Source organism: Ascidiella aspersa, chromosome 8 (genome assembly GCF_963924565.1).
Source record: "Ascidiella aspersa chromosome 8, kaAscAspe10.2, whole genome shotgun sequence".
NCBI classification, from domain to species: Eukaryota; Metazoa; Chordata; class Ascidiacea; order Phlebobranchia; family Ascidiidae; genus Ascidiella; species Ascidiella aspersa.
The window spans coordinates 6,386,017-6,529,199 of record NC_139454.1 but is presented as its reverse complement, the minus strand read 5'-3'; the positions used below and the strand labels follow the sequence as shown (position 1 = coordinate 6,529,199).

The 143,183-nt window shown below is 37.3% G+C and overlaps 11 protein-coding genes across 12 annotated transcripts; 4 read left to right on the top strand and 7 right to left on the bottom strand.

Annotated features, from left to right (window-relative positions):
* Positions 1-1,642: 1,642 nt before the first annotated feature.
* Positions 1,643-3,909, bottom strand: LOC146135551 (high mobility group protein B2-like). Its single transcript, XM_083395389.1, has 4 exons — positions 3,690-3,909; positions 3,354-3,508; positions 2,583-2,757; positions 1,643-2,404 (listed from the first exon to the last, which is right to left on the bottom strand). The coding sequence occupies exons 1-4, from the start codon at positions 3,837-3,839 to the stop codon at positions 2,279-2,281; spliced, it is 606 nt and encodes a 201-aa protein (XP_083251515.1). The 5' UTR covers positions 3,840-3,909; the 3' UTR covers positions 1,643-2,278.
* A 3,436-nt stretch (positions 3,910-7,345) lies between these two features.
* Positions 7,346-12,715, bottom strand: LOC146135550 (high mobility group protein B2-like). The gene is made up of 4 exons (XM_083395290.1): positions 12,519-12,715; positions 12,097-12,251; positions 8,878-9,052; positions 7,346-8,318 (listed from the first exon to the last, which is right to left on the bottom strand). Exons 1-4 carry the CDS (start codon positions 12,666-12,668, stop codon positions 8,196-8,198), a joined length of 603 nt encoding a protein of 200 aa, XP_083251416.1. The 5' UTR covers positions 12,669-12,715; the 3' UTR covers positions 7,346-8,195.
* A 4,423-nt stretch (positions 12,716-17,138) lies between these two features.
* Positions 17,139-19,580, top strand: LOC146135549 (uncharacterized). Its single transcript, XM_083395266.1, has 6 exons — positions 17,139-17,314; positions 17,548-17,653; positions 17,719-17,825; positions 17,996-18,168; positions 18,423-18,531; positions 18,873-19,580. The coding sequence occupies exons 1-6, from the start codon at positions 17,212-17,214 to the stop codon at positions 19,043-19,045; spliced, it is 771 nt and encodes a 256-aa protein (XP_083251392.1). The 5' UTR covers positions 17,139-17,211; the 3' UTR covers positions 19,046-19,580.
* Positions 19,446-20,741, bottom strand: LOC146135548 (ribonuclease P protein subunit p29-like). Its single transcript, XM_083395267.1, has one exon. The coding sequence runs from the start codon at positions 20,649-20,651 to the stop codon at positions 20,055-20,057; it is 597 nt and encodes a 198-aa protein (XP_083251393.1). The 5' UTR covers positions 20,652-20,741; the 3' UTR covers positions 19,446-20,054.
* Positions 20,742-23,290: 2,549 nt separating this feature from the next.
* Positions 23,291-25,280, top strand: LOC146135547 (uncharacterized). The gene is made up of 4 exons (XM_083395461.1): positions 23,291-23,410; positions 23,923-24,057; positions 24,705-24,816; positions 25,033-25,280. The coding sequence occupies exons 1-4, from the start codon at positions 23,315-23,317 to the stop codon at positions 25,188-25,190; spliced, it is 501 nt and encodes a 166-aa protein (XP_083251587.1). The 5' UTR covers positions 23,291-23,314; the 3' UTR covers positions 25,191-25,280.
* Positions 25,281-26,860: 1,580 nt separating this feature from the next.
* Positions 26,861-32,865, bottom strand: LOC146135546 (dnaJ homolog subfamily C member 5-like). Of its 2 annotated transcripts, XM_083395084.1 has the most exons (5): positions 32,613-32,865; positions 31,970-32,183; positions 31,147-31,285; positions 29,112-29,215; positions 26,877-27,015 (listed from the first exon to the last, which is right to left on the bottom strand). In XM_083395084.1, the coding sequence occupies exons 1-4, from the start codon at positions 32,756-32,758 to the stop codon at positions 29,112-29,114; spliced, it is 603 nt and encodes a 200-aa protein (XP_083251210.1). In that variant the 5' UTR covers positions 32,759-32,865; the 3' UTR covers positions 26,877-27,015. The 2 variants fall into 2 exon arrangements, with proteins under 2 accessions (XP_083251209.1, XP_083251210.1); XM_083395083.1 differs by lacking the exon at positions 29,112-29,215 and having other exon boundaries at positions 26,861-27,015.
* A 2,866-nt stretch (positions 32,866-35,731) lies between these two features.
* Positions 35,732-40,993, bottom strand: LOC146135545 (uncharacterized). Its single transcript, XM_083395794.1, has 6 exons — positions 40,848-40,993; positions 39,341-39,534; positions 38,800-38,893; positions 38,016-38,203; positions 37,359-37,544; positions 35,732-36,582 (listed from the first exon to the last, which is right to left on the bottom strand). Exons 1-6 carry the CDS (start codon positions 40,991-40,993, stop codon positions 36,344-36,346), a joined length of 1,047 nt encoding a protein of 348 aa, XP_083251920.1. The 3' UTR covers positions 35,732-36,343.
* A 4,535-nt stretch (positions 40,994-45,528) lies between these two features.
* On the top strand, positions 45,529-60,867 carry LOC146135544 (sodium-coupled monocarboxylate transporter 1-like). The gene is made up of 13 exons (XM_083394972.1): positions 45,529-46,068; positions 49,338-49,539; positions 50,244-50,361; positions 50,772-50,878; positions 51,292-51,407; positions 52,577-52,717; positions 53,329-53,458; positions 54,262-54,350; positions 55,119-55,231; positions 56,298-56,452; positions 57,079-57,207; positions 58,767-58,935; positions 59,872-60,867. Exons 1-13 carry the CDS (start codon positions 45,854-45,856, stop codon positions 60,033-60,035), a joined length of 1,848 nt encoding a protein of 615 aa, XP_083251098.1. The 5' UTR covers positions 45,529-45,853; the 3' UTR covers positions 60,036-60,867.
* Positions 60,868-78,913: 18,046 nt separating this feature from the next.
* Positions 78,914-96,140, bottom strand: LOC146135543 (DNA polymerase eta-like). The gene is made up of 18 exons (XM_083395792.1): positions 96,127-96,140; positions 92,659-92,778; positions 91,888-92,022; positions 91,037-91,168; positions 90,742-90,815; positions 90,445-90,602; positions 89,743-89,846; positions 89,151-89,270; positions 87,708-87,897; positions 86,057-86,223; positions 84,722-84,777; positions 83,420-83,527; positions 82,440-82,760; positions 81,636-81,733; positions 81,074-81,139; positions 80,200-80,437; positions 79,711-79,909; positions 78,914-79,248 (listed from the first exon to the last, which is right to left on the bottom strand). The coding sequence occupies exons 1-18, from the start codon at positions 96,138-96,140 to the stop codon at positions 79,089-79,091; spliced, it is 2,460 nt and encodes an 819-aa protein (XP_083251918.1). The 3' UTR covers positions 78,914-79,088.
* Positions 96,141-97,990: 1,850 nt separating this feature from the next.
* LOC146135542 (sodium/hydrogen exchanger 9B2-like) lies at positions 97,991-109,619 on the top strand. The gene is made up of 13 exons (XM_083395791.1): positions 97,991-98,075; positions 99,592-99,711; positions 99,800-99,970; positions 100,258-100,400; positions 100,854-100,981; positions 101,203-101,285; positions 101,601-101,693; positions 102,600-102,706; positions 103,736-103,885; positions 104,528-104,636; positions 105,564-105,700; positions 107,047-107,254; positions 108,462-109,619. Exons 1-13 carry the CDS (start codon positions 97,991-97,993, stop codon positions 108,557-108,559), a joined length of 1,632 nt encoding a protein of 543 aa, XP_083251917.1. The 3' UTR covers positions 108,560-109,619.
* Positions 109,620-113,872: 4,253 nt separating this feature from the next.
* LOC146135541 (uncharacterized) lies at positions 113,873-125,759 on the bottom strand. Its single transcript, XM_083395964.1, has 3 exons — positions 125,243-125,759; positions 119,529-119,664; positions 113,873-115,544 (listed from the first exon to the last, which is right to left on the bottom strand). Exons 1-3 carry the CDS (start codon positions 125,360-125,362, stop codon positions 114,745-114,747), a joined length of 1,056 nt encoding a protein of 351 aa, XP_083252090.1. The 5' UTR covers positions 125,363-125,759; the 3' UTR covers positions 113,873-114,744.
* Between the last annotated feature and the right edge of the window lie 17,424 nt (positions 125,760-143,183).

Sequence of the window (143,183 nt, the reverse complement as noted above, 5' to 3'; positions counted from 1 at the left end):
CCGGCATTAGACCCTGGAAGTGGAAATTTGGAACTAAATGTATCGACCAACGGGTTTGCAATGGCTTGGCGGATTGAGGAAAAAATGACGACAAGTCGAACTGCACAATCTTTTTATTGTATATCACGTATTTTAAAGTTGAAATGGACAAGTAGACCAAATTCTGCAATTTCCAGGTCACCTGAAGGTCACGGACTCGGAAAAAATACGTGATTTCTGTCCTGAAAGGTCCGTCCTGTCTGCGCCGTGTTTATGGCCAGTTGTAACTGCTGCCCGTCGGCCCGAATGTCTACCAAAGGATTTTGCTTAATCACTGAATTTCTCACAACGACGTTGTTCTCTGCAAGTTGAGTTTGTGACAGAAATTCTTTTTGCGGCAAAACATCGACGAACCGAACTGCCGTCAAAATCGACTGTTGAAGTGTACAAAAGTTACTATAAGGTGTATTACTGAAAATCGTCTGTGTGGGCGGCATTCAGAACTGTAGCGTCGATCGGAACTGCACAAAACAAGGGGTGGAAGTGTAAAATCGGAAAACAAGAACATGAACAAATGTTTACTTACTTGCAATGGGTTTGTAATATAGCCTACTTGAGAAGTGGTTAGCTGTAAATCTGCTCAAAATTTCCACTGTTAGCCCACTTGCTACTGCGAAGTAGAAAATGATTCATTTAAAGTTTTAAACTATTCAAAACAAGCCACTAAAAAAGGCGACGTTTGTTAACTTTTGTGTTGTTTAAATTAAGTGAAGAAGAAAAAAAAAATGTGCCCACATTCTGGAAAGAAGTGCGCACATTTTACAAATTCTAACTCTTTAACTATGTTCACATTTAGTCTACAATTAGTCACCTGTTGCGGGGTAGCCAACCATCAACTTGCGAGCTGAATGCGGCTCTTTAGTTGTATTTGAGTTTTTTCACATTTGCGTGTCGATTTTGTACGTTTAGTTTGTCAATTATATTGCCGATTCTAGCCCACATATTAACGATTTAACAAATCTATATTTTAGAAACTTCGATAGGCTGACGGCATTAATTTGATATATTTACCTGCTGGGGTAAATAACCATGTGAATGTATCCTACACATTCTTGCTGTTGTATTATGTGTTTGGGCGATAAATAAACGGGGCTATATTTATTTTCGTAGATGTGTAAGTAGTGATTGTTTGCGTTTAAAAAAGTAGATGCTGCTCTTGATCTCTTTTAAGTTGGCCACCCCTAACCTATACCTTAATCTAGATTCTAAAAATGACAACTGTGGAAATTATAGGCGGCCAAAAAAACATTATGAACACATTTACGATTTGCCCCTAATGCAGGGTTTCTTAAACTGGGGTCCATGAAGGCCTAATTGAAAAATGGTGTATATTTAAAAAGTAATTAATTTTTAAAAGAAAACAGTTTTGCACCGACTGTATTTAGACTTCATTTTACTTTCACATTTTTGGACGGAAATCAACAGATTTATGAAGTTTATTTGTATTGTGACGTCAATTTATGACGTTATCACTGACAATTTCTTGCCCACCGTGGTCCACGTGAAGCCAAAACAAAATTTAAGGGGTCCGCGGTCAGCAAAAGTTTATAAACCCCTGCCCTAATGCAAAACCAAATTTTACTAAAATTATGGAAAAAAATTAGGGGCAAATATTATCGGGTTAATGGACGTTGATTTTTATTAGATTTGGTTCTACAAGAATCAGCAAAAATGTTTAAGAAAACGGTTTATTTAACATAAGAAACAAAAAGCTTCGCACCTAAAAGCAATTGCAATAGGATTTATCCAACAACAAAGTTAATTCATTTAAGTATGGGAAATGGCATTTGGAAACAAGATGGCCATCAACAAAATTAAAGAAAGGTTAAGCCGCTAAAGAGCGAAATCTTTAACTAACCAAGGCAGTGGAACAGTTCAGTGTTAGATTGACAAGCACTTTCTGTCCCTTTGGCCAAACCAGAGCTTGAAATACAGGAGACACAAGTTATGAAAACGTCATTGGTAAAGAACACTCGAAAAACGAAATACCGAATCGAACGCGAATGCTAATATGGACGAGGCTTTTACTGTCTCATCACAAGCACAATGGCAACCATTAAAATGCAAACAAAAACAACGTGGAACGCATTTTGCAACGCAAGAACATGGATTTCAAAATGGTCACACTACAGGAGGCTGGTTTGGAGTTTTTTGTGCGGGTACACAAAGTCTTTAGTTCAGAATGCAGTCTGGTGCTTGTGTGTGGCACAATTGTAAGAGGAGCAAAAACGTTCACCATCTAATCACTGTCTGCATCACTTTCGCTGCCACTCTCTGAAGATGAAGAGGGACTCTCGACTTTTTGCTTTTTTTGGGCCGGCGCCCCTGCACCCTTCTCTTGGTTGGCTCGGTACTCAGCCATCGTCTTTAATTTAGACAACGCATGGTTAATTTCAAAGCCAACAAATTGCAACAAGGAAATGCAAGGCTTTTAGAACTTCAAAGGCTACTTTACAAAGTGTTTTTTTAAATATATAATAATAACCCCCCAAAAAATTATAAGTGTAAGTATGCAGTTAAATCGTGATCTATTTAGTATTCACCTTGACATATTTTGCTTTTTCAATTTCACCAAGAGCAGCATATTTTTGTTTCAGTTCTGGGGGAGCCTCGGACCATTTCTTGCCAAGATTTCGTGCAATTTCTCCGACAGTGAATCCGGGATTTTCAACTTTCAGTGGTCCACGGCGGTCAGCGCAGAATAAGAAAAATGCAGACCTAAAATATATATTAAAATTAAAACACACATATACGAAAATCTTTTAAAATAAACAAAAATAAAAAAAGAAGATATCAAGGTCATGTAAAACTTTAAGTAAACTAAAACACGAAGCAAACATTTATCAAACAAACTTACAATATATGTTTTATAAGACCAAGATATGTTTTATGGCTGCATTACAATAACCAGCTAAAAACCTTCAGGGTAAACGGTGTGCTATTGAGAATTTATTGGCTAACAACTTACTTAGTATAAATTGTGGGTAAGACTAAAGTAAGCATCTCTTTTAACAACATTTGCAATAATCAAATTTAAACACAAGAAAAAAATGTAAATATATAATAGTTCTAATATATATATATACATAATATATTTATCTTGGAGGTTATTTACTTCTTAAATCAACTGCAAACAGACTCTGCTTCACAATTAATTTAACGTTTATGTCAAGTAATAAGTATTATTATATTTATTTTCTTAAAAATTTCTATTCTGAAAACTCGTTTTCTAACTGTAAAAAAAGTGGTAGGCTTCTAGACCAGCGCCGAATTTATACTATGTTAAACAGTTTTGAAAAAAAGCAAGCACTAACTGGGGGCGTTTAGGTGCATTTGGGTCCTTCTTCTTTTTGGCCTTGCGTTTTGATTCTCCAGCAGGTGGTTCGTAGTGCTTCATTTCGCTATCATAACGTCGTTTGTCTAGTTCAGCCATATCGGTGAAGGTCTTTTTCTCCTTAACGCTCATGGCCTGAAAAAACAACAACACGATGTCCAACACTCTTGCTGCTGTGAAGCAAATTTAAAAGTCCCAATTAAAACCAACCGTAATGAGGTGTGTGATAAAAATGCGGTAAACATAAGTTTGTAACACGGTCAATAACAGAATAAAAACAAAGAATTAGGTTAGTCTGAAACAAAATACAACCAACCTTCCATCTTGTGGCACATTTTCGCGAGAATTCGGCGAACACGACAGTTTCGTTGGGGTGCGCCTTACGATGCTCACCCCGACAAGTTTGCACGAAATATGCGTATCCGGTCATTCGTCCTCGCGGCTTGTTTGGGTCCTTTTTAGGCATTTTTGATTATTTAAAAACAACTCTTTTAAGAAAATTGTAACTTCCACGGTCTGAAAACACGTTACGGTCAAAATACATAACAAATGTCCTACCATTTCCGCCAAAATCAAACTTTCGCAAGTTGAAAGCCTTGAAACCGTAAAATTGTTTACCGCCAATGACTAAATAAAAAACTGATAAATTCCTCAGTCAAGACATGTCTGACAACTATAAATAAATATACACCTAAATCACCTTACTTAAATAAGAAAATGTAGCAAATCAGCTCACTGAAGATCTTTAAAGTACTAAATGCGCCATACAAAGAAAACCTCTAGGCAAGCCTATGCCACCGTAAACGTATACATACGCTGTACTGTATGTGCGCAATGATACTAGTCTGTGGCAACGCTATACCAAGCCTACAAGCAATGGCCGCTGTACAGTTTCCCATTTAAAATGTACACGGAAAAGCGCCTCTGGATAAAATACTATAACTTGAAAACGTGGCCAGTTATAAAATATATGAACACATCAGCCTGATCTCCAAGCTTTACTTGTTAATTACATATTAAATTTATAAAAATCCGATGGCTATTTATTAGGATATACAGTTGTAAACAGAACCGTCTTTTTTGATTTTGGCTACCTTCGCCTATGCACTGCCACAATGGCGAAAGCTATGAAGCGGGACGCGGCTAGTCTCAATGCACTGTAAATAGTGCCTATACTACAGCACTAACATACCACCACTATACCTTATACAGGAAAAAAGACGTTAACAAAAATGGTCAAAATGTAGAGTAAGGCTAGTGTAACCTAATTGGCAACAACACATATCGAAAGAACAATATTTAAGCTGTTTAAAACCTTTGAAAAAAATGTAAACTATCCAATCGAAACAGCTAAAATAAGACTTCTCCGCGGCGTTTATCAAGTGAAAGAGACGTAACAAACTGGAGCAGCCCTTGGCGCGCTTATTATCTCGCCAACCAGCACAAGTTGGGCAACTGCGGGTTGGTTAAGACTGGCCAATAGAACCATTTTTCGATTTTTTAAGACACACTATTACATTTACACCGTATTTTAAAGAATTCTGTAAGTTTTTGCTTCGATGATTAACTAAAATAATATCGCTATTCGGCACATTTTTCAACGCCTCTACACAGATTTGCATGGCCTTCGTGAGATGTACCGTATATTTCTCGCAGCTACACAGGGTTCAAACATTTACGGGCTTGGTTTACCTGTGGCCAGTGTTGTCTGGATTTTAATTCATAGAAATTACAGTAGAAATGCCGGTTATGGTATATATATTTATTACTGAGTAACAATTTAATTACCTATTATACACAAGAGGTCATTTTATAGGCAACCCGCCATAACGAACTGCTAATATAATAGAATGCTTATACAACCTTTCAAATAAAGACTCCATTATCGTATTCCAGGCGCCAAAGGCAGTAAAACTTTCAGGCTTTTGCAGTGTTGTAGTGACTTAATTAAGTAAATGACCTGACTAAATGCACGTACGTTACTGTTTTTAAATAACTTGACTTGAATGCTCCCGAGTCATAATTTTAATAACTTAAAACTTTGGGATGACCTGACTTGGACGTTATTTGCTATGACAATGAATTGAACTGAGACCTGACGTGCTATTTTTTTATAAATGACTTAACTTGGACTTGATTCTTTTGCAAATGACTTAGCTGGGATTGAGTCATTTTTTTCATTTAAATCTGACAAATAGTTTGTCTGATTTATTTAACATGGACAACATGGTGTGTTCTGATTTCACCCAAAGTGGACAACATTGCTTTCCTATACATGTTTACATATATGTTTTCATCTAAATTCAATCGGGAAGACTATTTAATCGTTTAAGAACGGTCAAAAAGTTGTCGGTATAAGTAGTGTTTCCCGTACTTTGCAGTGTCCTGCACGCACTACAATATAGGTACATGAAAAAAACAGTGGAAAAATATTCCTGAGTTTGCTAATTTTGTTAAGGCAACAGTGGAGTATTAAACAAGTCTAAATTTTCGAAAATATTTATATTTACTAACATCATAATTTTCGTTGCATTCATTTTTAATTCCAGTAACTGTTCATTCTTGGATTTAAACTCCTGCTTCTATAAAAGTGGCAGCTTACAATAGCCTAAAATAAATGTGCCAAAATGTTCCAATTTTTATGGTAGGAGACTTAAATTTTAGCAGGGAGCCAAGAGGCATGGTTAATACTTAACTGTCATAACCTTATGAATGTTAAATTGTGTAATTTCCTAGCGTATAACGGAAAGCGTCAAAGTTAAAATATTTCAACTTTTCCGCAACCGAAAGCGTTTTTGAAAACGTTTTACGTTAACGCTAGACGCGTCTAGTGTAGGAAACCAGCCTTAAGTCGGCGTTTCTCACTTTATGAGTCGCGACCATGAATTGGGCCGCCGACTGCGATAGTCATATAGCAGGGGTTCCCAACCTGTGGTACGCGTACCACTATCCCTGTTGTTTCGTATCATTACGATCTTCAAAATACAGGCATGTCAATTGTCAATAAGAAGCACAGCTGCTTTGAAAAGCCGTACAACCCTGTTAGATAGTGGGCGTTAATTATGTCAAATGATTGTTCTTGATAGATATCAACTACTGTTTTATATCTTAATCTACAAAATGCTAGTTGTAAGATAAAAATATGCTTGGATTAAATTAGTTGCTCTGCAAGAAGTGGTACGCTGTATGGCAGTACAGAGCGTCCAAGTGGTACGCGACCGTAAAAAGGTTGGGAACCCCTGTTATATAGGGTTAGATTTATTATGCTTGGTTACGAAAATACTATCTCCGAAATTTGACAATACTGTGGAGGCAATACGACGACGTATCTCAAATATTTAATTCGCACTGATTTACGCCAATTTATCATGTTTCGTTCACTGACAAAAAGTCCGGTAAAGAGAATTGTGTGGCCAAAGGTTCGCCGTTGTACTTACGCTTCAGTCGCTGCGAAAAACAATGTTGAGAAACACTGTTCTGGCTAGTGTACAATTCGAATTAAAGCACAAAACCAATTTCTAGAAAAATTGTTAACTTTTGTATGCTTGTTTTAGTTGTAATCTAAATTTAGATTCACAAATATTTGTCCAAAATCCTTCTTCAGTCTCGTTTAGTAAAGTATTCAGTCACGGGATTTTTTAAGCGTGGAGCCAATCCTTTTTTATTTTGATGGATAAAAATGATCTAGTCGAAGTTTAGCTTAATTTCGAGCTTGTGCTAGTTTGTAACCGACTAGATTTAAATCTAATTAGTAATAGCTGAAAAAAAATAGTTTACCGAGTTGAATCAAGGCAAGATATAACTAACATTAACTGTAAATTTTGTCTGTTGGTCAACCACTCAATCAGGTGGCCTGTGGAGAGTTTGGGCTGACACTAGCAAAAAGGCCAATCACTTAAAAAAAATTTGGCTGTAAGTGCACCATTCGACATTCCGATGTTGCACAATTGCCTTTTCATTAAGTCACTTGGGAGCTTTTTAAGAAAACAATTTTATTAAATCGAAGAACGCAAAGCTGCGCACATAAAAGCAACCACAAAAAAATCTATAAAATACCGGATAATATACTGAAAGTGTTCAATGTCCACTATCATTAGTAGCGAGCGGCATTGGGCAGTGGCTGTTGGCACAAGACAGAGTTTTATCGTGAACAAAAAAGTTCGGCCGAAAAAATACGAGAGCTCATTACAAAGTAGCCGTAGGGCGCAGTCCACTTGCGTAAAAGTCGCATTTATGAACGAAAAAATAAAACGTAGGCAAACGGCGTTAAAACGATAACGCGTGTCTATTAAAAAAATGGCGTAAAAGATCACAACATCAACAGTATATTGGTCGAGCACATTGAAACAAGAAAACAGATGTTAAAACACGACAAGGCGTGGACCGTTCAAAATAGACTTTAAAACCCGTTTAAAATTAAAACCTGTTTAAAACAAAGTTCATTGCGAAACGTGGCACTACATTACAAAACAAAATTAATTTTTAAAAGTTCATGTTAACCACTTATGGTTCGTTTTTTTTACCCAACAGCGCTAACCGATTTTTTTAAAACGGGAATACTTTTAACAGCGTTTGTCAAACACGCACAAATGGATTTCGAGCGGCGTCAACGACAATAACAAAAAAATCACAACAAACAAACAGCGTGTTTAAGAAGCGAGTACAGTTAAGGAAGCGACTCGGCAATGTCTGTATAGTTTTGCGCGGGAACTAGTGCTACGAGCTGTCTCTGCTGATCAGCGAAAAAAAACGTATAGCGTATTATACTGTAGGCGTGCAACACACTGTGACTAATCGGTCACGGGTAAAATGAGCAATTGGTCTAATCGCTGTCCACCTCGCTTTCGCTTTCGGAAGACGAGGAAGCCGGCTCCTCAAGCTTTTGTTTTTTGCCGACAGGGCCGTCCCCTCCTTTACCTTGATTGGCTCGATATTCAGCCATCAGCTGCAAAATCAAGTGAAGTTACGAAAAATATTAGCGAAAATAAATCAGTGTTTCTTTTTTAATCGAAAACATACGTTGGTGAAAAATGCAAGCAGAAATGAGATTTTGTAAGACAAATGATATCTTTGATTTTGTAACTAAAGCTAAATAGAGTAAGCTTTATACATTTATGTATTGTTATTGGGGTGACAACTGATAAATAAAACGTTTTAAAGGGCACAAACTCGGGCAGGAGACTTTTCAGTAAACTATTTTTTATTAATTTTTTAACTTACAAACCATCCAAATTAGACATTAGGATAGTAACAAAACAAATTATATTAAAGAAAATAGCAAAAAACGTTGATGATAAACGAAAAACTGTAAAAAAATTGTCCAGTATGAGAGTTAAAGAAAGCTGCTGTCTGTTGAATTTAAAATTGAACCAGCAGTATGGCTTATTACAGAAAACGATTTCATTGTTAATCAAAATTAAGAAAACTGTAACAACATAGTATAAAATTGTACAAAACAATTAAGAAAAATATTAGTAAATCTTTAAGTTTAAATCCGATGTTACCTTGTTGTATTTGACTTTTTCTACTTCCCCTTGCTGAGCATACTTTTGTTTCACCTCTGGGGTTGCCTCGCCCCATTTTTTGCCAAGATATCTCGCGACATCTCCAACCGAATAACCGGGGTGTTCTATCTTCACCTTGGCACGACGGTCAGCACAAAACAAGAAAAATGCTGATCTGCAAATACAAAAGAGCAGTCAGTTAAAAAAAAAACAGGGCTTCAACTTGTATTCATCCATGGACCACCAGGACCTATTCAAAAAACTGTGCTTGTACATTAGTCACACATCAGAACATCATCTAAAATGCCAAAAATCCACCACTTGTTTGATTGACCAGTAAATAAATCATTTAGTGATAATATTGGTTGGTTTCTTAAAAGCTTTCATACAAAAACCCTGTGAACCTTTTTGATAGGTCATTATAGACCACCACAGTTGAGAAGTATATAGTCCAAAAATGTTGCAATGATTTATTACAAATAAAGAGTAGTAACATCCAATTTAATGCTATACAGTACAATTTGCTTACTTCACAGTAAGGCGTTAAAATAAATATTATGAATATCAGACTGACCCAAACAAATGTACCAAGTCCTTACGGCACACTCAAGTATTGTGTTTGTGATTTTGCTACAAAAATATTACCAAATTATATGGGCCGAAAATTTATTTTCGGGACATATCTTGTTTTTGCCGTTATTCTTTTTTGGTTTCCTATGGTTTCCTATGGTTTCCTATGGTTTCCTATGGTATGTTTCAGACCGAGTTTTGTCCGAAGCTTTATAGAAAAAGTAGACATCGTAGAACCTTCAAATTTTCAGACATGGCGTAGAGTGGTATGTAGGTGCTTTGTAAAAGTTTATGAGGCTGCACTCCCAGGGGCCTTTGCTTGGGGGGTAAAAACCTGAAATATTGCGTTTTAGCACTTTGTAGCTAACGACAGCCATCTAGCAGCAGAAAAACTTTCATACAGAATTCGTTCATATTCGCTTGCTTTGTCCAGCTCGCGTCGCGACGAGGCGGCTGCTGGCATCCCTGCTGCGCCCTATTGTCCCGCGCGTGCAACATTTGTGTTGGAAGTGGCTTGCCTAGTAAAACTATGCACATGCGACTTGCCTTTCATAAAGAGGCCTCTCTAAGTAAAAAAACCTATTGCTCTTACAACACAAAATATTTTACCACCGCAAATTTAAATGCGAATCCTACAGGCAGTGTACACATCTCTGTTAGCACATGTTGTAATTGTTGCACCATTCAAACATATCAACACCAGGTCTAAGCAAATATAATTATACAAGGGCCGCAACAACAAAAAGCTTAAGTTTAACGCATTCTTAACGACGACGTTACAAAGCTACGTCATAACATGGCGTCATAAATAAATAAATCTTGCGTTTATTGGATTTAAATTGGCAAAACTTTCAATATAAAACGTGGCTTATTAGGCACATAAACGTGTTTGCATATTGCTCAAAACTACAGATTTAAACTCTGTTTCAACAGTGATTGCTCAGACCAAGGCATGGTAAAAATTTACACAGTAAAAGTTGGAAAAAGTATAGCAAACCATAGACGTTAAATCATTTAGAGAGAATGAAAATATTGACTTTTTAAACATGCTAGCTGACCAAAATGTAATAACATGGCCGTAAGCATTATCTACGTAAATTTTTATTGATCAAATGTATGTTTCGATCATTTGCCAAAATCTACGCCATATTTGAACCCCCTTCGCTTCAAAGCCATAAGTTATTATATTATTATACACAACTTATAATTGTGTGTAGATATGTTGGATTGGAGTAGCATACAGAACAGGTGCAAATAGCAAATATTCTCCAAATACGATGTTTCCAATATTCTCCAAATCGTATTTCATCGTATTGTCGCGGTAATACACAAAGAGGTAAGGCCGTGAATAAAGGTTCACCCACCGTACAATTAACGGAGGGAAGCATTTCGAGTAGGGATGTTCAAGGCAGAATATCGGCGACTCATTTATAATGCTTGCTTTAAATGCGGCGTCAGCATTTTTTGGGGCGACCAATTACTTTGCGATAAGCTTCGCCTAATAATCAAGTGTCAATAGGGTGTATTTACCGCCGCAAATTTAAATGCGAAATCTTAAGGCAGTGTACGCCTCTCTGTTAGCACCTGTTGTGCATGTTGCTCCAACCAACATGCCAATATCAGGCCTAAACAACTAGCAAAACTTTCGATTTAATAGTTTGCGTATTAGGCACATAATAGTGTGTTTCATATTGTTTAAAACTACAGATTTAAAGTCTGTTTTAACAGTGATTGCTCGGACCAAGCCATGGTAAAAATTTACCGAGTAAAAGTTTGCAAAAGTATTGCAAACCATAGGCGTTAAACCATTTTAAGTCTTGAGGAGAATGATAATATTTGATTTTCAAACACGTAAGCTCTGGCCAAAATGTAATAAAATGGCCATGTACATTAACTACGCAAATTCTATTTATCAAATATATGTTTCGATCATTCCCCAAATACTACGCCATATTTGAACCCCTTTCGCATCAAAGTGGGGAAGTTTTCGGCCCATATCTGTTTTTGCTTGCAGAAACAATTTAAGGAAAATGAAAAACAAAATATGAAATATATAATATAAAATACACAATACAAAATACAAAATATTAAAAAATGAAAAGTGTAAAATAAAAAAAATATTAAATAAAAAAAAAAATAAAAAAATAAAAATAAAAAACACACAAAAAAAATAAAAAATAAAAATTAAAAAATGAATATGAAAAAAAAAATTGAAAAAAAAAAAATAACGAAATAAAATCAATTTCAAAAAAAAATTAAAACTAAATAAAAATAAACACTAAGCCCTGACAATATACCCCCTGACAAAATATACAACAACCGCACCCCCGTCTAGTTATATTTGCTTTGGTTGGTTTAAGTGTGACATTAATCTGGTGAAAGGCAATTAGGTTTGCCGCTGTATCCAAAAAGACATCCTATGTCACATAATTTAAAAATTAGCTACTGTACAAAAATATAAACAACATATTTTAAAGGCGTTACTGTATAAAAAACACATACATTTAGGCCAGGAATTGGTCTGGGTTGCCAAGTGAAAGCCAGGAATCCTGACAAGTTAATTCAAACACATTCCACAAAGTGAGTAACCAAGAAAACACAGATGAACAGCAAGTTTTCTGGGTAACTTTAAAGTTTAAGCATAATTACTGGGGTCGTTTCGGTGCGTTTGGGTCCTTCTTCTTTTTTGCCTTGCGCTTGGCTTCGCCGGGCGGCGGAGCGTAGTTTGCCATTTCGTTGTCGTAGCGATGCTTGTCCTTTTCTGACAAATCGGTGAAGGTTTTTTTCTCCGTATCGCTCATGGCCTGTGAAAAAAAATGTCAATTAGCGGTTAAACGGCTGACTCGCCAACTTTAACGGTCCTATAACTCGCGTTTTTTAGGTATTTCGTAAATGCATTTTGCGCAGATAACGGCCTAAAAACGGCGGTTTAGGTAAAACTTCGACATGCAAGTTAAAATCGCACTAAATGGTTACAAACGATAGTGTGTTTGAATTTGAACACATTTTAATTTATACCACTACTTAAAAAAATAACATTTAAATAGAATCTGAAAGAAAAGATCACCAACCTTCCATCTTGTGGCACATTTTCGCGAGAATTCGGCAAACACGACCTGTTCGTTGGGATGCGCCTTACGATGCTCACCCCGACAAGTTTGCACGAAATATGCGTATCCGGTCATTCGTCCTCGCGGCTTGTTTGGGTCCTTTTTAGGCATTCTGGCTGTGGTCCGGTACAAATATTTAAAATAAAATCACTACACTTAGGTCTGCAAAAAAGCACCGCATAACACATTACAGTCGATCAAAAAATAGATGACACATGCTTAAGCGTAACGTTTTTGTAAATGTTGAATTTTTGCGACTTAGCGATAACTGCGAACAACAACGGTTATAACTAACTACGAAAACGCCACACAAAGAAACCCTGCAGGCAAGCCTATTCTACCACAGCGTTTACGCTGTATGTGCGCAATGATACTAGTCTGTGGCAACGCTATACCCAACCTACAAGCAATGGCCGCTGTACAGTTTCCTATTTAAAATGTACACACTCAGACGCCTATGTTGTTGACACTATATCTCGAAAAGCTAACATCATATACAGTTTAAAAACATATCACCGTAATCACTAAGCTTCAGTGCTTACACAGATATGACATATATAAAAATTAACCAACGCGTTTTTGAATTATAGAGTGGTTAAGTTACCAGTATTTCACGCTTTTAACAGACGCCGTCTATGCACTGCCACAATGGCGAAAGCTATGAAGCGGGACGCGGCCAGTCTCAATGCACTGTAAATAGTGCCTATACTTCAGCATTAACCCACCACCACTATGCTTTACATGCTAAACCGCTTTCACAAACCATAGCAAATTGCACAGAAAACATAGTGCAATATTACAAACACCTACAAATATCGATAAAGCGAAGATTAGGCTGTGAAACAGTGTCTAAAAATAAACAACTTACTGACTTGAAACAGCTAAAATAAAGTCTTCTCCGCGGCGTTTATCAAGCGAAAGAGACGTAACAAACAGGAGCAGCCCTTGGCGCGCACAAAACTCATAGCGGCCGTCTACAGCTTGTGATTCGCTGCTTTGCTGCACGTGTTTAAGCAGCGGGAACAATCAAATGGCGAACTGCTTTTTGTTTAGAGTGCCCTAGTTTTGCGGCTGTAACGGGCGGTTAGGCGCCTAGCTATTATTATTGTTCCAGTTATGCATGCATTGAACGTATGCGACGTTCGAAAACAATGACTGTCCCTTAAGTGCTTGAAAGCTTGGCGGCATTTTTTTACTGTAAGTTATGTTTGAGCTGCAAGCCTTTATTAAAAAGCAAACAATGCACTCAAAGATTTATAGCGTCTCTCGCTCTGCTGCATTGTTTTTGTTTGTAAAAGCCTATTTTATATGTCGCTTAGTCGTTAGCATTTCTGCTCGTTTCATTTTCACCAGCTGGGTTGAATTTTTTCACTACATGTTTGTATATTCTTTGAAACATTTTGTACACTACATAATATTATCCGACAATTACCGCCAGAACAACTTTTTGGTTTTTTAAACCGGTTTGTAGATCAGTCTTAAAAACTTTGTTTTTGTTCCAATTATAGCTTTTAAAAGTTAATCTAATTGGTAACTAATTTTACGTGAGTTTGCAACTTAAATAACATTTGCATTTCGGTAAATGGCATTTTGTTAAATGGCCTGGTTCATATCAACGATTTTGCGCTTGATCATATTTTTTTTCAAAATTTAACGTGGAATTGTCTGTCTTGCCCACCGATTTTTGCCTAAAATATTCATTTATCAACAAACGTCGTACGCTATGTTAAACATGCGAATCACTGTTTTTGCGTGATGCTGACACATTACATAACCTCCGAAATCAGTTTTTCATTTAGATCTAAAAAAGTTCAAAACCAATGATAAGTCAATTACCTTTTTGCTTGTTCTCTCCAGAGGTTGTAGAATTGCGGCCATACCTATCGTATGCAATAATTAGTTTAAAAAATGGGAAGCATTGTTATATTTTAAAACTTATCAATTTGAACAAAATAAAGCGGACTGCAGGCATAAGAATGAAATATGAACAACATCAACGTTGGAATCAAACACAGTTCGGAATAAGACCAAAATAGGAATACCTATAAATAGTCGTTATAACGTCTTAATATTGAAAGACACTAAAACCTAAATGGTCAAAATTAGGCCTATACAACCTTTTACCTAGTCCAAACCCGAAACTCCAACCCTAAGTATACAACTCCCCTAATATTTTCAACCCCAACCCATTTTCTTACCACACCCATTACCACCAACAACCCCAACACGGTAAAAAAATCCGGTGCCATAACAGCGGCGCCTCAACGGCGCCATTCAAATTAGGACCCTCAACCGTCGAAAACAGCTGATGCCAGACCCATGGCCCCCGATCGTCTTATACCCTTATCTACAGTTTCAGCTGTTATTTAGGACTTATTTCGATGAATTTATGCCTATTTCGAAAAGTTTATGTCTTGATATTATGCTGCGTATTTCGCTTTATGTCGTTGATCTTTATACGGTTTTATAGATGATTCTGCTTTATGTACTGTTGCTTTTAGGTCTTAGTGTGTGTTCCCAATAGAAGAACATTTTAGTTCAGGATAAACATTTACCAATTATTCGTTGAAAATGAATAAAGAGTTATTCGCAACGTTCAAATTGATACCTACTTCTGTATGGGCTTTGATATTCTTACTACGTCTTACTACAACCTCCAACCATTATGCTCCAAAATTTACCAATTAAAATAGGCTACATTAAATCAGTGCAAATTTATGAGCAGAGGCAACTTGAAGATATAAATCAGAAGTTCTTAAACTGAGGTCTTGAACCCCTTGGGTGTACGTGGACTAGTTTTAGGGGTCCGTGAAGGCCTAATTAATGTAGTTAATTATTTAAAAAAAAGTAATGAGTTTTTAAAACTTAGAATTTAATTGAAGAAAAGGCTTACGTTCTTTTTTAATGGTTAGACTTCATTAAGTTTTATATTTTTCAGACCGAACTCACCAGACTTCTTAAATCTATTTGACGTCACTTTATGACATTAGTTCTAAATATTTGAACATATTTCTTTGCATTTGGTTAAAAAAGTAAATACAAAAATTAGCATATAAGGCAATGTTGCGTGTTGTGTCTAAAATATAGATGGATTAAATGAGCATCCTGAATTTTTACTTTTCTAAACAGGAAATACGCGAACGCACGGTCTAATTTAAATTAAGCCATCAAGCTGGGGCCATTTAATTACTAATACGTGTTGTAGCTTTCTTGTGTTTGCGGGGGCCGCATGTTATAGATTTGAAAATGATTGTTGCAATTTAGGACATGAATCCAATGTGCAATGCTGTGTGTTTATTTAAAATGGAACGAAAAAATGCATACCACTTGGTAATAAGCATGTCACAAACTTTTACGTAATTAAACTCGTGACATATATCGATGGGAAATCACTAACGAATATAAAACGTTAAGTCAGGGATGACCAACCTTTTAGCAGAATGGGACGCATTGCCACTTTAAAAATTTCGATGGGCCGCAAAACCCATTAAATTACATGGGAAGACGTCATATGGTGACGTCATAAACCAACTTAACTTATAAACACCCAATCTTCGAGAGTGAACTCGTGCGGAGACATGCAAGAAAATCTCGGTCTATTGCGAGAAGCGAGAAGAGTTGAGTTTACATGTAGCATGCTGTGGTATACGATACCTTTGGGCTGATATATTCACACATTTAAAAACAAAACAACGATCTTGTTTAACAACGATCGGTGCATAAGTATAGGCCTATTCCATGGATGTTGAATGCGACATTAGACTCGATTATCAGAAAAAATTTAAGATTAGGCCTACATCAAATACTGCGCGGTCTATACTTTGATGATAGTCGAAACAATTGTTTTAAATAAAGGATACTGAAAGTAATCGAGTAAAATATTATAAGAGATTAATAAAATTTGGCTAAAATTAATATCAAATTATTTTTGGATAGATTTGTTGTACGATATGTTTATGCAAGTCTCCTGATGCCTGAATATTATGTTAATGATACGGCTGTACTGCGGAAGTTAATCTTTGACGCAAACACATAATACTGTTACAAAACGGCTTATAACGTTAAGAAAAATATGTAAGTGAAATTGCTTACTGTTAAAAATCGCCATATTGAACGCGATATTTTGCGGACCCTCGATAGTTTATTGGTGAAAAAATGGTACCGGTATGACCATATTGGGACGACGCCTGCTCATTACTACGTCTCTCTCTAATAGAAAGATACTCATTTTCTCTGTCCTGGAGAAACTAAGTTTCTCCTATTTAGGAGTATCGCGTCGTGTCTGGCTTGTAAAGGAGTGCCTTCTACCGCTGTTTTTGATTTGTGCGACTTGCAAACATACCGACTGACCGACACATCTCGAAAAACTTAGGCCATTTAAGATAAAATTTAGATGACTTGATTATAAAGTCAAAGACACGATATAATCTGTAGACTTTTTTTGGAAATTCATTGCACACATTCCGCCATAAATCAACAAAAACCTTTGTTGCACTAATTTGTTTTACCTTTTTACTAGTGTTTGACAGCATTCACAGTTGCGGTAGTTCCCCGTAGTGTTTTCTGTTATATAACAATACAGTTGGTCAAGTTTTTTTTTTTTAAATAACTCTTGATTTACCAATTATTTTGTCTGTGATAACCATATTTTAGAATGCATAACCTATTATATCTCTTCGCAATTGATGTGTTTATTCAATTATGTGGGTTTATTATTTCATACGGTTTGCAGACGGAAAAGTTGTTTGATTTGACAGGTAACCAAATAAAATTGTCTTTTATTAGTATGCTGATCCTATTTTTTGTTTATGCTATGTAGAGGTTGGTGTAAGTTACTAGTTTAAATATATACATTTTGTTTCCAAAGTGTTTTTTTGTAATTGGCATATTCTAGAGTACCATATAACGTTGTATATTTGACAAAAGTTGGGTTGGTTTGTAGCTCTGAGGTGGTGCTTTTTCATAAAAATTGTGATGTATATTTTTTCAGGTTCTCTTACGTTTCTTCTCCTGTCACAATTAAGTTGGCGATTAAATCTAAAACCCAGTTGGAGACAAACTGCATTGACAACACTTGTTGCAGTGTGGGCCATCAGGTAAACCACATTAAAACTTCTGATATTTTTAGCCAAGTAGCTAATTTGTTTAAAAAATTATTTAGACTTGGTGGCTTTTTGTTTTACCGAGTCTTGAAGCATGATGGCGACCAGCGATTTGTCAAAGTTAAAACCAAACCAGTTGTGTTCTTTATGTACTGGATGGTTCAAGGTAGGCTTGAAAAGTTTTTACTAACAAATAAATGTAAATTTACTTGGTGCATTTTTGTGGAACCATGTTGTTCAGCAGTAAATTTGTAAAACTTATCCTTTTGCTAAATCTCATGTTTTTCAATAATAAAAATACCTTCAATAAATTATACAGATTTTTTTGTTTTTTAGCCTTATGGGTGTTTATCACACTTCTACCAGTATTGGTGGTAAATGATAGTAAACGTAGAAAGCCACTTGGAATGATTGACTACTTCGGGTTTGGAATATGGCTGATTGGGCTAATTATTGAAGTTACTGCTGACTGGCAAAAAAACGCATTTAGAAATGATCCACAAAATGCTGTAAGTTTATTTAAACAAACATAGATATTAAATGACTATTATTCTGTTAGAAATGTTTCTGACAACCTTAAATCAATTGTTTTAAATGTCTGCATAACTTATCAAACTAGCTTCCCATTTTTTGGTTATAGTAGATTAAAACTGTTGTGACCAAATTTTTTTGTACAGATGTTCATCCTTTATAAATGTTGTAAATTTACCTATAAATAACTTGAATATTTTAACATTAAAGGTTTAAACCTTATTGGTTTCAGGGAAAGTTTATTTCTGAAGGTTTGTGGTCAATCAGTCGCCACCCGAATTACTTTGGTGAAATTCTGGTGTGGTTTGGAATTTTTATAGTAGCTAGTTCAATTCTTACAGGTGAGCGTGCAAAATAAAGCATCAATATCAAACATGCAACTTTTCTCTACAAGCTAAATATTCTAACTGAAAGTCACAGAAAAATAGATATATTTATGTTATTTTGTATATCATACTAAAGTGTGTAAAAAAATTCAGTAAAATAAATTTATTTCAATGAAATGCCCCCAATAAATTCCAAATCCAGTAGCTTATAAAATGGCTGACATTATACAAAATACAGTATTTGTTTTAGGCAAGATTTGATAAACAACATATGTAGATTTAGCACTAACACTTAAATGATAATGGTATATTTGTAAATATTTTGCCAGTTGCAAAACTTATGGTTACTTACACAGGATGGAGGTGGATTTGTGTTATTTCCCCTTGCTTTGTTTATTACCTGCTCAACTACGTTAGTGGAATTCCGATATTAGAACGTGGAAGCCTGAAACGGTACGGCGAATTGCCAGAGTACAAAAACTACATTAACAACGTTCCTATTCTAACACCCTTCTTTGGCAAAACATGAATGTCAACTCGTGTGTTTAGAGGAATTGTTTAAAAATTATAATTACATTTATAGCCAATTGTATCTTGTCTCTAAAGGTGTGTAAATTGTTTGTAAACGAGAACAGAAATGTTTAATTGCACACATGTTTTTTTAACTTCAAGTCCTTTCAGGGCGTAATAATGTAATTTGGCATTTTATAATTTCAATTGAGCTTCGATAGAAAAATGATACAAGTGTGATGCCATCTGCTTTCAGCTATTAAAATTTATTTATATTACTCGGTAAATATACTACTGTTTTACTTGTTTAAAATCATGTCTTTTTTGTTCTTATCAACTTGTGTTATAGCAATCTTTTGTTTAATTAACCCTATCACCTGTATTACGAAAAAAAAAAAATATATATCACGGAGGAAACAAACTCTTTAAAAGTGAAGTTGATGTATTACTCTTTTAACCATCATGTGCTTGACCATTTGTATATATATTAATATAAAATGGACTTTATTTATACATGCAAAATCTTTATGATTTTGATTAACGAGGACTGCCTATACAATTTTATTAAAAAAATCATGGCACACATTCTGCAAACCAGTAATATCACAACTGGACAATCAACCTTAATACACATTAATAGAATAGGCAAATATGATTTGTGTCAAATTGTTAGTTGTCTGATGGATATTGTACATTCAAGTCTTTTACAAAAATAAGTTGGCAAACTTGACAATATTTCAGGCCACACAGTTTAAAATTCACTGAGTTGAACGCATTATCAAAATAATTTTAGGACTTTCGTGATTTTGGGGCCATTTTTGTTTCGCAGGGTTGAACAGGTGTTATCCTACACCAAAGAACAATAATAAGCTATCGCTACCTGTTATTTCAAAATCAACCATGTTTTGTTATGATGCCTTAAATCCGTAACTAAGAAATGCTTGTGGCAGTGTACAGGAACATACTAATCAAATTGTCGTACAAATACCGTATTACTCATTTAAATTGTAAATTGATTACAACAGAGTTCATATCAAATTTATTTTAGGAGTAAAATTTTTAAACTTTTTAGTCAGTCTGTGAGCTGGTCTCAAACAAAATTGATCGCCAAAAATATAAATATTATGTTCAAAAAATTGAATCATGAAAACTGAATTTGGCTTCGGGATTCTCAAAACTTTATTATTTTTTGTCACAATCTGAAACATGTTTTTTGACTCCGTTAATACTGTGCCTTGAATACTTTCATATGTTTTGCACTTCGCTTTGACCACTTTGATATCTGCACCATGAAAGTCTGCCTTTAGCATGAGTTCTTGCATTTTCCTAATATCCACACCACCTTTGTCATAGCATAAAAGTTCTTGCATATATTCTGCCCACAACTGTCGTAACGAATTGAAATCGTTGTATTTACAATTTTCAACCTTGGCAGGCCTTGTTGGCATGGCTTTAACCTTGGTCTTTTTTTGTTTCGACTTTTTCTTAAAATAGGTTCCACTCGATTCTGCTTTTAACAGGATTGGTTTGTGGTGCAGCAGGCGTATGGTCTTTTCCATTTTTTCTTCTTTCAGGTTTGGCATTGCCTCGGTGAGAAGTTTTTTCATGTAGTCACCACTCTCCATGTTGGGTATTTTTATTGATTACTCTATTTAAAATTAGAAAGTATATAGGAAATTAATCTTGACACTTGACCAGGTGAAACAGTCCCAGAATACTCATTATATACATACTCAATTTTTTAGAGGGAGGGTGTTGCATAGATTCTAAGAATATTTATTTAGTTATTTTTTTAAGTTGCACAACTTTCTAATTTCACAAAAGTGTCCCCAAATTGGAAAAATGCTATTTCGAGTAATAGTGATTGGTGCATTGCTCTAATGAAGATATAAACGGTTAAAATGTTATTAAATATAGTATGAAATTAAATTCGTTAAATATTAAAATGACAACAACTTTAAAAAGCCCACTACAGTTTTTGTTAATTTTGTAAACCATCTTGCATTTTTGACCTAACGTGTTAACTTCGGGGAAATTTTGACTTTTTTGCCAATGTAACCCAACAACTACCTTCAACAATCTAACACTAGACTACGTTGATATTTAGTACAAGCTTTTTACAACCGTAACAGACAATTTTAACTGTAATATTAAGAAAAAAGGCGCTGGTCTAAAATCCTACTACATTTTGGTCCGGGGGGTTTCTATTTCTAACATTATTTGAACTAGAGTGCGCTTTTGGGTTTGGGTGGGTGAACTATTAATATATTCATTCCTCCAAATTTACTTCTTCCTTGCAATTTACCTCGTTTCGTTACAGTAAAAAAGTGGTAGGATTGTAGACCAGCGCCAAAAAATTAAAACATTTACTTTTTAAAAAACCTAGAAACCTAGATTAACTTCAAACTACAAGTCTAAGGGTAAGAACTTAGCGCTGTCAAACTCGTTTATGTTAGATGCAAAAGCACTAGGCGTGCAACTAACATACGTTGCTATTTCTCCGAGTATTCGTTTGATTTAAAAAAAAATTAAATACGTTTACCATATGATTATCAATGGCAATAACCAACGAGTTTTTGCAATAACGATGATAAAAGGTTAAATACTACAGTAATTAAAGATATCTCTCATCGGCATGTCAGCAGATTAGCACTATATATGAAACATCAACATCACTGAATTATATAATAGTAGAGAATACGTTAAGCAATCTCAATTTTTTTACCAAAATATTTTTCGGCAGACTGCTAATCAGGGTGTTTAACAATGCGTCAAAACCTTTAGATTTTATACAAGTTCCAAATTACAATACAATAATTAATTATTTTTAACATTTATTGACCCACATTATTAGGTTTATTGCATTTAATATATTCTAACCGGGACTTTATTAACGTTTTTTAAATAAATTTAGACCAACCGGAGATGAACAGAAACTTTTAAATTTATCCGAGCCGAAACTGAACCACACCTAAACCGGAAAACCTCAACGGTTCGACTCTATTGCTCCGCAAATTATTATTATTCTGCTGAAAAACAGCTTAGGGCGAAATTTTGATCATTATTATTTTGACCAGTCTAATGTGTAATGGAATATGAAACATTTAATATATAAAACTAAGCGATAAAAATGTTTTTAATGGATTTCATTTTGTTTGCCACAGGAACGTGTTCAACGCGGTTTCCCCCATAAAACGGCTGATTATTATCGAAATATTAATCATTATCGTAATGCTTAAAGTTTTAAATCCGGAAGTCAAACCGAACCGGAAACGAATCTTAAAAAAAGGTTTTGGCTACTTTTGCCAAACCTTAACCGAACAGAATTAAGTATCTTAATAAAAGCAAGTCAAGATATAGGCCTACCATGTTTAAATTTGTCGCTCTTTGCAAACTATTTTTTAAAAATGTTGGGCGTATAAAATATGTAACAAAGCACAAGGGTTACTCGAGAGATAAATCGTATATCTCTGGTAGCTGTCAAAAGAGTGGTACGCTGCAACGAGTTTGAAGTGCTTAGGGTGCTCCGAGAACCCCTAGCCTTAGCGGAAACTTGCGATGCTTAATGAGAAGTAGGGATGCCGATCACATTGGATCGGAGCCAAAACCCGATGCTAATTGGTAGTATCGGTGTCGAGTAGGCCCTAAACTTTTGCAATTAAATGAGCTATTCTATCTTAAAACATAACCTATATTTATTTAAAAGGTAGGTTTATCACCGTAGGCAACTAAGTTTCTTTACGCTAAAAATAATTTTGTCCTAATAACCTGGAAAGGCGACCTTTAAATATCTATTTGCTTGTTTAAGCAAAGTAATGAAGTCCGAATTTTGTATTCGATCTGATTAAATACTTTTCAACCAAAGTATCGGGTTTTGGAATAAAATGTCAAAACTATTTAGAGATTCATTGTTGAGTGCAATATAGTATTTTTCAAAGAATATTTTTTAATTGTTTTATCTTTAAAAACCGGTATTCCTAAAGTTGTGGTAAACAGAATTGATAATATTGTGAAACAAATTTCGTGAAATAGCGCAGGAAAAATATTATCAGGGGATTTCCCAAAATATAAACCCTAATTTACAATATTTATAATGAACGTTAATTAACTAAATAAATAAGGCCAAATAAATCATATACATGTTTCCTTGCTTAATCATTTTTGTTTGAAAGCAATAGTTAGATCGCTGTAAAACTCTAAATTTCTGTTATGCATGGAAATATAGAGCAATTGGATGTTTATACGTTTTTTTAGACGTAAACCAATAAAAAAGTATATTTTAAACAAAATGCAGAGATCTGTTGCCATTGCAAGTTTTCATCTAGGAGCAACACTCCGGGCCGGCATTCTAAGCAGAACTACCACTGCTTGTGTTCAGCAATGCGTATGTCGTTTAAAAAAATTATGAAGACCGAATGCTTTTAGGAAGTTTACAGTTTACCTAAAATCGATGATAGTTTTATTGCTTAAACAAACAACATTCCTGGTCTAGAATCCTACCACATTTCCAGGGTATATATTACAAAAATTTTGGTTGGGGGTCAGGTATTGCAGTCTTGAAAGTTTGACAGGTCTCAGATATCGGGTGCAACTACGGTTAAAAATTATAACATATTGAAAAATGGGCTGTATATTCATTTTCTAGGAGTGCATGTTTAGTCTGTTGAAAAAAATCTCGTTAGCACTTGCTATACTTTCCATAGTGGGGTATTATTATTATATTTATTTATTTCTTGCCATTTTAAATACTTGTTTTAATACTGTAAAAAAGTGATGGATTGTTTTTAGCATAAATATTTTAGTCTTCTTTTGTTATGCAGTAAATTCTAAAGACAAAAGAAACCTAATTTATATGTTTAGAGGTTACACTAACTAGTTTCCCCACTTGCTGTTTAGAGAAAAAGTCATGATGAAGTAACGGAGGCAAAACAAGCAGCAGCTCGTATAAAGTACGGAAACATTGAACCAACCATCTTCAGCAAGATCATAGACAAATCAATCCCAGCTGATATAATATATGAAGATGATAAGGTCAATTTCACAATAAAGCGATTTTGCTGTCTGTGCATTAAATAAATTTACTATTCCACAAGTAATGTGTTGCCAATCCCAATCATGCTGAACATGGTAATCTGTTAAATAGATTAAGAACATTCACCCAGCAAAACTCATAGGTTATGTGTGTAATGCCCAGGCATATGTACTTTTTTGCCACAGTAATATAAGCTATTTTTTGCCACACACTAATATTAGGTATTATTAACTGCCCAAATGATGTTTGTCAAAATTAAAAACGAATTTCAAATTCAGTAAAAGTTGTTAGCAATAAAAAAATGTGAGTCCAATACCCTGGTGTGTTGTTTGAATTTTTCAAAGGTGTACATTGATTTTGTTTCGCATATAAACTCAATGTTGATAATGCTTGCCAATGTTGTTATCACCTGACATGTCCAATCAAAATTATGGTTACTAAACTAAAACATTGATTGTGTTTATTGTTTGTTCACAAACCAAATTAAAAATAATTCTTATCGGTTGATGCATTACTGAAGAACCAGCGTAGCACCTTAATGGGATGCAATTGTCCTTGCATATTTTGTTTCTGTAGTGACGTAAATAGTTAGGATAAGTAACTAAAAAATTAAAAGTTTTAAGATTTTTGTTTTTCCATATTGCAGTGTCTTGCCTTTCATGATGTTAGTCCACAAGCCCCAGTGCATGTACTGGTAATACCAAAAATTCAAATTCCACAACTGAGCAAAGCAAAAGAGGATGACGCTTCATTGCTGGGTGAAACTTTGTTTAAAATTTGCATGCATGCCATTCTTCACAGTATGTAGGAGCCATCAAAAATTTTATTTACGGATTCTAAAAGTTTTACTGTTTAAAATTATTAATTTTTTTCCAACATTTTTACTAGTTTTTAAGACCCAGACATAAATTTGTTAAAATTTTAACTGTTGGCACAGAGAGAAACATGAATGTTTTTTTTTAACTTGTTACTAGGTCATCTACTGCTCACAGCAAGAAAAGTTGCAGAAACGTTAAAATTGGTGAAAGGATACCGCATTGTCATCAACGATGGAGTGGAAGGTGCCCAGAGTGTATATCATCTCCACATTCACATTCTGGGTGGCAGGCAAATGAAATGGCCACCAGGATAAAGAGCAGCCAAGATTAAGCAGTATAAAAATTGTTTGCATAGTACAAGTGCTTCATTCTTTACTTATTTATAGTAGGTGTACATCGTTATGTCTGTCAATTTTTGAACATTTTTTTGTTTACTTAATTTCTTTGTGAAATAAAAGCTTTGTCAAAGAGAGTATGCACACACAAAAATAAAGCTGGTAATTCAGAAAGTTTTCAGCTCAGTAAAGAAGTGAAGTTGTAATTCATAAAACTCTTCTTCCTGTTATAAATTTATACTGTCCAAGCTGACCAACCATACACTTACATTAGTTAACATTTATTAATTCTATTGACAACATTTATGAAAACCTAATAGGGATAAAAATGAAAATTTCCCATTATACAGCATTCAACACAAAATATTTCACAAAAGTGATATTCTTGTCACTAGTACTGGAAATAAAAAATGACCAAACAGGTATCAAAAGTATTAAATTATAAGACTTAAGACTCAAATTCAGTTCATTGCAAGAAAGCTAGTTGTAATATGACACAAGAATTATTGTACATTGCATATCTTAGCAAAGTAGATAATTAATTGAACATCTTTATGTAAATAATTCTAGTGGAAAAGTCTAAATAAACGCACACAAGAAAAGAACTAGAAATACATATAAAACAAACAAGATATGTGTTGGAATTGCAAATAATTAACTTTTGATTTTCATTACATTTATATGGTTTTACAACGAGCTGTTAGGATATTGAACTTAACAGGGTTGACAGGGCAGTTTATGAATAATTATACCTACCATAAATACTTTTATTGAGTATACCAAACTTGATTTTGCAGGGCTAGCACACATAGACTATACCACTAGGCAATGTGTAACAGATTTGCAGTATAGATGATAATTATGACTGTACAAAGTAAATGACTTCTGTTATAATAAATGTTGCAAGGAAAATACAACTACAGTACACATAGACATAACTCTGCAATTGCAAACAATGAAAGAGATTTCCACCAGCGTGAAAGATAGAATTATCTAAATGTACATACAACATTGATTTAAGCTTGGTTTGACTCATTATGTTTCATCATTTTACCACCCAACTATTTATCAAGTATGGCCCCAAATAGGAACAGACATATGAGTGAGATAGCACTTGTGTCATTTTGACATCATGTTGATGTTCTACAATAAATGTTGTAGGATATGATGCCTTAATAAACGCTTTAGTCACCTTTATTATGTCACCCTTGTTGGGCATCGAGGTGAATAAATATGTATAAATGAAATTTGAAACTTAGAAACTTACAAGTAAGGTATGTTTCAAATATAAAAATTATATTAAAATCACATAAAAGAAATATTTCTACATTTTAAATAGATTTGAGTATTAACCCCTGATATGTAAGTCAATAACATACGTTTTAATAAAAAAATGGCAGACATTGTTCAACATAATAATCTATGTTTGATACACTATGTGTTTATGTACTTATCCTGACAGTTTATTGGATTCAAATACATTATAAATCGCAAATATGCTTTCAACCGAGAGTTTGTCTGAAACAAACCAATTAAAAAGTGGCTTCTTGTACCATTTAATCAACATTGGCAACTAAGCGTATGACACAATTCGATGCTAAACTGATATTATAATAAAAAGGTCGGCAAAATTTCAGTGATGATGCTTCTCTGGTTAGATCGCAGGCATTTCTTGCAGCAGCTTAGCTGTCACTGGTATAGACCGGATATTCGGCAGATGTTAGCGGAACATCCTCCTTGGAAGACTGGTTTAGTTGTTCGGCAGCGCCAGTTGGCTGGGATGTCACTGGAGAATCTTCTGGGTCTAAAAAAAAACAAAGTGCACTTTTAAGTGGGTAATAGGTTAAGGCATGCACCATTTGATACCTTGGAAGGTTTTAATATAATATTGCTAGAAACATGAATTTAATCTTAATTTAAGTTGAAATTACCACCAATCGCAATCTGGTTTCGTCCTATAGAGGAAAGAAAAGAGCAAAAATCAAAACTTGAAAAGTAAAAAAGTTGTTGACAGTTAAAGATTAGGGTAAGTATATGTCTATAGTTATAAACACTAAACGAACCTAGTTATTGATATACTAACCAGCAAAAACTAGTATTTAAATAAATTTTATAATCATTCGTTAGGTGTGGCGTTAATCGTTTTAGTGAACTCGCTAACTTTATATTTAGCACCACCAGTCACCTAATAACAAATATATGTGGTTGACTCAGTTTAGCAAAGATATGATTTTCCGTGTCAAAAAACAATAAGGTTAGTAAAGCAACACACTTCCTTTTAGGGAAAACTCTTTTGTTACTAATATTTTTTTAATTGTGGGAAATATTATTTTTTTCAATTCTCAAATTCTGTGGTAAACTGGTAAATCAAAAAACATGTTTGTAATTTGGTATCTTTATACAATTTTTTAGTGTAAAAGATTTATGTTGCTCATTGGAACAAATATGTACTTACCAGAGAAGTGATAAAATAAAATTACTATTATAGTCTAAAATATTAAAAAAAAAATATTTGCTTAATAGCAAAAAAAGTGAAACTCTTGTCAGGTTAGTGATATCTACTTATTCTTTCACTGTACAAGAGCACAACAGAGGAAAAATATAAAAACGATCAATAGTGTTATAAAAAGTATTAAAACAATTTCCAACTTTTTATGATGAACAGCATGACATGCACATCGCACACCGGGCACTCGGGCAGTGAAAGTTAATTTTGTCAGCATCACATTCACATTCAATCATGCAAAAATCACTTCCCAAGATATGTCATGCAAGGCATATCACAACAGCAAAGTTCAGTAATTTAGTCACATTTATACGGCAGACAATATGCCACACAGAAGGTATAGTTAATAGAGTTTTATTTGCACCCTTTACACAAAGTAGTTTTTTGCGGTCAAAAGTGAACATGGTTTGTTGAATTCAGAGGAATAATCTTGCAGTGTCAGTTGGCTGTTTTGTTAAACAAGTGCTGACATTTTAGCAGGATGCAGCATATAACTGAGCGGGACACAGGATTTCCACTTAATCATTGTATGCAATGCCAACAGATGTTTACCCAACAATACAAACATTTTTAAGGTCACAGTTTCACACAGTTTCAAGGAATATAACAGCTAGGACATTGTTTGCAGTTTTACTCTAACAAATGGCAGTGTAGACATAGTCAGAATAGAATTAGACATAATTATTGATTAAGTAAAAAACATTTATATATTAATTAATTGAGCATAAATTTCTATTTATGCTTTAATTCCTAATTAAACAAAGCAAAACATGTTTGTAAGTTCTGAATTGTCTAATTTAAAAATATTTTACTTGTCAGTTATTTTTGGATTGTATACTGTTTTAAAGCAACAAGCAAAAAAGTGTACGGGATTGAATTAAAAAAAATCTTTCATTCAGGATAATTAGGTTACAAACAACATGGTTTTAAGAAAAAGAACCAACATTTGTCAGTGCACATAAATTTGGAACGAAATTAGACACAAACCAATGATTTGGTAAAAAAATTTACACAACAATTTGTTGAGAACAATTTTTACACATAAACTCTTAATCAAACAATGCAAAAATCTATCCAGTTCTTTTGAATAAATGTTTAATATAGATAAGTTCTACTTGGAGCATTTAATCTTCTATTTTTATCCTTTTTGTTAGTACTGCAAAGCAAAGAAGTAGAGGGGTCCATATATGAACATTGTTCTTTTATTTCATGGTAATTAAGTTACAAACAACTATGAGTCAATTAGCAACTTCAATCAGGATAAAAAAGGCCCGCTCAATTTTAGTAGGGTTTTACCCAAACCGGCGTTGTGTAGGCTGGTTAATTAAGGTCAACTGTGAAAATCCCAAACTGTCATGCAAGCAAAAATTTACAAAACGTTAGACAATATTCACCTAATGGTCAGGGTTATGGCCAGGGGGTGGGCCCAAACTTATTGGCTGTGCGCTGATGGGTGTGCTTTCGTCTGCCTTTTCGCTTCCATAACTGTTGCCAGCACCTGTTATCAACACACAGACAACCATGCTACTTGCACAGCAAAATACAACAACACAGAAAACAGACAAAACAAATGAGTTTATGTAAGTTGTCTGTGCAAAACATAGATGGTAGCATGTAGCTAATGTAGCACATCAAGTGATAAATGTCGTGGCAAGGATTCTATACAAGGCATCCATGCAGTACATTCAGTTTTCCTTAAGGTTAAGAAGTATTTATGTTCATAATGTATTTATCTAGTGTAATAAAATGTGAAAAGCAATAGGGGTAGATGCATCAGCATTTACCACACATGAATTCCACAATTCAACTTTTAGAGCTAAAACAATGAATCAAGTTAAAGAAAACAATGAATCAAGTTAAAAATTTTTAGCTGCCGAGTGAATACATAAAGCTCCATCTATGAAGATTAAATAAAAAATATTACAAACTTAAATTTTATACAGACTTTGGAGTTTAAAATAATATTAAGTTAGTAAAATCAAGTTTTAAATATTACACATTTAATCAATTTAAACAGTAAAATCACTTTTAGTTCAAGTGGAGTAGCTAGTTTGAGAACAAAGCAAAGCATTAGTATGTTTTAGCACAATGGGGAAATAGGGGAACTAATTGAATTACAAAATCAATACAATGGCTTCAGCAATCTTAACCAGCTAATAAAGTGATACACTTAATGAGGCTGAATGCGGTTAAATGCTTTGAAAAAATGCTTAGGAAGTAAAATTAAAATAGTAACCTTTTGATTTAAACCTTTTTCCATATAAATATATACAGCCATTCAAAAAACAAATTTGGCATGCTGTTATATAAGTTAAAAAAACAAAACTAATCAATAATGCTTCACTCCGTACAAAATGTATAACATACAATTGAAAAATCCAAAATAGGCTCCTTTTATTATGATACTGTCTATTTAACCACAATGTGCTGTATGTGTATTGTTTGATTTAAGGGCGTTGACATTTCCATTGGTATTTTAAGGTTCACATAACCACCATGAAATTGCATGACCGTAAAAACATACAAAAATATTAACTGTCATGACTTAAGGCTAGAGAACTCCTTGAATATTAGAAAGAGAAAAATAAATTACATAGTTTATGTTGTGTCAAGTAATAACAAGACACAGTGATTCTTATTAAATATGCATGATGTCACCAATTTACACAGTAACCTACATATGGTGATTTATTATTTATTTATTCTGTTTAAGACATTTTATGTGGCACAAATGAGAAGCCTTTTGAAAGATATCCACTTTTGAGAACGTAAATAAAGAATTATATCCCAATTAACTACCTTGTAAAAACCAAAGTTATTTATGGCAAGCCAGAAAAATAGCTGGCTGACAGAAGTTTACACAAAAAATATAATATTTTTTTGGAGTTTACTCTATTAAAAAGATAAATATTTGCCCGAAAAGGAAAAAAAACTAAATACGTCAGGTGGCTGACATTATTAGACTGGGCAATGTGAAATCATTACTTCAATGTGAACTAGTAACTATTTTTTATTAGCTAATATCTTGTGATCAGTTCTAACTCTCATTGAGCAAATCTCTCACTTTTTGTATCAATGTCATATATCCAGTTGTTACATGTGCATAACAGCCATATACATATATCATTTGCCAATTGTCAATTGTGTATCGTAATCATATTATTCAGGTTTTTCTTCTTTTAAAATAGGGTTATAGAATGCGCCATTGTTTTTGCATCCTTCGTGACTGTTTAAAATGACTTTTTATCAACAGCTAAATTTTCACCCAGTGTAAAAAAACTTTTATGGTTTATTAACAGACAAGACTGTGGAAAGGAAAACAAAGTATCGTTTCTACATGAAATGCTGGTGACTTCAGTACTGAATTACTGAGAGGGGGGAGGAGGCACGAGTTTTTGTAGCCAAAACCTATGTAATGTTATTTCAAACCTTCGAGGTCCTCCGGCGATACAAAAGTGTCATCATCGTCCATTTCAGGCTTGCATTTTCCACAGCAGAAGTTGAAGCAACAGCAGCAGCAACAACAGCAACAGCAACCAGTGATCAAGCAGCAGAATCCCATCAAAAACTGAACAAAATACCAAAGTTGAATTATTGTTGAATTATGTATAGTCAGCATCACTGTTTAAACAAGGCGGCTAAGAAAATAAAAAATCTCACATCTTTAACTATTTAAATTATAGAAAAATAATGAGATGGTCATAAATATGAAAATCTTTTCAAATTATTACGATGTGTCGTAAAATGAAATATATAATGAGCTGGCCAAAATTAATGACCAATTCAGCAGTCATCAGAAACAAGTTCTGCAATAATTTTACATACGGTGGTATATTTCTTTAAGAAGCTGAAATACAGTTAAATGATAGTTCATAACAAGAAATGTTTGGGCGATGGAAATATAACCCAAAAGAAAATTAAAATAGCCTAATAAGTATTTTGTTAAATCGTTTTTTAATATTGATTTTGCTTAATGAATAATCTAAAAAAGTTTAAAGCAAAGGTTTTATCAAGCCTGCAATATCCAGTTGTTAAAGTTAGGCGTTCCTTTATAAAAAGAGTACAGCGACTGTTGACTTGAACTGGAAACTTTTCCCAAACAGGATTGTATAAGTGAATACAAATATTTTATCTATGTAGCAACCATTAAACTGTTTCTTCTGACTTGTTGCCAGAAGATAAACAAAATGTGCAAAACAATAATAAGCAAAAATGGTCCATTAGCAACTGACAAGCACGGTTCATGAAATACCTTGGCAAAAGGAGATTGCAAAGCAAAATATGTTTTCACATTTTCTTCTCCGATCATATCGGCCAGGTAAAGGCCCAACGACCCATGCTGATCGTAGATTTCTTTCTTCTTTTCATCTTTCAGTATTTTGTTAGCGTTGTTGATTTCCTTGAACTTTTCCGTTGCCTCTGGATTGTTGGGGTTCTTGTCGGGGTGATATTTCAAAGCTAATTTCCTGCAAAAGTGTCACTTCAGTGTTAATTTTAGTAACAAATTTTACTGCAAAATAAAATAGTGCACTGTGCAGAAAACACATTTGGCTTGCTAACTTTGAAGCAAAGTTTTGATGTTTTTAATTTTGTATTTTCATTACAAAAACTACACATTCCTATACATACTAAAAAATTGGTTTTGAAACATAAAAAAAAAAGAAACATGTTTTTTTTTTATAAATAATTGGGTAACAATATGTCCCAGTTTCAACACAATTAATCAGTATGGATTATACGGCAAATTCTCTATTTGAGCAATTTATTTTCACAGTCCACAGCCAAAATAGGTTTAGCTTAAAATGTTTTAATCCATATTTTTCTTTCTCAAATTTAAAACAAATTCTGGCTGAGCAAAAATGATAAAACACTCAAGGTAAAACATAAGTACCGACCTGTATTTTTTCTTAATTTCCTCGGCCGATGCCCCCTTTTCCAGCTCCAATACAACATAGAGTGACTCTCCTTTCGTAGACAATTTTCTTTGAGGTGGCGCACCATGGGCTTCTCCATGCCCAGTTGGGTTTGCTGTATCTCCCATTGTTAGAGTAAAGATATTTCAATCCGAAAGAGCAATTATCTACTACAGATCTTGCTATGTAATTTTGCACTTTCCTTAATGAAGAAAATCAATTCTACCTCACTTCTGCAAAGCAACTAACTAGGTTAAAGTTTAATAAAAGCATAGCATAATGTACGGTTTTAAATTAGAAAATAAGGCGCCTGTCTAGAATTTTTCCAATTTTTTTGGTTCAGTAACGAAACAAATATTCAAAATTAAAATTGAAAACTGGGATAACAAATTTAGTAAAACTTTACTCACTAGAACCCAAATAATGTGCGGTAACTTATTTATAAATATTACTTAAATGTGTGTTAAGATTCTAGACTATGGCCAAAAAATGATAGAGAAAGGTCGACTAATTGATCTAATATTTGAAGTAGTATGAATAACCCAGTGCAAACCTGTTTAGCAAAGAGGTCAACATTGAATTTGACATATTAATACCTTATGATGTGAGCACAAAGTTTAACCTTGAATACTTCTAACCAAGTTTCACATGAGCGCCAAAAATAATAACCCAGTAAAGCAGTCGCACTAGGACTGTAGCATTTATCTTCGCTAAAAGGACTATGCATAATAACAGGCAGTTATGAGAATCACTTTAAAAGTAAAAAATACATATTAAAGTAACTTCTCGGCGCTGGTCTAGGATCCTACCACAATAATGAAATCAATGCACAATATTTGGGTTAGGGTGCGAATTAGCGTTTGGGTGTGGGTGGGTCAAGTAATATTATATTCATTATTTAATAATAATACTTGACCTACCCTAACCCAAACGCTAACCCGCACCCTAACCCAAATAACGTTTGTTGTGGTAGGATTCTAGACCAGCGCCAACTTCTCTTGTACTTATTGTATGGCACGCCTCTTGCAACAAGAAACTCTTTCAACTCTGGTACTAGGTAAAATGTTTTTTAAATAAGTTATTCACAGTTTTAATCAGGTATTCCTACTTCAAATCTAGTCTTTGTTAAACAGATAAAGCTTATAAACGAAACCCTTTCAAATCAGATTTTGCATACTTATCATCCTGGTCACAGTTGCAGACTTTACACTGATAAACTATGGAAGCCCTTTTTGGTCAACAAAGAATCAAACACCAAATTTCGACAAAGTATTAACCGGTATTAACAATAAGTTAGGGGCCAATAACGATAATGCCAGATGACGGCTTGGTTTAAGCACGTTTATTTCAAGCATTATGCGCTGAATGGAAATCGAATCGTGTGGGGTCATTAGTTAATAAACAGACGCCAAAAAGCCTAATCGCTAAACGATTTTCAACAAAGCTAACAAATTATAAATATTTGCTGTAAGGCTTGGTCAATCCAAAGCGTAATACGAAAAAAAACGGGAACTCATTTTAGCGAAACACTATCTGGATACGAAAAAGGAACCAACGCCCGTCTCTGTATCAGTTTACAACATTTTATTGATTTTACGCTGTTGATAACCTGAAGCATTGAATGGTAAAATCGCAGTTTAATTGCTAAAAGAGCACTTTTGTAAATCATTTTTTCCCCAGAATATACCGTATTCAACCGGAAGTTTACTTAACTTTAAGAAATAAACCAAAATGTAAATATCTAGCTTATTGTGTATGCATGAGTAGTTTTGCCGAAACGCCGACCATGTGATAGATTTCTTTTCTATCGGGTAACGATATTCTTTGTCTTGTGCTTGAGTGATGGATTCGGCAGAATAATATTTTAATCACATAGGCAGGTTTGCAGTTTTCAAATCAACATTTTTATTTTTAACAATTTTCTGCACTTTGGTACACAGAAATTTGTTAAAAGATGTAAATTCACTGTTTTGTGCGTCACTTCCAGTGTAGCGTACTGTGCATCACAATTCTATTGTAGTTACTCAAAGCGTAACCTACATTTAAATAATCTTACACATTCTAAATTCCCATACAACAAATTTGGAAGTTTTGTGCTAAAAAGGTTATAATTGACACTAATTTGTTGCATTTTTAATCGGTCATGTACGTGTTTTAAGTTTATTACGCATACCTACGTTCAAAGAATGTCACATCGCAAACAACAATTTTTAATATAAAAAAAAAAACAGTGAGAGAACCTTAGTTGGTTAGCAGCTCTTTCAGACGCAAAAGCTAGGTGGAAAAAGATCGCAACAAACTTTATATTGCCATAAATTGCATAGTAACAATGCGTAAAAGAGTTTATTTTGTAAGTAAGCATTCAAATTAGGTTACAGTGGAAAATAAAATTTAACGAGCAAATACAATAAACTTCAGTTTACTTCGCAATTTTATTACAAAAAGGTTTAGAAGTTATAAAATATTGCCGAAATTAAAAAAAATTATACAATAACCCAACAGACAACAATTGAGGTAGGTATAGTATCGTAAATATTAAGTAACACCAATTGGTTGAGACAAAAACAACCTCTACGGTCAAAAAGGACTCTATTAAACACTGAAAGTTGGTGTAACCCACTTTGTTAATATATAGGCTACGCCTCGCCACTGAACCGTTCAATTTTATCACGACCAAATATGCCAAACTACGCCCACGTTCCGGATACGGCTACTGCGTTGTGTGGCCTATGTGTTTACATTAGACCTATGAAAGTAGACAAGTTTCCTACAAAATATACATCTCTTAAACTACGGTAAAAACGCCTTTAATTTAGGCCTACAAAGGCTGGCTCTTTGGTCTAAAGTAGTGGTGTTAATTTTTTTGGCAGTACCAAACCGTTTATAATAGAAAAATCCTTTCAGTGACCGGGAACCAGAATTTCGAAGGAACTATGCTCTACTCATTCCGTTATAAGGCTAGTCAATAATAAACAACACTTGGGCTACAAAGTGGTGTAATGTATTATAAAACAGGGTTGCTTGGTAGCCTCGAAATGTAATTAGAACCTTAGAAATTCGGTCATTTTAGGCCAAAAATGTTTGCTTAGTACTTTGTCTACCTGTTAGCTATTGTAAGCTTGGCACAAATTTCATTTTAGAGTAAGAGTGGATTACGCATGACGCTTTTGTGCTTAAAAGACTCACGTAATGAAGGTGCATGAGTATTTTAAAAGCAGCCATACGATTTGCATTTCACGAGTTAAAAGTCGAACTTTGTTAATTGTACAAATGAAGCCAACTTTTTGTCGGACCGGCAAAGAATTATCGCGGACCGGCGGTTATCAACCATATATTGGTCAAAAGTTTAAAACCCTTAAAAAAGCCTAATCCATTTACACACAAAAGCCTGGCTATAAAATACACAGCACGTTTGTCGAACAATCGTCGGCGAAATACAACCCTTGCCAGCTTGCTCGAGGGTTACGCGAACCCGCATTGTGTCCATATGCTAGCCAGTTTAAACATCTACACGAGTCGTCCTTTTTGGACTTTCCTATTACTATTACAGCTCCACTTCATAATCTTCAATATACAGCTTCACTTTCATAAGCCAATATAAGGTTCCACTTCAAAAGCGACCGGCATCCCGTTTCTTTACTCTGTTTGGGCGCTTCTTTTTCCACCAAGTTTCGAGCGTACAGGCGCATGGTAGACCTGTGTGCAGTGATATTTCAGCACGTATCTGTCGAACCTTCAACGGCGTCGTAGGATTGCTGGGGTCGACAGACAGTGCTTAGGGCGCGGACGTGCATGGTCGTCCCAGGGGTGCGAATGGGTGGGTGCTTGGCACCCCAGGGCCAGAGCAGGTGACGCCAGTTTCTGAAGCAGAACAGGGTGCAAGCCAGGTTGATCATATAGTCGCAGTCCCACAGCACGTAAAGTTCCTGCGAAAAATGGCGCGTTCTTAAAGCTTAGGTGAATGGCCTTAACGCCTGTTGGAGCAGGACCGGGGACCAGTCTGTAGAACCCCACCCGTTTCCACACCTTGGTTAGGGATGTTCGATAAAGCCCGAACGATACATATGAAGTATTAGTATCGGGAAACATTCGATATAGTGTGGTAACGGTGCCGATCAATAAATTGATCTGATTATTTAGCCATGCTTTTCCACCCAACAAAATTACTTCTACTACTTCTACGTGAGAAGGTTAATATCTCAGAAAGACAACGTTTTCTTCTAATCCCTAAAAATAAATCTCTTTAAATAAAAATTTATTAATTTTTTTATGGGATCCGACGCCAGTACGTTTTGCACAAAATATAGGATATTGGGGTCCAATGGCCTAATACTTTATATTGAGCATTTGACAAAACCGCTCTAAACATTAACGGAAATTTTGCCCATTTGCATTTAAACACGGAATTGAAAATAACCTTAAGGTTTCGGTTTTCATACGCTTTCGCAAAATACTGGTAATTAAATGATGATCTCTCAAATGATTTGTCTAGGCTTCACTACGACTTTTATCCGACATATTCTGATTTTAGAAAATCAAGGGGGTAAATGCCAATGTCATTGACAATGCTCAGTTTATTTAAATAGCTGTAATTTATTTAGGCGAATGCTAATGAACGACTTTATAATTATTTCTAAAGGTTTTCTTATTTTTCTTAACTCCCCAATCTTATTGAAAAATACAGAATTTAAACTCCACTTACCAAAGTTAAAAAGTATCGCCTTACACCCAGACCGTAGCACAGGATGACTGCCAGATCAGTTAAGGACGAAACGCCGGCCGCCAAACAGCAGTTGCGTATTACTCCGCGCAAACAGCGCTTTCTGGCGCCCCAAGTGGCCAGATGGAAGGAAGGCGATGGTCGGCTTCCCTCGTGCTTTAGGAGGATGTGGATGAAAAGGCTGAGAATGCACACTAAAAAAGCAAATTTTCAGGGTTAAGATATCCTTAGTGGATGATTTAAACCTATACTAGTGTGTCACATGTCTTGACTTTTCAGTCAGCAATCGACTTAACCTTTATTTAATTTATTTGGACCAAAAGGCTTAGTCCTGATTTAATTCCTGATTTAATTATTTTTTTAATAAGATTTTTTTTTCACGTTGTATTTTTTAACAGTGTACACCGCAAAACATTATGGAATATATTACGCTTATATGGAATTCCAGAACAAAATTATTACACCTATAAAACTTTTCTACAAAAATTGTGAATGCAGCGTCGTCATAAAATATGTATGGGACTGGGACTGGGACTTCATGGGACTATGACTGGGCCTGGGACTGCATGGGGCTGCGACTGCATGGGCCCGGGGCCGGGGCTGGGGCTGACTTGTGCCGGAACTCATTCAAAATAACTTCCTCTCGTTTTAGTAAGACAACAAACCTTGCGTGAGTATGACCATCGCGTAGCCGGCGTAAACCACCACTGAGTTGGGGTTGGCCTCCGTGTTGTACTTGCACTGCTCGGTACGATTGTCGATAAAATACTGGCCCTCGTTGGTCGTGACTTGCAGCGAAACGATGCCCAGCGTCGACACCAGAATGATGACTGCCAGCAGGACCCAGCTTGCTCTTAATTGTAAAGCACGGAATAGTTCAACTATACATTGTTTTAGTTTTGTTGCTGGTCTCCGTTTTAACGCCTTTAATATAACGGTGATCTCATCAGGTAACATAGTCATCAGGTAACATGGTTCTTAAGTTGTAAAGAACAAGTTTTATTTGCCCCAATGTTACCTAAATCGTTTATAAGATGGGATAATGCAAGCATTGATATTGTAACAAACTGCGGTGCGATTTGTCCGTAATGTTGCTTAACATTTAAGAGTGCGAAATATTAGAACTATAATGAGCAACAGCTATCAGCGTGATCAAACTATTACTCTTAATGTTTTAGTTTGGTCGGATTACTGAAAACTATGTTTAAAGCCGTATACGACCATTACTCGTTTACTGTATCCTGCTCCATTACTGGAGAGACGAAACTACAAGATTCTTGTGTTATTTGATGGTATATTGATTGATTGCGGAGATGTGTGTAGCTGCCTTCTCTTATATAAAATTCAAAACGCACAGCCATCTAACTATGTCTTGATTAGACCATAATTTTGGCCAATAATGTCTTTAACATTTTACGGCATCAAGCGGGTCTTAAGCTGTTCACTTACCTGCATAGGGCGGGCGTTGCCAGCTTACGGAGAACCGGATTTCGATATAACGTGCTCTGTCGCATCCACAGGAAGAGATACAAGATGGCGTACCCTAACAGAAGACACCATATAGCGTTAGGTTTAAGTCGGTATGCCACAACAAGGAAGTACTTGCTTCAATGACTGATAATGTGAGTCAAGCTCGCGAGCTACCAAAACATAAATGATGGATCATTTTTTCGTACGTAGCCTATTTACAATAGGTTAAGTACGTCGTGAACACGGCCGGGAATATCCCTATAGTGTTACGAGGGTTACCAATTTCCCATTTGTATAGACCAAACATATTTCAACCTATACTTGAGCAACTAATGTTTTATAATATTGAACCGCAAACCTATACTGAAAAAGCTTGCATCGTAAAACTCTTCAAAATGTTTTTGTTTAAAGTCACTTCGCGTTTAACGTTTTTAAGCGTTTAAGTAAAACACAGGACCAATATAAAAATAAACAAACACACCTGACGGTGACTTTTAATTTTATTATATCATCTTCTTACCCGTTGCGTGTAAAAACTGAAAAGCCCGACCGAAGGTAACACAGAGATAAACGTGACCTGGCGACTCTATGAGCAGCCCGGTCAAAGTCAGACTGAACTTTGCCAAGCCAAGGACGATGTAGGCGACGAAAAAGCCATCGAGAAAGCGCCGTGTCTTGGCTAGCTGCTTTTGTCGGTAGGGAATGCAGAAGTGCCTGCGTAAAAACACAAATATAGTTTGCCGTGCGAAAAAAATAGTCCTCTCTTTTGCCTTTCTCTGGCGAAATATGCATTTTGTCAGTTTCATTTTACAATTGTTTGGACTTCTCTGCCTTGATAAGGTTTTCGTGCGTAAAAGTAGGCAACGGTGATTTGTTCTGGTGCAGTGTGATATGCGTCATGTCACGCGGAAAAATGCGCTTATTGGCATAGTTAACGTATTTTTCGCGGTATGTTATATACGCGATTTATAAGTATAGTAAGCGTACAGCTGTTATTTAATTTCTTTAAAAAGTAAAGCGTTATACTTAGAAAAACGAATGAGTCGTTCGGTCTGCTAACATAAGCTGCACAAAAACACAAACTATACACATTAAAATAAGTTGTATACCTATCCTTATTGCAATGCTATTGTTTTTTGTTGTTCTGTAAAATTATTAGTTGTCTCGAAGGCACTGCTTAATATTCGATGGCACACCTGTACTACACAAATACGTCCATGATGTTATAATGATATGGCGTGATTTTCGAGCCTATTAATAGTGTTCATGGTACCCACTTCGGTAAAATTGTTGTAAACCGTTGATGTATAGCTGGGGTGGCCAACCCATGGCGCACACAAACGCCATTAATGGCAATAATAATAATAACCTATTTTCATTGAAAAAGTGAAACAGGAAATAAGGTAAACATATGGATTAAATATTTTTTCATTTTAGTGATTAACGTGCAATAATTAAATATCTTGTTGAAACAACAAGGCATTTATAGTAAAAGCAAATTAAACAAAGAACGTATGCCATCCCTGGTGTATAATTTGGACGCACAAATCTCAAGTTTGTCACTTTTGTCGATCGAACGTAACATTGGTATACACCCTTTATTGCATATACCTAATGTACCTGGCTTGGTGTACAATTCTCCTTTAATAGTACCTTTGGAAAAAAGCGCACGTCATAAAGTTGCATTACACGCCGTTTTTGTGGCATACCTATCGAGAGTATATGCCTGCGAATCTGCGATGCGGTGACAAGCTGCCTCAACTTAATTTAAAGTTCATGGGGTTTGCAAATGTAAAATAACTCTGTACTTAAAATATGTTAGAGAATATGTTTGACGTTTTCCGTACAATATTACCACGAAAATCAATATTTTGCCTATTATATTGATCGGATGTTAAACTTTGGTGTTTACCAGCTTACACTAATATTGGCTTGGTTTTTCGAACGATTTAAAAGGTTTGTATGCTTATTGCTAAAAGCCTATTGTAAACTAGCTACAAAAATAAGTCACGTCGTCCTATACTTACTTCCTCCACCTGGCTGCTAACACAGCTACGAGCAGATATAGGGCGAATAGTACAAAAATCAGTTCCACAACGGCAAAGGCAACCTGTCTTTTGGAAACTTCTAGCACATCTTCTGAACTCTGCATTCTGTTATCTTCGACATTCATAATATACTTTGTTGTTTTTGCGGAACTAAATTCTGTTCGTGTAAATCATTGACTAAGTTTTCGGCCAGGCGCGTTTAGTTTTGTCTTGCGCATTTTTTTTCTTTTTAACCGGAAGTGGTGCGTCACGCGTTATGATTGGTCCGAACTTAGTCGAAAATTAATAAATGCCTTTTAGGATTTATCGCAAATCATTCACTGCTAAAAATACCTTTTGGGACAAACGCTTATGTTAATAAATCGAAGTATCAAAAATGTTAAAGGTTTTTGATACTGTGATATAAAGTTTTTAACTGTTAGTGTTTAAGATTAGCATTCAACGAAGAAATGTAAAGCTCGGTCTGCATTTTAATCAGGCCAGTCATGAAGATTCTCTGCATTTGCAGAATGTTTTAAAAAATAAAGAAAATTTATTCTATAATTCCCACAATATGCAGGGCCGTCGAATTGTGGTTCAAGGCGCCTTTAATGATTTCAGTACGGTGCCAATTTAGTATGAAATAAAACATACATAGCTAAAATTAACAAACAAACTATGCATGATAGTATACATGGCTATAATGCGTGAGTTTGCTTTTCCAAAAGTAACAGGTGTAACTGCAATTATAGCATCGTTTTCTGCGTTGTAGCACATAGCTTTACTAAAGTTAGGTCTCGGTTAAACTTATAGAGTTTATGAGAGTTGCGTTTCCTGGTAAAAATTCAGTCTGACGTTGTGCAAAATTTTAAAATCTAAATCTGTTACCAAGTTGGGTGCAAACAGAGTTAGACGACGTTAAATTTTCTTAGTTTTAAAAAAGTTGAAAAAAATATATTAGTGCGTCAGAAAACGACATTTAACATTTGAGTCGGGCGTGTAAGCTAAACAAAGCGACCAAATTAAATACGGACGTTTGCCGATCACAACGTTTTTTGCATTCATGACACGACCAGGGCACGCGTCTCAAAAGATCCAACTTCGGAAAAAACAAGTGTTTTTGCGAGCCTTTTTTGCGCACTGCGTGCAGCTATAACTGGACGCGCACGTAAAGCGTACAACTTTCGCGGAAACGCTAAAGAGGTTCGCGATTCGGGCATCATAACGCATGATTAAGAGCGAGGGGTTAGGCTGAAACGCAAACAAAACAGTTATTCGCTTGATTTCGTTACACAGACAAATTCCGCTGCATTTCCTACACAAAAAAATGGTGTTTCCGGAGTGACCATGAAAATCAAGCAGTATTTACTAAAATATTACTTGCTATTTATACATTGACATTAACACCACCACAATAAAAAAAGGAAAGACGTTAACTTTTCTGCCGATGTACAATTCTACTTTGGCCCTATACCTCCAGTGGCGGCACCATAGCTCCTAAACTGAGATAGGTTGTCCGAGGAATTGGTGCGAACATTACTGACATTTTCAGTTATTTCCCTACTTTTTGGCCGATGGGAAGAATACTGTCACTACACATTCACCACTTACTCTACTTTTTCCTTTTTACTTCGTAAAAAAACTACACATCGTTATATTAGTTAGAAACTGGACTTTGATGGGGCAGATTTAAGCTATACACAATTACACCTATTAGACACAGTTTACATTTAATAAACATATTGTTTGAACATCAAGTTTCCCAAACCTATCCGCGTTATTAACGACGAAATTTGAACTATCTAGAAGCATAAATTTAGCAGAACATGTGACAATTTTAATTTCACCAGAACATGTGGCTTAAAATTGAAATGCATGTATTTTGTGTTTAAGTTGAAACAAGGAAGTAAAGAAAAGTTTGGGTTGTATTCAACATCACTGTTGGGTCGTGCCCAACCTGCAAGCAAGGCGTCATTTCTTACAAAGATAAAATAGCGAGTGGTCGTGTCATTCCAAACACATGCCTCATACCAGTGTTGTAAAAAGTCCAAAATTAATTTGTCAAAAAAACTTAAGTAAGTCAAGTCCTTATACCCAAAATACGTCAGTCAAGTCAAGTCATTTTAAAACAGACTTCAATGCACTCATTTACTGAATGTAATACAGCATTGCAATGATCCTTAAATGTTTTAAGTCATATATTGGGCACGAGGAGTGCGCAAATCTTTTTTATGCCAAAAATTCGTCTCCCAAATTGAACTTTAGGCAATTTAAACCCTATAAACGCATTTTTTGCACTTTGTGCGGTTGGATTTCCGCTTTAGTCGGAATATACCAAGTTAAATAGGCTATTTTTTACAATTAGTAATTAAGTCGTCCATATTACTGTTTGGGAAGCAATGCATCAGTTAAAATCGGAGAAAGGCTTAGGCTCCTCTAACATTTTTTAAATTGCGCACTGCACATCTAGTTGCTTCTTCACGGTCCGTAACGACTGAATGAACTTGAATAGACTACTGGTTGGGAATGTCTCGTTTGGTCAAGTCAGAACTAAGTGTCGGTGCAAAACTTCGGACGCTCAATGTTAGTTTTGTAGCAACTTTACAGTATGAACTATGAACGTGTCTTGCTAAATGTCAGACAATTTTGTCGTCCTTATGTGAAACACAATAAAACTTTATTGTGTTTGTAAAAATATTATTTCAATGTAAAAATTGTTTCACTCTGTATTTGTTTGCTATGCAAAATAATGTTTTCTTGGCATCTGCATTTTCATTTAAAATATTATTTTCTGTTGCAAAAGCAACTCTACGCAGATCACACTTTTAAAGAATCATGTACATTGATGATAAGTTCAAACTAGTGCTGCTGTTCTATATGCTATTGCCGCACCTTCTTGGAAGCGATATTAAACCAGGTGAATAGTTGAGCCGTTTCTTGGAGCTATGCTGGAATAACCGCCAATGCGACAGTGCTGCTGAATGCTGCTAAACTCTGTCCAGGCTCTTCAAAGCGGCATCGCATGAGTTAGCAACACACTGCAACTGGTTTCCCTGTATTCTCCCGAGCATTAGTGGTTTCTAAGTTGGCGTGCTGCAAAGTAAAAGTTAAATTTAATTCGTTGTTGAGACAATAGTTGACTAGCTTTCAGTTGAAATAGTTGAAATACCCGCATATATATATATATTGGTGTTTTTAGTTGCTAAAGTTGTAATGCAGAAGAATTAAGCAAATGGCCCAGCAAGTACTGTACGAAACTAACCTATGGCGTTGGGGACAAGGATGTAGCCAAATTACGGATAAATTGTCAAAGACAATGTGATGTTTAATATATCCGATTTGATGAAATCGCTCAAAGAAATCCGAATAGTCAATGTCAGATAGTTCTCAGTCTGCGGGTTTGTTTGCATATAGGAATAGGCTGGTTGACATGTGGATGGCAGACAGCGTGGTAAGGCTAAATCAGGCGACTGGCAAGGATTTAGCAAGCGTAGGCAATACTGCAATGATTGCGACGTCCAATTTCACTTCGCTCATTACGGAAGTTGAACTTGTTCACGCCGTTTTCCATGTGCTTTTTGGGTGCGCCGCATGTCACATTTGACTTTGCCCAGGCAGAAGTACGGCAGACTGAGCGAAATCAGTAGCTATATTATGATTTTCAAACAAGGGAGGTAAGATTGAAAACGAACTATAGCATGTGGTGAGGTTTGAGCTTACGGATGCAGCAATGAGTTTTTGCAGAAGAACACAGTGTGTCTCATCAGTAAACGAATTGAGAAAATGCAGATCACGGGTGTAAATTGGTTTCATAACCATGGTTTGGTTTGCCTATGGAAGTCAAAGGCTATATTGCTTGGAACTTTTAAGTGCATATTGCCATCCACACATTTGCTGTCAATAGTGAACCTGCAATATGTTTTTAATCCGCTTTGATAACCAGCATGTTCGGACTAGTTCCATTAATCAATCTGGCTTAGGCTAAGTTTTTTGAAATTCTGCCAATTATTTGATTTCAGTATATAGGTCAGTAGGTTTACATTTACGAATTCTCGGCAAACCTTCGAAATATGTTGATAATGTACTAGACCACGTTCCACCGCTTTACTAGCGCTGCTAATCTGCCATGGGCTGTTGTCATATCAACTTGTTTTGACGTATTTTCGGAGGGCGCCTGATATACGCCATCGAGACCGTGTTTTTTGCACGTAAGCGCCGCCGCTCACGTGAAAACCGTAATTGACGGCGTCAGGTTACGACAAAGCCTGTGACAAATCGTGGGCGTGAGCCATGCAGGTTATAATGGCGTTTAGGTCTGGAGTCCTTTGGAAAACTTATAACAATCCTTCGATTTTCAGAGGTCGGATTAGCAAAGTGAAATTCAATTTTTCAAAAGTTTGTCGTAAAGGATTTTTGGCGCACAGCAACTTACACCAAGTTAAATTTAAACCCGGTTCTCAGTGCAGGTTGTAGAGAAAGTGTAATGTGTGCACGCTGGTAGTTTATATAAGACCTAGGTATTTTAATGTCATTTTAAGCAATTTTCGTATAATGGGCATAGAGCGTATTACCTTTGGTATCATTGGCAGAGCATAATTACGTGCTTTTTCTGTTATATATGCTATAATCTATATGCTATGAGGTGAATTTTATTATATCCTGCAACAAATATTGAGGTATATTTTAAATTAGATTGGGTCACGGAAAAGAAGCATTTTCAAGATATGTTTTTTAATCGACTTGGGTTGAAAGTCACAAGCCTGTTTTTTTGAATTGCAGCGTTTTCGAATTGACTTATTTTGGAAAATATTTTACATTTAAGCAATTTGAAACTTGTTTACAACACAGTCACAGGTGTAGAAGCGAACGCAAACTCCCTGCGAATTGCGCTCACTTTAAACCACTTGAAACAGAAGAAAAAACTCGCTATTCCTTGCAAACCTTTCGAGTGAAGTTGCGCAGCTTTCAAAAGCTTACAACCCGAGACCGAACGACTGCAGATCGCCATGGCGACCACAGACGCGTCAGCAGCAGCATTGACAATCAGCAATGGACTCGTCGACCCTGTCGTTTCAGCTGACTCAGGCGGTACCGGGACGTTTGGTGTGGCCGACTACCTCGTGTTTGGCTCGCTGTTCTTTGTGTCTGTGCTGATCGGCGTGTTCTTCGCGGTGAAAGACAGGAACAACCAAACCGCCGAGGACTATTTGCTCGGCGGCAGGTCGGTGCCAGGCTGGGTTTTAACTTTGTGGTCAATATAGCATTTGAAACACTTTAAACGGGGGATGAATATGGCCAGTTGGTGGGAGGGGATCGGCAATTCCAAAAGGTTAATAGGGTTGGACTGCTTTATAAAACAACAATTATTCGATTTTTGAAAGAAGATTGGCGATAACGGTTTAGATATGAAAAAAACTTAAAGAAAAATTGTGATTGTAATGTTAAGTGTAGACACCCGGGGTAGTAAATCGGGCATTTTCATAAGTTCCTATACTCCAACAAAGTGAATTACACAAATATTGAAGTTAATAAAATAAGATAGTTTTGTAGTCGATTGCAACAAGGAATCGTTTTTTATTAATTGCACTTGTACTTGGTACGAAGGGTGACATCTTAATTCGGACATTGACATTAAAGCAGGGGTTCTTAAACTGTGGTCCATGGAACCCTTGGGGGTCCGTGAACTAGTTTTAGGGGGTCAATGAAACCCAATTGAAATATTAGTGTATATTTAAGAAGTAATGTATTTATCGCAGAAAAAAAATAAAAACGGTTTTGCACTGAATGTATTTAGACTCCATTTCACTTTCACATTTTTGGACCGAAATCAGCAGATTTAGGAAGTCTATTTGTATTGTGAGGTAAATTTATGACGTCATTTTTAAATGTTTGCCTACCGTGGACCACGCGAGACAAAAAACATTTTTAGGGTTGGGTGGTAAAAAAAGTTTAAGAACCCCTGCATTAAAGCTACCTTGGTAAACCCGAGGTTATCGTTCAATGCGGTACGACCATGTGTAACGAAAATCTTTGTTTGAAACCATTCAAGGATATAGTGGGATGGCCAGGTAAACAAAATAACAAAATATTACATTTTTACCGGTGCAGGGTACCTACAAACATTTATTTATCTGAACGCCGTTTCATGTTAGTTTCAACACTGGTTGGTAGCACGCTGTGGTAGAAACGTGCATTAAGCTTTCCGAAAATCCCGCCCTTGTGTAACAGAGCAGTTTCGCAAAAGTCGTACTGCCTTCGTAATTTAGAAACCACGACCGCCATATTTTAATGCACAAATTCCAATCGATTGCGCTTATTTACGTTAAGCTACTGGGTAAAACAAATTGGTTTTAACTTAACAATCTGCATTAATCAGTGGGCAATCGCATATAAAGGACTTGGGTTAGAAATTCGTAAAATATGTATTTCAAAAAGAGCTTGAAAGCCCGGCCGTTTAATGCAGTTTTGAAACTAACGCGTTAAACGGTTAAACTCTACTGTTTAGAGTTAGACGATGTTGTATTTATATAAATAAGTTAACATAAGCGAAGTTGCGCGTTAAAGAACTTTATTCCAAAAAGTGACGGAAATATCTGAACAAAGAGTACACCTAACTTGCAATCAAGTCAACATTGAAAACGCAAGATATATGGCAAACGCATTGTTCTTAAAAAAACACTTGTTACATGACCGCATTATACGCATTCACCAGCCCTATTTACGCTGTTTTGTGACATCAACGATTTAAAAGCCTTGAAAACAGTTTAAAAATATGGAGTCGGCTGTTTTTAAAAAAAACGTTAACCGGTCATTTTACAAAAACGACTCGCTTGGGCTTCCGCCAAACTGCCCAGACGCTTTGTTGTTGCCAACGCGACTCACTTGTCTGTAGGTCGAAATTGCAGGAAAAAACACTTGACTGCTGACGTGACTGGACGGTGTAACGCCAAGCATCGGCATTCGCGTACGTGCGTCGAAATAATTGCGTCGTCATGATTTAAGCGTCGACTGACGTCATTTTGCAGCGGCAAACAAACAGCTGTGCTGAACTGTGAGCATCGAAATGCCAGTTGACAGCGATAGCAATTAAGCTGTTGGTGATTTTGTTGTATGTGGCGCAAAACAAACTAACTGAACATTTAAGAAAGCACTGAAGTACGGCAAACTTAGGGACTCGCAAAACAGCTATATTAGTCGCTTTAAACGTAAATTGACGCCACTCTGTGTGAATCTGCCACTTGTTTTTTGCAAATGTGGCGTATCGCCTGATTGACTCTGTTGGTTGCCAATTAACAACACCTAAGACGCCAGTTAGAAGTTCTATTCGGGATCCATAACGTAGCAATGAGTAAACATGCCTTTCTTTCAGGTACAGAAAATTAGGTTATCTGTGAAGAAACTGGACCACTAAAATGATATTTTTGTAGTGACACCACATCGCCTGACTTGATTTTTTAACTATTTTAGCAAGTTATAGGGCAGATATGGCGAACCTTTTCATCGACCAGGTCACAAACATGACTTTAATCCCAACAAAATGCACAAGTGGGTCATACATTTAATTATTTGCTAATTTTATGCGCAACTCTGCTGCATCGTTTTAAGTGTTATTGTCTGGGTTGGTAATTGAAGGTTTTTGGATGATTTCCAAATATTAAGAAGATAAAAATGATGCATCATTTCTTATGGGATTACAGGAGTTCAGCAGAAAGCTTTTCAGCATGGTTTATTGGTTTAACCAGGGTTTTCAGAACTTTTAGTCTGCGAACTCATAGTTTCCCTTAAAGGATCACCACCCGTTACGTTTTACAGCGTAAACAAAATGCTTTTAGTTGTCTGCTTTTCTGCACCGATTTGTTAAAGTGCAGTTAATGTAGGCCTACTCGTCACCCCTTAACACTTTTGCACGACCCACAGATTTGCCAGCCCTAATTTAAACAATATAGTGTTATCTAACGAAGAACTTTTTTGTATATGTGTTCTTTCATGAAAATGATTGATAACATTTCGGTAATTTTTGAGAGTCAAGTGGGTCATTAAAAATCTTGTGGGCACTTCGTGACCCACGGGACAGTGGTTCGCCATCCCTGTTATAGGGGTTTATACAGTATTTTCATAAGGAATGTGGAAGTTTCACTCATTTATTGCAAACTGATCATACGCAACATATCTTTATATACGCGTTACATTTTTATAGCGCCCACCAATGGGATTTTTGCCTATAAACATAGAGGAGCGCTATATTTTTTATATTTTTATTGCGACAGCTGTTTCGTTGTTATCTGTATGACGTTTTCATGACAACTGGTTCTTTCAAGTCATTTTTCTCTGATGAATAAATCTACACATAAAAAAGTTTATTAAACGACCATGTTGTTTAGAACAAACGCCGCAATTTCGATCCGCCCGACTCGAACTCTTTCGTGATTTGCAGTCGGTAGACAAAATTAAAAAACAATTAGTAAAAAACACTCAACTCTTAATACGCAGAAAGATGAGCGGGTGGCCAGTAGCCCTGAGTCTGACGGCCAGCTTTATGTCGGCGATCACGGTTCTAGGTACACCGGCCGAGGTATATCGCTTTGGGACCATGTTCTGGTGGTTCTTTATCGCTTACACAGCGGTGGCGATCATTACGGCTCAACTCTTTGTGCCAGTATTCTACAACATGGGGATTTCAAGCACTTACGAGGTTGGTTGGTTATTTTGTTGGTTAGTTGGGTGTCTGACTGGCTGGCTAGTTGATTGGCTGGTTGGTTGGCTGGTTGGTTGGCAGGATGGCTGTTTAGTTGGTTGGTTGGTTCGTTTGTTGGTTTGTTGGTTTGTTTGTTTGGTTTGTTTGTTTGGTTGGTTGGTTAGTTGGGGTTTGGCTGGCTAGTTGGTTGGTCGGTTGTTTAGTTGGTTGGTTAGTTGGGTGTTTGTCTGGCTAGCTAGTTGGTTGATTGTTTGGTTGGTAAGTTGGATGTCTGTGTGGCTAGTTGGTTGGGCGGGTGTTTGACTGGCTGGCTAGTTGGTTGGTTGTCCGTTGGATGTCTGGCTGGAAGGCTAGTTTGTTTGTTTGTTTGTTGGTTGGTTGCTTGGTTTCTTGGGTGTCTGTCCGGCTAGTTAGTTGGTTGGTTCGTTGGGTGTCTCTGGCTTGGTTGGTTGGTTGGTTGGTTGGTTGGTTGGTTGGTTGGTTGGTTGGTTGGTTGGTTGGTTGGTTGGTTGGTTGGTTGGTTGGTTGGTTGGTTGGTTGGTTGGTTGGTTGGTTGGTTGGTTGGTTGGTTGGTTGGTTGGTTGGTTGGTTGGTTGGTTGGTTGGTTGGTTGGTTGGTTGGGTGTCTGTCTGATTGGCTATTTGGTTGGTTACTTTAAACGGCAGAAGTATATGAGTCCCAGTTTTTTTGGTGAATTGCAGTATCTGGAGCAAAGGTTCAGCCGCGGAGTTCGCATCGCTGGTACCTGTGCCTTTATTCTGCAGACTGTGCTCTACATGGGAATGGTCATGTACATGCCTGCCTTGGCCCTGAACAAAGGTAGTCTAAATAACAACTGAATACATATCTAATCAGATACCTCGTACCAGTGTACTATCGTTAACCAGCCAGACTATTATCAATTGTAAAGCGCTTTAGATTAAGCGTTTGGTAACCTCAAATGTGCCCAAAAAAACTCGGACGTCGGACAATCTGTGTTGCAAAAATAACATAATAAACCGTTTGTTACCAAGGTCGTTATAGGCTGCGTTACAATTTAAATACAATATTAAAGAATATGTTATTGATATCTAAACGAACGACAAAATATGTTGTCGAAAATGTGGTTCGAAAGTATCAGTTCTCTATTTATTACCAAACTGACCCTTTTAGGTTTGGCTGACAGCCATAGTTAGGTTTTAGTCAATAATAATAAGGTTTGTAAACATTTTTTGCCTTTATTTCATCAGTGACAGGCCTTAGTCTCACAGTATCCATCGTGGTAACAGCGCTGGTATGCACCTTCTACACAACGATTGGTGGAATGAAAGCAGTTGTGTGGAACGATGTAGTCCAGGTATAAAAAAATCATTGTGTTAAAACAAAGCAGAGTTTAACATTCTTGTTTCACTTTGATGTTTGGGTCTATTACATATCTGTTTTTTGTTGTTGTTTTTTTATACATATAAAAGGCCTATATACCACACATAAAACCTACTGGAACAATTATTAGCAGAGGATATTCTTGGTAAGTTTCTGTTTCAGGTTTGACTAAAGGTTGAGCTCATTTGTCTTCTTTGCGTTTAAGGGCTTTAGGTTTTGTTTCTCAAGTTCCTAAAATTTACCTTCGGAATACTTTATTAAAACGGGTTATAAAAAGGTGTTATTTGGCCATACACCTTGCTGTGCGTCGTGGACGCTCACGCACACCGCAAATAACACATAAGGGACACCCACATAAGTTCTAGAGTATATGTTGTTTTCATATAGTGTGTCGTAATGTGGATCGGATTCACGGCCATCATTATCAAGGGTAGTATCGACGTTGGCGGTTTCGAACGCGTTTGGCAGATCAATTATGAAGGCGGAAGAATTGACTTCTTTCAGTGAGTCTACCTCTATACATTGTGTTATACCTAGATCGCGGCCCCTCATAGTGGTACCTTACATCACGTTTCTTGAAATTGCGCATTGAAACGTCATTTTCAAGATGATGTCGATTTCCTCGGCCTATTTGGTTTTGACAATCATGAATATTTTGTGTCTCTACTAAATGTTTCAATAGGAATATTGTTACCAAAACTGAACAGATCTTAAGCTTTCGCCGAAAAGTTATCAGACTTAACTCGTCTATTATGATTCGTTTGAAAACTTAAATTGAAAAAGCAAATGCAAAACAATATATAGATTTAGGTATTTAACAGTCTCTTCGAAGGTTCAGTCATTTTTATTTAACAAAGAGGACAAATACTAATAAAAGTGGACGTATGGTGAACCGAATGCAAGTCCCATGACTTCATAATTTAATTTCGAGTAAAATCAAGAAGCATGCGAACCTGTTATAACCTGTTGACCAATACCTCAACTAAAAATAACACAAACCCAACATATGGCAGGCAAAATATTTTATTTACAAAGATTAAGATGAATAACCCCAATTTTTCAAAACATAATTTCAACGCTAAATTTCCACTAAAGTTATTTAAAAAAATATTTCACGAAAACCTGTCGTTGTGTTAGTTAGAAGTACAGAAGATGTTTTTGTGTGTGTGCTCACCAGTAGTTGACAATGAATCTCCAATATGACGAACCTGTCTTTGTATCCTCACTTATTTAAATTTGTGGTATAGATCCAGGGTCGGCGACCTTTTTTTTGCACTGTGGACCCGTTTAAGACTGAAATTTTACCGCGGACCGTTTAACAAACAACAAATGTTTCTGTACAACTTTAATTCGAAAAGAACATTGGGCTAGGTTTGCTGCAACAAGTTCTAAAAGTAATACGAAAGCATATAATTACGTCATAGAAAAACCGAAAAGAATGACAATATGATAAATTACGAACGTTATAGGTAGACACTTGATAAAGTATAGACCTACGGACCAGTAACGAACTCCTTGCGGACCGGCACTGGTCGAATGACCCGTGGTTGTCGACCACTGATGTAGATGAAAGAGCTGTTTTTACTGCAAAATGTGTTTTCGAATGGAACTGCAGGCTGTGTCACCTAATTCACATTTTCAAATCAAACTCCTTACTGCTTTGTCTTAACAGTTTCGACTTCGATCCCCGGATACGTCATTCCATTTGGTCGGTATGCATCGGTGGCACTCTTATGTGGCTTTCTGTGTACGCCATCAACCAGTCAATGGTGCAGAGATACCTCAGCTGTCGGTCGCTGAAGCAAGCGCAGTTGTAAGTTTAAGCCAAAAACTTCAAGTTTCTTAAATGATGGAAACTCCAGGTTTAGTTAAGAAATTGTTCTTTACGATATATTACTCTATTTTTATGGTTTGGTTCGGAATTTAAGTGGGAAGAAGGGCGATTTAATTTTCAAAATGACGTTTAATTGACATGTAGTTGACGTTTTAAAAAAGTAGTTGACCAAATACCGTAAGCTAATAACAGAAATCCTGTGAAGAATAACGTTCATCTTTATCCAGCTAGGTATAAATAAAGGTCAAAATTCAAATAAAAATTTTGCCTTCTCTATTGGATTGGTGACGTTGCTGTTAATGAACTTTCGCATTTCGTTAATATTAAAAATAAAGCAAATCTTTATGTTTATCTAGCTTATTTGTTTTATATAAATTATCACAATGCAAATTGCCTAATTTTTTGGAAAGTATTTTTGAAATATAGGCTTTTCGTATATATGTATGGCTGTTGATATATTCTTTAGGTCTTAGGATATATAAGGGCTTGCAATCCCGATAAAGCCCCCATTTTGGTATGTCTGAGATTATAGTTCCGGCTGTACTTAACGTAAAAAGTACAGGACCATAAAAGCGATAAACCACGCACAGATCCCTTTACCTCAACGACGTGGGCCTGTTCTTCGTACTTGGACTGGCAGTAATCACCGGCCTGGTGATGTACGCTATCTATGCCGACTGCGATCCGCTCGCCAACGGCGATGTGTCCAAGTCGGATCAGGTATACGTTATGCTTTTGCTGCATTCCTCAAACCAAGCGTTTTTTTCTTTCAAATTATTTCTTACAGAAAGGCGTATTAAGGCGACGATGAATGTAAAGCAGAGACTTGAAAGTATGTGTGTTTAATGGCCTGAAATCTCGCGTAATTGTTGCTTTTTTGGCATAGGCACACGCCTATAGTGTATAATGGACTATAGTAATGGGACCAAATTAGAATCAAATCTACGTCGGAGTAAATCCAAATTCAAAATAAACCGAAAAGTTAACCTTTACTTGGGTGTTTTAAACAACGACGACATCAGAACGAGCGCTAGCAAACGGCCACACCCATTTGACTCCGATCCCAGCGATTCTTAAACGTTTACGAGTTGTTGGCCCTACATCATGGGTTCTTAACACTTTGTGGTCCACATAACTTACGTTTGGGAAATGTGTGTCGTGGAAAATCACAATGTGGGCATCTAAAGTCATAATCGAGTTTTTAACTGTTTGCTGAATAAAAAAGCTCGTGCTCCTAAGACCCCTTTCAGGGTTGCCAAGGGCTACCAGTTAGAAACCCCAAACCACGATATCCTGACGGTTTTAGATGTTACTATATGGCCATTTAAGCCATATTCCGATGGGCGTATGACTTTCCAATGGGTTAGGTCTTATTCGAAAAGGATTTCAGGTTTATTAGATTTAATAATATTCGATTGGCAATAATACTAGTAATATGCCATCTGCTTATGTTGTTGCTTTAAAAGTCGTGTTGTGTGGTTACCCGATGAGATTAAACTTTAGTTTCGATTTTGTTTCGGCAGTTGGTTCCTTATTTGGTCATGGATATTCTGGGCGTTGCTCCAGGAATCCCCGGAATCTTTGTCGCCAGTGCCTACAGCGGCACTCTCAGGTAACAGAGTTTGTTAGGCTTTATGTTCTAACTCTAACTAAACTGCGTTGAGTTGTAACTGTTAATTCATACAGAGGATTGAACTAAGGCTGTTCAATCCCATTTATTCCCACTCCGATATTGGTCAAAAATCGATCCGTTCTGATCCCAATCATAACTAAAATGCTTTAGCGCTTTATTTAGTTAAACCTAGTTAACTTTACTGTTAACATGCTATTTTCCAAAATAAATACCTTTTGAGGTACTAAAATTTAAAAGCTAAGTTGCGTTGGACGTCAATTGCTGAAATGCCTAAATTAATTTGTTATCAAAGCGGTACCGGTATTTTGGCACATCCCTGTTTGAGGTTTAGAATTTTAAAACCTTCCATTGTTTTGTACCACAAGCTATTTATCGCGTTGCACTCGACATTCAGTTACCATTTCTGTTTAGTTTCCGCAACTATTTATTCAATTAGAGTGTGGGTTTGTAATTTGAGACAGTGTTGCGTTTGTAAACACCGCAGCCTTGTTGAGCTGTTCCCTGGACGCATAAAGAGTCCGCGTCAGGGTATACTCGTTTTCACCACAGGAATATTTACAAATCTTTGAACGGGTCATGGATTGGGTTTAATATAAAGGGACTTGATACAGCCAACAACGAAAGAATGACCAGCATTGAATTGCGTTAGAGTGCAAGCTTACGCGACACACGCAGCATCGATTTATAGAGGGCGAAGCGCTAGAACCTACAGCGGCTCGTATTTACTTCCTTCCCATTTCCTCGCAGCACTGTTTCGACTGGAATCAATGCCCTCGCCTGTTCCACGTTGGAAGACCTCATCAGACCCCTGAGACCGAGCATGTCGCCAAAGAATGCGCTCACTCTCTCCAAAGTGCTGGGTAAGGTTTGCCCGCTCCTGCAGCAAAGTGTTACTCGTCAAATATTTTGTATAAAAGGCACTTTATACAAAATATAGTCGTCACAAGTTAAAAAAATTACAAGTTCTTAGGCTAAAACCCATGAACTGTCATTGGAATGAATAATCTGCTAGCGAAAAAGTAGAGTTGTACTGACTTAAGTGAATGAATTGAGACTTTTTGATTTGAGTCACTGATTTCAAATGGCTTTAAATGAATAAAGCCTTTCGAGTAAAATGATTCGACTTGTTGTATTGGATAAATATTTTAAACTGCACTGAGTAACGTCAATAACTCGACTAAATTAAACATGCTTGAATTTAATATTGTTAAGTAAAGTTGGGTTATTCAAAACAATTAGTATTGAATGTAAAACTTCTTAATTTTCTATTTGTTTTACTTTGGATGTTTGCTATGCAAAGTAGCAGACTTGGCTTAAGTGCACTTAAGACACTGTTTTCAAAAAACTTTAATTGACTGAAATGGTTTTAATAAAATTACCTTATTTTTTGGACAAATCGTTTCACTTGGAATTGAGTCATTGAAACAGATGAATTTGGTTGAGATTAAGTGCTTTGTTTTTAAAGTTTTTTTTATAATTCAGCTATTTATCTACAATTTTGTACGTAAAACGATTAGGTTGCTACATGTGTTTAAATTATGACTTGACTTGGGCACCTGAAGATTTGGACTGGGCTTGACTGACTTTCTTTAAAGGACTTGACTTGGACATAAGTTGTTTCTCAAATGACTTCTTTACAACACTGCAAAACAGTGCTTATAGGATGGACCGCATTTATCGATTTTCATTTTTTATTGACATACCTTGGATTCGATTTTTTATGGCAATGACTTGGATTTAAATTTGACTTTCTTTGACTTGACTTGGACCAAAGTAATTTCAAAATGTCCGGTTGACAACACTACACTGAGTCGTCTTGATATATTTTACAGAAATGATCATTCCAGTCATTATTGCCGATTCCAGCGTAACGAGATGATCTAAAAGTGATTACTTCGCCGATTTATTTACATATTTTGCAAACAGTGTTCGTGTACGGGCTGGTAGGGTTGGCAGTGGCCTACCTCGCTTCCCTGATGGACAGAGTCCTCACGATGGCACTAAAGATGTTCGGGATCATTGGTGGGCCAATGCTGGGCGTATTCTGCCTTGGTCTTTTCACCCCGATGGGCAACTCGTGGGTGAGTTCCAGAGTTGGATTAATTGTAATTTATAATTGTAATTGATGTGATTAAGTACAGTTTTTAATCGAATTGTATTCTAATGTAATCAAGGCATTTTTATTCTGTGTTATTCTAATTGTAATGGTAATTTTTTTTAATTTTGGCTCAATACATTAATATTGAGGAAACTGAAGTTTCAATGTCGAAAATTGTAATTGGTGTTTTTAATGTAATTGAAACATTTAAATGAGTAATTGTAATCGTAATTGAACTGAATTAATGTAATTAATCCAACGTAAAAACTTATACTAGGTATGAGTATTGCAATTTTAAAGTGGTTGTTCGGACAGCTATAATACACCCACAGTGTGTAATTACTTGAGTCAATTAGGCTACCTGTGTTAAGTGAACTTGAGTAAATGTTTTTATATGACTGAACTTGAGAATGGGATAGACCTAGATTAAATACACTAAACTAAATGATAAAAGCAGTTCTGACCACAAAAAAAATTGGTGCCCAGTGCCGGACAATGTTGTCAAAATTACTAATAAGCCCTCGCGAACTCTTTTTCACGCGCTTCAAATCTTAACCACGAACTAATACTTTTCTTGTTCAAAAACACTCCTTGATTTACTTTTTTCAGGGTGCTCTGATAGGCATGTTCGGGGGCTTGACTATGGGTATCTGGATGGGGATCGGTTCTACCCTTTACCCACCAGCCGACGAGTTCATTCGTCTTTTACCAGTCACAACTGCCAACTGCACCGCAAACGTGAGTCGCTTGTATACTTTGTCCTATAAAATATGATCGGGTTTGATACCCGATTCCAAGTGGCGTTATCGGTACTCGCCCGATAGTAAGACGGTATCGGCGCTAACCCAGGATCAATTTTTTTGCATGATTTGCGATTTAAGACAACGATCTGCCTTCAAAGGAAAGTTTAAAAAAATAATAGGTTAAAAACTGAATGTAACTATGCTTTTCAACATGAGGACACATTTTGGCTTAATAAACTAAAGCAGTTAACTCTGATTATGGAATTTCAACTATTTTGTTTCTTTGGGTACATAAATGACGTCATTGGGTGTCGGATCGAAACGCGGTAGGTTTTATCCAAAATACCCGTTATTAGTATCGGAATAAAATATTAAGTACCGAACAACCCGTGTCTTGCATTGAGTATGTTTTAACTCGTTACAATTTTTTTTTGCAAATTAAATCTGATATTGTTTAGTTTTTATTTACGTTTATGTGTGTGACCATTTACACACTTCGACGGTGTGACTGAATGCACTCTAAGTATAGTTTTGGTTAATCTTCTTAGGGCTGTGTACGGTTTGCTAATCACACATTAATTAAAATATGGTTGGTATAATAGTCTGTAAACGCAGCTACATCTTACGTGAGCTTATAATGACTTTAGGATTTTGTGCAAAAATCTTCTCATCAACAAATGTGATAAACCTGACAGATGAAACGTTATATGAGCGCTGATGAGTGTGTTAAGCAATCAATGTATATCCATAGTACGATACTATACGTCCAGTCCCATGCAACTTGATCCTTACACCTGCAATACAGCTTGTTATACCAGAAGTTTCGAACCGTTTGTCATGTAAACATCTGCAATGAAGTATAATGCAACCATCGCCAAATAGAACAGAAGTGATGCTGCCTCGCAAAAAGTTGATCTAAAATTACTAATAAACCCTCGCGTTGTCAAAAGTTTCAACACGACAAAAATTCCCAGTTCCGCCAACTTTTGACAAGCCCCGTGACTTACAGTTGGCAGTTACATCTTTTTTCGCTCGTTCTATACCGTTGGACCAGGGGTGGGATTCTGCCGGTTCGAACCGTCTCACAAATTTTTTTGAGATCAGCGAACCGGTTAGCATTACCGGTTACTGTCAATAGATTTTCGCATCTTATCTGATAACCCAATTTTCTGAGATCCAAGTGGCTCACGTAACAGTTATACAGTATGTTCATTTTTATAATTGTAGTTTTTGTGAATGTTTGTTTAAAAATTCATTTGATGCGGAACAGGTACAAGTCATGAGACAACTGCTGCATTCAGTCGGTTTGTACGATCCGTTGTAACCTTGGGTTGCATCCGGTCTTGCAACTACTTAAATCTCAAGAACATTCCCTTGTATGACCGCTGCTCAGTTTATTTGCTGAAAAATATGACTTTTTGTAACAGAACCGGCTTAAAAATATGACTTTTGTGATAGAATCGGCTAACAAAAAATTTAAATCACACTAGTGCCTTAGACACGTATAGCCACTATTTATTTTTGCGCTTGCTTAAGTCGAAGTGATCTTTACAGGTGTTGGCGGCAAACGTGTCAAGCGTGGTGACGAACGTGACAGTTGTTCCTGAGATGCCAGCTTCGGGTGGTCTCGTTGATTCGCTGTATGCTCTCTCCTACTGTCACTATAGTACCTTCCTTGTTCTTTTCACTTGGCTTCTGGGAATCCTCGTTAGTCTCTGCACTGGTAAGTTAAAACTATTTTTTTAAATTATTTCGGCGCCAGTACCCAGCCTAATGTAACGGGATACCAGGCACACTAACCTGCTTTTTTAGTTTAAATATACCGAAAATAAGTTATTCGGCTAGCGTTTTGTGAGCCAAAGCTAAATCAAACATATTGATTTTATCGATGCTAAAGGCAAATTAACATATCATCTAGCGTTTATATGGGAAGGGATATACAGAAAAAAAACTTACCACAGTAATCGATGCATCATTGATCGACAGATCCGGTGCATCTGCAATGGCTTTCAGTATACATCGCACAGAATTGATTAACGTAAGCACAAAAAAAAAGTGAAAAAAGCAAGACACTGAATGTTTAAAACGCTAGCCTGGTGTGAGATTTCAAAACAGAACTTTGATCATTTCATTGACTTAAGTGCACGGGCTCAGACTGGGCGAGTTGAAAATCAACTTTAGCAACGCTACAACAAAAAGTTTTACGGGGTACTAAAAAAGTTTATAATCGATTTTCTTAAGATAATACACCCTTTTAAGCACATTTCCCTAGATTCAGTCACTTCGAATTGACATTGGCTAAAGATAGCGGAACACCAGGTTGCTAAGTTTCTTGTTAGAACAAAAATTAGGATTTATTTGCGGGCAAGATACTGACTTCAAGAAAACCCTTAAAAGGCATCTGATCCCAGCTAATAATACGTACGTTTGTTTATTAGATTCTGTAGTTTAGTCGTAAAAAAAGTAAACAAAAATCAAGTTAAGCCTAAATATGTCAATGTAAACTATAAGGCGAGACATCAAATAATATAAAAAAAGTTGATACAGAAATAAAAACACAAACCTCTGTACCACTGCCTTTGAGTAGACCTTTTTACGCCGGTCATCTGCCTTTTATAAGACGATTTTTCAACGTAACCGGCTACTTTCTTCTGACCAGGAGGGTGGAAGGATCGCAAAAACGTGCCGGCCAGACTACTTGCCTATCCCGGTGACATCTGCTGCTGCCTCGGATGCAACGGGTGCGCTTGCGTGCCCGACAAGTCAGGATACAAGGCTGGGAGCCAGAAGGAGGACTACATCATGGACGATGTCAGCTCTTAAAACGCCGGTTTTAACGTCGCGTGGCTGCTTGCAGATTCGCGGGGTTTAGGACGCTTTTGCTCCGTCTTAAAATTTGGTTACGTTCGTTTGTCGATAAAAATGCTTGGCCTTTTGGGAACAGAAAGGCCAAAATAGTAACAGAAGCTGCATACTTTTATATGGCATAGTCAGTGTGCGACCAACTCCTAAACGTTAGCTTTAAAGTTGCGTCAAGGCTTTGCGATTTGCCTTGTTTAGAAAGTTTTTGTTCCGTCTTAACTTTAGGCTTCGTTCGTCCGTCGATAAAAGTGCTCGTCCTTATGAGAACCGAAAGGCCCAAATGGTACCAGAAGCTTCATCTTTTTATATGGCATAGTCAGTGTGCGGCGAAATGTCTTGACTCATGGTTAATATTTCTAAACGCTCGAAAAAGTAAATAAAGTGTCAGGCAAATTTTCTAACAAGTCTGGAGCTTTTAGCGTTTGTTTTTGCTTCTCTTTTCATTTTGAGGATTAGGAACACATCTAGTGTTTTCAAAATTTTTTGGAGACTAAAAATGTAAAAGAAGCGTATGTTTTTTATATAACACCATCAGCATTGCGAAGCGGCTACTCTTTGTTATTAAGCTTTTACTAACAGACGATTCTCAGCAGTACAACAATTATAGATAAATTCGATTTTCTGACGTTGGAAAAAACTGTGTCCATAGTTTTGTAACACAAAACTGACTTGGACTAGGAAATATATTGTGTTGTGTTACACAACGACTAGTTTGGTTATAGCTATTTTCTTCTAATGAAGTAGGTATATTCACTTAACAAAAGGCATTATCCTTACTTGCTAAAAAATTAAAACCTAGATAGGCTACTGTATATCTTAACCAAAAATTATTGCAACTTCATCGCTTGGATAAACCTTGTCGGCTATTTTAGTAGCTTTTAGATTTAGAGCACTCTTAACCCTGCGGTATATAAAACACAGATGACCTGTTGCGCATGGCACAGCAAAAACGGTTAAAACACTATCTTAAAAGGGGCATACACAAAAAGTAAAAAACATGCGAAGATGTAGTGTTTGTATTGTGTGACGTTGCTCTAGGCCAGAGGTTCTCAAACGTCGCAAACCCTATTTTGTCATTTCCTATTTTAAGGGAGTCGCATAGGGATTCCATTTCGTATCTACCGTATATGAATTATGATTTACTCTACCAAAAAAAAAATAGTTAGCTTTCGTGTACGACTGTAAAAATTAATAAAAATCACATTGCTTGGCGCGTCAGTCCAGCAAACTTTCAAAGGGCGTCGCAAAATAAAAAGTTTGAGGACCACTGCTTTAGGCTTTAAGTATGAGCGTGTTAAGTATCACGGAATATGCATCGAATCATACGTGAAAATATTTAAAGAAGGGTGCTAAATGCGAGTGTTTCTCGTCTTGTTTTTTCACTTGTTATTCTGTACTTGTCTGCAGTTTTTGATTCGCTTGTCTAGTCACCATCGCAAAATAAAATGTCCTTTTAACGTTATATGAAATTCTTTATAACATGTTTTTCATATGAAATGGTTTCCAATACGGTTGAGCAATTTTAGGTAAACTAGTAACAGATTAGTGGAGCAAGCGGTTGCTCGCTTAAACTTTTGTGTCGTTATCCCAGTATTTTCTTTTTAAACTATTCCCTAAAACATACGTTCGATCCTATACGCCAAACTATCTGCAATATGTATTTTGAAAAAGAAATGTAAACCACCAATGATTCCAACACAATTAGAAGGCAAAGAACAAAAAGCTTGTGTAAGTCAGAATGTAGCCAAACTCAATATTGTGCCGAAAATGTCTTGTTGTATTGTAAGGAATGGAGCAAACGGTACCGGTTCAAATGTTCGTAAACCAATATTTCCGTGTTGTAGAACCCGGTTCGATTTGTTTTAGACGCTTGTAGCGCTCAAGTTAGAAAAATTCGGGTCTTTGAAGCGTTTGTGCTAGAACATGTCTTAGAAATTTTACGCTTCAAGCGGACTGTATTGCAATAGGATACAGGTAAACAGGGAATGCGCAGATTAATCATTCATAACGAAACGTTGCCGAGTGATGCAGACTCAGATTTTTTGTCCTACAGTTTTGTATATTATAAATGTTTACAATTTTACTCAGTTAGTAGCAGGTTAAAGACTTTCATTTTTTCTAAAGCATTGTTAATTTAACATAAGTAAAATTACGTTGGGAAAGGCTTTATTTTTCGGTTTAGGAAATGTATTTAATTATACATGTTTGCTGTACTGATGAATAATGCTCTTCCTAGTTATCATTTTTCATACCAAATCATGAATAGTCTGCGCATTCGCTGTTCACCTGTATCCAGTTGTAACACAGTCCGCTTGAAGCGCGGTTGTAGCTGTGTAAAACCTGGGCAACGCGCCTTCTCGCCAAAGGCAATACAAACTAGACGGGGGTGCGGTTGTTGTATATTTTGTCAGGGGATATATTTTCAGGGCTTAGTGTTTATTTTAAATTTTTACTTTATTTTAATTTTTTTTTTTTTTAATTTTTTTTTTAATATTTTGTATTGTGTACTTTATATTATATATTTTGTTTTTCATTTTCCTTAACTTGTTTCTGCAAGCAAAAACAGATATGGGCCGAAAACTTCCCCACTTAAAATATGCCTTTGATGCGAAAGGGGTTCAAATATGGCGTAGAATTTGGGGAATGATCGAAACATATATTTGATAAATAGAATTTACTTAGATAATGCATATGGCTATTTTATTAAATTTTGACCAGCTTACGTGTTTGAAAATCAAATATTATCATTCTCTTAAAGACTAAAAATGGTTTAACGCCTATGGTTTGCTATACTTTTGCAAACTTTCACTAGGTAATTTTTTACCATAGCTTGGTCCGAGCAATCACTGTTAAAACAGGCTTTAAATCTGTCGTTTCAAACAATATGAAAAACACTATTACGTGCCTAATACGCAAACTATTAAATCGAAAGTTTTGCTAGATAAGTTTAGGTCTGATGTTGGTATGCTGGTTGGAGCAAGATGCACAACAGGTGCTAACAGAGAGGCGTAGACTGCCTTAAGATTTCGCATTTAAACTTGCGGCGGTAAATACACCCTATTGACACTTAATTATTACGCGAAGCTTATCGCGAAGTAATTGGTCGCCCCAAAAAATGCTGACGCCGCATTTAAAGCAAGCATTATAAATGTGTCGCCGATATTCTGCCTTGAACATCCCTACTCGAAATGCTTCCCTCCGTTAATTGTACGGTGGGTGAAACTTTATTCACGGCCTTACCTCTTTGTGTATTACCGCGACAATACGATGAAATACGATTTGGAGAATATTTGCTATTTGCACCTGTTCTGTATGTTACTCCAATCCAACATATCTACACACAATTATGAGTTGTGTATAATAATATAATAACTTATGGCTTTGAAGCGAAGGGGGTTCAAATATGGCGTGGATTTTGGCAAATGATCGAAACATACATTTGATCAATAAAAATTTACGTAGATAATGCTTACGGCCATGTTATTACATTTTGGTCAGCTAGCATGTTTAAAAAGTCAATATTTTCATTCTCTCTAAATGATTTAACGTCTATGGTTTGCTATACTTTTTCCAACTTTTACTGTGTAAATTTTTACCATGCCTTGGTCTGAGCAATCACTGTTGAAACAGAGTTTAAATCTGTAGTTTTGAGCAATATGCAAACACGTTTATGTGCCTAATAAGCCACGTTTTATATTGAAAGTTTTGCCAATTTAAATCCAATAAACGCAAGATTTATTTATTTATGACGCCATGTTATGACGTAGCTTTGTAACGTCGTCGTTAAGAATGCGTTAAACTTAAGCTTTTTGTTGTTGCGGCCCTTGTATAATTATATTTGCTTAGACCTGGTGTTGATATGTTTGAATGGTGCAACAATTACAACATGTGCTAACAGAGATGTGTACACTGCCTGTAGGATTCGCATTTAAATTTGCGGTGGTAAAATATTTTGTGTTGGTAAGAGCAATAGTTTTTTTTTACTTAGAGAGGCCTCTTTATGAAAGGCAAGTCGCATGTGCATAGTTTTACTAGGCAAGCCACTTCCAACACAAATGTTGCACGCGCGGGACAATAGGGCGCAGCAGGGATGCCAGTAGCCGCCTCGTCGCGACGCGATCTGGACAAAGCAAGCGAATATGAACGAATTCTGTATGAAAGTTTTTCTGCTGCTAGATGGCTGTCGTTAGCTACAAAGTGCTAAAACGCAATATTTCAGGTTTTTACCCCCCAAGCAAAGGCCCCTGGGAGTGCAGCCTCATAAACTTTTACAAAGCACCTTCATACCACTCTACGCCATGTCTGAAAATTTGAAGGTTCTACGATGTCTACTTTTTCTATAAAGCTTCGGACAAAACTCGGTCTGAAACAAACCATAGGAAACCATAGGAAACCAAAAAAGAATAGCGGCAAAAACAAGATATGTCCCGAAAATAAATTTTCGGCCCATATAATAACGCTGAATTATCATCGCCAATGTGTATAAATAGACTTCCTCCAACAATTGCGGTAAAAGGAAAACGATATGACGTACATGGATTGGGGTTCGTTTTATAGAACCGTCGAAAACGCGGTTGTTTGCCTAATGTTTTTTTCTTAGTAATGTAGAGCTATTTATCTGCTACATATTATGGACTTCAACAACAATTATTAAAACAGGAAAACAATTTCGAAAAAATACGCGATTAGCAGAAAGAAACACAAAACATTGAATAGTGGAAGTCCACTGCTACTCTGCTCAAGGAAAACTGTGGTACAAACAAGTCGCAAACTACAAATATGCTCTTGCTACCAGGCATAGTTTCTACTGAAAATAAGTTCTTCTGGTATTTATTTACTTGTCCGACGTTTCGGCTAACTATCCAGGAAATATTCACCAGGGAATACAACACACGACGTCCAACAACTTCCCAATAAAATGACATAACAAAAAGAAAATGGGGAATAAAATGCGCTAAATAACGTTCAAAAACAGAAAGCGATAAGAGCGACAACGCACAACTCAAACTCTTGGTTGTACACCTTTGGCGGAAAGCGCGTCCATGTCGACTTTATTTATAATGCAAGCTTGAGTTCATCGAAGTTATTTACTTATTTCGCTAACTAAAGATACGGCATAACGATACTGTTATTTTGCGAATCCTATCAAAAGTCGGTGGCCTGAGTCCTGTGGTTGAAAGGCACCATCGGTATAGGAGGGTCCACCACTCGTTGCAGGCGCTTCCGCATGAAGAGGCTCATCTTTTCGCGGATGGTCGAGTTAAGGAAGCAGTAGAAGTAGAAGACGAATACTCCCTGTAGTCCGTTGGTGAGCGTGTGGACGTATTGCAAGATCAGCGAACTGGTCTCGTCATTCACTCCTTCAAATGTAATGGAAATGGAGGATTTCGCACAAGTTTTACTTAGATTTCATATTCATAAGGCTATACATAAAACGGTTACGAGATTTTTTATTTCGCTTTAGAAGTTTGCAGTGTAGTGGTAAAAGCAAGTCGTAACGATCCGTGACGCCGTTCCGGTAAAATACTTTTTATAGATATGCCCTATCGGAAAACATATTATATTTCAAGAGGTCATGTCCGTTTTGTTCACCAGTCTGTCCCGCCCACTACTTCAATATATCTAAACTACAATTTCAGTTGGATAATTGCGCACTACATCGCAAGTTCTCCACGGGTTACTTATTATAGACGTCATGCACCTTATGAAGTAACTTTGTGACGTAATCTCTGAAAACGCTTCATAGTTCTAGGAAGAGGATTATTCTACTTTTAATCCTTTCGTAATATCTTGTCTTATTACTTTAAACAGTCTTACCTGTAAACAATCCAATACCCCAGGAACCGCCAAGAAGGAGTAGGAGGAAAAAGAAGTTTGCGATGGCTTCCTTTGTCTCTTGTGGACCAGTTTCCTGGGCTCCAGGCCTTTTGCGAAGCACAACCGAAGATGAAACCAAAGCAAATATAAAGCTCGCGCCAACAAATATGCCCACTGGAAGCATCACCGAGAAAACGAAGAGGTTCGAGCCAGGAATCAGCCAGCACCGGTCGTACTTTTGTATTGTATCATCAAGGAGATGACACTGCGTGTAGTGGGGACTTGGCGTCATGTAGTTGTCGAAATGCCAGCCGATGCCGAACGCAAGAGAGGTGATGACGATTGGTACTGACCAGCCAACCAACAGAAACAATTTGATTCGATCCAATGCATCCTGGGCCCTGAACTCGACTGGAAACTGCGTGGCCATCAATAGACGGACTCCCTCTATGAGAAACCAGCAACCTCAAAACGTAAGTAAAAATATGGTTTTAAAATTCCTTACTATTATGTAAACGAATGACATTATTCGCCAAAGTAAGTTAGGCTCTACAGCAGTGGTTCTCAAACTTTTTTCTTTTGTGGCCCATTTACGTTGCAAAAAAATTCTATGGCCCAGTAAATTTTTATAAAAGAAAAAACTGTAAAAAAGGTTTTGAACAAAACACAGCAGAACATATTTCAAAACAGATCATTTATTCAACCTTGCGTTATGAGATACTTGCGGCTGAACAATAAATTTATATTCGTTTTTATTTCCTCCCCAAGCCATTATTCCTGTAAAATTAAATATAATGACACAAATAAAACTAACTCTAGTTTTTTAAATTGGTCTGTGGCCCACCTCAAATGTTCGTGAGCCATGGCCCACTGGTTGAGAACCGCTGCTCTATAGGCAAATATGCGACAAAGAAAATGCTTACTAGTTGCCAGCAGAAAGAACTGAGTGCCTGTCGCTAAAGCCATGCATCCATGCGAGTTCTTTACCGCCACCTCGTGGGTAAGACTGATGAGGTGAAGCATGAAAAGAGCGACCGAGAGGTTGATCTGCAAGACTGTCCTATCGCTTCCAATGTCATTTCTGTAGATCACCAGGAGAACCAGCGTAAGCATCAGGAAGACCACCGATATGGATTCGCTAACGTAAGAGGTAATCTGCCAAAAATGTTAAGCTCGATAGAATTATAGCTAACAGGGGATAAGCACAATCGTTTGAGTTTATAAAACTTCTTTTTGATGGCGTCAAAATAAAAATAAATACCCAAAGTAAGGAATTGAAATGCTACGATTTTATGGTGATGTTTACAAACATGATTATTCTGTGTGGTTCGGCATGTTGCACTGAATATGTGATAATAGAAATCGCCTTGACCCTTGCAAGATAAATGTCGACCTTAATTCCTGATGAGCAACAGTTCAAAACACTGTAGCACAGCTAGCAATTCAGGTCAGACACAATTACCAGATGGATTGAGATTCATTCAGATATACTGACGATGATTTTGATGGCGAAATATATATATATATATATACTAAGATCTGTTAATTGTGCCTGACCTGAATTGCTAACTGTGGCAGAGTATTTTGAACTGGTTCGGCATGTAGTAATACTAAAAAAATAAATTATAGCTACCTTCACGCCATTTGAAATCGTGACCATCCTGACAGCAAGAAGTACTGAAAATATGGTAAAGTGATTGCAGTCACATTTGAGCAGGCCGTCGACAAATTCTGTTGTACAACCAGTTGTCGAAAAGTTACCCGAAGAGGGGATAATAAACACGCAGGTTGCCTCGACGCTTTTGAATAGCTTTTCTTCTGAAACTTCGGACCTTAAATAGTAACAAACGTCGTTTGAGGTACTACTCGACGTGACATTTCTGCGAATAGTTATGGTTCCGTTGAGAGTCTGATTAGTGGACGATTGATACCCGGTAACGCTTGTAAAGACGATCTGCTTGGGCCAGAGAAAAGTCAAAGTGTACGGTGGAGTTTCGTTTGGTCGTTCAACGCTTTCCGCCGGCTTAATAGTCTTTTTTACAAGTACCGTCTCGAAAATGGATACGATAACTTCGGTGTTGTCAGATGGTGCCTGAAATTGAACGTTTAGTTCCGTGTGTTTCAGAAATGTTTTATTTTTTAAGTCCACCTTGCCTTCCACCGCCTTGTATTTTGCGATAAAGACTTCCGCCTTTTCGTTATCAAAACGGATTGGCGAACCCTGGGTTACGTTGGAGAACAAATTCTGCAAGTCGCTTTCGTAATCTAGGATCTCCTGGTTAGTATCAAAACTGGCGAGCGTTGACGCGCCAATATTACTGTTCGAAGAACTGGTTAAATATTTGTTTGCCAAACTGGTTACTTCTTTGTTTTTTTCTTGGGTCACCCATTCGCGTGTTAAGTGGGTCGAAATAACTTTTGGTACACTGGTCTTAATCACTTCACTGGACATGGTCCCGATTGTATTCGGTGGACTGGTCCCGATTGTATTTGGTGAACTGGTAGCGATTGTTTTTGGTTGACTGGTACGGATTGCATTTGGTGGACTGGTCCCGATTGTATTTGGTTGATTGGTTCCAATTGTATTTGGTGGACTGGTCCCGATTGCATTTGGTGGACTGGTCCCGATTGTATTTGGTTGACTGGTCCCGATTGCATTAGATGGACTGGTCACGATTGTATTTGGTTGATTGGTTACGATTGTACTTGGTTGACTGGTAGCGATTGTATTTGGTTGATTGGTTCCAATTATATTTGGTGGACTTGTCCCGATTGTAATTGGAAGACTGGTCCCGATTGCATTTGGTGGACTGGTCCCGATTGTATTTGGTTGACTGGTCCCGATTGCATTAGATGGACTGGTCACGATTGTATTTGGTTGATTGGTTCCAATTGTATTTGGTGGACTGGTCCCGATTGTATTTGGTGCACTGGTCCTGATTGCATTTGGTTGACTGGTCCCGATTGCATTTGATGGACTGGTTACGATTGTATTTGGTTGATTGGTTCCAATTGCATTTGGTGGACTGGTCCCGATTGTATTTGGTGGACTGGTCCCGATTGCATTTGGTGGACTGGTCCCGATTGTATTTGGTTGACTGGTCCCGATTGCATTAGATGGACTGGTCACGATTGTATTTGGTTGATTGGTTCCAATTGTATTTGGTGGACTGGTCCCGATTGTATTTGGTGCACTGGTCCTGATTGCATTTGGTTGACTGGTCCCGATTGCATTTGATGGACTGGTTACGATTGTACTTGGTTGACTGGTAGCGATTGTATTTGGTTGATTGGTTCCAATTATATTTGGTGGACTTGTCCCGATTGTAATTGGAAGACTGGTTCCGATTGCATTTGGTGAAGTGGTTCCGATTGTATTTTGTGCACTGGTCCCGCTTGTATTTGGTTGATAGGTTCCAATTGTATTTGGTGGACTGGTCCTGATGGTATTTGGTGGACTGGTCCTGATGGTATTTGGTGGACTGGTCCTGATGGTACTTGGTGGACTGGTCCTGATGGTATTTGGTGGACTGGTCCCGATGGTGTTTGGTGGACTGGTCCTGATGGTATTTGGTGGACTGGTCCCGATTGTAATTGATGAACTGGTCCTGATTGTATTTGGTTGACTGGTCCCGATTGCATTTGATGGACTGGTTGCGATTGTACTTGGTTGACTGGTCACGATTGTATTTGGTTGATTGGTTCCAATTGTATTTGGTGGACTTGTCCTGATTGTATTTGGTGCACTGGTCCTGGTGGTATTTGGTGGACTGGTCCCGATTGTAATTGGAAGACTGGTTCCGATTGCATTTGGTGAAGTGGTTGCAATTGTATTTGGTGCACTGGTCCCGCTTGTATTTGGTTGATAGGTTCCAAATGTATTTGATGGACTGGTCCTGGTGGCATTTGGTGGACTGGTCCTCATGGTATTTGGTGGACTGGTCCTGATGGTATTTGGTGGACTGGTCCTGATGGTATTTGGTGGACTGGTCATGATGGTATTTGGTGGACTGGTCCTGATGGTATTTGATGGACTGGTCCTGGTGGTATTTGGTGGACTGGTCCTGATGGTATTTGGTGGACTGGTCCTGGTGGTATTTGATGGACTGGTCCTGGTGGTATTTGGTGGACTGGTCCTGATGGTATTTGGTGGACTGGTCCTGGTGGTATTTGGTGGACTGGTCCTGATGGTATTTGGTGGACTGGTCCTGATGGTATTTGGTGGACTGGTCCTGATGGTTTTTGGTGGACTGGTCCTGATGGTATTTGGTGGACTGGTCCCGATTGTAATTGATGAACTGGTCCTGATTGTATTTGGTTGACTGGTCCCGATTGCATTTGATGGACTGGTTGCGATTGTACTTGGTTGACTGGTCACGATTGTATTTGGTTGATTGGTTCCAATTGTATTTGGTGGACTTGTCCTGATTGTATTTGGTGCACTGGTCCTGGTGGTATTTGGTGGACTGGTCCCGATTGTAATTGGAAGACTGGTTCCGATTGCATTTGGTGAAGTGGTTGCAATTGTATTTGGTGCACTGGTCCCGCTTGTATTTGGTTGATAGGTTCCAAATGTATTTGATGGACTGGTCCTGGTGGCATTTGGTGGACTGGTCCTCATGGTATTTGGTGGACTGGTCCTGATGGTATTTGGTGGACTGGTCCTGATGGTATTTGGTGGACTGGTCATGATGGTATTTGGTGGACTGGTCCTGATGGTATTTGATGGACTGGTCCTGGTGGTATTTGGTGGACTGGTCCTGATGGTATTTGGTGGACTGGTCCTGGTGGTATTTGGTGGACTGGTCCTGATGGTATTTGGTGGACTGGTCCTGATGGTATTTGGTGGACTGGTCCTGATGGTTTTTGGTGGACTGGTCCTGATGGTATTTGGTGGACTGGTCCTGATGGTATTTGGTGGACTGGTCCTGGTGGTATTTGGTGGACTGGTCCTGATGGTATTTTGTGGACTGGTCCTGATGGTATTTGGTGGACTGGTCCTGATGGTTTTTGGTGGACTGGTCCTGATGGTATTTGGTGGACTGGTCCTGATGGTATTTGGTGGACTGGTCCTGATGGTATTTGATGGACTGGTCCTGGTGGTATTTGGTGGACTGGTCCTGATGGTATTTGGTGGACTGGTCCTGATGATATTTGGTGGACTGGTCCTGATGGTATTTGGTGGACTGGTCCTGGTGGTATTTGGTGGACTTGCCCTGGTGGTATTTGGTGGACTTGCCACTCCTGTGTTTGGTGCACTTGTCAGTTCTTCGAATGTTGTTGCGGTTCCGATTGCGTTTGTTGTCCTGGGTTCTGTTTTCAAACACATAACAGTAAATCAATTTTATTTGCGTTTACAGACAATACATGTGCCAGCCTAGTTATAACAATAATTAAAATACACGGTTATTTTGAAAGATAATTTCATAGTTGCCGTTTGCCCAACATGTCTTATATACATAAAAACTAGGGCTTGTCACCAATAACTATTGTTTTTGTTAACTTTAAATGCTTAAATGCAAAAGAGTTCCTGACTTCGTGCGAACCTTTTATATTATATGTTAGTTTTTGTATATTTCAAAGGAATTATTTCAGTGCGTTGAATTGCCACCTTTTGTATCCAAAACTTTGTGCGGAAACAGACTCCCCACAAACGCGATTTTGACCTATTTAATGCTGTTGACGAAAACTTGAGTCGTTATAATATGCGTACTGCGTATATGAAAGTAACACCTTTCAGAGGGCGGGAAAAAATGATAAAGAAAAGTGGGTACATATGTCCTAGGGCGCCAAAATGAGGCTTCTTTTTCTTAAATACAATGTTCCATTATAATTTGATATTTTGTTTTTACGTATAAAGAAAGGTATATTATATAAAAGTAATAAAAAATGTGATTGAATATGGAGAAGGGGGCGCCAATTTCATAGTTTGAGTTTGTCCCCGGGCGCAAAATATCATGGCTACGCCTCTGACACCTATCCGACTTTACTCTCAAGCAAGATGAACGCAAAAAAAATTTAAGCAATCCGTGCGATTGTGACGTTAATTAAAATGTTGCTAGTCGATTTGTACAAGATAATGTTTTAATAATTTGTTTGTTTTTTAGCATTTATGAGGAGTACCAACAACAGTCGATCACAGGCATGCCACACCTTCAATTGTCATGCACTGTAACGTCACAAACGATGTAATCAATATTACGTTTGCTATACATTAATGCAGGGTGGTCCAAACCCAGGCCCGAGATCATTTTTGGTGGCCCGCGAAGCACTATTGAATTATTGTAATACATAAGTTGAGGGTTTAATCAAAGAAATATAACTGACCAACGATCATCGGCAAGCATATTGCAATTGTTTGGTTATACGCCTAGTTACATTATTAAATAAATTAACAGGTTTACTATCGCCCATCAAGTTTTAATCCGGGGTGGCAAGAACGCCTAATCTTGGTATTTGTTAGACCGGTTTGAAAGTCGCAGTACGTCGTATATGGAACTTTATAAAATGTCTGTTTTGCCAACTTGTAGATGTAGGTTACATTTGCGTTTTGTTTTACGTGTTTTTAATGGACCAGTAAACATAACATAAAAAGTACGACCCTATATAATTACTATTTTTGCCACTTTAAGGTAAATGAACGATAAAATATATTAGCGCTTGGGGAAAGTATTGTTTTACAGGATTTTACTGTGACTAAAGGTTAACGCCCTGGACCTTTAATTCTAGCCAAATAAATCTAGTTAAAAAACATTCTATATACGCTTATAAATGCAGTATTCTGTTTTGTCAAATACGCTATTTCTGTTTTGTCAAATACGCTCGCACCATTTTGCCAGCAGTCTCATTATCACATTACTTTTTAACGATGCTTTTTTTGGCCATCTTTAAACATTTCATGCCCCGACCTTACGAAAATCGTTAACTGCTCCTAGCACACATGTCGCATATATAGCCTACTTTATGTCGCCCGCCAAGTATATCAAAAAAATATTGTGGCCCGCGATGCTGTCAACCTTGGACCACCCTGCATTAATGTATAGTTTTACTACTTTTAGACAGTTTTTGCTCTTTGAATGGTTTTTGAGTATTGCGTTAACACTCAGTCAGTTGCTACTCGAAACTGTTTGCTAACATTGTCATTTGTGTTCGTTACGACAGTTGATAAAATGAGAAAACCTAAACAAAAAAGTTGTACCCCCCAAAAAAAATTTCGGCTGGCTACGCCACTGCCACGTATGCCAGGAAACATCTCACAAATCTTTTTCCTGTACAATAGGATAACCTACCAGCCACCCCTGTCTTTCGGGATATTTAAGTGATACCAAAATGTGGCAAGAATCGTTGGTCATACTGACCAGGTACCTGAAATACCTACCAGCGATTTTGCATGGATATTCGCAAATGGCTAATCGTCTCCGATTGCAGTGCTTGCCCGCCATCATGTAATCCCAGCGGCGTTTGATTAGAGCGCAGTTCCTCGGCTGATTTGTGCTACACCAGTGGTAAATGCTGTTTGTCTTTGTGACTGTAATGTTGTCCAGGTAAACCCATTTGCCTTCGCTTATCTTGTAAGTAGCACCGACCCAGTAGGATTTTTTAAATAGCAGGTTCTTGATAATTGAGCTAAATATAAAACCAAATGCCGGTATTAGAGATAAGCAGGTAATATTGGAAAATGGATTACCGATTGTAATTAAACAATGCTGGCCATGGTTTCAATTTAAAACATTTTTTTGGACCTTTGTGAAAAAAATTTTGGGACCCTGATATAAACTATGACTTACAATAACAGCAAACCATATAGCCTACGCGGCAAAGCAACTTCTACAACAACAATAATGTGCATTTTGGAAAGGATACCGTACTTACTTTGAAGTAATTTGACCTAACGTTGGAAATGTTGGCCTAATTTTGACTTTTGCAATTAGTAAAAATTTATCGTAGTCAATGTAGGATCAGATTACATGAATACGGCGTGTCAAGACTTGCGTGGGCCATAAAGTTTAAAATTAGTTTTTTTTAATTCATAGTGACAATATAATAAGTATACTATGCACGGATCTGTAATGTAGCTCGATAATGGATTGCAAAGCCAAAAAGTCAAGTGTTAATAGACATTGTCTTGATAAAGACGTTTCGACACGAGCTTGTATCGTCTTCAGTTAGTGTTATTAACACTTCTCGACCTTTTTGACTTTGCAATTCATTTTCAAGATATAATAGCTGTCCTAAAACATACCGTACACCCAATATTTCCGGCTACATTGGTTTGTAGTTTAAAATCGGTTTTAATTGATTGTATAGGGTCTAACTGAGCACTGCTTTTAATCTTAAATGGAATCCTACTTACTTGCGCATATATTTGTCTCTCATTCCAACAGAAACAAGGTCGCCGCCCTTTGATTGACAGAAATTTCTTGCATTTTGCCATGTTTGACGGACCGGAGTGACATTGTAAAAATATGAACCATGATTGCACCATGATAACTCTAAAAACAGGAATATCGTATCCGTGTGACGATCAACTATATCCAATATTTAAACTGTCAATTTTTATGAGGTTCTTCTCGTATTTTATTAAATTATTGCCTCGTAGTCAAACAATCACCATGCTGTGAAAAGGAGCATAATATAAAAAGTCGAAATATTCACAGGAATGTGTTTAAAACACCACATTGTATATGTTAAAACATTTATGCTCATTGGCTGTCAATTATATGTATTTTTGGAATCGAGCTTTCAAAAATTCGAAAAACAAAAAAACACCATACTAAAATTTGGACATTTGTATAAAATCAACGTATTATTACTCTTATTCTAAGTTGATATTACTGTAATAAAATCAGAAAGAATGTCTCACGGCAGCATTTATGACAAGCCCGAAGTATCACCTTGTAAAAATAAAGAGAGGACCTTAAGTGAAATAGCTGTTTATTGTCGCCAGAAGTGCAAACACCCTGGAGCTAACGGACAAACTTAAAAACACCTAAAAATTACTATTTAGTGAGGTGACAGCAAAATAATCTAGCAAAGCTAGCAATTCAGGTCAGACACATTAACCAGATCTTAAAAAGATATATATATATTTCGCCAACTAAGGCATCGTCAGTAGGCCCTATATCTTAATTCGAATGAAGATTCATTTCAGGAATTAAGGTCGACATTTATCTTGCAAGGGTCAAGGTGATTTCTATTATTCACATATTCAGTGCAACATTAGTGAGGTGATAGTGAAATATGGCAGAGGTGTGTAACTTTTTGTAATGCTTTTTCGTATTCGAGTATAACCAGTAGGCTAACCACCAACCAAACCAGCATTTTGTCATGTACTGCCTGTTGGTGAACAGTGGTGGATACAATGTTGTATGCGGTGGCATGAAATTACAAGAATATGACGCCATAAAAGTAAATCGATAAATCCTCCGAATTTTAACTTACCTATAGTGCGTTTTGCATTGAAAGAGCGTACCAAACGCAAAACCCGTGTTTATTGTGTTAAATTGGTGAAATTTTAATTTAGAACAGTGGTTCACAACGTTTTTTTTTATTGCCAACCCCTCTCTAAACAAAACGTATGGTAGCCTCTAATTTTTTTGACTGGCCTTAACGAATATTTTGGCAAAACTATAGGCCTAGATTTCTAAATAATTATTAACTTTAAATGCATCATTGTATCCAAAATAGAAAAATGCCTAAGTATAAAATTTGCAGGTAGGCTACTAGCTAACTATACTTGTAACCTGTCTACGAACCTAAAATACATAGTTTGCCAACTCACAAATAGATTAAAATTTTGAACGGATTGGAAAATTTTATCACTGGCCGCAGTTAAAAACAACAAGTGTTGGCTATTTGTTTTATGTTGACACATTGTATTTTGAGTAGGGCAGTCACACTTTCGTTGATATCTTTACGTTTGCAAGATGGAAAACATTCATGATAGGCTATACGCACTACGCAGCGCCTTTGTGATGAAAGGTGTCCTTAAGACGGGCTAAACAATACAGGACATTGAGAAAAATACGCAGGTAGGGCTAAATGTTAAGTGAATAAATACAAACGAATGACTATAAAAATAAAAAAGACAAAATGGGAGTAGCATGCATTATACTGAACAAATTTAGTTACCAACGACCAATCATTTGATTGTCCATAAACTATTTGTAATATTTGAGTCACCGACGAGTCTCACGATACACCAGTGTTGTAAACAAGCCATTTTAAAATGACTTAAGTCCAAGTCAAGTCTTTTTAAATAAATAACGAGTCAAGTCCCAGTCCAAGTCATCAGTTGCGCAAGTCAAGTTCCAGTCACGTCCTTGTCATAAAAATAAAACGTTCAATTCTTTGAATTTTACATTCGTTTGATTATGAGCAAAAACTGATCTAAAATTTTAGAAACAGGCAACATATAAAAAGCAAATTGTTTTAAGTGCAAACATTTGAATGAATAGCTCAATTTTATAAAGAAATACAATAAAACACTTTATTTGTCCAAAAGACTTAAGTCAAGTCAAGTAAAAAAACAATGAGTCATTACAACACCGCGATACACATCCCTGATAAACAGAATTCTATTTTACAAAACATACGTACCGAGAGTGATTGCTTGTTCCAACAGAATAATCAAAGTTACGACTTCGTATTTAATCCAACGCATTTTCATACTTCACTAAAAAATCATGAAATGTCTTTCGTTAGGCCTACTGCACAGTAAGTTCGTTTACTGCACAAGAGCACAGCTTTTTAAGCGCAGTATACTGTCACAAAACGGTCATCCACATGTACAGGACCCAATTTCTCCAGAAAAAGATAGGCCGTTAGAACGTACGTAATAGGCTTCGCTACCTATCCTACAACACATCGATAACGTTAAAAGGTAAGTATGCATGTCTTTTAATTATGCTGATTGTCAATCGTTGGAAAATAGAGGTGCATTTATGACGTCAAACGTCTAAAATCTAAGCATCATTCTACATGACCGATTGAACCTGTTTTAAGCGCAATTTTACGAGAAAGTCATATGATATAGGCTGCTACAAAATCCTTAAAACTGTAGTTACAAATGGCCGACAATTTAAACAAGCTAAATTTTAAGTTAATATTGCTCCAGCTGTGCGGGAATAGGACTTAGATATTTAAAAATGCTATAAACATATATGTTAACAAAATAAACGTTCATCCGATAGTAAGTTTTGTCTGGAACTGGATTTGGAAAGTATGCCTAATAGGATTTACCTCAGATAAAACCAGGGGTTAAAGTAGATAAATTTTCTTACGAAAAGGATGTATTTTTTACAGAAAACACATACTTTTTTATTGTTCGGTATAAACGCACAGTAATACGAATTAACCATAAGTTGTGATACATTTAAGAATAAGGCGAAATGACTTTATAAAAAGGTGACATGCTTTGGTGAAAAAAAAAACATTTTTACCAGTTAAGTGTGCATGCAAATATTATTGTGCCGAAACGGGGTTCCAAAAACATTTCTTTTTGATTGAAACACATTCCCCGCTTGCTTTCACCCCTATATGAAACAAGAAATTCCAGCTAGTTTTAAGCGTAAAAATATTTTCTTCTAAATTTACTTGAACGTGTGGATAATTTTATTAGCAATTGCGCATTTTATAGAGATTGAAATGTTTAAAAATGCGATACGTTCGGCCAGTGGTTCTCAAGCTTTTATCACTCGTGGCCCCCTTCGAAAGGCTTTTAATTCTCGTGTCCCCCCCCCCGTCGATTATAAAAAAAATGAGCTAGAATTTGTGGATCATTCTTACTTCGGGGATGCTTTTTATCAAGTTTTGAGGGTCGTAAGGACGCATTTGACATCACCACCGAGCAGTGTGCGCACAGTTATGGCCGTCTCGTCTATCTTTTGTGAAGCCACAAGAGACTCTCGCACCATTTGCGAATTTTCGACATTTGATAACACCAAACCTTGTTTAAGCTTAAACGTATTTTCAATAGTAAACCTCTAAAAGTATGTGCAATTCAACTATTCTTCGTTCTGTTAGGCTTACTTAAGCCACTTAACACAATTAATTTTACAACAAAATTTATCAATGGAACAACAACAAATATATCTCTATGAGCCGAAATGGTACAGTATTGTTAATTGACGTTTTGTGAAAAAAATGTTCAACTTGCTTGTATTAGGTTTGCTATCCTTCTAACTTGCGGTTTACAAACTAATTAAAATGCTGGTTAAACGTTCCTAAGAAAAATAAAAATGTTGGTTGTAAGAGACGAAACAATGTTTGGCAATTGGGCGATCAGCTTTGACGCAGCACGCCTGCAATCGTCAACACGGTATCAATTTTGATGGGGTCTCTGTTATTGCAAAAGAGAGCGACTACCGTAAACGTCTGCTTCCGGAATCCTGGCATATACACCAAAGGCCGGATACCATGAACATCAAAAGGGACGTTTTGTTTCCAGCGCCGTACCGACAGGTGCTGAAGATAACCACTGAGCTGTGCGTTGTCTTATCGCTTTGTATTTTTGAACGTTGTCTCGCGCAATTTATCTCTAGTCTTTTGTCATTTTATTTTACGTCTTGTTGGCCATGTGTGTCATCGCCCCGATGAAGGCTTTCCGAATAGTAAGCCGAAACGTTGGTTTAACAAATATATACCAGAAGAACTTATTTCTATTATTAGGTAGCAACATGTAAGAAAAAATGCGTTACAATGTAGGCCAAAGAAGGTTTCACACTACAAGTTTTTGAGTTTAACTGAAAAATTCGAAAACAGTGAGACGGTTTTGCAATATCACGACATTGCTACAGACTTATGCTCGTGCCACCTTCCCCAATGACAGCTCCTTGGCCCCAGGGGGGTCGAGGGCCACGGTGGAGAAACCATGTGTTAAACTATTTCATATTATAATACTAGAAAAAAACTAAAATAACGTATGGAATCGACTACACGTTGTTTTTAATATTAATTACAACAATTGGTTTTGTCAATCGTTCTACCAACTATGTAGGCTACGTCTTTATTCCAAAAGCGCAAAAAATCCAAATAAATTTTATTCGACCCAAGACATAAAGTAATTTATAATGCAGTAAAAAACGACAGTGCAAAGCAGCTCAACTTTGAAAACAAAAGGAAAACAACCAAAAAATAAAATTTCGAAAGTAAAGCGAGAGAGAAAAAAAGCAAAAAAGGGAGCGTGCACTCGGCCGCTCAGGATTCGCGCGCGCGGCTCTCTCGCTCGTGAAAATCGCTGTGTGCTGATACGTCGCTTATGGGAACCATCGTATTACAGTCTGGGCATCGAAAGCTGGGTGGCTGGTCGACGATGGACGACCACAGGGACTTCGATTGCTGGACGGGCGACCGATTTCTGCAATTTAAGAGACAGTTGTAAGAAATAGGGCTGTTCGCTACCAGACTTTGGCAACTAGATAATCCTAGAGCAAAATTTGACTAATTCTAATCTAAGTTAAGGGTTGCTTGTGTGCCCTTCTAACCTAATTCAGATTTTACCAAAAACGCTACTTTCTCCAGCGGCCATTCAGTCTCTCAGTCGAAACCAAACAATTTGAATTAAAACTTTTAGTTGGAAGCCAAAACATATACAAAATTAGCAAAGATATGTTTGCATTCAACATTCTGATACAATAAATTGCGATTTTAACTAAATTGATTGTGAATAACTAAATCCAATTTTTGTACAAATTCTAGTTTAATTTTCTTTTCTTACAAGTTTAGTAATTCTAATCAAACTAAGGACAAATAATAGTAGATCTTTACAGCTAAAAGAGGCATAATAGATAAAATAATAAAAGTGGAAAAAAATACTCACAATCCGTCCCCGGGCGAAACATCGACACTAGCGGCGGTATTGGGGGATTTATTTTGCACTGGGGCGGGCAGCTTTGTCGAGGTCGTTGTTTGCATCTTGATAGCGTTCCGGATGGCTGCGGACGCTTGCGAGCGAGCGCGAAAGAAGCCGAGCGGAACCGACTGCGAATTATCGACACGCATCGCTGGTTTCTTTTTCGCTGTAACATAAAAGTTTTATTTTAATACACTGAATGGTTAGTGGCATAAACAACAGTTTATGCACAAGTAAACGGCAGAACAGCTTTATGCGATTAAGAAATGCAATCGACAATCACACTCCAGTTGCCTCACCCATCATGCATTTATAAACAGCTTCAAAGTAGGAATTTTTTTTATTAAGCATATTAAAACCCACCTTTGTGTAAACATTTACTCTTTTTAACAAAAAAGTACGCCTTTTACAGCGTGGAGTACTTAAAAAACCTAAAACGCCTGATAAAAAACAAACTTTTCGATTTGGGCGTCGCCTTCTTTTGCTTCTTCGTCTGCTGGGTCTTGCCGGCAATGACGTCATTGACGTGTGACGTCACAGTCGGCGTGCGTTTCTGGGGCGAGGTCGCGGGACTTGGGGCCTTGGTGGGGCGAAAGAATTTGGCGATTGGGCCTTCGCTGGCCCCAGGGGTTGACGAAGTGGAGGGACGCTTTTTGGTTTTAGCTGAAGAAGATTCGCCCATCGCTGATCTGATCTGTGCCCGGAAAGATAATTAATCAACAGTGATATTAAGACTGTTTATATAAACAGGTATAAAACATGAAATCATTTCTTAAAATTTTACAGAAATATATAGTTCGCCTTATGTATTGGCAGCATCAGTTTCTTAATTCATTAAAAGGAACGACGAAACAGATATTTCTGTAGATTTTTAAGAAACGATTTTATGTTTTCTACCTGTTTTATAAACAGTCTTAACATCATCTGATACGAAAGCAACAATCTTTCTTTTATATTTTTGTGTCTGCGGGGGATTCCTTACGGAAGTGTATTACCTTACTTAACAGTGAGTTCGAACCTCACTGCAGGTAAGTAGTTGCTTTTCTAGCATGCCTAATTGCTTGTGTCATTAATCGTCAGATTTGGTGAGTCTGCGATACTTATATCGTCGGTTTATACTTTGTATACACCAGAAAAGCGATAAATGATACGTCATTAATGATACGTAAGTCTGTAATTTAAAACTGTTTGTGGTCAATTGTTAAATCGGCACTTATGCAGTATACTTTGTGTGGCTCGCGAACAATACGCAAAAAATATTCTGTTCCGCTATGCTGACGCTCTTAACCAAATATTTTAATTCAAATTTCTGTGTTTGTCCCAATCTTACCTCGTGTTGTAGATATAGAGGTAACGAAGCCAAGACCTCCTGGTCGATTTCAGTACTGCAGTATTCCTGTAAAAAGATTTAAATTACGTAGAAACTCTTCATAATAGTTGTGTGGGATGAGCTTGACAAAAGACAAAACTCCACGATTCGAATTTGGAACTGGCGCATTTTTTACAGGGTTTAAATTATTTTTTGTAATTCATTTGAAGACTGGGTTGCAACGGTTAACTTGTATTCCACTGCACATTTGATTCGAGCACCGCAATCTACCTAGAAACAAAATCACAAAATATTCAAAGTGAACGCCGTATGTGATCTAGAGCCTGGAACCCATTTTTTAAAGGCTTTAAATAGTAGTTTTTCAATTCATTTAAAGACAAGGTTGCAACTATGAGCGTGTATTTCACTGCACATTTGATGCAAACATTGCAATCTAAACCTGAAAAAAAAACGTTGGCAATTACCAGAGGAGCTGTTTTTTTTTAGATTATTACTATGCTGTGTAGCAACAGTTTATATATCGCAATTAAAACATTCTTAATAAACGCCTGCTTAGATTTACCTCGACGTTTTTGTTCCAGATCGACCGTGATTCTGTTTCTAGCTCTTTCCCGTCTTCTTTTTCGACAGGGATGGGGATGGGTTTTTGTACGGCTACACCTGCCAAGCGAATATACTTAAAAAAGTACCAAGAAATTCTTGCTTATATCTTGCAATCGTCCAGAAAATTCATTACCGGGGATAAAATGAAGCGTTTTAATGAAATATGCACTTGGTAAAATTGGGACAGTTGTCACAGTTCATCATTTTTTTACATTTTACGCGTAAAGATTAAATCTGATTTTTTTAAATGGGTGGTTGCATTGTGAAATAACGCTCCAGACAGATAGTTAGGCAAAAAGTACCATATCAATTTTGGTCATGACATGCAATCGCTCAAAAAATTGATTAGCGGGATTAAAATGAAGTGTTTTAATGTACTATAATAGCTTGATAAAATTGGGACAGTTCCTTAGTTTTTACATTTTACGCGTAAAAGGTATTACTACTATACAAATCTGTTTTTTTTTTTAATTTGTGGTTGCATTGTGAAATAACGTTCAGAAAGATAAAGCGGAAAAAAGAGTACCATAATTATTGGTTAAAAACACACAACCTCTTAGGATGACTTCTTCACATTATATATTTGTGGGGATAAAATTAAATACTTAATATATGTTTGGTTAAATTAAGATAGTTTCTCAAATTGTTGAAAACCACTCGACTTAAGCTATTTTGTAAATCACTGGGCTGACATGTATCACTGGGTTGAGCAACACTTTTAAATAACCTCGCGCACGTATTTTCTAAACATAAACGTTTTTACCGGTCTGAAAAGAGGATTGCTGCTCCACTTGGTCAGCATTCTGTCGCTCGAACAGCAAATTCTCGGCGGCGAAACGTTCGCGCAATCTCTCAGCGGCCATTCGCCGAAAAAACGGCTTTTCCTTCGGCGGCTGCGGTTCGGGGTCCTTGGCGCCGTGCACGGGACACTGCTCTGGCGGTTTCGCGTCGTTCGTCGCGGCGCTTCGTGTCGGCTCTTGTGACGTCATAGTAGATTGCAGAAAGGCGTCCATACTGGTGCGGTGGTGACCGTTACGCTGTCCAACGCCGCGCCCGGAATTCGGAATATCTTGCTGTTGCTTTCCTGTAATACAGGGGTTATCAATAGAGATCGACCGATACCGTATACCCGATTTTTTACAATTTCGTCCACCGATATCAGTTACCTATTTTTTTATATACCTGGAAAATGGTCAAAACTTCAATTACTTGAAATTAAAATCCAAATAACGTTTTAGTTTATATACCTTTATTCATTATTAAACTATTGTTTTGCATATTAACTTAGCGTGATGCAAAAACACAAATTTTTATAATAAAAAATAGGTGATATTAAAAAAAGGTTCCTCTGGCAATATATATTAATTAACTTTTTGTATTAATTAACTTTTGCTTAAAAAATATTTAGACTATACTTCAGGTCTGATAAAAACGACCAATGTTAGTTTCGCGACTTTGCCAGTCGGACGAACAGCACTGTGCCTGCAATATAGCGTTAGAAAGTTGGATCAATTGTAATTTAAAAACAGTTTGGCGTTACCTGTTTATAAAAAAGAGCGACACCTAAAAAAATAAAAATAAAGAAATGTTACCGGCTTGAGGAAAAAGTTGATATTTTTAATACCGAGTTGCCATCTAAGGTATTTTTTTACAAAATTTATTCAAGTTAGAAAGAACCAACTTCACTTATATGTATTTGTGACTTGACAGGCAACGAATGTGTTAAGCTACATTTCTGATTACCTGTAGCCACATTTGTGTCGTTACTGATTTGCTGCGTTTTCTTTGTTGGAGACTTGTTTAGCTTTCGCGCCCGAAGCATGTTTTTCACGTTTCCGCTCTCGTTTCCTGCTGGTAAAAAAAATAGTGGAAAATTGTTTCATTGCGATTAGGGATGTTTGAAGTAGAATCCCTGGGAATTCTAGAACTTTAGGTTTCGAATCTAGAATAACGAATGCAGAATACATCGAATACTAGTATGTTTTTGTTAAATTATTTAACCTCGATTATTACAAATTCAATGAAACATGCACACACACAGTCACACGTGTGTGTGTTAACAACTGAGATCTAGCTCTTCAGAAGTGGCTTTTTGACCAACGATTACGGGGCTAGATCTCAGTTGCTAACACACATATGTGTGCAGGTTTCATTGAATAAATGATATGGTACTGTGAATCCCTTTCAATATGAAGTTGCTTGTACTAACAGATTGAGAAAGCATTGGGGTATGGTTGTTTCTCGACTCGCTCCTCTCTGAGCCTGTGTAGCTCAGTTGGTAGAGGGGCGGTCCCGGCTTGACCGGAGGTTGCGAGTTCGAACCTCACTGCAGTTTTTCTAGCCTGCCCTGCTTGCATCATTGATCGACAGATTCGGTGAGTCTGCAATGGCTTTCGGTGTACTAATTATACGTAAGCCATAATCGTTGGTTAAAAAGCAGCTTCAGAAGGGCTTAATCTCAGTTGTTAACACACGTGTGTGTGCATGTTTCATTGAATTTGTAATAATTAATAAAATGTTTTGTTTACGAGTAATTGTAAAATTGAATGATTTTTGAATGCGTGGCCATTGACTTGATTTTAGTGTGTATATGTGTTGTCTATGGCATGACGAAAGGAAACTTTTCATTGTAATCGTAGTTTGATATTTTAAGCACACAGTAATTGTAATGTAATTGAAACATTTAGGAAGTAATTGTAATTGTAATTGTAATCGATCCAACTCGAAACGAATATTCCTAATTGTGTTTCAAAGCCGCTTTTGTAACGGTGCAAATAAAATCACGAGGTAAAATCTTACACGGTAACGTTGACCATAAGGAAATAATCATTTTATATTGTGATTTTATTTTATATTGTGTTTTCTGTTAGCAATCTAATTAAAGAAAAGTGTTTAGTTATTCTCCGAAATTGTTCTTTGGAGCATAATGGTTGGAGGTTGTAGTACGACCTAAAAAGAATATCAAAGCCCATACAGAAGTAGGTGCCATTTTGAACGTTTCGAATAACTCTTTAAAGATTTTCAACATCGAAATTGTTCTCTTACCCGAAATGTCCTTGAAGTTTTTGGAGGATATTCCCAGCATCGTTATTGGCGGGACCCTGGCAAAAATTTAGATTTTGTTGAACATGAAAAAAGAAATGCGATTTAGTATGAAATGTTTTGGGGATGTTAACACCAATGACAAAAACAAATAATGGGAAGTGATACATTTTGATTGAACAATAAATATGCCAGACTTGTATGTAAATAACTTCTTCTGTTTATACAAAACTGCAACGGGCCACAATCAGTTGCATTTAACGTGTTAAGCTTTCCATGAATTGAGCTGCCTACTTAACACCAATCTCGCCAAACTTTTCTGGCATATTTTTTATTTTATTTATATGAGAAGTGAAAAAAAACAAAAAAACATTAACCTACGGCCGGGTGATATAGGCTTCTAGCGGCCTTTAAAAACTTATCTTGAAACTTTTATGCTTAAAAATAAATTTTGAAACAACCAAGGTAAATTTGTACATTAAAAATGCCTAAAAGTTTACCAATGCTATTGAATTGGTTCGTAGCGTCAGGATAATATAATGTGTGCAAGATTTCGCTTTGTTTAAACCTGGGCTCCATTGTGTATCATAGTAGCGTTAATTTACTTTATATTGCTAATCTTTGTAAATGACTGTATATGTGTAATTTTAAATAAAGAAATAAAGTGGCACTATATAATGAAAAATTGTTTTGAATTCTCGACAAGCCTCCGCACAACCTTGCTTCATCAGGTCAAAATAGAAAATAAAGCAATTAAAATGCACGAAGTGAAAAAAAGCTTGCCGAGAATAGAATTTGTCTTTATATAATGTCACCTGATAACCCTTTTTATTGCCAGGAAAAGTTTCCTGAAAAAACATAAAGGTGAAAAAAAGACGGTTACTTTGCGGTACAGCGCTTGGGGTATCACTTGTCTTGACAACAGCGCAGAAACGCATGAAAATACAGGGTGTGACAAAGAAAACCTATCACATTTCAAACTAGGAAAAAAGGAACAAAATTAAAAGCAATCAAAAACAATTACTGTCTCATCTCAAAGTCAAAAGGTTACCATTTTGATGTATTTATAAAAGCCTTCACAATAAATGCACGGTGTTCGCCAGTCCAGAGAATTTTACATACAGATACAAGATTTTAAAAAAGTGCACAAAACAGTATTTCCTTATAAAAACTAAAACCTGAAACACAAATTTACTGCAAAACCTTTACTGCAAAATTTCAATTCAACCACCTGTCAGATTGCTACAGTTTTGGTACAGTAACAATTTGAAATGTGGTAGTTTTTCTGCCGCACCCTGTACCTGAGTAAAGGTATGCCAAGTAAAAAAACCCACTCACCAAGCGTCGCTTTGCCTATCCGGCGACTCGTTGAGCAGCTCCAGCGTTGCCAGGCAACACTTGGTCACGTGATCGACCTCATAGCGGTCAATGTGCGTTGACCGCGAGAGGGCGTTGCGCCGCTGGTAGCCCACGTGAAGTGTGAGACCGTGGGCAACTCGGTCGTTCTGTGTTTAAAGCAGTCTTTGTAAATGGCCGTATTTGTCTAATTCTAAATTACGGAATGAGGTGGCACAGTGCAGGGACAAACTGTATTCCTTTCTCGACAAGCTTTCGCACAACCGTGCTTCATCAGGTCAAAGTATAAGTGAAAACAATTAAAAAGCACAAGCGCGAGTAAAAGGCGATATGAATGGCTGGTAACTATGCTTATCGCCTTTTACTCGCGCTTGGGCTTTTACTTGCATTTAACTGTTTTCATTTATACTTTGACCTGACGAAGCACGGTTGTGCGAAGCAATTCAATATAATTTGTCTTTATACAGTGCCACCTTATTTCTCGATTAAAAGCAGGGTTTTTTTAACTTTTTTTATCGCCGACCCCTAAAACATATTTTTGCTTTGCGCGGACCAGTGTAGGCAAATAATTTTAGAGATGACGTGATAAATTGACGGCACAATACACATAGACATCAAAAATCTGCTGTTTTCGCCCCTAAAAATGTAAAATCGCAATGGAGTTTAATAAAAAGAAAAGTACTAAAAAGAAACTCTTGGGTACTTATTTATTTTATGAACAACTGAATTGTGCGTCGTCGCCCTATTGGCTTTTTTCGTTGTTTACCGCACTTTTATGTTCTTTGTTTGTTTAACTTTGCGTGGTGCTGTTGCATTCTCTGATGGAGGTATTCTTCTTTACTTTGTGACCTCCTGCTAGCGCAGAGATGTCAGATACGACGAAATTTTGTTCTGATACCGAAATGCAATATTTCGTAGAAAACGTACCGCGATGGGATACGATAAGGACGCCAATACTATTGGTCGTCAAATCAAAATAGAAGACAGTGGAACGTTCAAAGGTTTTTTATTCGGAATACAAGGCCGAAAATTGAACAGGCGTTAAAACGTTAAGATACTCCCAGTGTTATCTATCTAATTTTTTGATAAAATTACCTTTTGAAGTAGAATCGCTGGGTAAAATAGTAAATCTTGACTGAAATTCCTGTATTGCATAAGTATACGATCGGCACCGATACCACCTTACTGTCGGACGAGTACCGATACTACTCGCATTTGGTATCGGCTTAGATCCGATACTATCGGACATCTTTAACGACGATCAACTTTTTTATCAACCGGCCCTACAGGTGCATCTACTGTAAATTGAAAAACGGTAGATCTTTTAGACTGTAATAAGTCATTTCGTACAGTGACAGATATTCATCGAACCGTGGACGTTGACACTTCATTTTAGAGTATAGGATTGATCAAATCAAGTCAAGTTCGAAAATCCAGGAATTCAAATTTCAAGATCGAATCCCTGATACCACCCTAGTATCGGACAACTACCGATACAACTCGCATTGGGTATCGGCTCAGATCCGATACATACTATCAACCTTGCGTATTAACGACCCAAACTATTATCGCGAAAATATTTTAGGTAAAATGTCGTGGCTAAAGATGACCACAATGATTCTCAATCGCCCACCTTCAGTTTGTCGATGGTAAGTCGTTCGACGAGTTCTGTGGCGAGACAGGACGTCCAACGCTCGACCTTTGACCTAGAGTTGAGCGACTCGGCTCCTGGAAAGTTTTTGCTGCAGCCGACCGACTGCGCCACGTGGCGTTCTTTGATTGGCTCGTGGTCAACGCCGCGGCACACCTCGCTTAGCCAATGGCTGTGGAGAAGATTCAAGGCTAGGTTCTAACATGAAGTAACAGGCTTGTACTGAGGGATTAGCTGAATGGTTTTGCAAGCGACATCAAGTCAATACAGTCGGTTAGGATAAGGGATGTCCGATAATATCGGATCGAAACCGATAACCGATGCTAAGTTATTTTAAATATACACAAATATTTCAATTAGGGCTTGATGGACCCCCTACAAGTAGTCCACCCCCCCGCAAGGGGTCCATGGACCCCAGTTTAAGAACTCCTAATTTAAAGGGAGAAAGAAGATCGGTCACTACGAAATATAAGATAAATATGTACGATAATATCGGACCGGAGCTGATACCCGATGCCAAGTGATAGTATCTGTTCTCGTCCGATAATAGGGTACCGGTGCCCCCGTCCGATACTAGGGTATCGGTGCCCCCGTCCGATACTAGGGTACCGGTGCCCCCGTCCGATACTAGGGTATCGGTGCCCCCGTCCGATACTAGGGTACCGGTGCCCCCGTCCGATACTAGGGTATCGGTGCCCCCGTCCGATACTAGGGTGGTATCGGTGCCCCCGTCCGATACTAGGGTATCGGTGCCCCCGTCCGATACTAGGGTGGTATCGGTGCCCCCGTCCGATACTAGGGTATCGGTGCCCCCGTCCGATACTAGGGTGGTATCGGTGCCGGTTCGATGCCACATTAATGTAAGATTTTCACCCAGGATTTCAGATCCAACGCAGCGATTTTTACCTTGGAAGTCAAATTTATCAAAATAGTGGATTAAACTTCTTAACGCCAAATTTTGTCCTAATAGCCTGGAAAAAGTTCCCTTTAAAGTTTTAATATCATCTATTTTGTTGATTCGAGCATAATAATGACGTCATTGCCATCGGATCGCGATAATTTTTGTCTAAGAATCGGTATCGGATTAAAATGTTAAGTATCAGACATCCCTATTCGGGATACTAGGGGATTATGTTTCTTCCAAATACCATTTTTACATTTAGAACCATTTAACATATAGCTAATCACATGGTAAAAAACGAGCCCTAAATGCGTGTTACCTTACTGTTTATGTAAAATTATGCCCTTGCTTGATTTAATGTGAGCAATATTCCTTAATTAGAAAAAACAATATAAAGATTGCAAGAATAGCTCGCTGAAGAACATAGAAAAAAATCAATGCCTTTAAGGTTTGAAAAGACCCTTTGTATTTTACTTGGGGCAAAGCTAAACTAGAAAACTTCATCAAAAGCTTTCAAATGTTACCCGGTCTTCTGTCCGAATTTGGCAACCAGGGATTGGACTGGAATTGCAGCAACTTGTCCAGCGAATTCCACGTTAAAGTTGGTACAAAGAGAGGCTCCAAGCTTGCCGCCCAGGTTGCGGCTGCATAAGAAAATGATCATTTATGAAATCAACGTTGCAAAAAAGATAAAAAAAAAAGTCCCAGTTTTGTCCAACTGTGAACCAGTGATGAACACTGGTAATTCACGCAAATCATTCAACAGTCTTGTCTGTAACAAACGTTTGCAATAAAACTTTTGCTAAATTTTACCGAATCGCACACAAATAGAAGTCAGCATCTAATAAACAATATATATTTTGTGTAAAAATTAAAAAACATAAAAAACTGAGTGTAAGTTCTGCTAAAAAAAGGAAAACATTAAGGTATTTTAGTCAATTTCATAACATATTTTTATTTCATCTTAAAACATGCCAAGATTTTAAACGAATAATGAAGAAAAACTTAAGAGTGCCGCAATAACCCTTTAAATATAGTACTTTTATCATTTTAGGATTTAATAGCTTTTGCAATGCATTATATAACTACTATTATGAAAACTTCTTGTTAACTAACATTTTTCTGATTTTTATATTCTTAAACATTCCTTCGACTTGGTTGAAAGGTAGAATGGTTTGCTTGTTTGGCTTGTTGATGCCACAGGCAAGTTTTGAAAGCATCTGTAACAGAAATAGAAAATTTAGTGTGAAAAAATGAATTACTGTTCACAGATGAGATTTAAATCGTTGAATGTTCTATTTGGCCACATCCACATGCTATAAAAGTAGAATCCGAAAGCTATTTGGATAAAACCCTACATAAAATAAACTGACCAAAATAATAGTACATTTGGGCTCCATAGTTAGTTAGATCATTCAACAAGGTCAGAGTTTTATTTAGGCCAAAAATTAAAATACCCAAATCAATAGCAAAATGGCAGATTTAGATTCAGCAGGTCCGCACGTCTTAATATTTTTTCTGAACCCATTGGTCATAAACTTGTTTCCTAATTGGATTTGAAACAGCAATATGTCAATTGTGTATCTAATTAGGAGATCGTTGTTGTCAAACGAACATCAAAGCCCATACATATGTAGGAAGCATTTTGCAATTATTTGAAATAATTATTTATTTTTTTAATGTTGAATGTTGATATATGACTTTAATTTTTTAAGATTCATACAGTGCTTCCTACTTCTGTGAAAATTGCTACATACTTTCTGTACACAAAAGAGGCTTTAGAAATAACACTTATTGTTGGTTAATATCTAAGTTCACCTTGTTATGCGCAATACCGGCAGAGCATCTAAACGAAGTCTGTTGGTAAATCGCAAGTCGCATTTCCTCAACTATGCTTGCAGCAAATGCAAGACGTGCCACTTGGGGGTCATCAATGTTTGAGGCAAGAAACTCAGTTAAGCCTTGTAAACGACTATCTACAAGAAAAAAACATTTGCTGGTATAGCCTATGAATGCAGTTATCTTAAATTAGTCTATTCAATATTGCAAAATGACTCCACAAAAAATATTTTAATTTCAAAAATTTCAAAATAGATTATTAAAGAATATAATTACCACTTTCTTTTGGTTCTTGTTTTGGAAATCCGACAACGTGAGTGTTGTCTAGGTCAGCCTGTTGTGGTAAATACCTAAAAATATTAATCTTTAAAGTAGATGAAATGCATTTTAAAATACAGGGTTAGATTAACATGACCCCACTAACAAACATAACAGTCAAATGACCTGAAGTAAAAAGTAATACATCTGTTTTGTATCTATCTAAAAAGTTGTTGAGAAACAAAATATCATGTCAAAATATATTAGGTAAACATTAAAAGCAAGGATTGGCCAAAAAATCTCTGTAACTCACGAACTGTTACGTTTTAGTTTTTCGTTCACGACATCTGTTAAGTCGATGTAGGCCTCATCAATACTTGCTCGTTCGACAACTCCGCCAAACTGAAGTAAAACCTGGATCACTTCAGCCCCTGCATCTCGATATCTGAAACAAAATTTAAAATGCAAACGTATTTGTTGCAAGATGCTACATATGTTTAACAAGAATATATAGTACAACTAAGACAGTTTGCTTTTGTTTGTGTTTTATTTTGTTTAAATATACATGTTTACTGCATTTTAAAAGAAGAAGTCAAGCAATATATCAGTTTTACACTTGTTCATTTAACTGTGATCTAGCCTTTCTGAAGTCGCTTGTTTACCAACACATAAAATGCTTCAAAAACTTACTTAATAGGTATGTAAAAATGCAAAAAATGGAATATTGGCATGCGTATATCAGTTGATCTCTACTAATAAGTACCCCTTTAAGTTAATCAATGCACACTGGCTTTTTTTTCCAAAACGTTGACTACTAGACTTTTTACTGTAAATGGATATGTAATTTTATGATGTGATTACTGATTAGCTTTCCCTCTAGTTTTTTATCACATGCGTAGGTGCCAAAAATTTGCAATTGAGTGCAAAGTTTATTTTTGCTTGAATACTTTCAGTTAAAAATGTGTGCAAGTGTCCGAAATTTTGTGCAAATGCACAAAATAAATCCACTCAGTTGGAACATTGGTTATGATATACACCCAGACTCATAGATAGGTTCTGAAACAACCAGAGAACATGTGAAATTTAAGTTTTGATAAAATATATAATGAATTTATATAAAACAATGTAAACATTTAGGTTAAAGTATTGTTTTTCGTTGCAAACCTAGTCAGATCTGCTTTTCCATTGGCAGTTGGAACTCTGAGAAGAATTATTTCGGGACATTTTTGTGCCGCGTCATCACCTCTCATTTGACGAGTCACACCCTTTGCTCTTGCCTCGTAGCCCACTGCAATAATTCTTTAAAGGAACAACGCTAATTAAAACATATATAAAATATTATGTTGATTGACTGGAGATTTACTAGATTTGTGTATTTATAATGTTTAAGAGTTATTTTTAGATTTTAACAAAATGAAAAATTTCCATCAAGTTGTTTTTTTACAAATGCCAGATGTAATAATTTAGTAATATATCTTTGTTGATAGATGGGTTAATGGTAGGTAGACATAGCCTAAAATTAATTTCAATAGAAAACTTTAGTCCATTAATGATTTTCATGTGGTTTAGACCTTAAAAATAGGATTGACAAAAAACATTATTGAAATTGGGCCATGATTTCACTAAAAGTTTAGCAGCCACATCATCTTACTTATTTTTACTTTATGTTTCGTCTTCTAAAAAAAACTGTTTAGTGCACTTGCAATACTTTTCACAGTAAGCAGTTTTACCAAAAGACCTAATTAAATCAATTATTTTGAGTTTGTAGCATCCATTACATTTATGTGCCTTCCTTTATCGGATTCCAAAAACCCTTTCATTTTAAAAAAACGATTTTAAAAGTAATAACACTAATTTTTTTTTCAAATATAGAGTGTTTTGGGCAAAGTCATTCAATTTTTTGGCTTCTAATAAATTGTTAAAAACTTAACCCACCCTCCACCTTTCCATTTGTTGTATTGGACAACGGCACAAGGCTTTCCTCGCACACTTGGGTCTCGACGTTGCTCAACTTGCACATAGAAGCAGTCCATATCGATAAGGACAACTATGCGACTTTCATTTAGAGAATGAGCCATTATGAATATATATATATACTAGTAACTGAAAATAAGAAGTATTGTAGAATGCTGCATGGTCATACCTATTACGAATTTACGATTCTTTGACTGATAGAAATATCTAGAATCCTTGTTTAACAAGCCCTTTTTGGAGAAAGTTTAACAAATAAATGTTGATAAACACGGCATCTATACGTTATACTAGAAACTGAAAATATATAAGCCCTGTTTAATAATGCTGCCTGGTCATACCTCTTATGATTCCTTAACTTTGCCCTTGCAACTCAATTTTGACAAAGACTTCAAGAGATAAAATATTAAATTAACATTTAAAAAATATTAAATTAACATTTCTCTCCTTGTAAGACAAAAATATATTATATAAGCAACAACAGTGGTATGAGTAAATATAGGTTAACTCAGGTGTGCAGTGTCGATTTATTTAGTGTGCAATATCTTATTAATTTAGTTCAGCTGAGTGTACAAACTATCTTGAATAGAATAAAAATTTTGACTGAAAATCTTCTTTATTTCTCGAGTTATGGGGCTTTTGCTTTTTTGCCCGATTTGAAATTATCGACGTTTATGAATTTTTGAAGAAATATTAATAACTTATCCCTGAATAATTGGAGGTCAAGTCTCATATCTCATTTTGAGTAGATTCGTAGCTATCACCCCTATGAAAATTTTTAATTTTAGGACCGAATATTACTGAATATTAATATTCATAAATATGAATATTAATATTTTAATGTTTTTTTTTTTAAAGTCTGATTTCTGGCTAGCTTAGGTTGCTTTGAGTAATGTGTAAAAATTTCTGATCGATATCTTATTTACTTTCGGAGATATTGTGCAAAGAGTTTCGAGCTGCTTACTTTCCTTTGGTAAATAGAAAGTAGAAACTGACTGTTGTGCTGCTGTAGGCATTAAGATGATTTAATAGTGTAACATCTACGGATGTAAAGAATATATTGATAGAAAATGTTATACAGTACTCAAAGCCACCTCACATTCACATGTTTCGCATTCAGATTTTAAAAATATTATTTATGAAATAATAATAATTTACATGTTATGAATCAATCACAATTGACCTTCAAAATCGGTGGTTCAGAAAGTAACTCACATAGGTTAAAGTAGTACCAAAGATTTTTATTCAAAAATTCACACAATACTAAAAGCAACACAGTTGCTTGCTTTCCTTGGCCTTTGGTAATCATTTAAATATATTTGTGCCACAAATTTTGTGGTATAACAGATAACTCTTAATAGATTTCTTATCAACTTTCGGGCACTACAAAACTTTGTTATTCAATTAGTCTAGTTACTAATACCCTACCTGATGCTAACCCAACCCAAAACAATCTACACCAACACACATGCTATCCCAGCTTGAGATAAAAACTTAATTAAAAAAAATTCGTATAAAAAATAGGAAAAGCCGGTTAACTTACAAAAAGTTGTGCGTTAGCCTTTCGAGGAAGTCTGGGGACGGGTAGAATTGGATTTAGGTCGATTTTTGAAACTTACTAAAAGTTATCAAGCTTAATACATTCAGAAATGTATTGTTTTAAAGTCCAAACTTAATTTCGCGGGTTTCCTCAAAAACTGTAAACAAAAATCTCTCCACTTGATGTCGCGCCAGTGCTTTCCTTTAATGGCAACTTAGTGTAGCCATTTTTTGTCAAAAATGTTAAAAAGCGCTAAAGCAAAACAGGTTGGAAACTACAAAATTTGATTATAAATAGCATTATATCGAGCAATATGCGTTCTATTTGTATTTAAATTAAATAATTTGCCATTTTAAACCAAATATGTCATTTTTCGCGTTAGCCCATTTAAACTACATTTCAGCTACATGTCTGCGCACGAGTTCGCTCGACAAAAATTATAAGATTAAATTGCATCTCTAAATACATTTCACGCCACCCAGGCGTGGTACCAGGGTTTTGAGATTCGACGAAGTCGGTTTATTGCGCTGCAGTAGCAAATAGGGACTCAACTAAGACAAGGTGAAACTAGGCCTATTGCTTTTTTGACGTACAAACCTGACTATCCGCTCTTCAGTCTTTTACAGCTATATATAGCAGAGCGCGATTGACTCAGACAAATTACAATTTTCAATTTATTGCTATAAATTTGTTGCATAGGGTAATCGTATGTTTGGCCTTCAAATCGAGACGATGGCCTGGTGCTCAACCACTGTGCAATTACATATATGGCAAGCAACCTTGGAATCAAAGTACACAAGCTTAAGCGTGACGTTAGTGACGCAAAATGTTTGGTTTATGTGTAGACCTACATTAATGAATCGATAAATCGAATTTAGAGCTGTCAGCAAAAAATAACCATATAAGGCTTTCAAAAATTCTATGACGCCAGAATTACTTTACGATATGTTTTAATCGATTTAGTAAAATGTTTTTTTTTGTGGACACAATGTGTATTGGAATTGGATTAATCTTCGTGTACAAAAAATTTTAGGAAATTTGTTACAAATACATGTGAACTTTGTGAAGTCAAAAAAAGTGTCAGACAATATTATGGGCATTCCGTTGTGGAAGATTTAGTAAAGAATAGTTTAAAAAAAAATAATAATAAATCTGGGGGTAGGTTGTTTACAGTTAGCGCCAAAGAAAAAACTGTTTGGTTAAATCAACATGCCACTTAGATATTAACTAAATGATTTGTGGCATTTGTGCGATCCAAATAAGATATCACATAAGACGTTAGTCTACGTTAATTTATTTACGAGTGTGTAAGATCGCCAAGAGGTGTTTTGGGGGACCGAAACGGCCCCGCAAATTTCTCCAGCTGTTTCCCAAATAATAATAAATAATTCGTTTAAGCAAGTATGCTATTTTTTGGTATTTAAATGAAACACTTGCGGTCTCTTAAAACTACTTGGCGGTCAACCAAACCAAACCTTAAAAAACCCTGGCTAAGCGCATCACGTTGTTGTCATTTTTGCAGGTCACGTGCTTCAACGGGATAATATTCACTATAACGAAGTTCTGCAGTGCTATAGGAACAAGCAATTTTCTATACAATTTGCACAAACCACGCAAATGACACTGCATGTAAAGTTAATTTTATTCTCGTTTAGTGCGGCCGATCATGGATAGGCCTACACAGTGCTATGCCTCTTCGGAAACGACATTGAAAGAATTCATCAGTAATTCTGCAAAACGAGATATAAATTGTTATTTAGTTTAGGAAATTATCAAAACAAAACCACTCACCTCTTCTGTAAGACATTACCTTTAATTTTGGAATGAATATTTAAACAGTAAAATTCAATAGACCCTAAACCTATACACCTGTAAAGAACGATTCGTTAAACCTGAAGGAAAACATTTGTTATGTACCTACAATATAAAATAAACTGCCAAATAACAGGTTACGACCAACCTAGCTCAAAGTAACGGGTAGATCACATCGGCTGACACATTTTGATTATAGCTCTGTATAAACCTGGCCTCGTCCGAACAACAACTTGCCACAAACACACCAACATCATACAAAGCATTAAGGGTTCAGGATCCAGATTTATTAAAATTTTATAAATTACCTCTTTTGGTTTTATAAAGATCTGGTGTCTTTTTTGCCGTAGTCTCCGTATGATCCCTTGCTGTCTTGCACAACAATACCTGTCAAAATTACATATAAAATGAGAAAACTTGTCAAGTACTGTGGGTATTCTTGTAATTTGAGAAAGGGTTGGGTCTGGATTAAGTTCAGTTTTGCACTGGACTCTGTATGTAATAGATTCAGTTTTGCACTGGACTCGATCCGTGTAATAGAAATTGGACAAGCACACCTAACTAACGTTATTTTGTTCCTGTTTACCTTTCTTGTGTGATTGAAATAAATTTCGACGCCTCGCTTGATTTTGCCTAGATGTTCATCAGTCCGTTGACAGCATTGGGCTGATATTTGTTTCTGTAACAAATAAACAGACAAACAAAAAATACAACAACTGTTTATTGAGTGTGTACAACAATATTCACCTAAAAAAGCAAAGGTGACCAGACTTACGCAGTCCTGACCTGTTCTTTCTTGGTTTAGGCTACTTGGCATTGCATGCTTGGTCTTTATGGAATAATCATCTGCCCTATATGCTTATATATTAGGCGCAAATTTATCTTACTCGTGCGCCGAAGTGCGTTTTCCGATATGGTTACGTAAAAACATTGCCGATACATTGAATCTGCTTGATTTTTGGTTCAGCTTATGATGTTTTTACAGTGTTCGGTTTGCACTAAAAGATTTTAAGCTAACCCTACACAAACCAAGTACATTACAAAAGATTGTAACACACAGTTAACAAAAAAAAAACACTGATAAATGAGGCACAGCAGGCTCAAAAGCCAGTGCGAACACACTTAATGAAAACACTATACAAAGCAGCTACCTGCGACAACCACAACACAAATTTATGATTTTAAGTATCAATTTATCCACGTTTACGCGAGTCCAAAAATTTGCAAAACCCGTAGCGTTTCGCGCCTGTCGGCCTCATTTAGCGAGCCTCTGGGTGAATATATATAATAATGCCCATACAAGGTTATCGAATAGGATGGCTGTAACGAAGTTTTGCCTTGCATTAAATACATTCTACAGTCAGCAATTTTGAAAAGCTAGGCCATAAACCCAACTAAAAACTTCAGCAAACTGTTGGTCAACTTCGATTGAGGGTTTTTAAGTAAAAATATACTAGGCCTATATACTTGAATTTATAAGGTTCAATGTTGTTATGTACGTTTGCAAGGTTTCAATTGCAGATATTGACCAACATTATTAATGTGGAGTGAAAACATTACTGCCATTTTCGCGACGAAGAAGTTTACGCTATTACGCCCGTTACATTAACACGGATGCCTACCTTACAGTTTACGAAATTTAAAATCAAAACCGAAAGCGCGTCTTTACGAATCCGCCGCGTTAAATACGTCATGCGTGTGAGGAGTCAGCAATCCGAACCATGACGTAGAAGACAACACGTCATCTACATTTTACACTGGAACAGAAGGCAATTACAACTTGCTTAAAACTGCAAGCAAGTTTGAAACCAAAAAAGGACAAACTTTAAACATGTTTGTTGAAATGAAATCCTACAATCCAAGTTGACCTACGCTACAGCCCAAATACAAAACTAATGTTACGTTACTTGGTTACTACATTGTAGTGAAGGCGTTTGTAGTGTAATGGTGATCTTGGAAACTTCGGATTGGAGGATGGGTTGGTTTGACATCACCGACATCCTGATGCAAAACACAGTTAACTCGCGATGTTAAATTGAACTTCCGGACAGAGGCGTAGCTAAGGGGGGCGGTGGGGTACATATGTCCCCGGGAGCCAAGGTACACGGGCGCCAAAATGAGGCTTATAAATGCCAAAATGAGGCTGTTTCTTCAATAAATACAATGTTTTATTAAAATTTAAATTGTTTTCCGTATAAACTAAGGTATATTATGTTAATTTAATAGAAAATGTGATTAAAAATGGAGGGGGCGCCAATTTTATAGTTTGTCCCCGAGGGCAAAATACCCTCGCTACGCCTCTGCTTCCGAAAAACTTTTGAAAGCGCAATTGTTTCACGATGTAAACTTGAGGTTGAAACACAATTTCGCGTATCGCTTATAAAAACAGAGTTGTTCCCAATCAATTATATTTCATTTTTACGCTTCTGCAGCCTTGCGCCATAAAGAGAGTTGACATTTAGTCAGCTATATTAGCTTTTAGCGCACTGAACAGCGGGAATTTGTTTAACTGGGAAGTATTTTTGATTAACTGGAATGTTTTACACACGAGTGAAAACATATAGGATCCCGGGTTACCTTGTATGGATAGCCAAAGACTTAACTATAGGCAACTTCATGCTTTTTTTTATATTTTTAGTCTAGTGATTTTTATTCAATTCACAAAGTCAAACTAACCTCGAAAAAAGTTAATCTCATTTGTGATTTTCCATCTTCATCCCACGGTCTTCTGTATCCAAACGTCACCGCAGAATCTTTGATAAAAATGAACAAGTTCACGTTAAATTGTCAAAATAATCCAATGATGAAGTCACAGAAGTGATTATTTTTCAACAGCAAATATTTAAATTGACACATACGCATTCAAAGCAACCGCAACTAAACACCATTCAAACAACACACTATTTCGTAAATTTGTTTAATACTTTTTACTGTCTCCGTATGGGAGCCATAAACATTGCAAAATATTTCTCATTATGTTAACTTGGTGTCCTGTGTAAACTACATTCTCATCCATCATTCTAAAACTTCTTCGCGAGTTACGTTTATCTAAAAATATATAAGCTCAAACTCAAAAAAATTATTTCCCTTTTGTATAGTTAACGGTATATAATAAATCCACTAACTGCTTTCTGCCGGAACGTATTTCAAACTGAACTGCTGCTTTTTTTTCGCTAGTTTTTTTCCCACCGATTAACCGCATTCCACGCTGATAATTAATTTAGGCACAATTAGCTTGAAGCAGTTTCTCTGACATACAGCAGCAAACCTATTTGCGAGTGTATAATTAAACAGGTATCGAAACCGCCGGATTAAATGTGTCTGTGCAATGTGCATCATGTTAAAAAGTATTTCAAAATTCATTAAAAAAACTCAGTTTTCTTAAAAATTCAATCAATGACATGTTATATCAGCAGATATAGGCTTACTTTTTTGGTGCAAAGCAAAATTGCTTATATGTATTCTATGAAAGATTTCACATGATTCTACAACACTTCAGGGAAGTACCCCCATAAAACCACCTTTACGCAATCTGGACTCTGCAGTTTTGAAAATGGACATCGACGATTTGAAAACTGGAAACGACGAGGTTCAAATAAAGCACAGTAAAACACAAAATGTTTTAAGCTGGAGAAATGGATTCATTCAACGAAACTTAACAAACGGTGCGCTTAATTTAATTGTGCATTATTATTATAGAATGCACTGGGTGGGATGTGTTAATCTAGCAACTAAAAACAATTCTATTTTTAGTGTTTATATTGATTCTTTCGTGGGCCGTTCCCTGGTCAGTTATTGGCGATGATTGCTTACCAGGAGGAAACCTTTTTGGCCTCATTATCTTATTTGATGCATGCGTTATCGCTGGAAAACTGACAGAACTGATTCCAATCCCAAGATTGCCACCTCTTCCACCTTTGTTAGGTTTGTCAACTATTTTTTTTTAAATAAGTGATTTTGCAAATAAACATGTATGGAGTAGGCTTTATTTGGTTGATATAGTAGTGTTTAATTGCATATTCACCAAAATTAAAAGCACATAATTATAATTATTAGTTTTAAATAGTTAATGCATATAGTCCAACATTGTCAATCTAACGTAGATGGTGTTTTAGTAAAAAAAAGCTAACAAAGTCTAATACTTTCTTGCAGTTCAATATATTTAATTAAATGTTTACTTTAAATTTTGTTTTAAACCCTCAAATTTTTAGGCATGCTCTTAGCCGGCTTTGCTTTACGAAACATCCCTGTAATAAATGTTGCTAAATCAATTGATCCTGGATGGTCAGCTGCACTACGTTCTCTTGCTCTTACTGTTATACTTCTCAAGGCAGGATTGGAGTTGGATGCAGGAGTATGTCTAACCTACTCTTTTCCAACATTTTGATTTTATATCCAGGATTAGTTGTCTAAAAGGGGGATAAAGCATTATCTTTTGATTTTACCACTATTGATTATTAAAATATTTTCTATTTTCGCTAGAAAAATAAAATTATTATTATTTTTTAAATATAACTAGTCTTAACAGAACTACAACAAATATTGCATGTTTCCATACACATGGATTTGTATTGGGATGCTGGTTCTTTGAAAATCATTTTAAATTTACGAATATATAATATGGCGGCTAATATCAGTTTATACATATATCCTAAACAATATTCACCTCGGGAAGTCTGATTATATTGTTTTTTTTCTATAAAGGTATGTCTTGCAAATTTGATAAGATTTAAAATAGAAGTTGACAAAAACTATGCCTGCAATAAAATCAGTAAACACACATATAATAATAATATTGCATTTTAAGGCTTTGAAAAAGATGAAAGGTGTATGCATCAGACTGACTGGCCTTCCTTGCATTGTAGAGGCCACTGCATGTGCCATCGCTTGCAATCTTCTACTTGGCTTCCCCTGGCTTTGGGGATTTCTACTTGGGTAATTAGAAGTTGTTTTATCTTTATTCTATACTTGTCAAATGTGATTCAACAATTAATGGTTAGTTCAGCACAGTTTTTGTTAGATTTGTTAATATGTATGTTATCCAGAATGCCGAAAATAATAGATAACACTAATAGTAATTCCTGGTTTAAAAATTATGAACACTCAAATTAAAAATTAATTATTGTAAGTCCAAATAAAACATTTTTTAAAAACAGTTTTGTGTTGGGGGCAGTCACTCCAGCTGTTATTGTACCTTCACTACTTGCTCTGCAGGAGAAAAAACTTGGCACAGCCCAGGGTATGTATTACTTTTTTAGGTATTTTAATCTAAGGAAACTGTGTTTTTTAATCTTTTTTTTCTTCATAGCCTAAATTTCATTATCTTTATATAAGCCTAATTTTAATGGTTTTGTTCTTTGATGATTTCAAATGTGTAGCAGTATAAAAGTAAAACTAACTTTAGTTCATTTTTGTATTATTCTCTAACATTTAATATATAAACTTTTTTAAACTTTCTAATAAGTCGTTTCAAGAATATAAGGTTATAAGCTTCTAAATTTGTCGAGTATAATATCAGGATAATCTACTTTATTTTTAATCGAAAATTTTACAGGCATTCCTACTCTTGTGATAGCTGCCTCCAGTTTTGACGACGTCCTTGCAATCAGTGCATTTAGTGTTATCCTTGGGGTAACCTTTTCAACAGGTATGGTAACATTTTATCAAATTTACAAGCATAAAGTGCACTAATATTACATTACACAAATATTGTTGTGATACTGTTTTTTTGTTTTGTTTACAGTTACTAGTGTACCCACCGACAACATGTATTCAACTACAGCAGTTGATTTGTCAGCAAACATGACAATTATTACAAGTAGCAAAATGATAACGTCATCCACTGGGCAGGTTGACACAATGGCACCCGGTGGTACAGGACAAAGCACTGGTATGTAGTTGTCAATAATAATAATTATTCTTTATAGGCGACTAATCTTTTTGTTATTGAAACTCTTAACAGTATTGTTTCTTCCGATCATAATTGACAAACTCTACTATGAGAAAAAAAATAAAACCTTTTTCGTCCTAATGTAAGGTTCACTAATCACAAAGTTAATTTTTCTCTTTATTTTTGTCACATTTCATTGATTTATTTGACGTTACGTAGAAAATGAGCGTTTCAATAAAATTACAAAGTAGCTGGAGTGCTGACTACTGTCGTCGCGAAGCGTTTTCTACAATAATAACGATAACAATCGACCATTTGGCACTGTTCCAATTAAAATAGCTTAAACCTTTAAAACTAAGGCAGTTGTTCTTAACCGTATCATCCAAGGGCGCAATTGTAGACGAAATACGTGGTTGCAAACCTGGCGAGCAAAGCGAACTCGAGCACCAGTTTTCTCTTGATTTGCTTGTATGCTTTTATCAAATAAACCTGATGGTTACATGTCTTTGAAATACTGTAGGATCATTGTGTAAGCCGAAAAAAAGAAAAATGACGCACCTGGCGACCTTTTTATGACGGACTGGTTGAGAAACGCTGCATTAGCGTGCCACCATTTCATACAGCCATATTGCCACAACTTCAAAACGTTTTTTTTTGTCGCAGGCGATCTTGTACTGACGATATTTCGCGGTCCACTTGAGATGCTAGGAGGGATTGTAGCTGGCATTCTGCTCGGGATGCTTCTGTGGTTTATTCCCGGACCCAAACAGGTGACAAGATAAGAATGTTTACTTCCATATGTAGTTTACGGGCCTGGTTTTAGATCATATTGCGAGGCTCGAAATCTTTTGGAGACCACTTGATTGACTAACTTGCGAAATTTGTCGCTAAGACGAAAGGGTCTCTCTACTGCTGTAGCATAAAAAAGCAAAAATGGCAATAGCAAACAGAATTCAAATGACATCAAGCTGCTAAAAATAATGTAAAGCTGTATAGCCTATTAAAACTAACTCGTCAATAGTCAATACACAGATACAATCTACAAAAGTGACGCCATGACCTATTCGAGCAAGGCAAACAATTTAATAATATTTAAACTCTAGCTTTTAGGCTTTAAAACGAGTAAAATTAAAGGGGTCGGGACTCGGGAACCTTTTTACCCAAGGGAGTCATAAAAGCGGAATAATTTTGGTTGTAATTCGATGAGAGTCATTTAACATCTAGTTTGTTGTTAAAATAATTATTTGAATAGGGCTGTTTATTTTGTTGTAATTTAAAGGCCAGGCTTCTTTTATCGCGAGAAAAATACGATGGCCAAGGTTACAAAACTTTGATTACAGAGTGCCATGATAGGAACATGACCTTTTAGGATGTCCAACCTGCGGCCCGCGGGCCACATTGCGGCCCGCCTGAAATTTTTGTGCGGCCCGCTAGTCATTTTCACTCCCAAGTAGTATTTTAAACGTTCAATATTCGCCTAATTAAAATGTACCAGTCAGCTTTTAGGGGCGCACTAATAGTATAATATGGGTAAAAATATATATATATACCTCTAAAGGCCAATACTTAATCTTGAAACTTGATAGGTTCTGCGGCCCATTAAATTATTTCAAGTGTCAATGCGGCCCACTATAATAAAATGTTGGACATCCCTGGTTTAAACGATCATTGGCACAAAGCTCATAAAAGCAAACAACAATGTATTAGCGCGGGATGTAGCTTCGATAGAATTGTATATTTTGGCTTATGATAATTCGACTTCTGCCCCTGTTCGTAGAAACACATACTTTTTGTTGCAGAAGAACGCTGCCAGCCTACGTACGGTCCTGGTTTCGGGCCTTGGCGTTCTCGCCATATTCGGGTGTCGGCGCGCGGGATTCCCCGGTTCCGGCGCCCTGGCCGTGATCGTGACCGCGTTTGTGGCGTCGGTTCGGTGGAGGCAAGAAAAGGTGGATTTTGGAAACATTTTGCTTTTGCTTGGCGGTTATTGCTTTGTCTTCTGATTCTGAAAACTCTTAAAACTTACACTATGGAAGTTCTGCTTGTTTCCAGTCATTTTTCTCTAAGAGTATCAATAGGACCGACATGCGGGTTAGCCTGTGCTGGTATTTTTTGCATAAAAAACTATTATACACTCTAAATACGTTTTATTTTGGGGCTCTCGGGAGCTCCAAACCCATGTATCACAATAAAATTAAAATTAAATTAATCTTAACGATACCAATTTTGAATCCTTATTATTTTTAAACGGCGTTCCTTTTATGACAAATTCATTTTTTACTTCGCACTAGTTTTGAACTTCCTTGTTAAATTTGGAAAATTAGAAATATCGCGATACGATAATTACTTTAAATTTGAATCTGTACTTATACGAACTACTTCTGGTACACAACTTGTCACAATATTTATTCTTATTAAAACTCAATATAAAGGCCACTAAATTTTATCAGTCAGTTATAGTTTAAAAATATCGCGCGGACCTCTCGGAATTTTTCGAATGACCCACAAGGGTTTCCCATAAAGAACCACTGTTTGAAGCGTCCACTGATTCTCGATAACGCTTAGAACTAATCAGTTGTCAAATTTTCTAGCAACCCGTTTCGGACAAACTCTCACTGCTTTGGCTGGTGTTCGAACCGCTCATGTTCGGACTAATCGGCGCTGAAATCACCATAGAGAGCATGGACGCCAACTCTGTGGGTGAGGAACACAAATTTTAAGCAGGGTTTGACGTATGGTTAATTTTCCATTATGATACTGCTGCAACAAATCTGCTTCTTTTTTAAGTCTGTAGGTATTGTTACATAATCCTGTTTTTAAACAAATGGTAAGTGTTGTCACTATATACCTACCAATTGATGTATTTTAATTAAATAGTTGCACTTGTGTGTTAAAAGCGATATTGGACAATTGTTAAAAGCGGCAAATGGCATTGGATAATATCTACCTTATTGGAATTTTTGTGTTAAAATGGAATGACATCACCTGTACTTATCTGGCGAAAATCGGTTTTTAGCCTCGGATAACAGGAAAAAAATACGCAAGTCCATATTTTTAGCAGGAATGTATTTTTTAGCAGGAAAGTAACGCGCACCGTTATTATATCGAAGATATTTTTTGTTGTGTGTTCATAACATGCTTTCTTCGCTGATCCCGTAATGTTGCTCTCTACTGCAGCAGTAGTCAAGATTTATCTGTCGCGGCCCAAAATTCTCTTTCAAGAGCTAATAACGGCCCACTACTTTATGATAAAGGTGAAATAATAAAAATTATTCCGCGGACCACTAAAAGAGGCACAAGGGCCCACATTTGGGTCGCGGCCCACAGTTTGCCGACCACTGGTTCGTACGACGTCCCGACAATCGTCATTCGGCTAGAACCGATAAGAATGCAGGTTAGGCGCAGGCACAAACCTTACCTAAAGGTAATGTGTATGTATATGTTAGCCAATGCTGCGATATTAGAACATATTTAGTAATCTTAATAAGCCACATCATTGGATGTGACGTCATGAAACCCTGCTCACCTCAGGAAACGAGGTTCCAGTTTTTTAACAAAGTATTAATTTTTTTTATAATGGGATAAATAACGCTCTTGCACCACTGCATTAAATCGGTGATTTGCTAGGACTTGGAATCGCAGTTCTGTTGATCGGACTCGTCTTTCGTTCGTTGGCAACTTTCGCGGCAGTGTCTTTCGCTGGCTTCACCGCCAAGGAAAAGCTGTTTGTGTGCTTTGCCTGGTTGCCCAAGGCCACCGTACAGGTAAGTGATGTTTGCTTTGGGAGCAATAAAAAATACAACACAATATAAGGGGTTTAAAGCAGGGTCGCGGAGTTGGAGTCTGACTCGGGACCCGACTGAGTCGGTTTGTTTTGATGGAAGGGCCTCGGGATTAGGGACTCGTGTAAGACCACGTAAAACTACTCGAGACCCGAGTCCGACGTGCGCATGCGCAGTTCCAAATTTAAAAACTGATATTGCCGCCAACTATAAATCGTAAAAATGTAATAGCAAATGGTGGAATATGTTCCAGCCATGTATTGTGAGTAAATGATTTATATGACACCCTTATGCGAGGATTGCTTAATATCTACCTCTTTACGTAAAAGTTACGTAAAATTGGCGAAATACGTGCTGTAAAGTCGGAGCCGGACTCGGGACCCGACTAAGTCTTATATTTGGCCGGAGTCGGACTCGGGACTCGGGTTTATTTTATTATCCGAAGTCGGACTCGGAAGTTTGCCTCGGGTTGATTTAAAGTAGAGATAGAGATTTGGGCGAATATTTTAATATGAAAGTACGATGTAGCTTTTACTGAAAATCAAACAACTTTTCTATTTTTGTAAAAAAAAATGTTTTGCGCTCAGAATCATTCCAAGTAGAAATTCAATAGAAAAGTTTAAGTATAGGTTGATAAAATAATTTTTTTTATTTATTTTTTTCTTCTATTAGTTGAAATTATTACGGTATTCCAGGTGTATAAAAGTAATCGGTATCGGCTATTGCTTGGCAAAAACTTGAAAAATTGGGTATCGGTATAGATATCGGTCGATCTCTAGTTTAAAGCAATTTTAACACTTTTAATTTACTTCGAATAAATCGGTTTTATCTTCGGTTGCCTGCACGTTTAAAAAAATAGGTTTTATCTATAATATTTCGGCTTTCAAACTTTTATTTAAATTTAAAAGAATAGTTAGGCGCCACTGGTTATCCCCGGTGATACTTTAATTTTAAACATAAAATATTCGGGAGAAGCATGTGGTTGATTTTGTTCGTTATACCTTTTCGGTTTTTGTTAGGAGAAAATATGTAATGACCGTTTATTTTTTGCCGATTTATTAAGTTGTGTTTCGTTCATGAAACGAAACTAGATAGGAGCCGATAGCTACAGAGAGCTAGAACGACACTTGCACACCAAACAAGAACAAGATATGTCCCGAAAATAAATTTTCGGCCCTTATAACTTGGTTCAAAAACAAGATATGTACGGAAAATAAATTTGCGACTCATATAATAATACCAAATGTTATGTATCACATACTAGGTCGACGTCCCCCCGCCCCCCTCATAACTTGCACTTTGACATTTGAACTTTGCTTTCCTTCCAGGCCGCCATCGGCCCGGTTGCCCTGGTAACCGCGCGTGACGTCAACGCGTCTGATGACGTCATCCGGATCGCGGGCCAAATCGTGACGATAGCGGTGCTGTCGATTCTTATCACCGCCCCTCTTGGGGCAGCGTTAATCGGGCTGTCAGGTCCCAGTTTACTGCAAAAGGATGAAGAACAATTCGCGAGCCGAGATGCTTCTAAAAATGGTGAGATGCGCTCACATATCAAGTCTTTAGTAGTTCAAATTGTAAATTATCCTTTCCGTGAATATTCTGTTTCTGCCAGGCATTGTTTAAAACACAACCAACTACAATTTTTTACATTTTTACAATTGTTCTATTTTAAACAATGCCTGGCAGCAACAGTGTACTCACTGCAGTAGTTTAATCGGTTCATCTTGCAGAAAGCCATAGTCTTCGTATGACAGCCTGTTGTGTTTTAGAACTTTTTACCTCATCTGCAAATGCTCTTATATGTGTTTGATTTTTTTATTAATTTGCTATGTACACCGAAAGCCATCGCAGACCCGCCGAATCTGTCGATCAATGCCCGAATCTGTCGATCAATGCTCATACCTTGCTTTGTTTTTATGTATTTTGCTTTACTTGCAGGAACTGACGATGCCAGTATAGGCGGAATATGTGTTCCTTTAAAAATGACTGATCATGTGTTTTACTCAGGCTTTTTAAATCTTGAGATTGTTGTTTAACTCCAAAGTAGTGTATGTGCAATGTGCACTGTGCACTCATCAGTTGTTTTAAATTGTTTATTTAAATGTGTTTATGTCTGCGTTGATTTTTGTTTATTTTTAGTGTTAAATAAGCGAAATTCTGCTCCGAAACGAATGACTTTTTCGATTTAAACAGTTTTGTGTTAAACTGTCTGGAAATATTATTTTGGAGTGTTATGTTTCACCGTTAAAAGCGTCCGATGACGAAAGTTACATAAATTCTTATATAATGTTCTAAAATCAAACTGAAATAGTTTAATTATTTTTAAGAGAAAAAAGCATCAATTAATTTACGCTACTGTAATGAATATACAAAAATTGATAAATTTTTGAAAAAGTCACGCTCAGTAACAAAAATGCGCAAATAAGTATTTCACACGACCACTTAATGATCGTAACAAAAGCTCGGACTATGAGATGAGTTCTTTTTAAAAACGCTTGAATTAACTAAAGCCGCATTAAAGTTCCACCGCGCATACCTTATTAAATTATATTTTGTGGTACACACCCGCTTGCAAATGCGACAAGTTAACAAATTAGTGCGTTTCGAAATTGCAGACATCAAAATGTCAATACAATGACCATTCTCTCATTTTTATCTTCGCTTGCAAAAATACGACCAGACTGAAATTTTATGATAATACTAAACATCAAAACAGTCGTATTTAAATTTCCTTATTTAGGTGCGTACCCTGTCGGGGATGTAGAAGGTGAAATGCTTCCGTTGGATGACCGCTCGGTGGCAGTAAAGGATTCAAACGAGGACGAAGAAAAAGTGTAGAGTCTTCATTATGCGATTTCTTCCGTTAGGCAATGTCGATGGAGATATTTTTGATTGTTTTTTATTTTCAGTTAAAACTTGTGTTCAGGAAACGTTCGGAGATCTTATGAGCAAAACCTTTCATCAATTCAACGTGAATACTCTAAAATTTATTTCTTTGCTTTCGAATTAGGATTTTCACCTTGTGAAAAAAGAACCTTGTTAATATTTTTAATTTAAAAAAGTTGTTTTCATTTTTTTTTTACTTCTTTCTTGCATAAAGCTTAAAATACATCAATAAACTTATAAAAACAAGATACAACGCAAATTAAACGAACCTAAACTGTTCACCAGCAATGGCTAAGCTGTTTGTAGAGGTTTCAACGTTGAGTAATAAAACAATTGAAGGTCAAACCTAGCCGATTTTTTTGTGATTTTGCGAATTGATGATTATTTCACTGTAAGCCTAATAAGCATTTTGACGAATTTAAATGATATTTGTAATTTCAGGTGGCAATAAATGTTTTTATTTGAACTAAAAATTAAAAGGATGTAAATTGCTTAAAATTTACCCTGGCTTAAAGAAATGCTTATTAGATTATTATCCTGTGTCTTTGTTTGGTAGACTTTTTGTGACAAGTATAACTTCAAATTTTATTGTAATACGTTGTTGTGTTTCCAATTGAGTGATTATAACGTGGTAAGAGGGGCCTGCAAATAGGGGTGGTTAGGAAGCACAATGAACAATATAAATAATTCCCTTGGCTTACAAAATAATGCCCTTATCTTACAGTTTTAAAAATCGTTTTTCATCATAAACGGTTCTTCCTGTTGTAATGTTTCGTAAACATTGTACCCTTCAACGGATGAATTTGCCAATTAAAACACGTGCTTGGATGTTCAAATTCCAGGGAAATCGCGGCTGCAGGATTTTAATCACGGTCAAACCGATTTGGTGCGCCTATTTTTTGCTGTTTAGTGGTGATTGACGTTTCCACACTATTTGGACTTTGCCAATGGTCTCCTGTTTAACCTCGCTTTTCAGTCGCACTGTGCTTTTCAATAAATTTCAAATCTTTCTGCGCCAAGCGCTGCAAAGCAATATAAGTATCTTCTGTGTGCCTAGTACGTCATGTAGCTTTCTAACTTAAAAGTTTTTCTTATCAATTAAAAGAAACAAACGGTTTATTTTTCTAGCTTCGCGCGTTGCTGCCTGCTAAAGTATAAAAATAATTAGGCCTAGACATTTTAATTTGCATGGAAATCTAGGATCCGTCTTTAAATGAGAGTAACTTTATGATAATGTTTAAAAGCCACGAGTTTTTATAAGAAAATTGTTAGAAGAAATGCATTACAGCCTGTCAGACCTTTCTAAATTTGCTTTTAGCCCGTGACTAGGGAAAGGTTACCGAGCCCTGTTTTCAACGATTCTGTAAGGACGTTTTACCCAATATAAAATAGTTTTCCGGCACAGGCTATCGTAGCAAGACTTTTAGATCACGATTTGAGCGTTAAAAGTTCCGGGAACCGCGACATTATCTGGGTCGAGATTCGAGGACGACTGTTTGTCGAAAATAACACCAATCCGGCATTTAGGCACTTTTGGGTCAAACTGATTGATGTTCATGCAGCCTTTGCTGCATTCGCACGCAACTATTTCTGCAAATTCAAATTCGCACGCAACTATTTTCTGCGTGAGTTGGTCTGGCCACCAACCGTGATTTGTCTGCAAAGCGTGTAGGTTTAATTTACTGCTTACAAGTTCTGAAGGTTTTATAGTATACAACGCACATACTGACAAATTAGCTTTAAAAAATCATTTGTTTATTGTGACCTAAAACAATGCAAACTAACTGCAAAACAAACAGGAATTCGGAGTTTCCGCACAGTATTTTGATTATACAATATCTCCGGACAGTTTTCAACAGAACGCAAACGCGGCCTTATTCTGTTTTTTACGCATTCATAACTCAAGAGTGATCTGTTCGAAATGCAAGTTTAAAAGGACTCGCCTTTATGAAGGTTTAAAAATAAAACGACCTTAGCAAAATCAACTTAAGGCTCACGAATAGTAGAAACATGTTAAAAATTTATTACGCTGATATTCAATTAATCGCATGGTACCTCTTCATCAAATGTAAAAAAATAAAAACATATTTAGAAAGCAATCTGGATAGACAAGTTGAAGTAATAGTCTTATAAAAAGGTGTCGCCATTCTACGATCGATCGTATATCTATTCTTTTATTTGTTGGACATGAGTTGTTCTTATCTGAAATCCTTTTTTCAAGATGATTTTTTATGGATCACATTTAATAGGAACGAAAACGGAATTGAGCATTCAATCCACTGCTAGATATCCATGCAAAGTTGTTTCTCAAAAAAAAAGTAACACCATAGGCGCCGAAGACAATTTTCTTTTAGCAGAGATTTTAACCTTGTTACCAACGACAAAAACTACCAATTTGTTCATCTAAACCAGCAATTTGATTTAATTGATATTGATAAACCACAGCTATACAAAAAGCGTACATAAGCAGCGCTTAAAAGTTTAAAGTCGACTCGACACGAAATTAACCTTTTAGGCTTAATCCCGGATTAGCATTTACCTGTCGTGAGGCAAGGTGGTGCTTTGCCTACAAAGATGTGTTTATCGCAGCGCCGTGATAACGCCACGTATAGGCCGTTTGCTGCGGTAGGTCAAGCGAAGACGCCCAGCTCTGTACCAGGTCATTAGTTACGGCTGATGCGAATCTTAACAGCCTGTCGATAAGCATCAGATTCGCACACAATAAAACGAATTTGACTGCGAAAAGCTGACGCAATGTTTCGAGTTCAACTTGAGTCATTTTACCGATTTCCAATCATCCCATTGTTTAAACTGGCGCCTTTTCTATTGTCCACTTTTTAGAATTTAAGTGATACCGCGAAATCGTTAAACTGTGTTTACATTCAAACAAACTTTTTTTCAGCGATATTTTTACGGCCACAATTGTCCTGACCTTGAAGTCAAAAAATTAAGACGGATTGTAAATATTTGAAAGAAAGCTGATGAAAAACGTGATATCAATTTCATTTGTTTGACAGTTTGGAACTATTATTCTTACCCGGAATTACCCGTTGATCGTCTTTAATGTAAAAGTTGGGATAAGAAAAAGAAAACAAAAAATAGTTTCTTGCGTTAAGTCAATTTAATATTCCATTTGGTCTTTACGTGTGGCATTTAGGCCTACGACTGTTTAAAAATCGCTTATCGGCACGGTTATTTTTCCCAGTTTACATAGTATGTAAAGTCTATGATTGATTTGCAATTTGTCACAGCTTTAACAGCAACAATAGTGACTCAATAGCCTTACTGCACTTAAGTCACCGTTTTCAAATGACTTGACTTAAGCCTCTTAGACAAATGACTTTAAAATAAAATGTTTTATTACGAATTTTGCATCATAAAATTGGGTTATTTATCTTTAGTTTTGTACATAAAGCAAATGTGCCTACTATATGTTGCGTTTTGTGTTGTTTCATAGTTGAGTAAGTGCCAATAACCGGAATATAGTTTACAAATTTTACAAGGACTTGACTTGGAATTGGCTTGCTCTAATTTTGGACTTGACTGGGACTTGTAATCTATTCTAAATTATATAACTTGGATTTAAGTTTTTAACAAATTACTTAACTGGGACTTTTTTTTTCATTTCAAAATAGCTTGTTTGCAACACTGGTTGGGAGTTGCGTAACAGGGTATAGTGTGTGATGTTTTGTCATATAAACTTTCTGCTTTGGAACTGACAAATACCCTTCGAAAGTAACGTTTGCCACGCCACAAACGAAATTGGCGAAAGCTGACAAAGGATTTACTGAAGGCACAAGCTAATCTGTTGCTACTTGGCATTGAAGTACGCGCCCAGACAATAGGCTTATTGTTGCGAGCAACGAAACGCAATGGTTTGGTGCTTAAAAGCCTTGACGTTTTATCTGTCTTAACAATTGCATCTCTATGGTAACGAGAAAACAAACTTACCAGCATTACCTTCTACAGGTGTATACATAACTTAATCGCCATTAAGCGGGGTTAAATTAGGCCAAATGTATTACAATAGAGGTAAATTTACATAGCAAACATTTGCTGTACGGGGTATAGTTCTCAAATGGTTTTGTTTTGACGAAATGATCAGTTATCTTTACAACAACTGGCAAAATTAAACAGAACCTGTTTGTTTTTTGTTACCGGCCAGATTGGAAACTTTTGATATTGCGCGGGGGAGATGTTTTGCAGCTGAAAAAATGTGTGGCTGAAAATAAAATTTCGACTTGAACTTGCGCGGCTGAAAATAAACCATCAGGCTACCGAAAGTTGTAAAGTGCGAATTTATATTAAACTTACAGCGTTCATAGAATACTTGAATCACTGCGCAATTTTTGGTTGGTGTGCGGGCGCAGTGCGCAGGTAAATATTTAAAAAGTTTGATAGTATAGCATTTAATATACAATATTACTCGATATTGCCTAATTTGACGTCACTAAACACGTGACCAAATCGCCAAACTGTGCGTTTTTAGCGTTTCGCAGGTGATTCTATATGATGCATTATATTACATACGTCGTATAAACTAGCGTTAAAAAATGTTAGGCAACTTCAGTATGCGGCCCGCCAATTTTTTTTGTGCTTGTTAAGTTCCATACAGAAGTTTGCGCGGCTGAAGAGTCAGATTGCTCGAGTCAGATTTGCGCGGCTGAACACATTTTCTATAAAATGCGCGGCTGTGACCGCGGCTGAAAGTGCTACTGCGCGGGGGTTAAATGCAGCAATTCAGATTGGTTCTGAGCAAAATTTCTTCTAAATTTAGAAAAATTAATAAAGCAGTACGAAAAATCTCTTATTTTGATTAATACATGACGAACTTATTTATGGTAGTGTCCCATGTTTTGTTTGCTTGCAAACAGTTCAAAGAGAATTGTTTTGCCAAAAATTGCTGTTATATTTAACGCTTTAATACTTGGGTCGAGCAATATTGCCTTCAAGCAATGCTAGGTGAATGTGCACAATTTATCGGATAGAAGTTCGCATTTATTAGCGCAGTAAAGTAGGAATGAAAAACATCGATTTCAAAGACAAATCGCAAACGTTTTCCTCTAAGACGCAAATGGAGTTCTTTAAGTCAGTTAAACCATTTAAGAGTAAAAGTTGAATGAATAATTTTTTTAACCTAATGGTTCGACGTGTTGATTGAGTAAAACAATCACCGTAAAATTGTTTCGAATAATAATGTAAATTCATCAAACTCAATGTTTTTAAAGGTTACGATGGGAATGCTAGTAGCCTATATAGTTTTAAAGGACAATTTTTCAAACAAAAAAGTTTACAGAAGTCTCAAAAAAATGATTGCACGAAAAAAGGAAAAACTGGAACGCAAAAAGTGGAATCGTCGCTTGCCAAAAAGAAAAAAAAGCGTACGATACTTTTACGTAACACTGTAAATTGCTACTCAACAAACGAATACAGAATAGATATGGCACAACAAAAAAGGCAAAAGAGACAACTTGAAAGCTCAAAACGTGTTAGTACGGCGGCGAATGGCACGAAAACACAGTTCAAAAAAAACGAGAAAAAAATAAAAAAACAAAAAAATATTTCAAATATGTTGCACTGTAACAGTATCAAGCTTGTTTTTCTACACGTCGCCACGTAAGCCGCTTTTTGACATTTAAGTCTATAAGATGCTGGCAAAAAAAATAGAAATTTCAAACTCTGTAAAGTAAAAATACACCAAGATAAAGCGAAAAAAGCGTGATTGTGTTTTACATGATTTCAAATAAAGTAAATTAAAAGGACATTTTATTTCACATTTCAACATAATACTCCAGGAATGGGCTTAAGCCAGAATAAACTCCACTTCAAACTATAGTAACTTTAGATAATTGTTTTATGTCAGATATCGATACGCCTATTTCTAGTTTACCTAAAAAAAATACTTTAAATGGTAGAAAACTCCGTGTTGGATGGCAAAACACCGCTGTAAAGCAGAGGTCAATTAAATATCGGATCGGCACCGATACCAACAGAGTATCGCATGAATAGCGATACTCTCACTTGGTATCGCGTATGCTGGGCTCCGATTCGATACTATCGGACATGCCTAATTTGCGCATTAGAAACGAAAAAAAAAGTGGCGGTATATTTGGAAAAGAAGGCCGAGGCGCGAGTATCTAGGTGCTCGGAACGTGAACGAAAAACTCGGAAAACGGCAGCGTCGAAAAGTCCGGCGACGTCGCCTCGGACGCTGGCGACGATGACGTCATCATCAATGACGGTTCGTCGGGTGACGTAGGTGACAGGGCGTGACGTAACTCGGGCCGGTGCTTGTCGGGCCCGATGTGCAGGCCCAGGTGCGGCTGCGCGCGCATGTGCTGTTGCCTGGCGACGGCGCTCTTAGAAGCTTGAACGCGAGGAAATGTCTTGCTGTTGGAGCGAGTGTGGCCCAGTTTGCAGGCCGCTATATGGTCCGCCGTGCTCTTAACAGCGAAAGCGTCTTCTGGGCGCGTTGCCGGGTGTTCCTGAGTGGCGCCAAGGCGGCCAGGCGCTCCCCCAGCGTCCAACAGCTGCATTAACGCGCCGCTGGCGTCGGAAAACGAGGCCGACTTGCGGTGATGTCGTGACGACTTGATAGGGTTCTCGGCGCCGGGGAAAAATCGCCCACCTTCGTTTGGGCTCGGGTCGGGCGAGGCGTGCGAAGAAAACGAAGAGGTGGAGGAGGAAAACGAAGAGCAAGAGGAGCAGATGGAGCGCATGTCCAGCTTGGCTTCGCGCAGGCTTTCCGACGACAGGGTTCGAACCCAGCTCTCGGCCTCTCGGATTGTTAAGGCCACGAAACGGAAGGTGAGCGACGAGGCGAAGTCGGTGAGCTCGAAGCTGCCTCCCGTGGTTTTCCGGAGCTTGGCGCGGCTCACCGGGAGCACACAGCGAGGTTTGGGAGATGAAGCTGGGCTGAGAGGACCCTCGTCTGGCACTGCGCAAAGGTTGCGTTTTATATTATAAGTTGTGTTTTTAAAGCGGGTGTCTACTGTCTATACTTTTTTAAATGTGTGGCTATTTCTGTTTTCAAAGATAAGCTATTGTTTTCAATTGATAAATTTACTTTTTTATCAGTGTGTCTTATAAATATCTTTGTAAAAGGCCCAGTTTGTTTTCCTAAATAGGGTAATCAGGTGGCACTATACATAAACAAATTGTATTGTATTCTCAAAAAGCTTTCGCACAACCGTGCTTCATCAGGTCAGAGTAGAAATGGCATTACAATTTGTCACTATATATTGCCACTTGATCATCGTATAAAGATATGATTATATACTGCTGTTATTATTATTGGTCGAAACTATTGCTTTAAGAATGGTTTGTGACGAATAAGCCTTATTTTTTGGTCTTCCGCGGGCATTTTAACAGTCCATCATGGCCGGTTTTATTTCAATCGTATACACCTATGTTACAGTGAAAAATATTGAAGCCATCGGTCATAAATGAAACCCAAGTGGAAGCAATTTAATTTTAATAGTTAAAAAATAAAAAAAAAATGGCAACTATCTTAATTCCGCAAACGTACTATTAGTCCAGTCACACAACGAAAGAAAAATACGCAATTCCATGCAATGACACCTTACGAGACAACACGAAAGCGAAAAGTCGCACTCGTAAAGTAAAGTATGAAACGCAAGAATCGCAAGTCAAGTTTCGGTTTCTGTAAACCATTAACGATTCCGATAAGGAGACTCGAACAAATATTTGAGGAAAAGTTTGGAGAAATCGACGTGCTGCAATGTTGTTGGCATACCATAAGGTAAGCTCTTTGTTGTTGACGATGCCATCAAATGTGGAGCGGACACGACTGATTAAATGATGTGAACCAAAGGTGTGTTGCCTCTAGGCTGCGTTTGTTTTAAGTGGGAGCGTTTCGATAACTTGTTACGAAAAAGTTTGCTAGACACACAACGGCCTATAGCTTTTAGAAGAAATAAGTTAAACCTTTTTCGCTGTAGGAAGGTCGCTTGAGGGCCTTGGTTTTAAAATGACAGCCAGTAACCCAGATTGTTCAAAAAGTACGTGTTGGACAAGAACAACACTCGCAAAACCATTTTTCATTAACTTCCACAATAAATTATGAAACCTTATGTTAAAGAAGACTTGAACACTGAGACGCAATAAGAATATCAAAGTCCATATAGAACTGTATAGGTATCATTTTGTACGTTTCGAATAACTCTTCATCCATTTTGGATTTAAAAAATGAATAAAGATTTATTCGAAACGTTCAAAATAATACCTACTTCTGTATGGGCTTTGATATTCTTATCACGTCTTACTACAACCTTCAACCATTATGCTCCATCACTTAAACAATACACTTTTTTATTTTCTTGGCCAATCAGCATCTGTCGCATCATATTTTTACTATTTACAAGCGAGGTCGCGTAAGATATGTAAACAGCGGCTGCTTTGCACCATGACTCTAGTGGTTCTCAACCTTTTATGGCTTACGGCACCCCTCCCTGAATTAATAAATAGATTACGACACACCTACAAGATTTTTCCCTAGGTAATTCACTAGAATGACACAATAAATGGAACTGGAACAACACACATCAACTCTACACAACGTAGGCAGTTATATTAGAATTTATTCCACTCTATCTTACACAAAAAGTTGTAAGAGTCGAGCAAAAATCAGATCTCACAATAAATGGAACTGGAACAACACACATCAACTCTATATACAGCGTAGAAAGTTATATTTAAATTTATTCCACTCTAATCCTACACAAAAAGTTATAAGAGTTGAACAAAAATCAGATTCTTAAAGATTCTCTAATATCGCTTGGCACCCTTCAGCATTAGAAATGGCACCCGGGTTGAGAACCACTGCTCTAATAGAATAATAATTCACTTTGTTGACCATTTCGCTAGCTTTACAGGAGTTTCCTCGAATACATATCGGCACTTATTAATTTACGATCGCGCTCAATAAAGAATTGAAAAACTTGCATCGCACAGCAACAGCAGCTAAAAATATGACGTCGGTAGCCCTGTTTTCGGTACCGAGAAACTTCTGTGAACAATTTGTGCAAGCTGAAAAACTTTAGATTTGGATATGATAACAAAACAATGTAATACACAGATATCCATTGGATTTTTAGTCAATTTCAAAAAATATATTTTTTTTAAACCATTCTGACAAGTTTAAATCAAAGGTGCCAGGAACAGAAAGAAACTTTTGAAGCCATTTTTGTTGTTAAATATGCCAACTGGTCGAACTGGAAATTTTCAATTACTGAGTTTCGGGTCAAGTATGACTACAAGGTCTGGGACACGAGTTCGAGCAAAAATGTTGAAACGACGCATTGGTTTGCTGTCGAGTTGCACTATTGGCCCACTATTGCCCGCCTATGTTTCGGAATCCCACGGTAATAAGTTGAACGCGGTGCCAACGCTGCTTCCTTGCCATCGTGAGCGCAATTTCAGAGTTTACCTAGGAGACTGTGAACTCGTGCCTCGGCATTTTTTTTCAGCTTCGCGACTTCTTTATGCCATAGGTATAGGTCTACCCCTGTCAGGCTACAAACGAGTTTTTAAGGGGTTGAGCATATAACACTTTATATTTCATTGGTCAAAAAAAACGTGTGTTTCATTACAGTTATACATTATGCGCCTTGATTTTCCGTGACGTATTTTATGGAACGTAACCAGGTTTAGATCATGAACTGGGGTATTTTTTATAACCTGGCCCCATTATCAACCCAATTGCCATAAGACTAACGACGAGAATATTGAAGGTGCGTTACTGGATAGGAATCCTAAATATCGAAATTATTCAGTGATGCAAACTGAATATGTAAAAAAGAAGATATCTCCTCGCCCTAAAGCACGTTAATGACGACAATGGCTTCAAATGGACGCGTAGTTCGTTGCTCTTGGTTCTATTATTTTCTTATGACTTTTAATTGCTACCACCTAGTTTACGTGTTTGCATTATTTTGTGTTAGTTTTTTCATAAACTGGTAATGCCGGATTGGCGAAATATATTTCTCTATTAATAACTAGAACTTATAAATGACTGATGACAGGAAAGTCTAAATACAGTGATCTCTTTAAAACTCTCTTTTCAGTGTTTTCCATACAGTGATCTATTTAAATCGACTGTTCGGTTTTTTTCTTATCGGGACAAATAATAAAACGGGATATTCTAGTGAGGCCTACACGAGTCTATAACAGAGAAGGAACGAATTGAGCACATCGGTAAAAACACGAAAATTTGAAAAACCTGTTTTCGCAGCGAAGAAAAACTGAATGGACCAGTGGTCAATGACGAAACAACAGGCCCCGCGGCATGAGATGCTGATTTCTAGACGTGTGACAAGAAGGCCTTTGAGGAGTCGAGGCAGGCTCAGCAAAGTCATATCGGCGCTGACTCGCAGAAAAGGAAGTGCGGTTTCGTTTGACAATTGGAACGACTTCCTTGTTGTGAGCGAATGCGATTTTAGCGGGGTCGGTAGGGCGACGTTGAGTTTTCGCTAGCGTTGTGCCTTCCCGTACCAAAGACAGGCCTAGGTCCCCCGGGGTCAACTATTGAATTCTCTTTGTAAAAGCGCCCATTTGAATGGCCGATACCCAGGGCCGCTTTTCTATAGGTTAAAAGTTTAAAAAAAGCCGAAAGGGGTACAACGACAACGGCCTTTTTAAAATGGCAAAATATCCCCAATTCAAAGCGCCTTTTTATAACTCTCTGCTTTCCAAAATATTTTTTAGGGAAATTTAAAATCCCGATTTCGGGGTATGCAACCAACTTTCAAACTTTTATAATATTAAGTTTGTAATTAATTTAGGAATCTGCCAGATTTAGCCTCAAAATGTTCATTTTGCTGAAAGCACTCATTTTAAAAAAGTAAAACCTTCATAGAGGTAACGCTGACGGTTGATAATTTTCAAAACATAATCAACTTACCGATATGTGCGATAGCTTGGGCCTGCTTGCTCTTCTCAATCTTGTACCAGACCAGGAAGGGACTCGTCTCGTTCACGTACAGCGTCACGTGGCACTCCTTGGGCTTGCTGCGCTTGCGCTTCCACGGCTCGTACACCTGCGTGTGTGACGCAACAATGGCGGTCAGATCTAAAAGATGCGGCGGCAGTTTCCGGCCAGCGCTTGTGCAAAGCCTGCCGCGCAGGTAGCAATTAAGTGTTTGTTGGCCGGAGAAAAGGTTAAGGAGAGGTATCCTGCTTGCAATTTTAATTAGCGGTTTACTATAATTAAACTTATAATTACATGGCTGCAAAAAATTTAGGAACGACTTTTGGAGCGTTTACCAATAGTGCAACTCAGGAAAATTGCAATATATTATTTTCCAATCACTAAGAATTATTTTCTCACAAAGTTAACCTCTGTGGTCGCGCCTTGAAACTGTTTAGCAAAACCTCACGCACACTAATCACCGATTAGCAAGCCAATTTAGGTCAGGACACACGGACAAGACATTTAATCCTGCAAATACAGCCAATATTGCAACCTTTCCCTATTTTCTGGACTTGATTAAGTGCAAAATGACAATCCATACAGCCATTATTACAAAAGTTTGACAAGGCCAAGTCATTCTCAATCGAGGTTCAAAGGTAAAAATCAGACTAAAAGTTATTAAGGCAGGGGTTCTTGAAGTTTTTAACGCGGCTACTTAAAACAATTTGTTTGTTTCGCCTGGGCCAGAGTCGGAATGAAATTTTTTGAGATGACGTCATAACTTTACGTCAGAGAACAAGAAGACTTGAGAAATCTGCTGTTTTTAATCCAACAAATGTGAAACTGGAGTATAAATATATTTAAAGAGAAGGCGCCAAAGCGTTATTTTCATTTATTTTTTTTTATTTTCATTATGTAATTTTCTTTCAAAAATAGTATATTTTTTAAGTTATACACCAAGATTTTTATTAGACCTTCATGGAGCCCCTAAAACTAGTCGACGCACCCCCAAGGCGTCGATGGACCCCAGTTTAGGGACCTCTGTAAGGTAACACACAAAGAGCAGCATGCAGCGGCGTGGCGCAGCGCAAGAAGGGAGTATTTCACAATCACTGAGATCTAGTTTCTAGCAAAAAAAATTCTGTGACCGCGTCTTGAAACTGTTAACCCTAGGCCAAACCTAGGCCAAGTCAGGTCAGCCACCCGTACAAGGCAATCTTGCAAATCGCTGGAACATATCTGTACAGTATGCAGCGGTATCGCGCAGCGCAAGAAGGCGACCTAATTATGTCGATTCCGGGAAGCGTTGCACACTTTGGACCGAACTGGCACTGAGCGGAAGCCAGTGGCGCCAAGCGGTTCAGGCATAGCTACCAGCAAGCCAAGTAGTGTCTGGACTGAAACGACCAATTGATATTTTGAAATCGCGCTTGGGAGAAAGTCGCTCTTCTTCGAAGTAGGCGGCATTAAGTCCCCGAAGTTGGAGCGTCGCTATTATTATGAGTGGACTGCGGCTATAAGACCGAAATAAGAACAACGTCAACGTCCAACCCTAACCTATTTTCTAACCCCACTCATTACCCCTCCAATACCCCAAACAGAACCAAATATCCTTATTCCGATAAATTTAGGACGTATTCAGACATGTTTAGGTCTTATTCAGACGATTTCGAACTTATTCTGCACTGAATATTACTGCTTATGTGGCTTTATTATATCGTTGGTCTTAATACTATGATGTTATAGATTTTTCCGCTTGAAGTATTGTTGCTTTTTATGTTTTACTGTGGTTTCCCTTATGAGTAGCGATTTGTCATTTAGGCCTGCGAGTTACATTCGGGTTGGGCTTATGTTGCTATACTCGAAAATCGGACGGTTATTTTTAAATTTAAACATTTTCTGGGTTTACTTCCAAATCTCAGCGCAACGAAAACAGCAATCACACATGCGTGACTTGCATCAAACTCTATTTCGGTCCTTGTCAGGTTTCGTGGCGAATTTATTTTAGGTTTCTGCTGCAAGTGTCACAACACACAACGCCTTTGTTTCGATCTTCAGTTCTCCACAAAATCCCCTTGACCTTCCCGTACTTTCGTCTGGTGTTCGACTAAACGACTTCAGATGGCAAAATTGTTGGCTTAGCAAAATTATTGTCTTAAGGGAAACAAATGTGTTTAAGGTGACAAGATTACTTTTAATTTGTTCAGGTTTGTTTGATATCATGTTTCAAGGCGGTGACATACGACGGTTTCAGTATTAAACGAGAAACGAAACCTTGCATTTTAATTTTGTTTCAATATTGTGTAACAGGGTTTCGTCGTTTGATGGCACTATTTTCTATTCATTTTCCAGCGCTTACGTTAGCCCATCCGCCGGTATTTTAGCAATACAATGTTCCATAACGTAATCAAATACGCACTGCAGCAGCAAGCGGTCCCATATACGCAGTTGTGCGAATTCAAAAGGCTATTCTGCGCCGTACAACCGGACTAACGTCACAGCAAAGCCGATCAGTGGCGAACGACGCTGAAACGCATTGTTCAACCTTCACATTGTACGTGGTTGGTCACGTGTGCCATATATGGCGTGCGTTTTAATCACGGCGAAATGGTGTTCAAACAAGTTTGCGTTCCGACAACGGACTTGAGAAATCGAACTGTTTGCTCAATATGCGATAAGAAATAATGATTTACGCGATGTCGTTTGCCCACATAACAGTCTTTTTGTCAATGGTTCACTTGCGACAGGTCTGTTTGGCGCGAATATGTTTAAGTTATGAGCGTTTGAAGTTGCTCGGTTGACACACACCAATCATGCTTAATATCGAAAAACAAACGATATGTTTGGTCAGGTCAAGCGTCTACTATTTCCCACAAGTACCGGTAATTGGTAGATGCTCCGAAATCAGTATTTCAATCGAGATTTTGTTTTATATGCTGATTCAGTTCTACATGCTGCTTCGGTCTGCAACAGTTAAGGGTACTATTTTTTACAACGACTTTTCCATTGTATTAATGCACGTGGAAAATTCAGATTCCATCCCTTCACCCAAGGCATTGAGGATAGTTTGCGAAATCGCTCTAAAAGCATTCGTGAACTTCAATACATTTTTTTAAGTCGTTTTTTCAGTATATACTATGAATGGTAGCAACAGCATATTTAGCGAAATAAGCATTTCCGTTTATCTCAAGAAATAAATGGCGAAGGATTCAAATACGAAAAAAATGGACACAGGGTTAATTGACTTCATGAACGCATAATCGTCGTGCTTGAAAACGAACGCACGGTCGACAAAGAACAGACTGCGTGGGTTAACAACCCACGCAAAGCAGCCAAGAATTCCAAGTGACGATCAAGTGCGCAGCGTATTTACCGAACGGGCCGCAGCTTATTACTGGAAGTGTCCAAGTTGTATTTACCAAGAGTGATTCACGGCCGTAGCTAAAAAAGGGGCGTTTTTTCCCCGACAAGTCACACAACCCGACTAACGGCTCAAAAGATAAAACTATTTGCCTCTTACGCCAAACGAGAAATTGAATTTCACGTAGGTGGGTGGCTTTGAACAAGGACTTGGTATGTTTGCGAAGTGATAAATGTTCGAGTCTAAACGAAAGTTTACCACAACCTTTCCAAGCTCTGGCGTTTGTACACAAACGTTGGGGTCGGTGTTATTAAATCGTCAAGTATACGAAAGTGATTTGGCGTACATTGCCAGCTGTACGTGATTGTTATAAAAACAATAATATGTTCAAAGTGGTGCATAGGGATGTACGATAATATTGGATCGGAGCCGATAACCGATGCCAAGTGGCATTATTGATACTCACTCAATACTAGAGGGTATCGGTGCCGATCCGTTACCAAAATTGTTACAGCAATTTCAGATATGATTAGCGATCCAACGCAACGGTTCTACGTTAAAAGTTGAGTTTATCAAAGTTAGTATAGGCCAGTGGTTCTCAACCTTTTTCCTTCGTGGCCCATTTACGTTGCAAAAAAAATTCTGTGGCCCAATTGTTTTATGAAAGAAAAAACTGTAAAATAGGTTTAGAACAAAACACAGCAGAACATATTTTCAAACATATTATTTATTCAACGGTGCATTAGTAAGATACTTGTGGCTGAACAATAAACTTACATTCCTTTTTAATTCCCCCCAAGCCATTATTCCTGTAAAATTACATATAGTGACACAAATGAAACTAAATCTATTTTGAATTGGTCTGTGACCCACCTCAAATGTTCTTATGGCCCACCAGTGAGCCATGGCCCACTGGTTGAGTACCGCTGGTATAGGATAACAACTGGGGTTAAAGACACTTAAAGCAATTTTTGTACGCTAAAGCAAATTTTGTACATTTGATGTAAATGAACAAAGTTCAAGGGAGAATGTGGTTTATTTAAGGAATTGAGCAGAATACAAATTTGCCGCTATTTAGGAAAAGATTCGCACTTGAACTTATTTTAGTCGTACTCGTGCTTTCCGTGTTGGAATGCCCATTAGCTGCTTCATAAAAGCCAGATATAACGTGTAAACATTTTGTATTAGAACTAACTTTGCAGTAAAACGCATTTACTTATGAACACGAAAGAGCGCGCCAAATGTCGAGGTTGAAAGTTCAACAAGAATACGCGTTGGCCCGCATTGTCCAATCGGAAAGGCGTTCGCACCCGCCAGACAAGGCCAGCAAGTCAACTGTATAGGCTTCTAGTGCTCCGGTTTTGCAACCAACAGCGTGCACACAATTCCGGTCGGTATTGCGTTTTTTTCAACAACATTCCACAGCATGGGTTAATAAAATGGGATCCATGAACCCCTTGGGGCTACGTGAACTATTTTTTGGGGTCCATGAAGCCCTAATTGAAATATTATTGTATGTTTAAAAGTAATAATTTTCTTTAAAGAAAAGTGTTGAATTAAAAAAAGGTTTTGAAAGAATTTTGAAGTCTATTTGTATTGTTACATCAATTTATGACGTCATCTCTAAAATCCCTTGCCTACACTGGTCCATGCGAAACAAAAATATTTTTAGGGGTCTGCGGTAAAAAAGGTTTAAGAACCCCTGGTCTACAATAAGCTGTGCAAGTAATTAAAATAAAAAGGTTTTTCTTGTGCTGATATTGGCATTGGGGGAAGGGGGCTTGCGTCCCGTGAATTAAAATATATTGTGAGGGCTCACAATGTAACAAATAAAAAACAATTGACAACAGCGTTCAGCAGCTCTTTGTTTTCTTTGTTATTGTTAACAGAGATAGTTTAAAGCACGAACATTCGAACAAGCACCAACTTTTAGTCGGAACTAAATGTGTTGATTTGACCAGCCAACTATAAATGCCTTACAACGTTACAACTAAATATATCTCATCACGAACGCATATTATTTTTTGGTTATTAAACCATAGGGATGAGAGAGTATCCCTTTTTTAGGTTTTAATGTTATAATCATTCATTCAACGTCTGGTGTACAGTAATTAGCAGCTTATAGGAGTAGTGACTAAAAAAATCTAAAAGGATAAGAAGCAAGGGTCTGACAGCCGAAAATTGGCCACTGGTGTAAATAAAGGCAAAACGCAGTGCTAAACAGGATTTTTACCTAACGCAAGTTAGTTTGGCGTCAGCACGAGTCTTTCGTATTCCCGGGGTTTAAAAGCGTACTTACCCAATGCTGCTTTGCAACACACAAGAAAAAAATACTAAATCCTACCTGCAAGTTGCCCTGAAGGACGGCGGCGCTGACTTGTATGCTGGTGAACAGGCTGTGCTGGTCGATCTTGGGGGGTTTATTGGCCCCGGGGCGAAAAATGGAACCCAGGGGCGTCATCATGGGTCCGAGTGTTCCTTGGAGGGCCTCCTTAGGAGCAACGGGATATTTTCCTTCCTTTTTGCTTAGGTTAAGAAAAAAATGGCCGCCGAACTATGTTTATTCCCTTGTAGTCGCTCTTGTTGCTTTTGTAAGCTGGCAGCTTTTGTGCTCTTGTTCAGATGCAGTTCCGCCAGGCGACTGAATCGTTTTGTTGACAGGAAACGGTCGTGACGCGTTGCTTTCTGCGTTGGTTGCGCGCTTTGAGGCTGGATCAGGGTGAAGAGAGAGAGAGAGCTACTATTACTACAGTGCGCAATCAATGGCGTCGCCTTTCGACGCTTTCGGCATTTCAGGTATATATAAGAGAGCTGACGCGGGATTGCAAAAACCCTATAACCTGGAACGTGAGAAAACACGCAGGTGAATACAGGTAGTTGTTAAATCATTGTTAACCCACAAAACCCGAGGGTATCTGCCCTCAGTACAAAAAATAAAATAAAAAGGTCAATGCAGGTAGTTATCGGCAACAAAAGTCGTACTATCTATTCTTCAACGGTGTTGTGCGAATTTGCAGACCAAAGCCCCAGTTTCCAATATTTTGATTTATTTTACAAACTGGTATAACAACTTGAGGACACTACGGGCGGATTTGTAATGTAGCTTAACAATGAATAGCAAAGCCATAAAGGTGGCGTAGAGATATCAAGATGATGTCGAATTATTGTTATCATGGTACAATAAACATATGTAGATATCTAAAAACAAATTTTCCGAAAAAAACACATATATAATTAATATTGAATAGACCTTCTATTCAGTTAGCTACTGACAATATGGTTAAAAATAAGCCAAGCTCCTGCACAGAAATTCGCTGCCTGTATTTAAAACGTTTTACAAAAGTTAAAAAATATAACAAAATATATCAGTAAAAACAACAACAAAGAAGGATCTATTTGGATCGAAAGCAGTGCTTCGCTGGAGGCGTAAAATCAACTTTACTAAAAAAGGCGAAATGCGTGGTGGTGGAGCTTTCTTTTATTCGCACCACTCAAATCTGGCTTTCGTTTCCTGTAACTACACAACACACTTTCGCTAATGACCTTTTTAATCGGCCACATTCACTGTGTTAAGCCCGAAAACTTTTGTTCCGCGATCGGGGCACATTTGGCGCAACGGCAGATAATTCTTTTGCCAGGGCTTTAACACCCGTCGCTGGAACCGGTAACGACCAAATCGCTTTCGAGAGCGCGTGTCATTGTGACGTCACACGCCTGTGACGCGCGCCTGGCTCGGCCGCGAGCGCGCTTTGGAGAAGGGCGGCGGAAGTGAAAAATCGTGGCCGTCGGGCGTTGAAAAGAAGGCGCTGGGGAAAAATTCGTGGAACGCTAACTGAAAATAAGCATCTGTGAGGACCGGAGCGTGCCGCTGGGTTCTGGCCTCATATGCCAGTCGTGCCACTAAGGGTGCACGGATATGCACACGATTATTTAGGTTTACCTGGCTACGAAAGCGTACTGGCCTATAGCATGTCGTCCACGCTTTGGGCTGCTCTTTTTGGCAAAATCGAGACTTTATCTAGTAAGTACGTACTGCTACTACATGGAGAAATAGCTTTGCAAAGCACACAACAAAGGCATAGTGTTGCATGCAAATTGGGCTGCTAAGCGTATTAAAAACCCATGCCACCAATTGCAATACAGAAGCCTATACAATGAAACACTTAGATTTACAAGAGATATTCAGCTATAACTAGCCATAATTTTGCTTAAGGTAACTCTCAATTACCGTTCAGGACAATCGACTTTCCATTTTTTGGGGGGAATACATGACTAAATTCCCAAACTCAAGTTACGATTACAAGTGTTACACTTTATATCGGTTTTAACAGACGCCCTTAACGTGTTTAGCCGTCGTGTCGAATTGAACATAGGTATAGAGAGCAGTGTCGAAACATTTCAACAACATCGTTCACCAAGCTTTCCTTCTCGACATATGTTCAGTCCACAACTAACTACACTTCGATAAGCAGCAAGGATCATAACTCAACGCACCTTATGAGTGTTCACTGTTCGCGCACACGCGGAAGCTTTATGTTGTCGGTACAGCCGAGCGGGCGAACGACCTTTGAAGTATATTGAAGATCACGCGACGAGGGTATTAACTCTATAAAGCGCCAACGCCGACCTAATAATTAAGCTGGAAATGCTGGGTCGACGTTTTCGCTGCGTTTAAAACACTGGTTCTCAAACTCTGGGCCATGGCCCAGTGCTAGGCCACCAAGGCATTTTCAATGGGCCACAGAGCCATTTGAACAGATTCTACTGTTTCGTTATACTGTACATATTATGCGCTTTGTTTTGAAAAACAATAATTATTTAGCAGAAAGGTCATTGTCTCCTAACAATGGGTTTTTGCTGCTGTGTTGGAGATAGCAGTTTTTGAGTTAAATTTTCATAGAAAATGTTTTGTCCAAATTTAGAGCACGTGGTGAGCCACGAATCGCTATTAAGACATTTGGGCCACAGACCAAAAAAGTTTTGGAATCCTGGTTTAAAAGGATCACTCACGCGCACTGACATACAAGAAGTCAAGTTGGGTTTTCGGCCTTATGGGAATAAAAACTGTTACAAGGATTTGCATAACTGTAATTTAAAACTGCAGCAAGCAACACGCGTTATTTAAGCTTACTAACGTTAAGGCTTTCAACTGGTGCAAAATACTTACTTCACAGTTGAAGCTAACACATACTGCATAAGCACATCAAAACACTGTTACAGCAGCTCACCAAAAGCGCCACAATTTCTATTTTACTGACCAGCACCGTCGTGTACAGTATAAGACCGAATCGCTTGTTTATTGCACTTCCGTGCATATTAATTAGGGCTGCGTGCTCAACTTTGCTAAAATCTCGTGCAAGATCGGTTTATAGTTGTCCTGACAAGATTTTCGTGCTATTATAAAGCTGTTTACGCGTCCACTTTCAAACTCTATATAGAAACCGGCCCTGATGTAGCCCAAGTATCTTGGTACACTACGGCGCTATACGCTGGTCATTGCACGTTCTCAGGCAAGGCACCACGTAAGCCCTGCATTATGAGGGGAAAACTCATGACGACGCATCAAACGTAGTACAATAAATTCACCATCGCGCTATATTTGGTGTAGAGTTGACTACTTTCCAAACCCAGGCTCCACTTTTAAAACTCGGTGACGAATTGCCGATACGGCGAACTGTATTTTGGATTACCGGAGTGCATTAGCTAACAACTACAGGTCTAATGCAATGTAAAACACAATCGCACTTGATAAGTTAAGGATCAGTGTGATTGATCGGAAGAAACGAATAAAACTTATTTTGTGACAACGCCTTGCGGGTCATACCAAGACGTGCTTAAAACGCATGGAATTCCACCACATAAACGTTTACATTCGATCAGCTAAACTTCTGACCTTAAACGATAAATCTACCATGAATGTACATTGAAAAACTTTTTACGGAATATGTCAGTAACACAACAACAGAAGTCGTTTGATAGGTTCGAAACATATCTGATCAAAATGAAAAACGTCTTCAGAAATTTCTTGTTTAAACGTAATACACAGATAGGCCACTTCGCCTAAACGCACTCCTAAAACTGTCTTAACTGCCAGTCGCGCTAACGTGTGATTAGCTGAAAAACAATAAGCACGACAGGCAGTTGGCCGCGTGCATCCTCACAAAACGCTAGATCTTCAGTTAAGCCTGCTCGCAAGTAGGAATTTAGCGAACACGCCGCAGGCCTGAAAATCGCGTTTTTTTCGCAAATTTGCGTCGTGACGCGTCTGACTGCTTACGTACGCGTCAGCGTAGCTTGCGTGGGATTTTACGTCACTGCGCGGCAGAAACCGGCTTTTGAATGAGATCGGACGCACACAGAGAGGTTATTTTGAGATCGGAGAAAGTTTACTGAAAAACGGGTAATACTGATTGTGTGGTGATCTATGAATCGGAAAATCGACATTGCTTACAATTTTGTTCAAATTGTGTCGGTCATAAAACGCTATTTGCGTCAATCGATGTTTTTTGGCGAGGCTTTTGCTGAAATCTATTTGCATATTGGGCAGTACACAAGGCAGCGCATCATTTAACATGCGCGTGCGATTACACACTTTTTTGTTGATTACGTATTTCAGTTTAAATTTGTAAATCCTAAAACGAACGACAAATGTTATAGTTAATGGATTATTGGCAAATTCACAGTTAAGAACAGCGTTTGAAATTTGAAGTGCTTGGTAATATTGATAACGATATACGAACGGGAGATGCTATCTGATAACATCACATCGCTACTATGGTCCTCAGTAAGGCGATATCAGTGTGCCGGTCCAACATTAGATCTAGAAGGTTTTTTGACACATGATGTAACCCAACACAAATGGGCTATTAACAGAATATATATTCAACACTGTTACTAGTTGACGTACGTGCCGGAGTTAAGTGTTCTCCCAGATTAAAATTCCAAAAATTAGGAGAACTTTATTAATTAGAATAAAATCCGCAACTTCCTAGTATCAGGTAACACTTTACGCTACTCTGGTTCGTTTAAGCATGGTCGTGCAAGGCAGTCGTCACTTAGATCATTTCGCCTTAGTTGTTTTTTTTAACCTCGACTGTGGTTTTAAAATCGACACCTTATAACGTGGTGCCAATTGGTGCCATGATTCACAATGGAAAAAGAAAACATTTGAACGGAGAAAGTAAAGTAAAATACACTTTGCACGGGGGAGAAGTCAAATTACGTTCTTTCCCATTTCGGAAACATTTGCTAAGCGCCAAATTACGTACGAGACAAAGTAACAACAAACCATAAGGTTTAAATTACAGGTTTTACAGAATTTTCGCCTGGCCTTTTGCTTAAGTTTTTCACGCTGTCAATAACTCTTTTTTGAAAAGTTGTTTTGACAAAAAAAATGATGCACCGGTGGTCCAGTGGTCATCTCCGGAGCCAATTGAAAATCGCCACCTTCGCGCTGCCCTTGTGAATCAGAGGTGACGCGATAATGGCGATTGTGACGTCACAGTCGTATAATAGCGACCGGCGCACCGCTTCGCACGTAGCTGTGAGGCAAGCCAATAGCAGGGCGGTTAATCCGTTCGGCGACCCTAACCTTTACACGTTGTGGGAAGGTACACAGGCCCGTGATACCTTTGTACACAAAAACACGTTGCAATCATGTATGCGACCGCTTCGCATATCACCAGACACCATTCAGCTACGTTGTTTTGGTATTGGCGAAAGTCACTATGTAATCATTAGCTTAATGAAACAGGCTGTTTTCGTCTTTACTGTTGGCCATTAGCAACGTTATGACACGTGGTTAACTATAGAGCCGAGTGAACAGCTAACTCTCTTGATGAGAAGTTGCCCAGTCAATGAAAAACACCACACACACACACACATATGTGTTTAATAACAACTGTGATTTACCCCCTCGGAAGCTGCTTTTTGACCAACGACTACGGCTTCCGTATTCTACGATGACTTTTCGGGGTACTATTGCTGAGCCAACAATGGAGTCTATGGGGGTAGGAAATTGAGTTGTAATGACTTAAGTCAATCACAAGGATACTTAAGCCACTCTTCCAAAAGACTTGACTTACGTCATTTAGGCAAATGGCTTGACTTGGACGTAAATCAGTTCGTCAATGACATAAATAAGTGTTTTATTTGAAAACATTTGTCGTAAAAAATGGTTATTTACCTTGCTGCATGCTATTTGTTTCGTTTTTGGTGTTTACTATGTAAAATATTGCTTTAAATGGTTCATGTTTTATGCCAATGACTTAAACTGGGATTTTACTTTGTGTTTTGTTTGGGTTTGCCATTGATCAACCCGATATAGAGCATTGGTCGCAGAAAACCGAGTTTGTTTCCAACGAGAAAGAGAGCGTTTCTAAATTTGTTGCAACTTTGTGGAAATGTAATTGGCGTTCTATATGCCCTCCGCAAATGCACAGAAAAAGTTGGCATCCGTACATTTTGCGATTTCTGACATGGACAAATACACTGATGGTCGCTGCATTTCAACTTAGCGATGGCAAAAACGGCAATGGCAATGATTGTGAAATAAAGAACGACATTGTTTTTTACAATTCTCTCGCGTGTTTATCGTTAATATTCGTTACGTTCCTTTAATTTAGAACAATTTATATGTTGAACTATTATAATTGTGTGGAACTATTATAAATAGACCCAGCAGCTTAACCTTAACTATAATAAAACCGAAATCTAAATAGGGTCAGCGTATAGCCATTTTCCTTTCTATATGCAGTTGTTACTAAACTTGTCCCTAAACGGCCAGATAACGATAGAACTGAACATATGAAAAAATTTTCGAACTTTGTTAACATGATAATAATTATTGAAAATATAACTTTATAAAATAGTCGTTTTGACTAAAACTTTTGAAAAAAAAGTTTATATTGGCATCTCAAAACTGCGTTCAGGTTAATTAAGACTAAAGGGCCGTAGTTTGGTGACCGTTTGCTCGAATCCGGTGTATCTCAAAGAGGATGCGTACGCCCTACCGGTGGGGGGTAAAATTTTGTTGGGTCATGGGTGTTTATGTAGTGGAAGGCCAAACGCACATTTTATAAAATGTATGGCTGGTGGCGCCTGGAATTTTATTAAAACAAAAGTGGATACTGGTTAACGTCAAATTGAACAGAAATAATGAAAAAAGCTTAATATAACTTTTTTTTGTCGTTTGAATTTACATCAACGTATTGTTTCCAAACAAAACGTGATAAACTCAGGAAACTGTGGAAACAAGAATGGGTTCCTCCAAAATTTAATTTCCTTTTCTCGAGTCTAGAAATGGCAGCAACCACATTTATACGTCACTGTAAACCAGGAATGATTTCATCTCAATTGCCCCGTGCCTTAAATAGCACAATTTAAGGAGAAATCCGGATTCCTATTTTAGGGAAGCAACGCAAGCAGGGCAAGACAAGACGCCCGGACGCAATGTAAGGGTTGACCGGCAGAGGAGCCGGTATTGCAAGCCACCGTACAACGAAAGGGTTCCTGACAAGCAGCATTCGACAAGGCGTTGAGTTGAATCAAGTATACGAGACAAAATTTAAGTATGAGAGCAGTGCGGTAGTGCGAATCTCAAGGTTGGCTTCCCTCATCTTGACTAGCGCGTTTGGCTGTCGTATAGGTATAGCCTGCGTTGATTTGTGAAGGGTCTGCGTTGATGTCTGAACACTTGCCAGGTGGAGTTGCCTATTGAGGTTTAAGATAGGATTTATAACTTATAGGCCTATATTTTTCAAAGGAAAAATATGCATGTCAAAAGGAATACATTATAATTTGCGAATCCTTTGTCCAGTTTTCTGACAATAAACTGTTCTATTTCATTTAAAAGTTGTGCCAAGAAAGTGTTGCAAACAAGTCATTTCGAAATGATTCAAGTCCCACATGTGAAATGCCTTTAACAATTCACTTTGAATAAAAAAACAAGTAAAAACTCTAAATCGAGTTATTTGCATCACAAAAAATTATTATTAAATTATTAAAGTTATTAAAATCATTCGACTTCAAGCAATGTTTCAAATAGCCAATTTTAAAAGCCACGCAAACTTTTGCGAAAAGTGAACAATTGAATTGCTAAAGACGAAAGTATGTCATTGCCTAAATGACTTACCCCCAATTTGAGTCAATTTATCAACTTAAGTCCAGTTAAGCCAGTTTGAACAAAAAGGTAAACGAGTTAAGTCATTTGTAGTTGAGTTAGTACAACACTACCCCTTCCATCAACCAGTCGCAGCTATGCAACACCAAGGTCATTCCGGATTATCAGCAAATAAACTTTGACTTGTTGTATTTGCCAAAGACTTGACTTGGACGTAAGTTAGTTCAAAATGACTCGTTTACAAAACTCCTTGACTTGATTTAAATTTTTTCGGCAAACCGACTATGTGTATTTGAGTCAGCTGGACGATTGACCAGACTTGATCACGAGTTATTTCGACAAGCACAAAGAACGCCAGTGAAGGCGTAGACGATAAGCGGTAAAACCATTTCGAGGTACGACGTATCGGCAAATGTCATGAGCGCGCTAATCTAGCAGGCATTCAGACGTTGTGACGCACGCGTCGCCACGGAAACGCCGCAAAATGACGACGTCACTATCATTTTCCGACTGTTTATCGTTTGTTCGTTGACACCTCCGATCCCATTGCCGCTGGCATTTCGCAGTCCATGGAATCGTTTTAATTTTCTTCCCAACTTGCCAAATGACACATTATAATGTTTATGACGTCAGGAGGTTTAAACAGGACAACTTAGTTACTCAGGGTAAAAATCTCTTTATTTCAGAAAAAAAACTTTTAAAAATTTGATATAGATAATCCCGAACCACGAAAAAAAATCAAAACATTTTTGTTCAACATGAAGCCAAGTTAACATGCAAAATAACAGTTTACTAAATTTAGGTAGGTGAACTAAATGTTAATTTAGATTTTGTTTTCAATTATATCAAATTTCGATCATACTTGAAAAAAAAATCGGTATCACATTAACATATTAGACAACCTCGCTTAATTTCTATTTGGAAATAAGAGTAAAAGGGTTTGAAAATCCGCTTCGAAAAAGGGCGTCTAACATTAAATATGCAATCTGATATCCTCGACCGGCGCTCAATTTAACCGGAGACTGAATGTGGGAAAGTTTAGATCCGGGTCCCTAGGGAATCTCTTCTCTGGAATGAAGCCATTACAGGAATTAGCCCGCATGCGGTCTACGCCGCAACGGAAATAATCCATATCGCGATTTTATTAAATCAACAAGTAATAATGTGACCCATAGGGCATTGGACTTGGGGCTCTCAATAGAAAAAGGCGGGCAGATTCGAACACAAAGGGTTCTATGAAAACAACCGGTATAGTTCACTGGTTAACACACAATTTGTCAAGTTTGTTGTCATCCAAAAAAGATAATATTGCTCAACTGATGTATTATGAATATTATATGCTTAAGTATTTTTATTACAAAAGGGATTTTTTATTGTCTTGAAATCGGCCAAATTTCAATCCATACAGATAAACTTAAGTTTGTCGTTATTAAAAAAGGTAATATTGCACAGATTTTAACTCAAACATATAAATCGCCTTAAAATTACTTCTGAATCGAGATCCAATTGTCGCAACACAAAGGCAGTCAAGATGTGCCACGTCGAGAAAAGACATTACATCATACTATACATACGACAAGGCTGGCGAATTAAAGTTTAATACCTTTGCATGGGAATTAATACTGGCTCGACTGGCATGGCAGGCGGGTAAATGTAGGCATCACTGATAGGATAAGCTCACGGTTAGAACAGCGAGCCGAGTATTAGTGGTTAAACAGCACATCGCTGTATCAGCCGCGAAATAACGCGATAGCATCGGGTTCCATAAGGCCACCGCTACTCGCAACAACAAGAACAAATGCGATTTTACATCTTGACTTTGGACCCGAAAGGCTATGCGTCAGAGTATTGACAAAATGCCAAGTACATGAGTTTGCTGTCTGAGTCTGCAACATAACAACAACTCGTAACTTTAAAACAACCCGTACGAATCTGCAGCAAACGGGTGCTAATCTATTTTCAGGCTTGCTGTCAGAAATATTGTGACAAAAAATCCATAAATCCAACTTGTTAAACCTTCGTCGCAAGTATATTTCTGATTTTCTTTGAATCGCGTCAATAAACAGGCCTTGGAACAACACACCTCATACATTTGTTGGTAAATGTAAACCTGCCCAACCGTACAAGTAATATACATTTATGAAACGCGCATGGAGCGGTTGTTGATACTCCATACGTCAAAATTTCGTTTGCACAGCCGTATACGACGTCAGCACGTGAATTCAACAACGCCATGGATTTGACAACAGACTATGGCAGTGATATCCTTTTAATGCGTACGAGATAATTACATTCGGTGGCTGATCAACATCCATGAACAACACAGTCAACAAGACAAAATCTAACATGCCGCTGTTACGCCATAGATGCTTGTTTTGAACAGTAACAAGAAGGTTGTCACATCAAGGCGGGCTTTCAGATTTTTTTCAAGCATTAGCTCCAGGCTGCACCGGACAGATCCGATTTGCTTTCCGTAAATCTTGCATATTCCTGCGTAAACCCAATAAAGAAAGTTTCCTTTTGTGCATAACTGTAGAATTTCTCGACTTTTTTTCTGAGAAGCGCAACATAAACGGTTTATTTTAAGCGTATTATTTTTAAGCGTATTAATAACAAACGATGTGAGCAATTCGAGTTAATTCAAATACTGTCACAAGATGCCATAAGCAAACTTCGCTGTAAAATTGCTAAGAATTAAAAATTTATAAATTCCAATATAAAATTCTATACAGTTAAAAGTACTATTTTCAAATTAAGAGACAATTTTTTCAAAGCCAATGGGTTTATAAACACCTGCATAATGCGGTATCTCTACCGCAGACACACTCAAATACTAAATTCATAGATAAACCAATGATCTAAGTTAACCAGGACTGAAACTAGCTTACATAACCAACTAGATTGATCTCTAATTACGTTTTCGCAAAGAATATCCAAAATTTTAAGACAAAACTACTAGATTACCCTTTAAAGTCGACTCTTTGCTCGGCTACCAATCAGGCTTTGAAACACGACAGCCACATAAAGTGAACTCCATCTGTACAAGACCTTGGGCAAATGCTTCTCGAATAAGGAGAGAACGGTACAAATAAATTGCCACGTTCAACAACAGCGCGTCGCCCTAAACCTAAACGATCAAAAGCTGGCCGAAATCCACGGTCGGGCTCTTATCTCAATTAGGCTTGGAGCGCGATGGGAGAGAGACTGGCCATGGAGCAACATTATATCGGAGGTCGCTTTGAAGAGCCCTTTGGCGCAGTGGGAATGCAAAGCACAGCGGGATGTCGAATGCAACTTGTACTGGGAGACTTCAAAGCACTACACGTTTAAACGTCGTTTAGGCAGAGACCCTGGCAACTGCTTTACAGACGGTTGTCAACAACGTGTGGTATACGAGGTATGCTGTGTGTTCGTTAAGTGTCGTCAACGCATAACACCTTATCAACACAGAGTTTCTTCTCGGGATGTGTTTTTTGTGTGTACAGCAGTGATTTCCAAATTGTGTACTGCGGCACAGTATAGTGTGCTTTGAGAGATTATTATTAAGTGTGTCGCGAAATTTTTTGTACGCATGGAAAATAAGTTGCTTTTATCACCAATAGGCATACACGCAAGCATTTCAGACTTAATACGCACTACCCATTTCAAATTATTATTAATATTGAGACATATAGTTTGTCGTGTGTAAAGAACGATTGTAAAGTTACCTTATTGTTGTTCTGTTCAAAATTTTCCGCGAAATATTAAAGATATTTTTAATGTTTCGCAAGCTAAAAAATTTCAAGAATCACTGGTGTACACTGTACAGTCTTAAAAATGGACAAAAATTGTCGCCCAATGAGAACTGAAAGGATTATCTACAAACATAGACCCACCCTAACCGAGCACAAAGGCTTCGAACACAGAGAAGCCTGGGTTTTAAGCGCTCCGCTTTGATCTGAGATTAAACTTGGGCAAAAGAAACGAAAAAACTTAACAACTCACTGTGGCCAATCGCGTTTACAGCAACCCGGGACTCGTGAAAATGCCAAGGCAGAAATATAATTGGCACACAAACTTGTGCTTTTTGTATAGCGCGCTTTATTTCTCCTCTGTTTCACTTGTTAGCGGCGCGTTGTGGGAAATTCACAAGGTCACCGTTAAATCAACTGTTGGCGTTTAAAACGAAAGCTGTCGCTTTAAAAAAGGCCCCACCAATAAGCCAAATAAAAGTTTTTTTAAAAAAAGCAAGGATGCCATGTTAACTTTTCATAAACGTGTGGAAACTTTATTTACTATCTGAGCGAAACTTCATAGCCGTATGGATATGGACTATACAGGAAAAAAAAGTGTATAAAAACAAACAACACAACACCATTATCAGCTCTGGGAGCTTTTGACCTTTTAAACAATTAAATATATCCCTTACAATTATATATAGTACAAATAGTAAATCTTCAGCGTCGTTTTAATTTAATACGGTCGACTTAGTTGTGAATCTTGATGCTGGTGTTACGCTACATCAGTTACACAAAGAAGGCGTGGTTTGTCTTTACAGAATGTATTTTCTAGCTCATTGCCAAGTGTATTGCGGCCCTCGGACTATCTACATGTATTAATTTGGCCTTTTAGAGCAATTTGAGATTGCAAACCTTGCATTAGGACATTAGCCCAAGGTAAACGCGGCACAAATATTCAATTGCGTTCTGGCAGTGCAACACTACTTAAGATAAAATCTCCACAGGGTGACAAGCATACATACTTTTCTTAAAAAAAAAAAAAAATTTACAAAAAAAAAAAAAAAAAAAAAAATATACCAACGGGAGTGTGTTGCGCTTAGTAATCCCCACACAAAAACAAAAACAAACGTCGCATCCAAAGCAATTGAAAATGTAGCCTGTGCGCCAATAAGGAGTGAGTCACTATTTTCCAGGTAAAGTCTCCCGGCATCTCTCAAAACATCTGTCGGAATTATCTGCCACCGGATAGCGTTATCGCGATATACAAGCGATTGGCATGGCTGCCGCACAAGTATACCGGTGAAAAATTCATAAGGCCTTTGCCACGTTTAGCGCGCCTTTATTAGACTATAGACGGCAGCACAATTTCTCGTGACCGTTTGCAGCACACTAACTGCCTAATTTTCTAGCGAGAAAACTGGATTCTGCTAAAAATAGAGTTCAACAAATTTATTGGTGTTTTTTTAATTTCAAAATATGTGTTTTTGTAGTTTAGTTTTATTTGATTAGCGTCTTTCAAAAAAGTTTTTCATTACGACCAACTATTTACATTTCACAAATTTCATCAAGTACTGAATTTAACCTTGAAAACGCGTTTTAGAAAATTCGACGAGACGCGTTTTCAAAAGAAGGCAAAATTAACGAACCGCCTTACAGTATATTGAAAAAAGGCAAAACACACGCCGACAAATGAGTCTCTACATCAGTTTTAACAAACCAAAATATCAACTAGCGAAAGCGGAATTACCGCTGTGGCGTGGGTAAACTGCTTACATTCAAAATATCAACTAAGCAAAGTGGATTTACCGCGCTAGCGTGGGTAAACTGCTGACTGGTAACCATGCCTGTTTACATTTGTGTACATTTATGTTTAACGTGGTATATGTCGCTGTCGCTAACGCTTTCACGTCCGCAAAAGCCAGCTGTTCAACTGAGAACAGTCAAATCGCACCATAAACACAGCACCGACGTCTAAAGGCGACAGGCGGTAGGTGTACTACAGTACATGCAGCGACAATATAAACAAAAACAAAACGCAAAGAGTGTATGACCCAGAGTAACCGCGCGCGAGCGAGGGTTAAGCTGGGTCAGCGCTTCGGGTGCGAAAGCGACGCAAAACGGCAAGTAGGTGGCGGCGCACAGGACGCACAGGCTGACAGCATCCCGTCAGCAAAATGCTAGTTGACACGGAAACCGCACAGAGCTGAGTGGAGAGTGCCTGCTTTGTAGCGGCCCAGCCACAGGATTTGCTGGCGATGCGCATTTTTGCGTGACAACAACGTTGTTCGACGTGCCAGGAAAACGGACGTTGACGACGGTTTTGCCCTTTTCAGCTTGAACTCAACCGGTCTGCCGCAATTGGGGTTTCTACAGACGCAAAAAGACGCCGCCAGACTCGAAGTATCTCGCCATTCGTTTTAAAAAACCCACGTAACGCCATTTTTAGCGTGTTTCACGTGATTACCGTACTGTGCTCGACTTTACAACACTTTAAACTTCAACTAGCTGTTTTGTACTTTTTGATTGGTGTATACCAGGGATGTCCAACCTGCGGCCCGCGGGCCAGATTGCGTCCCGTCTGAAATTTATGTGCGGCCCGCTAGTCATTTTTACTCCCAAGTAGTATTTTAAACGTTCAATATTAGCCTAATTAAAATGTACCAGTCAGCTTTTAGGAGCGCACTAATAGTATAGTATGGGTAAAAAAAATATATATAACTCTAAAGGCCCGTTATAACCCTAAAGGCCAATACTTAATCTTGAAACTTAAAAGGTTCTGCGGCCCATTAAATTATTTCAATGCGGCCCACTATAATAAAATGTTGGACATCCCTGGTGTATACTGTAGTTTCTGCTGCCGATACAATGTTTCATCAAACAACAGTTCACTAACATCAAAGTATAACCTCGCGAATATAAAAGCAATAAGGTGAACCAGTTTTCAACCAATGTGTTCGGTTTTGCACTCACATCACAATTGTTATCCATCAGCAAAACAAGACCAGCAGATTCATAAAGACAGTAAACATCATTACTGGCATAGCTCGATTTACAGTATTACCTTTTCACAGCTTGTGCCAACCTGTAGTATCCCTAGATTGGACAAGATGTAAATTATGCATTATTAAACGCCAATGTCTTGTAAGCACATCTCTCCTGTAACCTACGTTAATTGTATACTCGACATTAGCTCTCGAATAAGGCGTGAAATGGCGGCTTTAGATCTTGCAGTAGCAACAGGTGCACATTCGAGTTTCTGCTACCTTTTTACATGTAATTAATTGCAGGCAAGACCACTGCAATCAGGGTCTCATTAAAAAGCCTGCGCGGGTAATTTTATCCCGACTTCCATGTACGCATAATTACTGTGCGAAAAGGCCAGCTAATGCCCTTGTTTTTCGCGTTGGGATTATTATCTGGCGACTTACACAGAATGCGCAGCGAGTACAAGCAAGCTTTCAAAGCGCGGGACTAAACTCATATGGATTAGCGTGGGTTTGTTGATGTGTACCAACCCATCTTACAAGTAATTAACATACCGCTTGGACCGTAGGAAAAGAATATAAAGAGGCTGTCTGTTAAATTTGAACTTTTAAACATCTTTATTTGGCGCGCACACGAATTGTAAAACAAGGTTAGTTTGCCAAATCAAAAACTAACCTTACGTATTATTTCATATATACCAGCGATAAACCAACATTATTTCCCACAACATTTACTATCATTTGCACCAACAAAGCCTTTTTGCACGCTCGAATGGCAAATTTCCTAAACAGTAGTTATCTAACTGGGTCGAGCGAAGCGATCTTTATCTGTAACCGACTAACCGTGCTTCATTAACTCCGACGTTGCAAACAAATGCTAGCCACACGTTTTTACCACAGCTTCCATTGGGTTAAAACTATTTTTTACTTAGCACACGGTTAAAACTACACTTAAAATGTTGACTATAACAGTTTACCTTTAAAAATGACCTGCACGCCGTTAAGTCTGTTTACTTCGCTGTTTAGTTCTGTAGTTGGATATTAACAGAGATACACCTGTGCTGGAAAAAAGTAAACACGCCCAGCACTCTTGACTCTAGTTTCAGCGTGCACGTCGCTCAAACACGATGCTGTTTGGAATGCCACTAACAAAGCAGTCATTTCAGGGAAAATGGCCAACATTTATTAGGACAGCTAATGCGTAGGCGCTGTAACACCAGAAAAACTGCAAACAGCATGCTCATAACTAGTTATGCTTTGGCATGTAAGTTTTCTTTGAATTCTAACAACAAACAGCATTTAAATCGTGTCTAAATACATGAACCTATCCGCACAACTTTGAAAATATTTTACAGCGCGCTGGCTTTGCTAATAACTTCCTAATTTAAACATACTGCATCCATATGTTGCTGGCGGCGGCACGCGCGTGGCATTCAGTCCTTTTGAAACCCTGCCGCCAAAATTTACGCAGCAGGCGGCGGTACGTTGTATTCAATTTCTTGCCACAACACAACTACGAAAAAAGCTGCCTGTCGTACTTTGCCCAATAGCAGCAACCAGTTATTGCAGCGCCCTTTTTCACACGCTTGGCGCGCACAGACCCTTGCGTTGCTGTCGGTCATTTATAACAATTCATCTTCGTTTCGACGGCGTTGACGTGCGTTGGCGCAAATTCGACTGTTCTTGTGCAATTACAACGCTGCAACTGCGCTCTCTCACTCAGCCGACTGAACTTAACAGCGGCCAGCCGCATTGAACTGGAAGGCCGGGGTCGACTTTTGTGCGCCGGTATTATGATAACTGGTGTGTATTTTCATTTTGGCTGCTTTTCTGCCCGCAACGAAGCAACAACATTCGCATACGACGCACAAAAGGCGTTTTGGAAATACCGAATCGCAAACAAACGACCAAGTTAAGCAAGCTACAGTAAATTCTAATCGAACCAAGATACAATCGGAAATCGACAATTTATCCAAAGAGCAGAGAATTGTGTGTTTCGGCTAATTAACCGTACATAAGTTGTAAACAACACATTTTGACAACTTTAATTTCTTTGCAATGCCTGTTAATTGGTAAAGTCTTTACATTTCTGTTGCGCCATGCGAATAATTTTTTCTCGTGTTTTCTTTTACTTTATTTCTTTCAAAGAGCAAAGTCTAGCACTAGCTTCAGTTCGGCTGCCACAAATCGGCATACATCGGTCGACTTTTGTTTTAACCGTATACCTAAAACACATAAAGCTTCGAAACTCCATCACGATGCGATTCACGTCAGACATTTACCTACTAGCCACCAAAACTAGCTTGGCCTGAGGACAATTTTGAACGTGTTGTTTGCTTGTTAACTGAACGACCCCGGAATGGGCCAAAGAGCCCTTGAAACGTTTGGGACAACTGTTTGAGGACAATCTGGCACGGCGCCTGTGTCCCGTTTACGCACTTGAATAAAGTCGGGCCAGTTAGAACAGGAATGTACTTCGGCTCAACTAAAGCTTTGATGATCTGTTTAACCGACCCGTTTGATGAGGGACAACGTCTTTTAATTAAACAAAAATAAAGCAAGGCAAAGACGCCATTTGAACCCAAAGAATCAGTTTGGGCAGAACGTATTGACTATATTGTTTTATAGTAATTCGTAATCGTTCCTATATAACGTTTTTTATCACGCCATTTTTGCAATCAAAAACACATACTTACGATTAGAAATACCCGAAGAGCTTGACATTTTTTCCATAAACTTGACAAATCTACGGTCATCCTATTCGAGTTGGTATGACGTCATTAATATTGTTATATAGGCCAAACGGACAGTATTCTTTTGATTATGGTTCCAGGTGGTTAGGGAAATTTAGCTTTAAACGTCAAGAATTTTGGATAGATATATTTTTTTTCACTTACTATTTTTTCTATCAATTTAGTTTAGGGTTGAATTTCTGCGTAGGATCGCAAACCATATAACTGAAATACACTTGATGTCGAATCGACACCGAAATATCATCCTAGTATCGGACGAGTACCGATATTTGGCACCGGATATCAGCCCCGATCTGATATTAACAGGCACATTCCTACTTAGGATTCTCGACGACCAGCGCCTATAATGTCGTACGCGTGTATGACAATATTCTTGACACGAGCATTTTGCAACTTGTCCGACTATAGCCGAGCGGAATGCGAACAATTTTATTTGTCGCCAATTGAAATCTCGTCGAAATTTAGAGCCCCCGCCCTTGTGAAGGCTGTTTCAAATTCGAGGGCCCTCGTCGGCGGTTAAGCACGGTATAGCGACATTTTGCGTTTTTTCACGGCTCAAGTGTATAGAGCAGGCATTATCACTCAACTGTATATTCGTGACCGGATCGAAGTACTGCAAAAATGACTGATTCTTTCCCGCACATATGTTCATTACTTTAATCCAGCCCTTCGAAGGTCAACCTTTTAACAGCAAATGTATATAAGAGCA

What these genes read in the sequence shown, in the direction of transcription:
- LOC146135551 (XM_083395389.1), bottom strand. Translation starts at nt 3,839, where the DNA reads ATGCCTAAAAAGGACCCAAACAAGCCGCGAGGACGAATGACCGGATAC. An exon ending in AATGTGCCACAAGATGGAAG is followed by an intron (nt 3,509 to 3,689) that starts GTTGGTTGTATT and finishes TTGTTTTTTCAG; the next exon opens with GCCATGAGCGTTAAGGAGAA. An exon ending in AAAAAGCAAAATATGTCAAG is followed by an intron (nt 2,405 to 2,582) that starts GTGAATACTAAA and finishes TCTAAATTAAAG; the next exon opens with ACGATGGCTGAGTACCGAGC.
- LOC146135550 (XM_083395290.1), bottom strand. Translation starts at nt 12,668, where the DNA reads ATGCCTAAAAAGGACCCAAACAAGCCGCGAGGACGAATGACCGGATAC. An exon ending in AACGCACCGAAACGACCCCA is followed by an intron (nt 9,053 to 12,096) that starts GTAATTATGCTT and finishes TTGTATTTGCAG; the next exon opens with ATCAGCATTTTTCTTGTTTT. An exon ending in AAAAAGTCAAATACAACAAG is followed by an intron (nt 8,319 to 8,877) that starts GTAACATCGGAT and finishes TTGATTTTGCAG; the next exon opens with CTGATGGCTGAATATCGAGC.
- LOC146135549 (XM_083395266.1), top strand. Translation starts at nt 17,212, where the DNA reads ATGCATAACCTATTATATCTCTTCGCAATTGATGTGTTTATTCAATTA. An exon ending in AAAGTTGTTTGATTTGACAG is followed by an intron (nt 17,315 to 17,547) that starts GTAACCAAATAA and finishes ATATTTTTTCAG; the next exon opens with GTTCTCTTACGTTTCTTCTC. An exon ending in TATGTACTGGATGGTTCAAG is followed by an intron (nt 17,826 to 17,995) that starts GTAGGCTTGAAA and finishes TTTGTTTTTTAG; the next exon opens with CCTTATGGGTGTTTATCACA.
- LOC146135548 (XM_083395267.1), bottom strand. Translation starts at nt 20,651, where the DNA reads ATGGAGAGTGGTGACTACATGAAAAAACTTCTCACCGAGGCAATGCCA.
- LOC146135547 (XM_083395461.1), top strand. Translation starts at nt 23,315, where the DNA reads ATGCAGAGATCTGTTGCCATTGCAAGTTTTCATCTAGGAGCAACACTC. An exon ending in TAATATATGAAGATGATAAG is followed by an intron (nt 24,058 to 24,704) that starts GTCAATTTCACA and finishes TCCATATTGCAG; the next exon opens with TGTCTTGCCTTTCATGATGT. An exon ending in GGATGACGCTTCATTGCTGG is followed by an intron (nt 24,817 to 25,032) that starts GTGAAACTTTGT and finishes ACTTGTTACTAG; the next exon opens with GTCATCTACTGCTCACAGCA.
- LOC146135546 (XM_083395083.1), bottom strand. Translation starts at nt 32,758, where the DNA reads ATGGGAGATACAGCAAACCCAACTGGGCATGGAGAAGCCCATGGTGCG. An exon ending in GAAATTAAGAAAAAATACAG is followed by an intron (nt 32,184 to 32,612) that starts GTCGGTACTTAT and finishes ACACTTTTGCAG; the next exon opens with GAAATTAGCTTTGAAATATC. An exon ending in ATCGCCGGAGGACCTCGAAG is followed by an intron (nt 27,016 to 31,146) that starts GTTTGAAATAAC and finishes GTTTTTTTTTAG; the next exon opens with ACCCAGAAGATTCTCCAGTG.
- LOC146135545 (XM_083395794.1), bottom strand. Translation starts at nt 40,993, where the DNA reads ATGAATGTCGAAGATAACAGAATGCAGAGTTCAGAAGATGTGCTAGAA. An exon ending in GCAACGCCCGCCCTATGCAG is followed by an intron (nt 38,204 to 38,799) that starts GTAAGTGAACAG and finishes TTTACAATTAAG; the next exon opens with AGCAAGCTGGGTCCTGCTGG. An exon ending in GATGGTCATACTCACGCAAG is followed by an intron (nt 37,545 to 38,015) that starts GTTTGTTGTCTT and finishes TTGCTTTTTTAG; the next exon opens with TGTGCATTCTCAGCCTTTTC.
- LOC146135544 (XM_083394972.1), top strand. Translation starts at nt 45,854, where the DNA reads ATGGCGACCACAGACGCGTCAGCAGCAGCATTGACAATCAGCAATGGA. An exon ending in TGTGGAACGATGTAGTCCAG is followed by an intron (nt 50,879 to 51,291) that starts GTATAAAAAAAT and finishes GTTTTCATATAG; the next exon opens with TGTGTCGTAATGTGGATCGG. An exon ending in CCTCGTTAGTCTCTGCACTG is followed by an intron (nt 58,936 to 59,871) that starts GTAAGTTAAAAC and finishes TCTTCTGACCAG; the next exon opens with GAGGGTGGAAGGATCGCAAA.
- LOC146135543 (XM_083395792.1), bottom strand. An exon ending in AATATAAAAATCAGAAAAAT is followed by an intron (nt 89,271 to 89,742) that starts GTTAGTTAACAA and finishes TTTCTTATGCAG; the next exon opens with CCGCAACCTGGGCGGCAAGC. An exon ending in AAACTTCAAGGACATTTCGG is followed by an intron (nt 83,528 to 84,721) that starts GTAAGAGAACAA and finishes TTTTTTTACCAG; the next exon opens with CAGGAAACGAGAGCGGAAAC.
- LOC146135542 (XM_083395791.1), top strand. Translation starts at nt 97,991, where the DNA reads ATGGTGATCTTGGAAACTTCGGATTGGAGGATGGGTTGGTTTGACATC. An exon ending in TGCCCAAGGCCACCGTACAG is followed by an intron (nt 105,701 to 107,046) that starts GTAAGTGATGTT and finishes CTTTCCTTCCAG; the next exon opens with GCCGCCATCGGCCCGGTTGC. An exon ending in CCGAGATGCTTCTAAAAATG is followed by an intron (nt 107,255 to 108,461) that starts GTGAGATGCGCT and finishes TTCCTTATTTAG; the next exon opens with GTGCGTACCCTGTCGGGGAT.
- LOC146135541 (XM_083395964.1), bottom strand. Translation starts at nt 125,362, where the DNA reads ATGATGACGCCCCTGGGTTCCATTTTTCGCCCCGGGGCCAATAAACCC. An exon ending in TCCTTCAGGGCAACTTGCAG is followed by an intron (nt 119,665 to 125,242) that starts GTAGGATTTAGT and finishes TCACACACGCAG; the next exon opens with GTGTACGAGCCGTGGAAGCG. An exon ending in CCAAGCTATCGCACATATCG is followed by an intron (nt 115,545 to 119,528) that starts GTAAGTTGATTA and finishes ACCTTTGCGCAG; the next exon opens with TGCCAGACGAGGGTCCTCTC.